This window comes from Liolophura sinensis, chromosome 1 (assembly GCF_032854445.1).
Source record: "Liolophura sinensis isolate JHLJ2023 chromosome 1, CUHK_Ljap_v2, whole genome shotgun sequence".
Classification (NCBI taxonomy): Eukaryota; Metazoa; Mollusca; class Polyplacophora; order Chitonida; family Chitonidae; genus Liolophura; species Liolophura sinensis.
This window is the reverse complement of record NC_088295.1, coordinates 71,133,832-71,278,010: the sequence shown is the minus strand read 5'-3', so window position 1 is coordinate 71,278,010 and position 144,179 is coordinate 71,133,832. Positions and strand designations below refer to the sequence as shown.

The 144,179-nt window shown below is 39.0% G+C and overlaps 5 protein-coding genes across 5 annotated transcripts; 3 read left to right on the top strand and 2 right to left on the bottom strand.

The window, feature by feature from the left end:
- Positions 1-22,432: 22,432 nt before the first annotated feature.
- Positions 22,433-33,087, bottom strand: LOC135461726 (FMRFamide receptor-like). Its single transcript, XM_064738929.1, has 2 exons — positions 32,997-33,087; positions 22,433-23,622 (listed from the first exon to the last, which is right to left on the bottom strand). Exon 2 carries the CDS (start codon positions 23,604-23,606, stop codon positions 22,509-22,511), a length of 1,098 nt encoding a protein of 365 aa, XP_064594999.1. The 5' UTR covers positions 23,607-23,622; positions 32,997-33,087; the 3' UTR covers positions 22,433-22,508.
- Positions 33,088-59,825: 26,738 nt separating this feature from the next.
- Positions 59,826-73,452, top strand: LOC135463703 (uncharacterized). Its single transcript, XM_064741106.1, has 17 exons — positions 59,826-60,189; positions 62,130-62,372; positions 62,872-63,005; positions 63,504-63,639; positions 64,375-64,500; positions 65,908-66,087; positions 66,360-66,500; positions 66,870-67,106; positions 67,315-67,454; positions 68,028-68,169; positions 69,029-69,166; positions 69,502-69,684; positions 70,022-70,156; positions 70,884-70,934; positions 71,817-71,954; positions 72,550-72,640; positions 73,004-73,452. The coding sequence occupies exons 1-17, from the start codon at positions 60,117-60,119 to the stop codon at positions 73,095-73,097; spliced, it is 2,382 nt and encodes a 793-aa protein (XP_064597176.1). The 5' UTR covers positions 59,826-60,116; the 3' UTR covers positions 73,098-73,452.
- A 139-nt stretch (positions 73,453-73,591) lies between these two features.
- On the bottom strand, positions 73,592-106,836 carry LOC135463700 (macrophage mannose receptor 1-like). The gene is given in 44 exon segments (XM_064741092.1): positions 73,592-74,260; positions 74,627-74,815; positions 76,059-76,235; positions 76,876-77,139; positions 77,647-77,818; positions 78,259-78,503; positions 79,269-79,371; positions 79,586-79,743; positions 80,457-80,585; positions 81,190-81,324; positions 81,822-81,922; positions 82,848-82,912; positions 83,381-83,553; positions 85,034-85,078; positions 85,755-85,922; positions 86,709-86,767; positions 87,078-87,211; positions 87,899-88,104; positions 88,300-88,439; positions 89,047-89,162; positions 89,536-89,646; positions 89,940-90,094; positions 90,779-90,932; positions 90,935-90,957; positions 91,236-91,283; positions 91,437-91,547; positions 91,901-92,014; positions 92,224-92,394; positions 92,837-92,884; positions 93,173-93,317; positions 93,924-94,006; positions 95,358-95,516; positions 96,150-96,257; positions 96,783-96,899; positions 98,685-98,767; positions 99,070-99,205; positions 99,608-99,726; positions 100,565-100,653; positions 100,884-101,010; positions 101,422-101,518; positions 101,696-101,820; positions 102,159-102,295; positions 103,506-103,666; positions 106,699-106,836. Coding segments are annotated over 44 exon segments (5,694 nt in total). The 5' UTR covers positions 106,754-106,836; the 3' UTR covers positions 73,592-74,021.
- Positions 106,837-109,196: 2,360 nt separating this feature from the next.
- Positions 109,197-118,368, top strand: LOC135463692 (poly(3-hydroxybutyrate) depolymerase-like). Its single transcript, XM_064741078.1, has 10 exons — positions 109,197-109,287; positions 111,312-111,434; positions 111,768-111,962; positions 112,430-112,524; positions 113,714-113,827; positions 115,341-115,373; positions 115,668-115,779; positions 116,242-116,284; positions 117,039-117,190; positions 118,203-118,368. Exons 1-10 carry the CDS (start codon positions 109,197-109,199, stop codon positions 118,262-118,264), a joined length of 1,020 nt encoding a protein of 339 aa, XP_064597148.1. The 3' UTR covers positions 118,265-118,368.
- A 4,800-nt stretch (positions 118,369-123,168) lies between these two features.
- LOC135462048 (poly(3-hydroxybutyrate) depolymerase-like) lies at positions 123,169-130,289 on the top strand. Its single transcript, XM_064739388.1, has 10 exons — positions 123,169-123,320; positions 123,753-123,875; positions 125,220-125,414; positions 125,723-125,817; positions 126,470-126,583; positions 126,879-126,911; positions 127,349-127,460; positions 127,843-127,885; positions 129,107-129,258; positions 130,015-130,289. The coding sequence occupies exons 1-10, from the start codon at positions 123,224-123,226 to the stop codon at positions 130,074-130,076; spliced, it is 1,026 nt and encodes a 341-aa protein (XP_064595458.1). The 5' UTR covers positions 123,169-123,223; the 3' UTR covers positions 130,077-130,289.
- Positions 130,290-144,179: the final 13,890 nt, after the last annotated feature.

Here is a 144,179-nt window from a genome sequence, read left to right as displayed (position 1 = left end):
TGTTTACTTAAGATAACACTTTAACATTTGAAAATATATAATATATACGGTGTTTTAAGATTGCTGCAATATTAATACGTAATAAAATAAAGCTCGTTTACAGCAAAGAAATTGTTGCAGGTGCAGTAATGTAATATTGTGCTGTCTTATAACGCTTAAATTCTGGGCTATTTATATTTCCAAACTTCCTGTAATCTACCTTGTGATCACAGACACAAACTTTCAATAAGCCCGTTGATACCGAAGAAGTTGACCTGTAAGGGTCTTCAGTCAAAGGGGGTAAAAGACATTATAGATCAGCCAAACGATGCAGAATAAAATGTTGACCATAATTAATGCTTCTGTTAATGATTTGCAACCCTCTGACAACATTATGACCCAGGAGCTTCCCACCAATGCGGTCGCTGTGAGTTCTAGTCCAGCTCATGTTGGCGTCGTCTCCGGTCGTACGTAAAGAGGTCTGTCAGTAAACTGCGGACGGTCGTGGGTCTACCCTGAGCTCTACCCCGTTTCCTCCCACCCTTATGCTGGCCGCCGCCGTACAAGTGAAATACTCTTGAGTACGGCGTGAAACAGGAATCAAATTTGTCCATTTGTCTTGGACAAAAAGTGTAGCCGAGATCAACACCAGAATAAGAGATGACAGAAATGCTATGGAAACAGAGATGTATTTGAACTAGCGTATTTTAACACATCTCACTGGACTTTGGTGTTAAATGTGTTTGGCGGAGTTTCAGACAAGTACATCACGACTGGAAGTGAATATATTCGGACCTTAAGGCTTTAGTTTGGCTAGCCCAAATGAACCTTTGGATGCATCGTATGTTTTTTCACTCCTGTTAAATGGTTTATTCACGATCCACTCAGGTTTCTAGAAAGAAATAGAATATAGTTCGTGGCTATTGTTTCTAAGGGTGTACAGATGGTGGTACTGGATTGACAGCCCCAGGCTGAGAAAAGAGCAGGCTCTGGAGTTTACACGGAAAGAGGCTTTATTTCGTAGCATTATAGCACTACCTCGGGTAGATTAAATTTTTGTCAGGAAACAGGGAAGAAAAAAAAAACAAATCCAGGGATACTAAGATTGTTAACAGTTAAGTTTTACAAGATGATGTCTACTTGGATAACGCAGTCATATCTGCAATGACTGCGTCGGTCGCTGGTCTGAAGTTAAATTAGGGAAATGACATGTTATGTACCTTCTACCTCTCCTTTTGTCCACGGCTTTAGTCGGACAAGAGATACAAACAGACCGTTATAAACTGTTCGTGCCACAAAACAAGAAAAGAAGAAGCACTCCATTCACGCCTACCTGCTATTATTGCTCTAAAAAACAGTAACGTAAACTGATGAACAATTTCAGTTTTGCAAAATCCACAACATTGAAACATCCCGTTGTGAAATAAATTTTATAAACAATCTTTCAAAACAACACGTGGAATTTATATGCAAGGATTAAATTCGACGACCAATGATGATTAATCTTCTTCTTCTTCAACAGAACTTGAATCTTTTGATTTGAAAATAAATAACGCCCGTAACGAAATAAATTTTATAAACAATCTTTCAAAACAACACGTGGAATTTATATGCAAGGATTAAACTCGACGACCAATGATGATTAATTTTCTTCTTCAACAGAACTTGAATCTTTTGATTTGAAAATAAGTAACGCCTGAAGTTTTTCTATTTTGTCCCCAACAATATTCATAGTTGAAACTTAATAAGCAAAAAGTGACGATGTGTGATCGTGGCCAGGTGGCTTGACAAAAGTGTGTTTTTAACTTGATGTTTCTTGTTTATTTGAAGGAGCCACAACGCCTCATCTCCTTTAGTTGATGAATTGGTTATCTTGATGTAATCAAAATATTTGTTTGAAATTTAGACTGTCTAGAATGTCGACATGTTCATGCTCGGATATTTGGCCTATAAATTGTGTCACTCTTATACAGGCACATAGTAGTGGAAAAAAGTACTGAATTCACAAAGCATCTGCTTCTAATACAAAGAAGAACTCACGGGTTTTCTGTCCAAGGCTTGTCGCATGATCCTGCTCTCTCTATTCCAAGGACCTTGGTTACGATAGGCGTTTAGTGACGTTTGTGTGAGCGTTTGTGCTGTCTAACGTCCATTGAAGATAGTTGTCTTTCACAAATCTCATGTGCATACATTAACCTTACATGTGGGAAAGGTAACCAGTGATTTGCCAAAGATCGAGTGTTTACAACAAGTATTCCTCCACGCACAAAACTGTCCGCCTTCGTGAAAAATTCGGAGTATGTCGTTAAACAACGAAAACAAAATGAAGGAATCAGCAAATCCATCTAATATATGGGATGATGTGTCGCGAAACATAAATCTGACCATGCTCATGACGACGGCAAAGCCCGCATTATCATTTAGCTTCTGATTTTTGACAACAATTAACTGAGACTGAAGTAACACCACGCTTATGCGCATTTGTCTTATACGAACACATTACCAATATTTCATTGTGTTTTTAACCTTCACCCATTACCAACAGAAATCACAGGCTTTGAGCTATCGAGATATTTGCATAAGCAGGCAGTGTAATAGTCTTGAGTTCGACCTTTGTTGACATTTTACTGCTCACCTGTGTCGCTTTGTTGCAGATATACAAATGACACCATTTCCATTAATGGTCTTCTGACGTCCACAAAAGTTCAACTCCCGGATTTCTCCAATTTTTCCTCTTCTCTAAATAACTTTTCGGGAAACTTTTTTAGGCTCCCATGTTAACGTTGAGCCGTGGACGTTGTGGACGTGTTATCGGTACAGTCCGATAGACTTGGACTGTAATATCTGTTTCAAACCTAAGTTAGATTTTATGAACTTCTCCTATATTAATGGTTACTTTTAAGAAAACTCCTGTGTTTAGGCCGTTCAAACGTTATTATTGTCATATTCAACAGCACTCCGTCACTCAACATCAGCTTGTATTCCAGGTCAGCACAGGAACCTTTGAGAGAACTCCTGTTTCCACTTCAATTAACATCTAGGAGACATTAATTGACAGATTCTATCCAGTGTGTAGAAGTTTTAACGAGAACGACATAAGCTGTCAAATTGATGAAGACGGTTTTGTTGTTTTATGCTGTAATAAAATAGTGTGAGATTCCCGCTGTCAACTAACTTTTGGTCTGTTCTACGTGATATCTAATCGATAACTTGTGTGCGCCTAATTGTGCTTAAGGAACTGCAACTTTCATGTACTTATACAATTGAAATGTTTTTTCGGTGTTTTTCTGATAATGGCTAAACAAGGTAAAACGTTTTCTGTGCCAATTATCATTTCATCGGTTATATGTCTATATGACTTGATGCCACACTATTTCAGAAGCTATGTGTGACCATCCATTCATCGTAGGCCTAACTGTTATGACAAACCAAAGTAAATATTGCGGTCGTCCACAATGCCATGGTAGGCCTACAGTCGTTTCAAATATGAATTAATCATTGTTTGCCTTGCGGAGTTCGAAACCTGTCATGTTTACTCCTTACAGAAAAACATTTATTCTTAAAAATCAAAGACAAACAAGCTTAATTTTGTTGAAAAATTTTAGTTCACTTTTTCTTAGAAATTCGGTGATAGATTGACACTAAGCGACGGCCGGTGTAAACACCTGGTACGTGTAGGTTAAATCGATATGGTGTAGTTTAGTGGGGTAACATATGGCAACCTGCGGAAGGTAAATATGGACATTTATCAAGGGCTTGTGGTTTAAATATCTCCAGTGGAATATTCCACTGATATTACATTTTGTGTTTTTAGTTTCTAAGACATAATAAGGTAGCATTTTGACAGAAAAAATCTATTTGGATTGTCATTACATCGTTAGAAGCTTATTAATGGGCCATCGCACAATTTAAGAATAAATGTAAAATACATACGGCCTTGGAATTTTGTGACGCAAACAGTCCGCTGTGCATGGTTTACCCTTGTCCACTCTTACGGTAAATACCTTCTCCCTTAACATCAACATCGCTTCCAGGAACACTTGTGTATACTTTTAGCCTATAGATATGTCTGTTTCTGTCGTACCCACAGAAAAGGAATTTTTGGGGAGTTACATTGCATGCCTTACATGACACTCCAGTTTTTATTATTGATGGATTTTGCTGTTGTAACACACAATACACTCCTTCGTCCAAGACTGGCGTTAGAGAGTTTCTATCCCTTACTTGTGTTCTTTGTGGTAAACAACAGAATGTAAAGGATTACAGTAAAGAGCGTAAAACTCTAGCATGGTTATCGTATTTAATCAACAATAAGATGAAAATAACTACGCTAAAGGGCCAGGCGTCACTCAGTGTTTTATGCTGTGTTCAAGAATATTTCCCTTATACAGACAGTATAATTGGGTCCATAGAGGATCCACATTTGTTTATTGATTTATTTATTTCTTTGACTGGCATTTACATGCTATAATATTTCACTTACACGACGGCGGCGAGCATCATGAAGAAAGGACACCGGGCAGCTCCACGCCAAGATTTTAATAACTGTTTTCTTATTCTAACGCTATGTTCTTGAACAATGGAGAATTGTCTCGAAAACAGCGAAGTAGTATGATATAAATACATTGGCGTACTTGGGTAGAACAAATAACTGTCATCGCAGAGTTTAGTCATCATCAGCGGGGCGTCACACAATAATATGGAATAAATGGTCTAAATACTCATTGACCGGCAAGATAGGCGATGATTGTTCCAAATCCAATCGTCGCATAACGGACCGCTCTCTTCTTCACTCCGTTGTATAAATGGTATACAACAGAGCTTTTTATGTTCACTACTAAACATTCATGTTTCATCAGTTGTCTGGCTAGTTGACAACACTTGCCGATATGACCGTGATAACATTCATGTTTTACATTAGTGCATTGCTTCTAATTATGTCATTGGAGAGATGTGTGTTGTGTAAGCACTGAAAGGACTCGCACGAAAAATAATAGAGCATTTGAATGTCTAATGCTGAACTGGCCATCTACAAAGCCAATCCAAACAAAATCCAGCTGATTGATATTGGTAGTATATAATGTGAGATTCAGAAGTGATAATCGTCCAGCTTCTGATCGCCGTTAAGATAGAGCCCGTAAAATATGTTTTGGCATAAGTCGGTAGAGACGAAGAGTGTGCCTGTGGCGACATCGGATCAACGCAGCTTTTATTTTATTGCAATGATTCGAGACTTTTACCCACCGAGCTTTTCACGTCGAGGTTTGATCGTATGTGCCATTAACCGACCATTGGAGACTTTATTGAGAATCGATTGAAATCCACAGCATTGTAAATTAGCCCTCTGATGATTTAAATCCTTTCTGACATTTCCACCATCCCCACTGGGATACACAGACGGTGGCCAACAACACACGTTATAGAAACGAATGACATATGGGTTTAAAAAAGGGGTCAGGCTTGTTAGCTCCGTAAGTGTTGATATTTTTACATCACCATCTAGGTACTAGGGGTTGTCAGGCCTTTACGGAACGTTGGATAATATTGTATTTATGGTACGACGAATATAGGATATACGAGGCAGTTGTTTGTCAGTGTTGGCCAAATCATGGAAATAATGTTTTCTGTTTTCAGGTAATGTCAGCATTTTTCCTGGTTCCATACCGATGATTTGATGAAGCGAGAAAATACGTTGACTACTTCTACTTTTCAACCGAAAGCCTTATTTTGGAGCCCTAGAAATGAACTATGTCAAACATGCCTGAAGCAGGTGCCTTCAAACTCTGGTAGCTTAAGATCCTGAAAATGTCAGTATTTCTTTGATAAAGGAAAAGTACAGTTTGTACAATGGAGCATCATTATAATTCACTTTCATAAGCTTCGTTTTGATTACCTGTTAAACACAGACAAATGACGTTCTTCAAACCAGTATGAAAGACATATTATCCGTTACTGCCAACAAAATGATCAAAACAACAGAAAAGTACCCAAAGCCTCTGTATTAATGTTGGTTAGTTGCACTTCCTTAGCAATCCTTACGCCTTTTTACAACATTTCTCACATCAAAGACTTTTCTGATAGATAGCAGGTTGTTGGAAACTGAAATAGATCTGGACCCACAACTTCAAAGACTTTGTGCTGTTAGTGTCCCAAAAAAGACGAAAGTAATGGAATCTGGAAAGTGCAGATCGCTTGACTTAACATAAGATTTGTCTAAGAACACTCCGTTATGTCTTTGTGAGATTTTAATACTTTTACTGAATACCTCTGCTTTATGTATTACTGTTTTACAACGTACTCAAGAATATTTAACTCATATCACGGCAGCCAGTGTTACTGGGGAAACCAGGTACGGCCCGGGATATACAATTGACCATCCCCAGTTTGCTTCCAGCCCTTCCCACGCACTACCAGAGAAAAAGCCATCATGGGCTTGTCGAACAAAGTGACCACACTGACGAGAGACTCCTGGGTCATTTTGCTGTGGTTGCACGCTAAGCACTCGACCACGGACGACCCAATATATCAACTTATAAACACAATGGCGAGACAATCCCTTTCAATCTGTAATGACAATTCTTCTTAGAGAAATGTATATTACTTAATCTTGTCCGACATAAAATAGGCCTGCACCACATGACAATGCCGACAGTTAATTGTAGTAAACTGATTCATAAGGAGTTGTAAATTGTTTGAGCATTCGAGTCCATGGATGACGAATTGTGTCCTTGCTACATCAAAGAATAGAATTTTCTACATCTGTGATCCCAATTTTAAAACAAAATTGGCATTTTTGTGCAAACTGCAACGAAGCTCATTTGATACTGTGTGTTTGTATTAGCTCTTCGGTAAGGTGATTTATATCTGTCTCTGGCAGGTTGTTTCTCCAGGTTTGAAACATCTGCGCTGACATGCATAAATCTTGTGTTTGGTAATGGTGGACCCAATTGATATTCAGTATAGATCTAAAAGAGATGTGTTAAATATACCGTGAGCTTCTTCCTCGTAACTCAGGTGAAATCCTTGAGTGCCTGAGCTACCGTTACAGGAAGCAATTCGCAACAGTCATCACTGACGAGCGCTCATCATTGACCTGCCATGGCAATATGTAACACATTGCATGCGTCATTAAATACACCCATATTGTCTTTCCCAAACACGTGTGCAACGGTACCGATATCGGAGAGTAAAGATGAGGAATAACTGGCTTGTTTAACTCTCAGATAAGCTATAGGCATTACACAAGATCAAACAAAGAAACATGAAAACCCTTGAATAAGTTCAATACATATATTTTAACGAAATAGACAAATAACATGTAAATATAGAATCCACAGTTCATCTGAATTACTCAACCTACGGATGACAGTACGATAAGTGACTTATTCGCCAAATGCCTGTAAATGTGTAACTTCTCAGGGCGGACTGGTTGACAGTCGCGTCCGTGATGCAGAACTGTCGATGTATGTTTCCTCGGAAATGTACACAAAGTCCCTTTCAGGGAAACTGGAATGAAATGTACAATGAGCGACACAAGCTCCAAAATAGCATTGTAAATTAGCCCTCTGATGATTTAAATAGGATACATGTACATATTTTCTTCCCTGAAAACTGAACCAGAATTTATTTTTTGTGTGGAATGCGTTGTTTGTGATCGCAAATATGAAACAATTTGTAACAGTATGGGCGTTGTGTTTCTCAAGTGCACCTGTAATCGCAATATGCTATAGAAAACCTACCTTGATCGATTCACTGATTCTTGTCAGAGAAAAAGACTTCAGGTGAATGGCGCACTATTCAATAGAAAGATTTACATCCATTCTCATGTCTGCTTTCCTGAAAAAATAATTTTGCACTCAAGCACAGTTTTAAAGGGCTGTAATAATAATGCGTACAAAACATTTATTTATTTGATTGGTGTTTTACACCGTACTCAAAGAATATTTGACTCAACTACGGAGTGGGAGGAAATCGAACAGAGCGTAGAAAAATAATCTACCGTCTACAGTAAACAAATTGTTGAAGGTACAGTAATGGAACATTGTGTGATTTTACAGTACTAAAACTTGTTTCCCCCAAATATTCGCCATATTCTACCTTTGATTATGGACTCATTCGTTAATTGACAAGTTGTGTAAGATTCGTCCGTCAAAAATCAGAAACATTTGGTATAGATGAAAAGAAAGTCGCAGTAGTAATTGTGGCTTACAAGCTATTCTTACAAGCTATTCCGGCTCCATTTGATGGAGGCAGTATCAGGCATCTAGCAGAAAATGGTCTTTGTTTATATTTAAATACAATGCTAGTTTCCACTGTACAGAGAGAGCCTGCCGTTCAGAGTTACAGCTGACGATATATTGGGGGCTTTTTCACTACTCTCCCGTTGCATGGTTTATTCACGATCCACCCCACAGGCTAAGAAAAGAGCAGGCTCTGGAGTGGACTTTACCCCAGAAGAGGCTAAATTTGGTAACAATACTGATAAAAGATATCTTTCAAGTACACAGCATGGCCAGATAGCCGGGGTAGGATGAATGTATGGCCAAACGACAAGCAAAGGACATATGGGATCAATAGCCGTACATGGGAAGATACTGCTTGATATCAATCAGCAAAATTGATTGAATCACTAAGGTAATCGAATTGTGTCATGAACAATGGCAGGTCTTCAAAGAAAAGAAGTTGTCACAGGTGTGATCGGTTTCCATTCACTATAAAGAGACCCAGAAAAAGTATAGAGTATTTATTTATCATTACAACTGATCTAAAGGTTGTTCTAATTATTTCCACAATAGAAGGATTTCTATATCATAAAATCCTGCAGTGGGAACCAACTGACCTTTATGGGAATCACATTATAACACAGGGAAAAGGTTATCAGCACTTGTGTCATGACGAAAACCACCTTTTTTGCAAAAGGGGTCTTTTAGACGCGACACTTAACGACGGATATTCTGACAACTGCAAGAAAGTAAAAGCGAAGGAGGAGTTTCGCCTGAGAAGTGCATTAGGACGGACACAATTTCTTTTCAAGCCTTTTCTAATAGTACAGAGAATGTACACAAAAGTGATTTATAATTAATGTCTGCTTGGCTTGCCACCAATCTTCTCTGATAAAGATAGTGATGATTGCTAGTCTTATATTAATCGTATAGCTCCCCAGCCCGGGGGTAAATAGGAAATGTGATGCAACTCCTTTCTCATTTTTGGACATTTCTTTGGGTGGATAGCGTCACACAGGTAGTTCTTTGGTTCCCTTTAAAACTAATCATTGTCCCTTTTAATTCATTTCTGAAAGCTTCGAAGGCTGTTTAACTGATGAAGAAGATGCTCTTTCCACCACTTTCAAAACGTTGTAAAATTTCTCGCTGTCAATTTTCGCGCATTTCTGACTCTTGGAAGTTTTGCAACCAGAGGTAATCGATATTCTTCGTTCACGTTTGGTTGCCAACACATTGTAATAAAAAATTTAAAAAATGTCAAAGTAATGAAAATGGAAAAGTGAGAATGGTATTTGTTGAAGCAAAAACGCTCAAAACAATACATTTGAGAATAAATGTAATCAACAATATTCCAAAACAACACTTGGACTACAGATGCGAAGAATAAACCCAATAATCAATGAATACCCTCCATCTTAAACAGAACTTGAGCTCTTTTGGTATGAAAAAATAACGTCTGGAGTATTCTGGGTTTTTTTTCGACTGCATCCCGAGCTGAAAATCAATAAGCAAAAAATGACGGTATGTGGTTTTGGTCAGGTGACTTGGCAAAACATCGGAGTGTTTTAAACTGGACAGTTCCTGTTGCGTTGATGGAGGGCCAAAACGCCTCATCTCCTCCGGTGATGGATTGGCTGTAAGACTTTTCCAGCCAAAGCAAAGACATGAAAAAGAGAGAAGAAAAAAGGACAATCAGCATAAAATGGGGATATTTGAGGCGTTTCCACCTTACAAGAGATTACAAGTCAGATGTTAGATGTCAGTTTAATCCAATGCAGATTTAACAGTACATTATGTAAAATCCAGGCCTAGGACAGATATTTTTCTTTTTATCTATTTTATTGTTGCTTGACACCCTACTCAAGAAATTTTCAATCATACGATATCGACTAATTTTATGGCTGGAGGATATACACATAATATTGGTAACAGACAAGTGGTCTTCAACGAGCGTTAGATTGCGCGCAAACCACACCAGCGACCCGATAAGAAAGCGAAAGCTGGTGAATACTGTCTGTTTAAGGCGGGTTTTGAACCCGCTCCCTCTGTCCCAACGATTTCATAAATATATAACCTAATCAGTATGGAATATACAAATATTTTATAACGTTGTCAAAACACTGGCCAGGACATGAACGTCCACTACTAACATATTTGGTTGTTAGAATAATGTTTGAGCACGCATTACACAAGAACTTCAACATCATTCTCCCAGCAAATTTCTAATATCCAGCCCGACAATTAGCGGAAAATAAACTGACGGCCAAAAGAATTGTACAGCTTCGTGAGTTAAATTTAACCAGCCTTTTCAGCAAATTAATACCAAATTATTGTAGGAAAACGTTGTACGAAGCCTATCGCCATGTGCGACAAGCGTCATATATGCCCACACAAATTTGTTTTGAGACAACGAAGAAAGTTGATAAATCACGTGACCCATGGATGGCCTGACAGTAACGCCATCGTCAGTCAATGCCTTAGGTCACCGGGTCAGTCGGAAGACCGTGTCCAGGATAGGTTCCGATGGGCTCGAATTGTACGCCGTTGGCAGCGACGTGATTGGCAACGTGTTCAGGGATGAAAGCCGCTTCTGTCTGTTCCGAGCCGATGGCAGACAGCGAGTTTACCGTCGAAGAGGCGAACGAACGGCTGCATCATACGTCCACGAGGTGGTACCGTTTGGTGGCGGCAGTGTGATGGTGTGGGGTGGGATTTGTGGAGAGGAACGAACACCACTGGTCATCATCTACGGGAACCTTACAGTTCAACGTTACGTGGATGAAATTCTACGTCATGTAGTCCTGCCATGCCTTCAACAGCAGCCACTCGGTGTTCTGTACCAACATGACAACGCCAGACCCCATACAGCTCGAGTTGTACAGAACTTCCTGGACGCCAACGACGTCAACTTCTTGCCGTGGCCTGTACGTTTCTTAGATATGTCCCCCATACAACACCTTTGGGATATCATTGATCGTCGAGTAAGACAACGGCCACACCTTGCAGCCAACCAAGAACTGGCGTTCGCTCTCCAAGATGAATGGCAACGAATCCCACGTCATCTCATCAGAGAAACTACCTGTTTCTGTGTGTCGGAGAGTGTTTGTATGCATTGAAGCAAGAGATGACCACACGCGATATTGATTGGTTTTGATATTAACTGATTTTAGAAATAATCAACTTTTTGTATACTCTGCCCATTGTTAACCATGGAATGTATATTCGGTTACAGTCATAAATGGTTTACTTTCTGCACCGTCAAGCGGTATAACATGATCACATTTGAAGAGCCAAGCGACACATAGATCCAGTGCAATTGTTGCCTTTCGTTGATGTTGTGAACATTTTTTGGGTACAGTTCTACTCAAACCCTGGAATGTTTTCACTTAACTTTGTTATGTTATGTCAAGTAATCTGCATCAGATCTAACTTGGGGTTTATGAACTTCATGTACATTAATGATCACTTTTGTCAACAGTCTGTGAGTAGATCGTGTAAAAACTTTGTTATTGTCATATCTTTTTTGCCTTATCCGGTAGCACTTTTTCAATCAAACTCAGCACATGTTTATAGTAAATGGAAGAATCCTGGAGAAAATTTTCGTTAGCACTTTCAAATAACATCTAGCAGAGACTAATTGACATATTGCACCAAGTGTATAGAATTTTTAATGAAAGCGACGAAAGCTGTCAAATTGATGAAGACGGTTTTATTCTTTTAGCCAGTAGCAAACAGTGTGAGATTCTCGCCGTCAGCTTTCTGTCTGTTCTGGATGATATCTAATCGATAACTTGCATGCGCCTACTTCTTCTTTCTGTGTTAAATATAATCACCGTACTGAAAGGATGAGATCATTTAAAGCAGTATACCACGATTGCTGCGTAGCCATTGATTACATTCAACAAGACAAGTTACAACCAGATGGGTTCTTGAAATTATGAATGTACAAGATAAAACCAACGTATTGCGGAAGTTGACAATTGGTACAATTACAATTAATGTAATACGACATTTAGGTGAGCAAATACATATTGGATATCTTGGCCAATGAAATATCGCGAAAACTACATATAGTTAGCTGGTAAAGGGTGCTACCAGCAGAGCAGTACTCAGTAACATCAGATGAATAGGACTTTATGATGAATGAACACTTGAGGTGGTAAAAGTACCACTGCTTTTGAGAATTGTGTGGTCATGTGTGGACATGTGTGGACATGTGTGGATGTATAAGCGGGATAGCAAATGTTTGTCTTACATCATGTTGTCCACCATGTCAGCAAACTTTTCGCAGTTACCTAAAGACTTTAACAGTAAAGATGATCGCGAGATGCTAAACCTCAGTTTATGAACATTTAGTCCAAGAATACCAGTCACTGGATGCCAATCACCAAATGCCAATTAAGCCGGTGTTTTTAGTACCAGACTAGTCACAGTGCCGAGAAATTTTGCAACGTGGCCTTAGTCAAACGCCATGTCACAGTACATGCTGACAACGTTTCCACCAGAAATTCTTCTATTTCCTCATACAGTTATACATGTATGCTATTAGCCCGACCCAACCCTTATCAACCCGAAAGAGTCAACGTACCAGTTGGTGCATCTTTCATTTTTCCGTCATTACTTCCTGACTTTTTGAGGTTTAACCATAACCCCAACTAAAAAACCTCTCACGCCGTGTACGCTGCCATTGTTTCTTAACACTACTGATTATTGATTTGCCCCGAAGTTCATTCGCTATATACGGGACATTATGTTCACCGAGTGTTTCTTGATTGTTAATTTAAGGTGGCGTCGTTTGCCCTCAGCAGTGTCAAGTATTGACCTGCCAGAGTCCCTGCCATAAGGCGCGGTGAGTTTTTGCGTCAGGACATCATTCATTCTGTCAACGTGAGCCCAACATTAGACGTTACGCGGTCAAATATTGAGTTATGGCGCGGATTGGAAAATATTTGTACAAGCTTATACAAGAGATTTGTCTACAATATTTCTCTTCAATTTAAGGCCAATAATGGTCTCTCTAGTTTTAGTTGTAGTTCATGAGATAAAAATGACTGAATGTTGTTATAAGGGCGATTAAATAATAGTGAATATTTTATATAACCGTCGCCGCTGGGGAAATCTCATATCGCTGAGTGAGCAATGAGTTTATTTCTTATTTTACTCAAATTAGTTTGACTGCTTCAGTCCGTCCCAAACTACACCCGTGTCCATATAAACGCTTTGTCTATATACCAACTGATATCTATGTCACCATGCTGCTCTCCGAGGCGTCATTACGAGTGTTATTATGGTCCAACTTAATGGAATTGGAATTTTGCCAACCTAATTTAAAGTATTTTTCAAACACTCATTAGAAACAGCAATGGATAATTACTCCCTCATTTCTATCTTAAGACTTGGGCAAACATTCACAAAGGCGTGGGATAGGCCAATGTTTGTTGCTAAGGAACGAAGAACCTAACGAACTACCAGAATACATGGATTACAGCCTTCGGTCCTCCATTTCTTTGTTAACGCTTATATCCGAATCGATAGTGATTATAAAAAAAAGACTTGTCCCTCACATTGAAGGACAGGTTGCATGATGCTTGAACTTCTACACTGCATAATAAGGCATTGCACTGAAGGATATTTGAACTCCCGCCTTCGACAATATTTGACATACAGTACTGAATTCGGCTGACAGCGATAAACAAAATGAGCTTGGCGAGGGAGATAGCGGTGATAAAGTTGCATATATTCGTGCCCTTTCGCAGCGATGTGCAATTATCTTGGAGGAAAGCATACCGTATCAAATGCCACTTTAGCCTGAGACTTTGGCAAACAAACGATCGTGTCACGGCACAACTGCTAAGTGTTGTAGATGGGCGGATGAGTAAACTGATGAACACTAACCATTTCTAGGGCTGCTAGGTGCTGTAGAGCTCAATCTCAAGGTCTGCTTACTGGGAACCTGATCCAGTAATGGACGCTTTAAGGTCTCTTTATTGATCAAACGTTATACAAGTGGCCGGCCTAGAGGCTGTCCGAGTCGCGCTTCCCATGCAAGGAAGCTGAACAGTTCAACATCACAAGCCACTGGGACGTTTCACTTGTCTAATCTATGTAGACAGAAGATACCTGCAATACGACAACACTATACGGCCATATATTTATCACTGAAGTTATCCATCAGCGTGGATGGGGCTTGATTAGTGTCTGCAAAGACCAGGAACACTGAAACCTTTCCAGCCACCAGAATATATTTTAGTGTATTCACTTGTCAGGCGTAACGATTCCATAATACACTGACCGAGCCTGTTCGTTCATTGCATAATCTGAACCATTTGTATTAAATTGCTGATGGAAGGATAAGAAAACATTATCAATAATAAAACATGTGTTTTTCTCCAGAGAGGACACCGATCGCTGTACCGTGAACTACAAGTAATGGAATAATAATAATGCAAGCCTTGTACTTGAAAAAAGAACAGGTTAATATCTAAAAACTTTGCATGGGTTACATGTTTAGGTACCGAGCATAAGACTTGAACAATGTGCATATAATGAACCCCGCCATTTTGAAGGTCTGAACTCCTCGACTTTAAGAAGCAGTCACAACGTGCACCTGCTATTGACAACAAATAATGAAGATATAATCATAATGGTAAATGCGAAACGTTGCGATCATTTCAAACGAAACTGAAAAGATCGACTCTACTCCTGCCTTAATATGACGGTATTGTGTATACTACGGTACACGATTTTGGGTATTGATTTAATTCCTTTTCCTAGAACTCGTGTGCGTCTTTCCATTGTCATAAGAAACTGTTGTCTGTTTATCTTTTCAGGAAGTCGTCCTAATTTCGTACTTCATATACCTTCTTAGTTCTTTTGTGGTTTGTGTTGAATGCTGCTTTGGAAATTGGTTTTGCGATTTTTGACCCGGAACGTCCACTTTTGTTGACGGATGGTATACCACTGTTTTCATACTTAGATTTGAAAGCAGTTTGTTCGGGGTTCAATTCCCAGTCGAGTCATACCTGTGACTTTTTAATAAGAAATTCTTTTCCGATTCTAATCAAAAGTAAGACTTCAAGTTGATAACACCTGCCTTGGTGCTCATTCTAAGTGGAATAAGCCAATCGGTGTAACTATAACTTTACCGTGGAGGAAGGGGGGCGCTATGTCTGGCCCCTTTGTGTCTGGTAAGGCAGAACTATAAGAATATGGGCTTGGGTCACTGTCTACTACAATGGACACCGTCGTTAAATGACCCCAAATATTTGCTTAAAAGTGACGTTGCACCCAGTCAAACGAACAGTCAATACCTGGGATCTATTTCCTATAACCTACACGTTTTAAAAAAGGGCATTATGATTCCTCATTTTAATACTTGTACATGAAGATGTACCGTATAAAGTGACACTTACTGCCAGCCACTGCTGAAGTTTGCCACCCGCTCAAGTTAAACCCTGTAATGGATTATCTAGTATCAGCCGTACGAAAAGCTTGACGAAGGACAGTAAGCTACCACTGGAAGTCGGCCACTGTTTTACCAGAACCAATTACCATGGGGTCGTGTTTAAACAAAACCCTGATTGAATTAGGAGAGCGCAATTTGGCAAACGTCTTCCACTGACAAATTTATTAACGCCAACAGCCCAGCAGACTTGTCCTGTCAATACGTGTTATGACTGCAGCTGTTTATCAACTGAACACACTGTCCAACCATACAGCTAATCGAACCAAGGATGGTGTCACGCTCCCATGGATTCCTCTTCCAATTTTTGGGGGTAATGTGTTACGCCTCTTGCAGAATTACCACTCACGGGATTGGACGATTCACAGAGGGGTTACGTTGTTATTTCAGAGGAAAAGCCGATGTACTTACGTGGAAGCCGAGCTGATAAGGTTTTTAGCTTGATGAACTATCGCTTGTCACATGGAAGTTGCTGGTTTATATAAACAGTTTGTTTATTAGCTAAAAGCAGAACAACCGAGGCGTGAGCTGGGATGCTTAAGCTAAACAATTGTTTACCCGTGTAATGATAGCGGAGCCCCAGAAGAGTGCATGTAGTCTGTACCTCTGCTAAAATTAGCGAGAAAAAAGTGGTATAGTTTACTCATGTAAAGGTAAAAGCAAGACAAAAGCTGTATTTAAAAAAAAAACGTGCACGCCATGTAAATGAAACGGAAACAAAGTGATGTAGCAAATGCTGCTCATGTAAATTTCTTTATTTATTTATTTATTTATTTAATTTTATTGGTGATTTATGCCGTACTAAAGAATACTTTACTTGTACCACGGCGGCCAACATTATGGTGGAAGGAAACAGAGCCCGTGGAAACCCACCACTATTCACAGATTTCCACGTACTGCCAGATAGGAAGCCAGTATGACCTGAATTTGAACTCACAGCAACTGGATTGGTGAGAGGTTTCTGGGTCATTGCGCCGCCCTGGCACGATGACCACATCGGCCAGTGCAGATGTAATGGTTGCAAGTAAAGCTGTCTAACAGGAAACTCAACAGGACAAAAGTGCTGTAGCGTGACAATCATGTAAAGTTAACGGAGAGTACGCGTCATTTAAAGTTAGCGGTACGAAAATGAATGCTCCGTTAAAATTATGGAAAGCTAGTTGGATCAGTATTGTCAGCTTTTTATCATGCGTTCGAATCACATAAATATACGAGTAAATAAACACATCGTGCAAGTCATATGGAGTTAATGAGGCCAAAGTGATGCCGCGTGCAAATCACAAAAATGCAGGGACCCTACGATGTAACCTGTAAATCATGTGGTAGGCAGATGGGAAAAGTGGTGTGTAGTGTGCTAATCATGTGTAGGTAACGGAAGAAAAGTGGTGTTTAGTGTGCTAATCGTGTGAGGGTGGCGGGGAAAGTGGTGTGCAGCGTGCTAATCATGTGTAGAGAGCAGGGAAATAGTGGTGTGTAGCGTGCCAATCATGTGTAGGTAGATGGGGGGAGTGGTGTGTAGCGTGCTAATAATGTCTGGGTACCGGGAGAGAAGTGGTGTGTAGCGTGCTAATCATGTGTGGGTAGATGGGGGGAGTGGTGTGTAGCGTGCTAATAATGTCTGGGTAGCGGGAGAGAAGTGGTGTGTAGCGTGCTAATCATGTGTGGGTAGATGGGGGGAGTGGTGTGTAGCGTGCTAATAATGTCTGGGTAGCGGGAGAGAAGTGGTGTGTAGCGCGCTAATCATGTGTGGGTAGCGGGAGACAAGTCTGATGACAACAGCACGCTACACACCACTATTCTCCCGCTACCCACACATGATTAGCGCGCTACACACCACTTGTCTCCCGCTACCCAGACATTATGGTGTGTAGCGTGCTAATAATGTCTGGGTGGTTATGTGTGGTTATCGGGGAAAAGTGGTATGCCGCGTGCTAATCATGTGTGGGTAGCGGGAGACAAGTGGTGTGTAGCGCGCTAATCATGTGTGGGTAGCGGGAGACAAGTGGTGTGTAGCGTGCTAATCATGTGTGGTTATCGGGCAAAAGTGGTATGCAGCGTGCTAATCATGTGTGGGTAGCGGGAGACAAGTGGCACGCCACAGCACGATAGTTACGAATAACAGAAACCATCAATTGTGAAAATTTTGGCCAGTTTGTTTATTTCACACTTTGATTTTTTCCTATTTTTCTAATAAGAGGTATGAACTCACTGAGGGGGGTTACATACTATGAATAGACATGCCTCTGCTAAAATGTTTATTTTCTCCAGTTAACGTCTGTCTATAAGCTGTAAACCATTGCTGTTGTAAACCTCTGTTTAGGCAGATTGCGGACGCCATACACATGTTAACTAAAACAACAGCCTTATTAACCTCTCCGGGGTGCAGTGGGAGAGGGTTTAAAAATAAAGACTCCAGGGGGTTTGGCGCAGAACTGTTGAGATAAAACACCAATTTATGCTTTCATGGTACATTATAATTTGTAAACTTTTTACGTAATTTAGGTTGATTCACTGATATTTTGAATTGAGGTTGAATTAATTACAAACGAATTCATAGCAAAAAATTTGTGTCATGACGCTCCCCCAGACATTGTCCTCACTTTCTCCCCTTCTGTTTATGAGACCGTTATATGGTAGTATACTTTTATTTCTCGCTTATTTTTCAACGAAAAGTTTTCAACTGTTGAACACCTGTAGCTAAATACCTAAAGTAAAAAACTCCCACAAATGCTGAATATCTTTTGTAGTCTTAATGATATTCATAAAAGAATATCAGAATGTCCCAAAATTTTGAAAGTTTTGAAAATTTTAATTCGATGAATATGTTGATATACATATCAATACACATGACAGGACGTGACGTTTTGTTTAAAGGGATAAAGAATTGAATCTGATTGGCTGGAGTGTGTCCAGACTATGCCCGGTCCTTAGCTGGATTGTAGGTATGGCAGATTAATTCAAGCCTGATCAAGGTTTGAGGAAACGCTATGTCCACTGTCAGCCAGTCAGTGTCGATTTGTATCCCTTTCAGAGGAGTTTTGATATCCTTAAAGGTAATGGCAAAGAAGTCCATGTTAGTCTATTGTGTCACACGTAATACAATTTGGAGCACTCTGTGGATTAAGTCAGGAGGTTTGTCAGGAGGTTTGTCATCAGGTTTGTCAGGTATCTCGCGATGTGCGGTAGTTTTCTCAGAGCGCTACCAGATTTCTCTGGCCTGTTAACTTGTACGCCGTCTTGTAAGTCAAATGACGCTGAATGCAACGTTAAACCTTAAATAAATAAGTGTATAAATCAGTCTAACGCGCTTACTACTTCTTTTAGCTTTATTTCTGTTGTATCAAGACGGTGTCTCATTGAACATTGCAACAGGCCCATCTCAAAGCTGAGGTTTTTTACTGAGGTTTACACTGGGCCGCCCTTGTCACACTAGATAGGGCGAGCTTATTCTGTTACAAATAATGGCAGCCAGTAGATCAGTTCTTGAACTTTTCAAATAATACAAAGTGTCAAGGTGAAATATTATGATTGCCGACGAATATTTTTGGTAATTTTTTGTATATTTAACGCTTGTGGGCACTGAATCCTGGACTGGCTTTCCTGGTTTTCTCTCAGTCATTGCAGTAGAGTATATAAAAAAGATGAGTCACTTGTGACATGGTATATGCTTAAAACAGGTACTACTGTACATTTATATGTTTTATGCTTCATAACTTGATGGCAGTTACTTTAAATTAGGAGACAATGTTTTATTAACATAACATGCATCCTCAATTGAGTCTTCAAAACGTGGCACACTGATAATCCTTTGTCATAATTACATGGGGTTTTAAGTTGTAATTAAAAAAGTACAATTTTCCTTACTTCCTGTATGCTTTGATGTAAGCAATTTATCTATCACTAAAATGGGTAATTTACAGTCTATATGATTTACACAATTTATCTCTTGCCTTGCAAACCACCATTGTAATATTTATTTATTTGATTGATGTTTACGTCGTACTGTACCCATTGTATAACTTCGTTGTTTTTGTCATTGTATCTAAAGTAAGCAGAACTTATGTGATTTGGTAACAGCTACGAACACTTCGTGAAAACATATCAGGATGTGCTCACATATCCAGCATTAACACGAAATCCAAATATGATGCTTCAGGATGTGCTCGAGTAACCAGGACTGACCCGAAAACTGAGTGTGCTACCTCAGGATGTGCTCGTGTAACTAGGACTGACCCGAAGACTGAGTGTGATACTCAGGATGTGCTCGTGTAAACTAGGACTGACCCGAAAACTGAGTGTGATACCTCAGAATGTGCCCATGTAGCAAGCACTGACCCGAGGACTGAGTGTGATACGTCAGAATGTGCTCATGTAGCAAGCACTGATCTGAAAACTGAGTGTGCTACCACAGGATGTGCTCATGTAACCAGGACTGACCCGAAAACTGAGTGTGATACCTCAGAATGTGCTCGTGTAGCCAGCACTGACCCGAAGACTGAGTGTGATACCTCAGATGTGCTCGTGTAGCCAGCACTGACCCGAAGACTGAGTGTGATACCTCAGGATGTGCTCTTGTAGCCAGCACTGACCCGAAAACTGAGTGTGCTACCACAGGATGTGCTCGTGTAACCAGGACTGACCCGAAAACGGAGTATGGTACCTCGGGGTGTGCTCATGTAACCAGGACTGACCCGAAAGCTGAGTAGCTACCTCGAGGTGTGCTCATGTAACCAGGACTGACCCGAAAGCTGTGTATGATACCTTAGGGTGTGCTAATGTAACCAGGAATGACCCGAAAACTGAGTGTGATGCCTCAGGATGTGGTCTTGTAGCCAGCACTGACCCGAAAACTGAGTTTGCTACCTCAGAATGTGCTGATGTAGCCAGCGGTGACCCGAAAAACATCAATAGCAGTTCTTGAGGCTAATGAAAATTGCAGTGTTGCATTGTGTTAATGCGGGTTAATATCGAGATTTTGTTATGGCGTCATGAAGGACTTCCGTCCACCACGCCAAGTTGGCTAAAGTACGACTGGAAGATGACATCCAGTCCTATCTAATGAAGTTACTTGAAATATTTTATCGGAGCAAATGCCGCATTTAATGCAAACCTGCGAAATATCGACACAGGAGGGACCCATTTCTGAAGGTTTAATTTCACAGTGGAAGCAATTGTCGCATAAAAATCAGAACCGGTAAGAGCCGATAATATCGCATTTCTCCCCATTGTCCCCAAGAACAATAGCACAGGTTTATACCTGCATTAATTTATCAACAGTCGCTAAAATATGACAGATATGCAATCTTCGCAGACAGCTACATTATGAATCTTTCTTTCGTGATGAGATTTTTACTATTAAATGTACTTTTCCCTGACATCTATTGTTTCAAATATTTCAAAATCAGACGAAAATTGACACAAAATTATCAAATAAAACACAAACATAAAGAGATTAGTAGTCAGTATGTTAAAAATTTGTTTATCGGATTAGCATTTGGGAAGAATAATGGATTCCAGCTATTCATGGTAATTAAATGTTATAGTTTTTCTTAATCTTTAAGGGATCTCTAATGATACAATAAGAAGATTAAAAGTTTACCGGTTTGTTGCAGCTAGCTGGCTATAAAACACACAAAAGACATTTTAAGATGTCGATAATTATAATATGTACTGACGATATGAATTTCATGTATGCAATACAATTTCATACCGGTCCTCTGTGAACATGGTATTTTACGAGTATGCGTTTAATAGGGGTATATCTGATTGTAGAGCGCGCATGTCATGCGCACCCGTCTCTGAGCATATATAACCAAAGTCATCTACCTACTAAATCATTGTTGCCCTTGGCAGTCACACGCATTTCTGCAAATTTTGTGCATTTAAGTGTTTTTTTTTTTTTTGCGACAATGGGCTGTGGCGGAAGTCCCCAATGTTGTGGCATAGTCATACATCGCCATGTGATTTGTTTTGTCTTCTGTATTTCCCTTTTCTGCGTACCGATGCGCAATGATAATGCTTATTATGCATACGTTCTTGTTGTCTATACCTATAACGTTGCTCTAAGTAAACGCAAGTATACTGTCTTAAACTAATTAAAGAAATTAAGTGGTCTTAAGAGAGCATTATTTAGTAAAAATTAAAGCAATGGTTTAAGTGGGGGTTCATCTTTGCTGAGCTGATAAACAAGTCTAATTTCTTTATCTCGCATCAGACAAAATACTCCGCTTTTCATTAGACAGCATCGTCACGTGGGATTGTGTATATTCCCATATCCTGGAACAACCTCATATGTGTCTTCCAACTCCTTTGGTTCGCCGGGTTGTGAATACATTGGCTACAGCAGTGAAGAGATTAGGCTCTAGATCGGTCTTCTGAGCTTAACTGATAAAATTCGTTAAATGGTTACTCAGTGACAGAATACGGAAATATATAGTGTCAGTAAACCTTATATTGTTATTATCAGAGAAAACTGATCCAGTAAGCCACATCCAAAGTTTAACTGGGGTAGACTCAGACTCAGTGACGGTCACATTTGCTGACCGAGGAAACAAATCGGTATAAGATCAGTTTACTTTTCTGGTGAAGCTCAATTTCCGACACGTTTATAAAATTCTCACGCCTTTGTCATGTGCTTAGTTAGATCTGGAGATCATGCTTCCTAGTTACACATATTCACGGGAGCTTTATGTGGACACGTATAATTTAATGTCATCAACACAATGTTAATATACAATAGTCTTCGTTGGGCCGAAGAATTGGCCTGTTTATTAAATACCGGGTGTTTCACATTTGTCACCGTTGTAGCTCCAAAACTGATCTGGAATAAATATGTACATAGATGCTTACACAAAAGCACCATCATTGTTTGCCCTTACTATGGGTCTTCGCACAGATGATCGCATTGTGCTTTGATATTCGGTGTGAAAAGTACTGATTGGTAAAGGTCGGCAGCAGAACATCACCATGAACGTGTCTCTAAACGCCCTGCTCATGGAACAGTAGATAATGAAATTCACAGCAGAATTCACTTGTATGAGTAAATCCGTTATTTCTCGAACTCCTTTCACCAAGTTCGTGTCTTCGTAGTAACCGAAGCCGAAAAACATGGACATGATGGCGTCCGGCGTGATACAGATAAGAAACACAAAGACAATGGCGATGAGCATCCACGTGATTCGATTTCTACCCGACACGGCTCGGCCCTGAACGCGAGTCTGCCGCAGGCTAAGAATTATGCAGGTGTTAAGGCAAATGAGAATAAGCAAAGGTATCACGGATCGTAGGAAGTTCTGGAGCCAAAAGTACACTTTATACGAATGCGAAACACCAATGTAGCTAGGCTGAACGTTGTAGGTGGTTTGATTGGTGTCAGGATCCAGCTCAACAACTGTTTCGTATCTTAAAGCTGATGGCAGACTGACAAGAACCATGAACGTGAACACGCACAGACTGGTTTTCCGGGCACGGTCTATCGTACAGATCTCTCTCGCGCGCACAGGATGACAAACGTAAATGTAACGTTCGACAGCTACAGAAACCGTCAGCCAGGCGCTCACACATACCGACATGTTGAACACGTAATGAGCGAAGGGATACAGGTGCGCCAGAGTCTCTTTTCCTTTCTCCGGATCCAATTTCTCCAGAAGCGTCACTCCGAAGTAAAGCACGTCATTGAGAAGTTTGATGGTGTCAGCCACGGCGAGAGCTGTGAGAAATGTGTTGGTAGTGGTTGCCATGTTCCGCTGACAGAGAACAACGAGTGTAAGGATGTTCCCGGACAAGCCCACAAGACACACAATGGGGTAACAGAATAGACCTGTCACGATTTTAGCTGTCTCGTAGAATTCCTGATACTCCTCAGGTTCCGCAGATCCGCCTGGGCCATTGACATAAGCCATGTCATCTCGATTGTGTACTAAAGACATTTCGTCATGCGCCATTGTTAACTCGGTGAACCTACAAGTGATGTAAAAGAGGCATTTGAGAAATTAGTAACAGTGAATGGAGCACATTGGAAATCGCATACGTGAATGCAGGAACAGAATATTGGGAAATATATTTACCACATGGGTCATAACTGATATGATAAGTGTAACACGATCACATCAAACTAGCATTTACAATTACTATTGAAAATTAATTATTTGACTGAGGTTTATGGCCGTACTCAAGGATATTTCACATATATACCAAAGATGAAAGGTTTACTGGCGGAAGAAAACGAGCTGGGAACTGGAGAATACCATACCACTCCCAAGTACTCTTGCAAACCTGCAGATTTACAGCCAAGCCACCTTTTTCATTCAACAAAGGCTGATCTGCTATGGCGAAAGAGATGTGTTTGTGGAATCAGCTAACACGATCCATGATATCATTTGTACGCACTGACCATAAGTGAATGCACCTGAACTAGATTGCGTTAAGTAGCACCATACAAATAAGCATAAATAGCCTTAAAAGCGAAATAAAAGTTTTGAAGTTAACACCACTTGCATGTTTCTTTACGGTTGATTGTATAGTTGGTTTGCTTTTGACTAGGTCAGAAATGAATCGGCAATACGGATGTATTCTGGTTGTGGAAAGGAATAGCTGTATACACCGTTCCATTTCGGAGCGTGATGGTAGAGGCATAACTTTTACCTCACACCCTCGGAACAATAGCTGCCGACGGTGACTCTGATCGAAGATTCGCTTGCTCAAATTGAGAGCAAGGGTCAGTGAAATTACTTCCGATGGGACAAGGGACCCTGTGATTTTTTCAATTAGTGATAAGTGGATTTTAGTACCAATATGTTTACGCTACCTCATTCTAATTAACGTTCATTTCCGGTGTCTAATCATGGGGCGATATCAGGGTACACAGAGCGTGACCCTATCCGAGAAACGATCAACGAAGTCGCAGTGAAATGTAAGGCGCATTGAAGGAAACACACATCTGAAAACACGAGTCTCATTTCTCCAGGAAAGCTCAGGTCGATCTTTGTTTTGTTCAATGTCACCTGAGAACCCATTCAGTCCCCATCCCAATTTTCATGGATTGATGGGCAAATAGTAAAAAAAAAAAAACAATGGTCACGCGATACTATTGATTATTACTTTAATATCTGATACGTAACTTGAGTCATATTCAAGAATATTTTAACTACATCAAGTTGGTGGATTATATGGATGGGGCAACCCGAGGAGGATCCAGGAGAAACCGCCGCACTTAACCATGTCCCAGGCGTAAGGCTGCAACATAGACAGCGAGAGCTGACATCAAAACATACTGTGTTTTGGGTCACAAACAAAGTCTTGGTTTAGAACGGTTACTCAGCTGGAATACCTTAGCTGCCGAGAGAGCCCGAGAAACTAGTAATTAAAGTCTTTTTGTCGGCTCCGAATTTTTTTTTATTTATCTCGGCGTGATAGCTTATCGTCACACGCGTCATTTTTGAAGCGGGAGTGTACTTAATGTTCGGGTCAGTAGAATTTTAGTGACATGTAAAAGTTTAGATACAAATTACTTCAGCGGTTTCGGGAATCAAAGAGTGACTTTCAATATTTGTCGGCATCAAAACTTAGTATCACTTTGTATTTCCTTATCTTTATCATAGTCTTGACTGGTAGGATGGGGAAACTATAACAGCAGTACTTTGTGCAATATGTGAACTACATGTATTTCTCGATCGCAGGGTGTCTTCATGACGTGTTACCCTATTCATTAACACGTGCCTTTTGCCTTGCCTTCACTTTTTCTACGCTGTCAGCGTCAGATTTTCTGCTGTTCAGAAAAGCTACGTGTTTTGAGCATTCAGGGTCGGATCTTCAGCTGTTCAAAGAAGCAAATTCCTTATTCTTGAATTACAGTTTATGCCTACTCAGAAGTAAATGACGTGTGTCATCGTCACTTAAAACATTTATAAATATCGAAAATTGAGCTCACAGAGTATTTTCCCATTTTTAGTCGGTCTGGATGAAAGCATATAGGATGAGTAACTTCAGTGATATATGTATTATGTTGTTTCTTTAGCAAAATATCTTCACAATATCCTATGTCTTTGACTCGACGTAAATTTTCAAGTAATTAGGGTCAGATCTGCTACTGAGAGAAGCAACTTTTTTCAAAGAATCAGGATCAGATGTTCGTCTACTCAGATAAGGAAGGTATTTAGAAGGATCAGGTCCAATCTTCGACTATAAGAAGCAACGATTCTCGAAGAATCAGGGCCAGATATTCGGTTATTCAGAAAACCAACGTTTTTAGAAGAATCAGGGATAGATGTTTGGCTCCTCAGAAATGCAACATGTTTTAAGGAATCAGGTTCAGATATTCGGTTATTAAGAGAAGCAACTGTTTTGAGCATCTAGGGCTACATTATTGTGCTATAAAATGAGTGATGTTCATCGTCGTAAACTGATTTTTGCTTATCAGATTTCACATAGGAATCTTGCAAGAGTCACATCTAATCTTTTAGACACTCACTAGACACTTATTCTGACCAAGCATCGAAATGTTTAAGATTGTACAGCAGCAAACTGATAAGACTGAACCACTCGGCGTTAGGAAGTGTGGTTAGATGTTATTGATTACCCATTGTGTAACCTAGTTGTCTATTTAAGGCGCCAATAAAACTCACACCTAGACCATTTATTTGAAACACATGGCAAATAAACAAGAATTAAAATCCAGTAAGATACACTACTGTATCTCTATAACTGTGTTTAAACCGACTAGATGCACTATGAAGAAACTGCTGATTAATTTTACTTTATAACATTTTGGATGTATGTTAACTGTTTTAAGGAAAACCAAACGCAGTTTTCCTGTGAGAGTAGTTCTGCAACACAAAGCTCGGTTTAGTTAACCGGACAAGGCTTCTTTCTGTTGAACACTGATTGCAACCCCATTATGTACAGGCTGGGTAGAGATAGACGTGACTTCTGTTAAACAGCGATTAATCAATACCGTGTAATGTTTATCTGAGTTCTTCACGTAACATTGTTAACCCACTGAAATTACCTAGCTTGGCCTGCCTTAGTGCTCATACTGATAAGTGTCCTCTCGGTTCTGGCTATACAATGGAAAGTCGGAAATACATCCATGTTGCTAGAACATGCGGTGAAGTGAGACTGGAATGGGTATTGGATAATGGTATTGATGGCTTGCAGTCATGTACCCTGTTCATATGTTATCAATTATTGCCAGATCCAAGAGAGAGGACAAGTATCAGAATATCCAACAATCGATAACATTGTTAGTGAGTGCCAGCGCCCGATGAAGCCAACCTGTAATTGGCATTACCTCCTGCTTACTGCACTTTATTGCGGCGTATGCCCAAATAATTAATTACAGGCAGCAGTTGAGTTGTTGATAAACTAGTCACTGCGATTTCACCAGTTTTCTGTGTTTCTGGCCTAGCCCGTGGGACCGCAGGCACACGCTAGGTGCATCACTGTGATTCCTGGACAGTTTCACTTTACATTATAAAGCTGATCTAATACTGTTTTGAGTAATACATCGTCATTCTGTATGTCAACTATAAATTCACATCTCAACATTTAATCAATAAATTAATCAATCAAGCAATCAATCGGTCGGTTCTAACACAAAATAACGGTAAATCACAAGCTAGAAAGCCAAAATCTGCAATAACTTGGATAACGGCAATAACTGCAGTAACTGCGTTGTCGCCATAGTTGATTTCATGTGGCTTTGCACTCATGTCCTTCTTCGGAAGTCCATGTTAAGAAATAGACAAAACAACCTACCAAAAGAGATATATAGTCACAGTTAATAATTCCATGCACAATTCTAATCGGTTGCGCAGTCATAAATCATTCACCGGCTAGTTAATGGGTAAGCAATCCACTGTAGAACAAAATTATTGCCTCTGCGTGGGAGAACGTTTCGCGTTTTAAGATTAGTCATAACACAGCCTAGGCTAAAAGCGATGTTCATAAAGAGACATTTCTATAGCATGGACATCCAATAAATGTCGGATACGCTTTAAAGAATCTGACATTTTTCCTCAGGTCATCATAAATCCATAGTTGTTTTGTTTTCTTTGAGGAAACGTGTATTTTACGACTTCTTATCTATAAATCCATTAACATGTTTACTGGTTATGGTTTCAATGTATGGATAAATAAACGGTGGTTTACCATATTCCATATCAACTATTGTATTTCATGCATCCGTTGGAATTGTGGTCTTCATGACTTTTTTTTCCCGAGGCACAGATTTGTTTCTGTAGAGTAAGTGACTCATTTGTAACCAGAAATAATAAACAGATGAATAATAGTTTTAATGTTTGCCCATAAGGTTTGCTAGAAACTCTGTAGCTGTTTACAATTCGCTTTAATAGCTGCATTAAATCCATAGCTCTCCTTTCGTATTTCATTTTTCAAGGCAGCAACTGAAATGCTAGTTTTACGACCTGGTGTGGCTATTATCACGTCCGCAGCTTCAAAAGATAAAAAAGCGACCGTTAAAATTGAGGTTAGTGTGTTACAAACAAGTGTTGAAAGCCAATTAAAAATGGATAGCAAGTCAAAAATGGAACTCTATTTTCGAGATCAACGAGTTCAGCCATGGGAAGCCATATTTACCTGCGCAGCAAAGAGACAGTAACCTTCGGTCGGGATAACATTGGCGGATTATTGTTCATTGCTTTCGACCTAAAGTAATCCTTACACCAAGTCGTGAACATGGTGCATTACTGGCACATTATGGTATTTTATTTCAAGGTCGCTTCCTATGTGGCAACGTCTTCACAAAGCAGAAATGCAGAACGATAAAAACTAGGCGATATTGTTCTGGTTCGGTCACTTGAGATATTTTTCAGAAAACAATAGTATGGTGATGTGATGCGATAGCCATGCGATGTCTGGTATCTGGTAAGATAGACAGACAGAACGGACCAGCGATTATACAGAAAATAGAAACAGCAAAAGGTTTCCTGTAGGTTGTTGAGCGTCTTGTTTGATTTTTGTTGTAAGAGGGGTAACAGTAGAAATAATAAGGTATCTCGCAATCGTTCTGACATTTTGTGCTTTTACATGCATGTACATTTTTCTTACAAAAAAGCAGTTACATGTATGTTTCAGAACAGATATTCATGTACCAGCCTTGGACCAAATTAGACGCCCCATGTCAATAATCGCAAGCCCAATGACCAAGATATATAAAGTACGATATTAGGGCGGAACCATTCAAAGAGAAGAAGTCAACAGAGTGAAATCAGTATTCAAATCGTGCAAAATGCTAGTATGTAAGTTGTTATAGCTCAGTGACATCTCAGTTGCGCTTTGATATACAATGTCTCGATCTAATTCAAAATGATGAACATCTGGTCAGCCCCTTGCCCAGGGTGCACGATTTACTGGCATGTTATTCTGTGTGAGCTTATGCGATCCCAGTACATCATGTTTAACAGGTCGCTTTTCATAATAAAACATGGACAAGAATAAATCACAAGTGACGTACGCAAAAGTGCATAAGCATGATCGCTACTGAAAGCAGCATCTGCGCAACGTTCACGTCAAGGAAGGTAAGGATGGACAGGAAAACATGTGGCGTGGAGATTGTCACTGACAAACAGTATAGTATGGGAGGAAACACTAAGTAAATCTCATGTTACAGCATCTTATGGATTATCAAGACAATAGTCCTTGTAAGGAAAATTCTGTTTTTGTTTTGCTTTTTTTTTTCAGTGGACGAGACAGTTTTGATGTATGTTCAATATAACATGACAGAAAGCTTAATGAGGTGTTTAAATGGTTTACCTAAATTCAAACTGGATCCACTGGAACAAACGAACTTCAAAACAACGCATTCAGGATTAATTTACTTAAAATTCGCACGCGATAGAACAAATACAAGATTCAATTCATTGAAGGGTGTGGATTAAATTATTATTTTTTAACCATTATGGTGTTGTGTCTTTGTGGCGGAGCTGTCCAAGTGGCATGATATTTAACATGTGGGACGCACCAAATTAAATAGTTCGATCCGTTTTTAGCGTTTACCATATTAGTAAGTAATAAGCGTTGAGGATTTGTTGGGAATGTTAAGGTGATGTCCAATATAAAAGTAGGCATTTCAAAATCCAGTGTACTGAATTCTTTGTGCATTTCGGGTGGGTCAAGGTGGGGTGACAACAGAGTCAGGTCGCTGGGGCTTGGGCACACGGAGAATCTCATGTCACATAATTACACGCCAAGCTTGTCATACAGTGCTACAATCAGGTAAATCTATCCAATAATCCACAACAAGGAGACCATAGTCTTACATAAAGATAATCTTGATGGGCCAGGTCCCATACCAAGGAGACTTTGACATATAATAACACCCTAAGGAGAATCTTGGCATTTAGGGCAAGTAGTGGAAGATCAAAGTCAGCTTGGCACAAAGCTCCGCACCTAAGTCTGCGAACCTAATATCCTACTGCCTAAAACCTCATGATTTTTCAACACTCATATTTCCTGCATTCGACATGATTTGAAAATGAAAGAGGAAGCCGTTGCAATTTTGTCCAGGTAAATGGTTTTTGGTTGTAGAGTGACGTGAGTGACGGTTCAGGCTTTGCTATAGATCTGAACAGCCCTTCCCCTTCCAGTCGTGTTTTCATATCCAAGCCTTTCAAGGGGTTTGGTTCAAATGGATCCGGTGTCTATAATTCAGGACGCAGAGAGTAATCTAAGGCAATTAATTTCTGCTCAGGTATAATGTGACTGTCAAGCAATCTGTGTAACCACCTGAGTTCTAAGCTAAAGCCCAATATATCTAGTCGGTTTTGCAGCTCCTCGTGCTGTAATACGGCGCCCACGTACCCAGGCTTCCTACTGGGTTACATGAAGTTACTAAGCACCAGTAACACACATCATCTGCTGGAAATGGTGTGCAGCGCCATTAAAGATAACTCTAGATTTACTGTTCTAATACCTTACAAAGGCACAGCGATAAGGGTACAATCACACGCAGGTTCGTTATGGGATAAAAGGTTCAAATGCAACTAGCGCCTAATCATTGTGCAAACTACTGGTAAACTACCCATTAGATTGTTCTGGCTTGTGTTGAAATTTGAACCATGGAGTTGACGGCACATTTCCGCAAGTACAAGATCTTAGACTGTTTATTGCCTTTTGGTAGCTGAACCAAAAAATAATGAAAACTGGCGACAGTGGGGTTTAGTTCAACATTACGGATAACAGTCAACATAAGTGAGTCTTGAAAACAGTGGACGAAAAAGTCCTATAAAGCATACACTCAACTGGTTGTACTTCGCCAGACCCAGTCGCTGATGGCGACACAATTTTGGATTGAACCGGCTTAAACGTAACGACTTGTGTAAACACCAGTTGAGTCAGATCGTTATTTCGCTCTTAAGAGCAACAGTCGGGGGATTTCAGTTGGGTCTTAAGCTCCTGTGAATGCCAACGTCTATATGGGTTGACGGCTCGTATACGAATGTCTGTTTCTACACATAGATTAAACGGAACTGTTGAAAAGTTGCAAGGTGGCGGCGTAAGTTGATTCTGATTGGCTCACAACCGCTTTAACCTGTGAACATCTGCCTTCAAAATGTAAACAAGCTCACATTGCGAAAAATTATTGCGTCTACCAGATTATGTAACAGGCCCTAATTGATCGAAGAGACACATTAAGATCACTGGTTATTTGTAAGATACCTGACGGATAATGGTGGTTTCATCACCCATTACTCGCCGTTATAAAAGTAAAAAAGTAAAATTAAAAAATAAATGAACCAATATATAAATGAATAAACTTTTTCACCTTTCCGCTACTAAACAGTTCATCTAACGTAAAGTGAATAATGTACCCTGTTGTTTTAACATCTTGTGCGCGATGTATTCAAAGTGGAGTGTGCATTTCCAACATGGACAATGGAAAGGAATTACAAACATATCCTCTAATCTAAGTTTTCTTCAAAATAGGTAGTAGCACTTTCTGGTGGGCAAGAGCGTCAAATTTGTGACCAAGGCGAAACATCTTAATAGCTCTAGGATTGTCGTGGTTTTCCTATCAAACGCACAATGACAGATCTCGGGCGAAGGCCTGGTATACATACAATTGCATCTGTCATCTGGTGCAAACCATAATTCTGGATAAATGGTCAATCCTCCTACCCAACAATCATTTCCAGTCGGTCAAATACGTCCGCCAGTCTAAAAACCCATTTAAATCCACCTGTAAGTGTGAGAGCTCTAGGTCCATTATTGTTATTAGCTTAGATAAGCCAAAATGACTGTTCAGATGTGGTTCGAAGAGCCGTGTCGATACCCAGGAACTCGATGTAAACACAATATCGGTAGCATCGTGTCATGCCTGTTAATAAATTATCAACATTTAACTCTATATTGGCAATATTTCAGCGCTATCATCGCCTATTATGGATACAATATATTCTACACTGCTGTCGCTGCTTTGGTTTAGCTTTCTATGCTGTAAGTCTTTTATTATGACCATAAGAATGCTTTAGGCCTCATATATCTACCTCGTGTTGAGCGGCATGAATGTATTTCCCAAAGGTCAATGATTTGTAAACCTTGCGAACCATCAGCATGAGGTCTAAAAACATGGCAAAATATAAGCCAACGTGAATGGGAGCATTGCAGAAAAACAGGAAAAAGGTATTTAAAAAGGCATGTATAGTATAAACAAAATTCTGTGTTTGTTCCATTTAATCAAGAAATATGTCGCATCTAAATTCACCTTTAGCTGAAATATTACAGCAAAACTGATCTATCACCTTCAAATTCATTTAAATGAAGGATATCGAATATTTTGGAGTTTCTGGGTCATGAAGTCATGTTTGCGTTTGATTGATTACCGAAAGACAGCTTGTTGCAGGCGCCCAAGCTAAACACATACGTTTTTATCAAGGTATTTGACTCATAAGGAAGGATAATTTCCTTAATTTCCCAAGCAAAGCACAAGGCACTAACACAAAACTATGACAGAAGTCAAATAATACCTAAGCTGTTTTACTTCGCGTCAAAGATTACCTGTGCCAGAATAATCAGTCAACAGCGCTAATTTACGCAAATAAGACAGAAATGTTCTATGCACATAATCAACGAACGTGATTTTATTTTTTATTCTCATTTCCTTCGTCTAGATAATCAAAGTGTGAATGTGAATAGACTGAAAAAACAGAGCTTCACATTCTAAAACAATTATATATCGTACCAATTAACAGAGTAATAATATTTTAGTGTTGACTATGTAAATATATAAGCCCTATACCGAGATATTAATATTTACTTGTAGTATTGAATAACATCGACAGATGAGGGCAATGTATTGAATTACTAGTATATCTTACCTGACTTGTCGCTCCAGACAGGTAATCAGATTTTCGAACAAACACTTATATTCATTACTCCAGTGTTTGATGTGGGATGAGAAGATATCTCGATTTCGGCTCAGACACTGAGACAATCTGGGGTTGTCTTTGGTTCATTTCAACATTGGTGTGGAGAACAACCATAAACCCGGTGTTTGTACCGGCCGCTGTGGGCGCACCATTTTACCGATCCATTCGGTACTGCTAGCTCACCAAAGCCATACACAAGACTGTCCGTCTGCTAGCCATCAACACACATCTCAGCTTGCCCTATTTCGCCCAGTAGTGACCACTGGCTGCGAGACGCTCTACCAGCCCTCTACTTGCTGGCGGCGTTTTTCCGTAACCAATAGGAGTCGCTCAACAGTTGATATCAGTGGTCTACCCGCCACTCCGCTAGTGACTTATAAGGCACACGACCTATAACGTTGAAGGCGTTCTAGAGGTCGTACGGGCCCTGAGGAAGGATGCCTTGGCTTTCACTCCATTAGCTCTCAATATCACATTATCGACACCATTAACCATCTTCAATGGATGATATACACGTTTTATGTGATTATCAAATTTTTGGACTTAATTTTTTTTCATGTGACTACTTGTCAAGAAAAAAATGTTTGCCCATCAAAGACACAGTCATTATTAACTCAAGTGAAAATATGTGGAGAAAGACTATTGTTGGCGTGTCAGACATACAAATGGTCCAACCAAATCAAGTGTTTTTGTGCTCTAATTGAGTTTACTCGCAAGATATCAAATCGTTACTTTTATCAATCGTTTATTATACACTTCCGCCTCAGTCTCATTATGATTGCATAATTGTATCACCCTAATGATTCCTTCGTCGTCATATGACTGAAAAATTGTTGAGTACGACGTTAAACCCCAATCACTCACTCACTCACTCACTCCGATAGTCTAATTTTCGCTCTATTAATGTTTCAACTGAACGCTTGGAGATGTATTGTCCACAGCGATCTGAATAAACGGAGTCTGTTGATAAAAACGCACAAAGCAAGTTTGTAACTCTTAGTTAACGTGGTACCAAGCAAAAGCCATATTCTCATAGTGATTCTGATCATCTATGTATTGACGTTATGTTTAGAAAGCTAAACTCTGCTAGCACTGGCTTTGTCATGCACAGTATTGTGCAGACTATGACATAAGGTAAATAGGTCAGCTAGTCATGTCGTTTATTAAACTGGGAAGCTTACGCATAGTACAGATTCTGTTTTTAAGTCGGATTCGCAGCACTTAATGGAGTTTAAATATTAAGAACAGACCTGCCAACTGAGGAGAATTCTGACTAATCACACAATCATCCTGACATAGATAAAACATATCACCAAAAGAGAAACTAAGATATAGGTACACTGCGCTCATTGACATGATCTTCAGCGGCATTTCCATTGCAGGGCAATGAAACGCATATCAAATGTTTTTGTTTTTTTCTTTGAGAACGTCGACTGCTGGAGGACAATGATGCAATCTGCGACAGGGTCAGATTTGATATTATGGGCTGTTTGATGCTTTGCCACATGCAGGAGAAATATACAAGAGATATCACAGGCATTACAACTTGAAATTGAAACACAATATCACGTTTTGACAATTACGTATACTCCGTCTGATTCATTGTATCTTTTTTTACCGGTTCCCTTGGACGCTAACTGCAAAGTACTTACATTCACTTGAAAGGGACAATCAGATTATATCATCCACTCCGTCCAACCATCGGTTGCCATCAACTGCATGGTAATGACCTCGCTGATATGGAGTATACACCTAGGTAGGGAACGCAGCCCGTTGACATGCATTTTCTATCAGCCTGACTCAGGTTAGTGGTATGTCTCGGGAGGTGGACACTTGTATTACTGGCCTCGTGTCTCCATCTTTCTCATCTGCACAATGATTGTAGATACATGTAGAATCTAATGTAAGCCGATGCGATAGCTGTACATGAATGCTTAAGAAAATATATTACCATGATTAGACAGTATCATTATAAACATACATAATAAACATAGGCGTTAACATTTAGGTGCAAAAATAAACAATTTGGTATAACATATTTATTTTGCTTCAAATGCATTACTTTAGTGCACTTGCTTAAAGCCCACTGTGATGGGATCATCAAATTTTGTATATTTAAAATTTATATTTATTTATTTTCAGGTTATATAATAACACAGTACTGATCTGATTCCTGGACGTTTGAAAATAACTCTCGGCTTTAAAAATGAATCCTTGCAGCTATAGCTCGCGATGGCGTCTTAAGAACAAGTTCGCACCAGCGTAATTTGTATTTGCACGAGTGATGTCTTTGGAGACTTCCAGGCATTGTTCCCCCAGCACCTGCCTCGTATTCGTTAACCACTGCTTCTAGGAGGAGGTCCATTATCCCTGCAGTACCTTGTATGCGCAATCCCCGACATGATGAGGTGCTTCTGTAGAACAAATCGTTACAGTATCTGTATCCAAGTTGACAACTGATTTCAACCTGATTCCTTGCGTCTTATGCCCCTGATCAATGTATACAGCATCGCCTTAACACTGTTTTTCTGTCGACATAGGGCAGTTTGAATAATGTTAAGTGACATTCAGCGTATGGTTCTTTCACTGCTAATTGTCTACTCTGTCATTTACAGAACTGATCTTAATTTCTGTTCCATTAAGCGTATCAACACGAAGTACACAGTATTGAATTTCAGACAAAAGTATCGTTGGTAACTACGAAGAACATACTTTCCCAGAATTACTCAACGACTTAAAAGTAATAAGCACTAATTACTTTCGCGTATATACAAAGCAAATAGTTGACGGCTAATGGTAGTTCATAACGTGTTTATGTTATGAATAATTAGGCAATGATTGTTTCCTGAAATTAAAATGAATATGATAGAGCCCGATGAAGTCACGTTTTTCCTCAATCACATTGCGCCAGAATTGATATTTTACTAATCATTTTATAGGGCGGATGTTTTTTTAAATGTGTTTGTCACATTTGTTTCAAAACAGCTTATCCCATGATTGTCTGTTATATGGAATCTGACTTCATATGATATGATCTTCCATTTTTACAACAAATGTTCGGTACAAGTTAGGTGGTTTTTAGGCTCCTCAGGATGGCAGCCAGGGTGGGTTATACTGAACTACAAACAACAGTTATGGTGGCCAAAAGTATAAAATAGAAACATTCATTTTCATTTTGGGGCATTAATGGTCAATAGGTAGACAGAAAATCTTACGGCGTTAATGAATACTGAGGGAAATGACCTGTCAGGTGATAAACTACAAGCTTGTATTAATATCATCGACATTCCAATCATTCTTATAGACAATGTCGCCATTTCAATTGAATTATCATTGCATAACTATATTTCAAATCGATAATTTCGATTTTTTTCTGTTTTAAACCCAGTCTTTGATGCAGACTGCGGGGAGCGATCAGATGAAATTACATCTAACAAACGCCATGACTACATTCGTCCCTGACTTCCACAGTACAACCTTACGGTATAACTAGTGTGCTGCCAGTGTCTTCACCATCCAGTCTGCTCCATAGATCCATAGGCATAAATACATCAAGTGGACAGCTATGAAGTAATAAAATGCCCCGTTACCTTAATGAACTACATGTAAAAGGCAGTCTACAGATAAGAGACATTGTCTTCCTGTCAGTCTGGAACTGGTTGATAGAGTATTCCTGTTAACAGCCGAGTCAGTGGGCTTTCATTTAAGCCGGTCTGAATACAATCACCCTGCAATACATAATACACACATCAACAAAGGAGTCGTAAGGTACATGCAGTTATCTTGTCTGAGACGGCCTACCTACCTACAGATGCATGGCAGTAAGGTCGAGGCCGAATCACATCTGATGCAATCTCTAAATTGATCAGTGTTGCATTTAGTAAGCCATCACGTGCATGGCGTAAAATTTTAACGATCACTTAACTTCATACTGACCTTTTAAACAACATACACTTGTAAGTGAATAACGACTTCTTCAACAAGTGTAAACCACTCAAAAGCTTTTAAAAGGTCAGCATTGATTGGCTGATTGGTGTTGACCAAAGTTTACGGCTCACAGACCACTTCTGCAAAATACCAAAAAACCAATAGCAATCGAATATGGTTCATCTCTTATTGAGATAAATGTATTAACGTTTAACAACGTGATACCGGCTGTATTAAAATACTGGATCGAAGCAGGTTATGTTTATATATGTTCATACCGGATTCGTTCTTTAAATCTGTGTATATGATGATGTTAAAACCAAACGAAAGGATTCATTTCTTTCAGACATCTCTCTTCAAGATTTTGCCCGAGGATTGGCAGTTCATCGTTGTAAATTCTAAAGAAAAATAACCATGAAGAGTTAAGTTTGAACTCAATGATCTTAATAAATATGAGCTCATTATCTTTTTGACAATTATGAGTTAAATGTGAGCGGGTTCAGGTCACAGCACTCTGCATTACCCTTCACTTTTCCTTTCAATAAAGGTATAAATTGAGCGAGGATTGGAAGGGCTCATACGTCGTAAGTGTGATAGTACTGGACTAGAACTGAGTTTTCTATGTACATTGAGTTGACGACCATGGTTTTAGCAAATACGACTGTGTGATAGTGGACAAATGATCACCTGTAAAGAAAGAAATTGTCACAAGTAAATGTTCATGCAAATGCTTAAAAACTAGCTACTACGAATGAAAAATTATTCCATAAATACGTACATTGTATATATACCGATAAATTTTATCAGGTTTCCCTCTCTGAAGCGTTTTTCTCAAGTCTTTGCTCTTTGTGCTGAGTAATATGACAGTTTGTATAATACCCTTCATTCGGTCTCAGTGCCGTAGGAAGGAAACTATGGGACAGAAATAATACACTGTGTTTCTGTCAACACTTGATACGTTTTCCGCTCCAAGTGCCTCCAATGGGAAGTTCCAACTACCTCCTCATGCTGGACACGAACCCCCTTGTGCACTCAGGTAACTGTTGGACAGGTATCACAAGTGTGCTGATCAGGTACTCACTTGTATGCTGTACAGCTACTTAGATATGCTAACAAAGTGTTCACAGATGTGCTAACCCGGTAGTCACAGATGTCCTGACAAGGTAATTAGAGGTATGCTGACCAAGTACTCACAGGTGTGCTGACATGTGTGCTCACAAGCCACCCAGAGGTGTGCCGGTCCGGTGTTCAGACATGTGCTGACCAGGAGCTCACAGGTATACCGATTAGGTGTTCACAGATGGGCTAACTAGTACTCACAGGTGTGCTGACCAGGTACTCACAGATATACTGACCAGAAACTTACGGATGTGCTTACCAGGCACTCACGGATGTACATACCAGGAGCTTACAGGCGTACTGACCAGGTGCTTCCAGATGTGTTGGACAGGCGATTCCTGACCAGACGCTTACAATGGGGTGATAAGGTGCTCACAGATGTGCTGATAAGGTGCTCATAGGTGTGCTGTCCAGATGTTTACGGGTGTGCTGACCAGGTGCTTGCAGGGATGGTGACTAGGTACTTACGGATGTGCTGACCAGCTGCTTGCAGGGTTGGTGACTAGGTACTTACGGATGTGCTGACCAGGTGCTTGCAGGGATGGTGACTAGGTACTTACGGATGTGCTGACCAGGTGCTCACTGGTGTACTGATAAGGTGCTCACAAGTGTGTTGATAAGGTGCTCACAGGTGTCCTGAGCAGTAGCTCACAGAAATGCTGATCACGTGTTTGCTGATCAGGGGCTCACAGAAGTATTGATAAGGTACTCACAGGTGTGCTGAAAAGGTGCTCAATTATTGTACGACCATTTTTCAAATGTGTGTGTTCTGAGCCTAAGGCTAAAACGATAACGGACTTTGAATTATCATCCTGTGCAAAGGATTGCATTGCATTGTAGATTGCTTTATTGCGTTTTCTTCAATGTTCCTTCTAGTCAAATAGCTAATTAAGTAAGAGTGGGGAATAGTGATATCGACACAGAAACGTATAAAAAGTTCTCAGCTCCGCCTAGCAGGTGCCCGAGGAGACATCTCTAAATGATGCTGATTGGGCTGACGCGGCGATGTTAAACGATCGAATCGCCCACTGGCGCGGCGTCATGGTCACACAAGCTGTCGGTGAAGTCCGTGTTACAAAACTCAACCTACAGGCTATCCAAGCGCACGACGGTTTAAGAGGTGGATGATAACAGCTCTTGTCAGTGTAGACAGTTCTGGAAGATTTGTATTCTGTGGTAAACTAAGCGCTTGGGAAGCAAGGCGGTTTTGTTAGGTCTAACAGCTGAAGTGGGAGACGCAGTTTACCTACCACTTTCCACTGGGACTAAGCCAGAGTTGAACTAATCAGAAAAATTGGTTTCCTACACGAAATGCCCTCATTTAATATTTAAGACCCGGACACGTCAAATTGACACGTGATTTCTCTTTCAGACCCTATCTCCACAACAACCCCGCGTATTTGTAGTTTATATAAAACTATTAAATTAAGGCCGCTGTCAAAACTTTACGAAGAATAGATAAATGACGCGAAAATAGTCATATAGTGAAATCTTTATTCCAGGGTGCAAATATCGCATAGTTGCTAAACCTTTATACCTGAATCAGTACCGACAAGCTAATTTGAGTTTTACTTCATTATTATGCTGCCCAACTCTCTTGTGGGCTACTGCTGGAATCCTTGAGCTGCGCCATACCTTCCGTCTCATTTCTTTGCCTATCACACAGTCGTAGTCAGTTCGTGCCTTTCTGACAAACTTTCGAGATTGACTGCTTCTTTGCACTGTTCTAAACTAAAGGTAAAATGGGCACATATTGCAAATAGGGTTATGTGTCTTTTCTTTTATTTAATGCATCGTTTGTATATTAATCCTGATTCTCACCTTAATGTCTGGTATACCAGGAACTGTTTTAAGTTGTACGAGCGAATTTCGTGCTACGATGACGGCGGCCAGTAATGGGTTTAGGAAACAAAAGTGAGCGGAGAAAATCATGGCAATTTTTCTGGTAGATGACAAATCTCCTGACTTACAGTCTTGTGTAGCAGAATCGTACAGAGCCGAATTCGAGTACATGATCACTTTTGATCAAGATATCTCGGTCTTAGTTAAAACAACGCTTAAACTAACTAAGTCATCATTAGGTCCCCTTGAAGAATATTTTTACTTGTATGACGTAATACAGATTTAGGCGAGAAAATATCATCACTAGCCGAAATTTACACATACATTGTGCCTAATGTGTAAAGCTGGAAATAGAATGTTGAAATTAGAACACACGCGACAATAGCGTCAATGAAGCTGGCCCCTGCCATGCTTGGTGATTATACATGTATGGCTGACGCCAATCTCACTGACAAATGGAAGTCTTCAGAGTATCACGAAAATATCAGAGGTTGTGAATCTGCCGAGCCATTCCAGGAAGTCATGCCGTCTCTGGAAGGAAAGCAAGACTCTGGGATTGTCATCAAAATACTGTGCCTTGTTCGTCAACTAACACACACTACCATAGAATTTGTAAAACAGCAAAACATTGCTTTCTCGGCCTACATACACCTAGCATGTAGCTGGCATGTGCGCGCTATCATTTGAAATAAATTTTACCGTCACCGAAATCAATCATGGAAATTTCTTAATGATTAGTACTAGACGTGTATGCCCGTTTAAGATTGTTTGCTATGATTTACTTAACAGAGAACAAAAAATATTTAAATACATGGAAAAAAAGAGAACGAATTGTTGTATCCGTCGTTACTAACTTAAAATCAAAGAAAGCGTCCCCTGTGTAAAAACAAATCCCTAAGAGATGTTCAATTGTTATAAAGCGCATTGGAATTGTGTCAGACTTCAGCCAGTCAGAGATAACGATAAACACTGCAATTTAAAATGATTTCGATGGATCGATTCCTGATGGGATTTCGACGTTTGAAGGTTGGCGTAACCCGGTGGGCAGTTAGATAAATCTTTGTCCAAGAAGAAACGGGCCGACACACTGGGCTACACGACTGCTTGGGGTGCCACTGTCTCTACGCAAGTGTGCTGAAAACTCCGATGGACACCTCCTTCCATGGGTTGCCTACGAAACAGGCAATTGTACAACAGCAGCTACAGGTTCAATCTTCACAGGAAACAACTTACTCCAAGAAAACTTCCAAACCGTAAACAGCTCAATTTCTGCTTGATAGTTTCTTCGATTTCTTGCACTCGATTATTTCTGTCTGATTTTTATTTCAGAAGAGTTTAGGAATATAATGCTGCAAGATGGCGGCATCTTAGAATGGGTCTGGTTGATGTGAATTTTTACACTTTATTGCGCCACTGGTGCCGTACTGTATGAGTAATAATCACAAATAACTATAGGATAAGGGACGGAAAGTCTTGAAATGGACATACACATATTATGCTTAAGTTTCCTTCCTCTCAAACCGCTTTAAAACATACTACACATAGTGTGAGAGCTGATAAACGCCCTGTTCTCTCTTGGTGTGCTACCTTTAGAATACATCTTCCTCCGAAAATGTTGAGATGCTCTTTTCTGTTCGTGATCATTTTTTGTACAGGCACATTTTACCCTTTGGCCGCGTTATTTTACGAAAGTGGAAACGTCTTCCAAACATATACCTGTAATGATTAGAGCATTTCTCAGCTTCAGTCGTGCTGGCGCATGGAAGCAGCAGAATGGTAATCCTATGAATGGCTCATTCTCTAAAGGTGCTACAAACCAGCTTTGTGGTATTAGAACTGATGGAAGCAAAGACGTTATACTGGAATTATCGCTTTCTTCGTGACGCTTATCCAATCCCAAGAGAAAAGCTTGGGTCAACTGACTCAAAGATCTGAGTAATACAATGGACCTAATTCGACTCGAAAACTGAGTCATATGACAATGTTAACTTAGTCATGGACGACTCCTGTGAGTTTCTCCAACAAACCAAATGAGTCAAAATATAACCAGATGAGTTTCCTGAGGGTTTGGGGAGTGAAAAATACAATAAATACTCATTTTTCTGACCATATTTTTATGTCATGTGTCATTACGACACATGTCGTGTTAACGACATTGTTCGTCTGACGAAGTTACAAGTGTCTACCTGACAAGGACCCAGACCTCAAAATCTTTCAGGGTAAGAATGATTAAGACCATCCACCCTAAGACTAAACGATTTAACCTTTTTGGCAAATGAGCATTACACCTGTATAATACAAGGGCGCATGATTAATCAACCAATCACAGCCGCCCTGATAACGGCCACAGATGTACAGCTATAAAAACAACAAGAATTCCGTGACGGTTGAAACTGAGATGTAAAGCAATGGTGACTACAATTTAACAGTGTAATTCAACAATGTGCATGGGACAAAAAGGTTACGTGTTGTTTCATACAACCGAAATCTCCTGACACAGATGTCGCTTTCTTCATTCTTGATATTCAGCTTTGTATTTCACATTTGTGCGTTTGTGGAAAAGTAGTTCCCTAATGTGTTAAAATAAGAAATGTTTACAGGGCAGAAATACGCCGCTGCACGTACATGGTAAGAATTGTGGTACCTTGATGAACTGTTTGAAACTGTCGAGACAGAAATTTTCTAAGTTTTAGTAATTGAGTGAATGTGTACCCCTTTTACCTTTTTTGATACTTCAATGATCGCAGATGATAAGCAGCAAAACATATTTTGAGCATGCAGAGAAAGAGCTTGGAAGAACAAACGTCTATCAGTATTGAGTTTCCATAGTCCTTGTTTTCTCTCTTGTAGGCTGCCTTAAGACCACCATTGCTTAACAAGATGCAGTCCATTTAGGTCTCCTAACAAATTAGCACAGATATGTCAGTAAGAACAGTCTCATGCCGACGTCCAGTTATAACTGCCTTATTCATTTGGAATGATTTTACATTTAAGGCCAAGTGGCAAGGTTAGTGTCATGAAAACCGGGCAAAATCGAGGTGCTGGTATCTAAACTCGTCATGTCTCGTCCGAGCCTCCTTACATTACTACGGTTGTCGGTTTAGAACATACCATCTCACTGGTCAAGGGCTTTTGCTTTTTAGTGAGCAGGTGTGTTAATCGCTGAGCCACAGAAGGTTCTCTGTTCATTTGCATGGAATCTGGTGTCTCAGGATTTAAATGAGACTCCCAACGACTTATTTTCACACTAAAAATGCCCTAGACACAATATTTATGCTATGTTAATATGTAAACCGCATTTAAAAATAAAGTCCTATTTAAAAAAAAACTCATTAAAGTTGAACCTTCTGCCTATCTTCTCGACCGGGGAGCCCTCATCAGCTGACGTCATGCCGGTAAGACCTGCTGAGATTATGTATTGACAAGCCCTGCAAAGCATTGCCGCATCCATGCATTATGCCTACCTACTGTGTGCTTTTCCTGAAGCCATCGTATGACTTAATCTATAATTACCCCTACGTGTATACCTCTTAATTAGCACCATGGAAATCATATAAGTAAAATAGTTTTACAAAAAATATTTTGAAAGACAGGCTACCGGAGTTGTATTAGATCCTGGAAAAGCGTGTACAGCATAGCGACTGAGAGATACGATGACCGATTTTCGCTCACATGCCCGCCACGCAGATGACACAAACTCGCTTCCGTCTGACACGAATTGGATATCAATGCAATTATGGTAATTATGGTAGTACATGTGGAGAATTTGGCACGGCCTCGTAGTCCACAATAAATTTTTATAGCCAAGCGATACAGACTGCGACACGAGGATTCATGCAGTCCGATCAGTGGTGTCACTAACACCAGTGAATTAACAATGGATCTAATCTTTTATGTTTCACAAAAGCATGGAAAAATAGATAAGGTTTGAATTCTATTGAATGGAAACAGCGATTGGTAACAGACAGAAGCACGAATTTAAATTTTGTCTAGGTTCGCGTTACGGGCTTCAAGGCACGTCACGCACCACGGCCTGTGGGGGAGGTGTGAACTGAGCTGGAGGGCTGCCCTGTAACCTTGTGGCCCTTGTATTTATTTATTTGATTGGTGTTTACGCCGTACTCAAGAATATTTCACTTATACGCCGGCGGCCAGCATTATGGTGTTAGGAAACCGGACAGAGCCCGGCGGAAACCCACGACTATCCGCAGGTACCTGGTAGACCTTCCCACGTATGACCAGAGAGGAAGCAACTCACAGTAACTCCATTGGTGAGAGGCTCCTGAGACCTTAAGGTGCGTTACCCCGCTAACCAACTGAGCCACGGAGGCCCCGTTGTAGGGTAAAGGCTAAAGGCTCCTCAAGGTTTATAGCACAGCCTTCTGTTTCAAACAATAAGTAAGTCTTTTCCGTAGTGAAAATTCGGACGTCTTTTTTTTTGGAGAGGAGGGGTGTCTTATAAGGCTCATCAGTCAGCCTTTTCTTTCAGGAGGTATGACTCATACGACTACGATCGAGTTCCCCGTAAATCAAAGGGCGTTTTTAATGCGATCTGGTCCATTTTTTTCAGTATGTGGCATTTTTAGGCCATGTATGTAACTTTACAGTATCCTGCCTTATGTCATTGGGGTCGCGAGCCACACTTGGACATAGCATAATCTCGAAATTAGCTGTAAAGGTATAGCGATTGTTTCCTGTTAAGTGTATTGTACACATAGCAAAGACCCAGGTGCCTGCAGCGAATGTACCTCTGTGACGTCACAAGGTCAGCATTGGCTTGATCGTAGTGGAGTAGATTTTCTGATGTTTGATCACCAAATTCTGCCGTTTTTCTTCCGTTTTAGACTGAATCGATTCAGTGGAATCAAACCATCTATCTGCAGTTTGGAAGGCGCAGCACTGCTGATCTGCTTTAACGATTATGGCAAAGTACGATTATGTCTTCAGTTCATGATTCTGAATTATTGTTAGCAGACAGACTGATTATATGAGATACAACAGAAAGTAACCTTTAAGCGCGGCTAATGAAAAGAATTTTATACTGCCTGCTTACAGTAGCAGCACCACACAATGATGCTGCACCCTTGCTCACATTTGTCATTTGTGCAATCTCTCAGCCAAAGGTGTGCAGTTACAGTTCGTTATCGATGGCAATCTAGAGCTTTGCTTCATTTTTTAGGAAAGGCTGCATGCCTTCCTCTTGGTCTGGCCAGTGTTTACAGATAACGATGTGAACGGAACCAGTGTATCCGACAGGCCATGGGGAAGTCATCCGCAGTGGCAGCTGCTATCATCATTATTAGGGAACGATTACTTCCATCGTAATCAAAACTTTGACAGCAGACGTAAATATTGCGATTCTCAACTTGAGCCACAAAGTGGTTCAGCTAAATTATGACAAATTACTTTTTTAGGGTTTAAAGTTTGATTTCTCTGCAAAACAAGATGCTTTATATTGTCCTGCTGAACAGATGCAAGTCCTATTTCTCAATGTGAGTGCCAAATGATAGAGCGTTTAAGAAACTAAGAAATCTCTAGAGTTGTCTGATTATCCCTGTGTGAGATTCCCATGATCTCATGGTGGTGGGATTTGTGTGGACGTCCCGAGGGGTAGGCTAATAAGATATCTAATTAGGCTGAAGAAGTACAAATCACAGTCCTGGATAATAGTTGCGATGTTGTCAAGCAATGCTGATGGATGACTTGTTGAACACGGGCGGCGGAATGCCAAGGTCATGTGGGCTGATGAACGGAAGGACATCTTTGTGGTCTATAGGCTGACACTTCACTTACGGCCATAAAGGCCAGATGGAGGTCTTCTGTGATACCACTGGTATCATTTCCTGGATCATTTACCGCAAGACGCCTGTTAATTCATTAAGGATGTTGACCTGAATATATACTATTAAAAAAAGTTCCAGTTCGTATTGAAAGTTCTCGAAAATACGACCGTATCCATGTGAATACAGACCACAATCAGGCAGCCCACGCCATGTCCTGATCACTGTCACAGCACGACAATACCATGAAGACGTACTGCGTGACACGTATGCTAATCTGCTTGGGATACATTTCGAAATTTGACATTTAAACTTGTAATTCACGACTGATGAAATCACATAACCCCCGTGGCGTTTTAAGTAGATTCACATCAGGCATGAGATTATTGTAATGTACATGTATTACAATTTTTTCTGATTAAAACATTTGTAATTTGACTAGTTCTTCCTTATTTTTTTTTGTCCAGTATAAGATGTCGTTGCTTTTGCTGGGAACTCGAAGCTCCGTAATTTCTGTATGATTTAGTGAAATCTCGAACATGACTGTAAATGAAATGATTGAAATAAGGGGAAAAATAATGTTGACCAATACCAACAAAAGTACTCGAAACTACTTTATTGCTACATGAACGTGACTGTAAATGAAATTATTAAAATAAAGGAAAAAGAAATTGGCATAAAATCATAAACGATTAACCCGTGTGCTAAAAACTTAATGGACTTCTTACAAACTACTTAGGATCTTCTAATCCATGAGCACTTATACATAGTGACAATAGTGCATCAGACGAGAGGCTGTACTTTCCCATGCACTCTGCATTCGTAATCATAGCTTTGTACTTGTGCTGAAAGGATGCTGGACCTTTATTTTTCACCCTCGTAGTGGAACTATACCCACAACGCACATGATCGGGCCAATATGCTGGGCAGACGAAGGCAAATTTTGCCGCAAGAGTCGTAACCAGGAAAGCAGTGACTCTGCACGTTCATCTCTACTGGAAAGGGATAATTTAGGTAGTTTTGGCCGTTAACTGAATATATTTTTGCGGGATTTATTTTGCTACTTTGTAGTACTGAAAGTTACTGAAAAATAGCCCCTGCAACATGTCATCGTCTTAGGAAAATCCGCATTGCATTTATCATTTAGTATTATTAAAACCACTGTTAATCTCTCAGTGGTATTTTTAGGACACTGCATAATTTGTTGGTATAAATTCTTGGTACATCGTGGGATTATGGGAAAACTCTCCGTCGATAGACCACAGATCCCTTCGATTACCCCAATGTATCTTTGCAGTTGCAATGTTAGCTCATGTTGGCTTGAAGTAATGCATAATTAAAACGGATTTGTCTATATCTAGACGAAGCCCAGGACGAGTTTAAACGCCAGCACTGGGTATATATATCTACCAGTGAGCCATGGTGTGTAAAACTCTGCATAATCCGTGGAGCTTTTTGCATGTCTCAGTGAGACTCTGCCTCCAGAATTTATCACTCTTTTAAAGAACACAATCCTCAGCACGAACCATGGACAGTTTAAGCTAAATGGAGTTTAAAAAGCTTGCGTTGTTAGACTTGTAAACGAAGTGCCAGGTTGTGGGCTATTTTTTGCTCTATATTTACTTGTCGAGAGCCCTGGCAACTACCATCAGATGCCGGAAATCCCAAAAACATAAATTTAAGACATTTCCAGACTGTGCTGTCTTTCAGTCTTTTTAATTTCCTGTTTACGACATGTGGTAAATAAGTCTGACTATGGCCCCTCTAGCTTATGTGATACCTTCTTAATCTAGCTCTGTCACCTAAAGCATACCTGTGGCTTTCAGTGTCTTATGACGACAACCCGTATTTAAGCATACGTGTGCATCTCTCTTATATTTGCATTTTGCACATAAATATTACATAGTAAAATAGCATGGAGAGTAAAACCAGAAAAGGGACAACAGTGTGATAATTGCCAAATAGCCACAGATAAAAGATGGCCGCTTGTCAGTTTATTTCAGAAAGGGTTTTATTCTAGGTGTTCATGTAAATGCTAAAATAGCAGCAAATTACACCCCTCTAATAGCACCATGGACTGGGCAAACTTAGGGAGCGTGGCAAAAAATCGGGAGCGTTTCAAAGGCGAAGTTTCAAGATCGCGGACGATTAGTTCTTGATTGCAACGGTAACTTTCATACCGTTTCCAATTAAATTTAACGACTGTATTTTGACAACAGGTTCGCGATTGGTCTTGATTAGTTGAAATAACATTTCAAACGAGATTCCTGTCGCGGAGTGACACAATGGCCTCTCTGAAAACCGTGCAACTCCGATATCGGAAGGCCTACATGCATGTATGGAACTATAATCCCAAAGTGCGTCGGCGTCACAGTAACTTTTTGATCGGTACATGGACTATTGCCTCCACGATCAGAATAAATGTAATAAAAATCACATGCATTTCTTGAGAGAGATCGAGTGATATGGCAAAAGCTCTCTGACCCGCAGAAGCCCGAGATGAAGAAAACAACCCGGCTTTGATATGCCGGTTTGTGCACCATCAATGAAAATTAACGAACTGTTCCTAGAATAAATTGTACAGCTGTAACTGTAAATATGATAAACTAACTAAAATTACTTAAAATGTTCCCAGACTGAAGACCTACCGGTAGGGGACGCAAGTAAATGTAAAAACACATGTCGGTTAACCATGGGCGATTCCATTTAAAAGGAGGAGAGACCATTCAAAATCAAATATTTACTGAGTGATATTCTGAATTAATGTCAGCTCAGCTGAGAGTCACACTTCGTGAGCAGTTTTCTGGTATTACATATTCACGTTTCAGAGAATTGCTTCATCACCTTTATTAATCTCATGTATCCGGATTTTCTTCCTTTGCTGATGAAGCTCCAGTATCCAGAAGTAAGAAGAGGTGTGACAGCCTCCGCAGGCCTACAGTGCAGTATCACGCTGGGTCGGTTGCATTGGCAGTAGTAGACAGTCACATTTCATATCTACATCTCGTACTTTATTCTAATGCATATGCTTTATTCTGTTGGCAAGGTTTGTTTCAACGCTGTGATTCCAATCATAAAATTCGTGACATACAGAATGCCGAGAAGTACACCGCCGAATATTGTCCCACCGCCTATTACAATGGAGCGGGCTTTGTCGTGATTTATGTACAATATGGTGGATGCCGATGAAATGACACATTTCCACTCGTAATTGTTGGTATGCTGTTTGCCTCCAGTCATACAGATCAGTCATGAGGCAAAATGCAATGATTTACATGAAAGTCTAAGGGACTTTATAAAATTTATAAAATAAATCTGGGTCGTGTATTTACCATATAGCGAACTTCCAGTTCCTAATTGGCCATATATATATATATCTATATACCTTGTTTTTACAACATTTACTTGTATATGTCTCTAGTTGTAGCAATGGTTAAATTATAAATTATAAGAGTATTTAAAAAAATTTGTGAAATATAAAAGAAAAACTTGCTGTATAATTTTCACAAACAGCTTTAATTAGTTTTAGTAACCGAAACAACAATCAATAGGGCACGATCGCCAATATCACTATTCCGTCATTACTCTGTAGATTCGCTTTCGTCATCTCTCCTGAGCGCCACGTGGAACTACTTTCATCTTTCTTTGCTGATGACGACAGCGATGTCGCGCTTGTCCCGAGATTTTTCAAACTTAGTCTGAATCTCGTTTAGACCAATGGCCAACAGATCGTGAACTGAAGAGGGCCTCTCGATCTGTTTCAAAACTAATCAAACGCGAAATTCTCAGATGGCCAACGATTGGTTCGCCAACGATATTTGGTGACGAATAGAGTAACGAAAATTCCAAATTATTAGATGCCATAAGTCTAGAATTACTCAATATGTGGTGCTGTCATCACATTTAATACACAGTAACGTTATGACTCACAGTGGTCAACAGTTTACACTTCAAAATATTTTCTATAAACACACTCAAAGGTTTTAATACACATAAACAATACGCCTTTTAAAGGTAAAACACTACAAAAATAGACCATGAAAATATGTGAAATGAAGGACCACTAAACACCATCCATAAATATTGTTCGAATTATTTGTGTAGAATGAAGATAAATCTACTTGAAGCACATGATTCAGTTATGGCCTTTTTGATCATATTGTGACTAGTGAAGTCATATCAGGCTTTTGATACTTAATGCACTCAGACGGTTGGATTTCTCCATACTGAAACATAAGTAATGATGATGTTTCCCGAAAGTGATCAAAACTTTCGAGATGACATCAACCTTAATTATTATGAATCTCAACTTTGTTCTGCTAAAAGTTATTTTTTCTTTCCTAGCAATATGCAGGACGTATTTAGGCATGAGTTGGAATGATTCGGCCTCCCAATTTTGTTGTCTTTTGTATTAATCAATTCCATTAATATCCAAGGAACCGTGGCTGACGTTGGTTCTTCTTGGCTGCATACACATCGTGGCTTAACAGCTACACGATGAAGTTTCAGTCTGGTGAACATGTCAGTCTCGACAGGTGTTTGATTTCTTCCATCTTGTCGATAATCCACCAAGTAGTGTAATATTCCAAAACTGTGTGGTGCAGTTAGTCGCTTTGTAGCGTTGCAGCGTTGCAACATTACAGTATTTGCCTCTAAAATAATATATTCCTTCTGGCCATGTAGAAGTGTATAACTGACTGTACATGGATAGACATTTGTATTGGATACTTTCTGACAGAAATTTTGGAAGAGTTGAAGACTGTTCCTTTTCTCAGCTATATTCGTTGTTGTTTGACCTCATCCATCTACTGTGACTTTGATCCAACTTATAACTCACCTAAATATAGTAATTATTACCAGAGACTTCACTCATATTTGGCATCCTGGGTTGGAAGAGATCATTTAAGGTTTTTGTAAGCGAAAAGCAAGCACTTAAATGTCAAATTATAAGTTGGATGGCTTGAGCCGAAGAATAGCTTATCTCAAATTGCTAGTATATATGGCGATTTTTTTCTTGAAGACGGTTCCTTTAGTATGACTGTGTGTTTCAGCGAATAGGGCACCTTATCTACTATTATTATTTGTACGAATCACATTAGCCTTCACAAGATCCTGCATACTGTGTATGTAAATATGGCCTGAAGCACTGTTACAGAAACCTAAAAACCAAGACTTTTAACCGAACGTTTGAGTTCAAACTTTCTAAACTTTTGTCCGAAATATCGATCATTATGTCAGGTATGTGATCACAAAGTATAAGACCTTTCACGGTCTGTGTTATAATAAGGTATTCACTTCCGATTAAGTAAGGATAAGGGACATTTTAAAGAAACACAACAAATGCTGCATTATTAGGGCTACAACCGTTTTTTTGTGGCGTGCTTGGTGACACGAGAAATCAACTTTTAATCTTTGATTGTCAGGAAGCCATGGGATACGCTATTTTCGCGAAACCGGAACCGCAAACCGATACGCACATGTGGGTAAAAAACAAAAAAAAGGTTCCGTTGCCGTCAGCGGAAACAGTTGCTTCGCCATATCTGTTAAAATTTATGACATGGCGACTCTTTCGATTTTGTAAATGTGCGCGATTTAGCTTACCTTGAACCGCGGTAAAAAAAAATGTATGCTTTTTTAAACTTTATGTGGGATACATCATCGACTCATGTATGCAATTGGTCTAGTGTTGTCTTTTCTTGTAAACATTATGCACAAATGCACATTATTTTCACAGCACCTCCATTTTATGTAAAGAGAAGACATGGCGACATTATGAGGTCGACGACGCTCATGAGTTCATCAACGCAGTCTGACGTGAGGACCGCTTGTTTCCGAGTGCATTTGATGCGCGTTGGTAAAATTTTGTCAGTAACTTGCCAAAGTTCGGTGGATTACCCTGAGCTCTCCGGTTTCCTCCACACATTTCCATCGCTTTTTAAGTATGACGTTAAACAATAATCGAATAAACAAATAAAAATACATATCCATTTTCTTTACTACACGGAATAATGAATATAGGATTTCAAGTGGACTGTAACTACGTGAACAACTTATTAGGCCACCTAAAGGTTCTTCTGCCAAATGGCTAACTTTTGTTTTGTTTGTTGAATTTGGTTATATTTAACCAGAAACCTAGGAGATCTTTTCTATGGAAGGTGGTAAGTAAATTAAACTTAAGCTAACTACGGGCACCAGATGTATAGAAGGAGAAGTTTTCACTCACCACATGAGTGGCAGACTCCTTGGTCATTGCGCCGTACTAGATTGCTAACCCCCTACACCACGGAGACGCCATTATAAATTAGAAATAGTGTTCTAACTTATATATCCATGTGTAGAGCTTGTTTTGATACTTGTCACTTTCTAAATGCAATTTAGGTCGTCATTGATGTTACTATAGTTTTTTTTTAATTCCGTCTTGTAGTCAGCTATTTATAAACTCACTCACAGTGACTGTATAAATTGATATTTAGTCATTGACAAGTAACACAGCAAACTGTGCACACTGATGTGTTGGATGTTCGCATTACTGCTGAGAAAATGCAGCCAAAATACTTTTTCTAATTCGTAATATTAAACTCCTTAGGCTTGACCAAGAGACCAACGCTTCATTGCGTCAAATCATGTCATAATTGTTCAAAAAGATGTGATGTGTTGGACAATCGACGTTGAGGGAAGAAGGCAGCATTCCAAACCGTTAAAACAAACTGAACTTGGTAACAAAACCTAATGTCTCAGCATGTTCTTACCAGTATCCGAGGGCAGTAGATACAGGGTCAATGTTGGGTCGGGCCACACCAAAGACCTTAAAAAAGAAAGTTTTAGCTTCCTCGCTTGGCGTTCATCATGAAGGGGAGAGTGCAACGACTGGTTGGTCCGTTTCAGTATACTGGCTCGTGTGAGACGGCTTACTTGCCTTCGGTAAGTAAGTAAAGCAGGACTAGATAAAAGAGCGGTGGAAATCTGTCCTGCAACAAGGAGGCACATTACATGCACTCTAAGGGCTGCTTCATCGTCATGTGCCTGAAAAATAAAAAAGTACGACGTTAAACCCCAAGCACTCACTCGCTCGCTCCTACCAGCTTCTAGGCAGATATTTAATAGGTCAGTTGACTGATTATCTTTCAAGACTGATCCGATTGAATAGATTATGTTTGTTGACCGACACAGGGAATTACGGAGTGACATTTTGAAAAGAAATGATCTCTTACAGACATTACACCATACAACTGGAACCGGTTATGTTCTTCCATCAATAAATGTAGATGCACATAATTAGTCCTCATTCATCCAGCTGAGAGGGTTTCATATGATGCAACCCACAGGCGAATATTGGTAATTATTGTCCACGATATCAACAACATAAGCGACAGAGAAAAAAAAATCCATTATGCTTATGGGACCAGGTGTTATCTGTTGTGGTCTTTATGACAGTCTAGCATCTTGATTCATGGCTGAGATTTATATTGAAACCCGCACACCCATGTATTTGAGAAGCTGGTGATGTGAACCTCTAGAACAATCCCTTGATACAATTAGAACCCCGTTGTAATGAGAGCAACATCGAAGCCTAATGAGCCCCTTATGACAACGAAAGAAGAAATCACTTCCATTCATTGTAAACAGGAAGGAGAGGACAATTATATAAGGCTCAAGAAATGCCATGAAAAATGAATTGGTCACTGTAAGACAACAGAAACAGAGGACCACGCGGGTCAGCTGTAAAAAGTACACATGCACGTAATGCTCGATGATTGTTTTGAACTTAACTGAAAATGCACATCAGGGAAAGGGCAGAGAGACAGGAGGTTGTGGAAGGGAGTTGCTAGTTGCAATACATTAGTCTGTTTACTTAGACTATGTTTTAGCGGACAGCCAAACTCCTTCTCTGCCCACGAGGGACAGCTATAGAGGTGAGCAAATATGGATAGACAGCACCGATAAAGGCTACGGAGCACATCATTATTTCTGTTTCTTTGGTCTATGTTTTCGGGACCAATCAAATTCCCTTTGCCCTGTGATATATTTAGATCATCATGGTATCTGGCCACGCTTTCTTGCCGTCCATACAATCAATGCTTTCGTGAATCTCTTGTCGTTGATAGATTCCAAGATTAAATGTAAGGGTCAAGAGATGAACACTGATAAAAGATGCACGGGGAGACGGTTTACCAATGGAAACCACAGGAGGATTGCTTCAAAGCTAGGCTCAGCACGATTTAGTGTCTGTATCCTAATGATACCGAAATAACGACGTCCGCTGAGGATGTTAAAGATATCCTAGAGTTGGTTGTACGTTCTATTTGTAACGATGAGGATAATAGTGCCTATGATTTATTAAGTAAACCATACATGCGCAGAAGACTTGTCTGCAACAACAAATGCCTCTCTCACCTCGGCTTGTAAATTATCAAGTAATTCTTACGTGGGTTTATATTAAGTGATGTAGAGAATATTGTTAAGGTTGACTGATGCTACTGGTTGATAAACGACGTCTAGCATTACTGACAACTTGTGCGATAAAATTAAATCTCGCTTCTGCACGTCAATATATTTCTCAGCGCAAGAAAGTACAGATGTATGGCTAAAAGGAGGATGAAGGCTTTTGTGCTATCTGAAGTTGAGATTTTTATGTATCTGGAGACATTAGAATGTATAACGCGACGTGAGATCTTCATTTCTTCACTTTTGTCCCTGTACATTAGCCTTTGAAAATCAGTCACTTGTAGTGTGTTTTAGCCTGTATGTGTCCCTTCAGTGCCGCAGTGCCAAAGTGGTTGTGGCACGTGTCAGATTCTATTTGGATCATGAGATCACGTGTTCTTCAGAACTGTACACCCTCTTCTATTCAGTCTTCACACCAATGCGACGTCTTAATTTTGTTTTTGAGTCCTGTCGGGGCCCTCAAGTACAATCTGGTGATATTAATAATAACTTGTACGCATTGTTGTATTAAGTGGAAAAAAATAATTAAACAATTATGAAGAATCCAGCATACGACAGTGTTAAAATGAGTCTCCTATACGACGGCGTAACAATGAATCTCCTATCCGACAGTGTAACAATGAGTCCCCTACACGACGGCGTAACAATGAATCTCCTATACGACAGTGTAACAATGAGTCTCCTATACGAGGGCGTAACAATGAATCTCCTATACGACAGTGTAATAATGAGTCCTCCATACGACAGTGTAATAATGAGCCCCCTTTACAATGAGTCAAATGTACGATAGTGTAACAAACGAGTGCAATATACGACAATGGAACTATGAGTCCCCAGTACCACAATGTAGCCAGACTTGTATTCAGTGTAAACATGAAAGGGCAGTCAGCCATGGATGAATAAAAAATGGGGCATGAAGAATGAATTGGTCACTTACAGAAATAAATCACCGTAAACAAACCAGACTGTAATTTGCAAATATAAGCATATATGAGGATATAGATAGTTTTCTTATTATATGTGTTCACCCATGCTGACACATCCGGGATGTAATTTAGTATAGGTATAGGCTCTACCCTAGACACGTGAAGTTCTGTCACGGAACTTTAAGATTACCTGACCATGCACGCTTCATATATAGAGGAAAATGCATGTTGTAAATGGAACAGGCTGAAATGTTAGAGATGATGGAGAACATTAGAAAATTGAACGTGCTGAAAAACATATATGTACATGTAAAGATCGAAAATGTTACTCTTACATGTCGTTGATGTCACCGTAACACCGTTTTCGTAAGTTCATGCTGTAAGTAACGTTGAAAAGCTTACAAAGTATTTATTACCACATAAGCGATCTTAATATAACGGGTTTATTCAGTGAATATTTTGACTCTCACCGAATTTCTGGTAACCTGAGTCAAGAGTATAAACGGTCTTTTGCTTTTTCCAGTGAACACTCAGTGGACAATTAACACGACGCTGATCATAAATGAAGCAGAAGATGCTATTTATGTCCCTTATAAGTTAGAATATCACAGAAAGCAGAAATGAGGAAGCAATACGAAATACTTGTAAGAAACTCCAGTTGTACACATATCGTGCATATTACAAGGGAGACTACTCTTTAGTAAGGGAATAAGTACCACTTATCTGCCCTTACTTGCCCTTACTTCACTAAATGAGGTTTATCTGTTGACTGATGCTTCGGACTAAGATCAATATGAAGACAATGTAACAAAGGCGTGAATGAATGATAAGAAGACAGCGTCAAATGGTGCATTAACAGATATAACAATAGAGTGTTCACTCCTATGATCAAATTCAGGGTATTATCTGATGATAATTGCTGTAATATAGGATAATTCGAGTTGTTTGACTTCACTGCAAATTCGGTAACGAGCAAACTGTTTTCATTTATACATTTCATGGGCGTTTAGCACGATGGTTCGCCAATTTATGGCCATATGTCACCATTTTAATGTAAATGAGGGGTTATAATAACGACAATTATTTACCCTGAATTTTCGTATAGCAAACTCTCACTATATAAGCAAGCGCTGTCACTTTCAGGCCAACAGACGCTATGTACAGTATTATTAGGTGATCATAAGGCATGCTTTTAAGACTATGCTGGATCTTCTTAACCGCTGAGGTCATATACCAAGCCTCTGCTCAGATTGGTGAGTATATATACAACAAACACAGCTGTTAATGTTAAGACTTTAAAGTTTTTACTGGAACCCATTATAATTATAATATTCTTGTTTTCTGGCCAAAATGCCTGACAATGCACACATCAGTTTGCAGCCAAGCCAATGTTATTGTTAGAAAATAACAAAAGCATGTAAATGCGAGAGTTTTTCAGGTCAGTTTTCACATAATTCACGTGAGGAAACTGCTTAGATTCTCTATTAACTCCAATCACTATAACTGGTGGTTAGAAAACTGGCAGCTGTGTAATCATTTCAGTTTCATCACACATTTCTCTGACTTATGGCAATGCTTTTGTTGATACCCTAATACAACTAAAAAGGCCTCTTTATGACTGGTTTTCCGTCAATCCACAAATCACAAGGTGCGGGTAGAACCCCCACCTGGTATAGGGAATTTATCACGGTTTTGTTGTTTGCGTTGTTTTTGCCCAACGTTGGTTGAAAACCACTAGTTTATCACCAACATAGGGGGTATATCTCTGTAAGTCATAAGCGCTAAAGTTCATCAGTATTAAACTTACTAAAGTAGCAGTTAGAATACTTTTTACTGCTTAATGTGTAACCTTGTTTTCGATACCAAGATTTAATTGCCTCTAGAGACGTGAAATATAATTATTAAAAAACAAGTGGATTGCTGGGTAGTGGGCGTGGGGAGTAAAGTGTTAATAGAAACTCCATGCTGACTATTGTCTCTTCAAGCAGATCATTCATTGTTTTGGTTTTTATAACATAATTTCCTCACACGGAACTCTGCAGCAACACTGCCTTGAGATCATATAAATGATAGGCCTAAAATACATTTTAGTTTTAAGGTTTTATTCCGTCAAAACTGGCCGTTTCAAAGGCTAAATTGTATAACCTTTACATCGAAGTCGGGGACCTGGGATCAAATCCGGATCTGGTCATATCAAAGACTTTAAAATGGTACTTATTGTCTCGCTTGGCGCTCAGCTTTGAGAGGTTAGAGCAATGAAACTGGATTAGTTGTCAGTATAATCTGACTGGTTGGGATTATCAAGTCTGGTGTCTAGGGCATGATGCTTCAGGAGCGTCAGCATTTTGGCGACATGGACTCCTCCTGCCACAAGTAGAAATATTATATATGCCTCCAACCTCAAGCATACATACATACTATATACGTCAGAATAATTTAAAACATGACAGTTCCTGAATCAGGATGTCGCATTTTAGCTAACCAATGTCACTCTCTGTCGACACATACTTGACTACCCCCTAATCCAGCATGTCATGTATTTTTTAATAATTATGATGTCTCAGGAGGTAATGTAGTCCTTGTCCCGAAAACAAACTCATGGAGCTTAACATTATGAATTGCAAAAACTATTCCAACCGCATTTTCTTTGCTATAATATAGACGATTTGAGGGGCTTGCTGGTGGCACGTGTCACTGACGAAAAGCAATTTTGGTAGTTAGTGTTGGTGATTTTGTATAAATATATGCGACAAGTTAAAAGAAATAAACAGACCTTCGCCTTGCATTAGTTTCTGACGAATGTGTCATGTACGAACAGGATAGCTTGACAATAAGATGGGAAGGGTAGGGAGTACCTGGTAGAGATTGTCTCAGCTTGTGCCAATGATAACCCTATATATATTAACTGAGTCTGCATTGTATTAGTATGATTCACATGGCATGGCACGCATATCAATTACTGTAATAATATAGGATAAATATCAATATCAGTAATTTCCATTTGCCCCGTAAATATCAGAGAGGAGGGTTAACGATATAGGTTAACAATATGCGGTCAGTTAATGTTTACTGAATATCAGTAACTGTTATATAAACACTGTGCTTTCTCTGCAAGCAGATAAGCCTCTATTGGACAGATATAAAGTTATTCTGTCATGGGCTTTCAGTAGTAAGTAACAAATGCCGCTTTATTTTACCCAGTCATGAAGCCGAACGGTTGGAGGAGAACCCACTGAATGGTGCTTGTCAAACGCTAACACTGGTATGACTAATTGTTGTATCAAACGTTACAAGGGTTTCCATGGGTTCATAAGTATTGCTGTCAAGAACCATGTATAGAATGTTTAAAGATTAAAATGTAACACAATAACACAATACTGGATCATATTCAGCATAAATTCTGTTAGTGTAATAGAATCTTTATGTATAATTAACAGAATATGTGCGTTATATTGAACAGACTGAATAATCTGTTGCAATAGCAGAATACATTCTTGTATCACTCAGACAACAGACTTCCTGTTAAAATTTTCTGTTCAACAGATTAATTTTTTGAGTGGAGCTTGAGTGGAGCAAAATATAGTAAGGCTATATGTTGCCTGGAAAAACATTTCCCATATTAACTTCGCAACATTTATCTAGTTAAGGAATTATACATTATAGTCCTCGCTAAACGTATAAATCGTGATATTCGCAACAGTATACATTGGTCTGCTGTGATAATATATTTCAGGGCAATGACGTGCTGTGGAGCACTATAACATTCCACACACAGCAAAGCGACAACAGAACATTGCGGAAACGAATACAACGCCCTGTTTGACTACATTACTGATCTTATCAGAACTCTCGCCGCCTCTGACTAGGAGATTACTTGATTGGAACGGCTAATCTTGGATAGACAGATCACAAAACGGGAATCTGTATATAGAGCTGTCATGGTAGTCAATGTAGTGTCACATATGCTTGCACGAGACGATTCATTAACAGTAAGTTAATATTCACATGAAAAAGATTTCCACTGCCTACTTTTGGCAATTATAATACATATTATAATTAAGCATAAACCCTCTGAAGGTGAAACAGGACCTAAGGAAAACCTTATCACAAATATTTACGGTTATTAAAACACATATACACGTCAGAACACAAATTATTTGTGTATACACGGAGGTATACACGTGATTACACGTAATTGTGTGTAATTGTAATGTAATTATGTGCCACGTAACAAACCTCTCAGTATAATGCGCACTCCCTTTGTCGCGTGACCCATAATTATATGTAATCAACCCGCGTGAGCAGTATACTGGTTGTTTACATGTAATTATATGTCACGTGACGAACCTCTCAGTATATTGTGTACACCTGTTGTTTACATGTAATTATGTGTCACGTGACAACCATTTCAGTGTACTCTGTACACGGGTTGTTTACATGTAATTATGTGTCACGTGACAAACCTCTCAGTATATTCTGCACACCGGTTGTTAACATGTAATTTATGTGTCACGTGACAAGCCTCTCTGTATATTGTGTACACCGGTTGTTAACGTGTAATTGTGTTACGTGACAAACCTCTTAGTGTACTCTGTACACAGGTTGTTTACATGTAACTCTATGCATAATGTGACAGAGGGTTAACGTTGAAATTATGAACCGCAGAGGTCTGTATTAGTTCAGAAGTGAGCGATCATGTACGCACGCGTATAATATAGTAGGCCCTTCAATGCCATGTTGATTTAAGTTTTTTTTAACTGATCTAGCCCACATAATTCTTCCCTGTGCCCGAGGGTTTTATAACGTTACCCTTGAAATATTTATGGGCATACCGGATTCAGTTGGTAACATTTGCTCTATATGCCGAGTTCTGGCAACAGTAGGCCTACAGACCAGTCCCGGACGTACAAGATGATCAGCAGCGACACCTACAAGACCAGTCATTGAATAACTGAGCAGGCTGCGGACGCCCATTTGCTCAGCTCAGTGTGGGAACAAGGACAACTGGCAGTCTAACACTATACCATGCTATGTCTACCGGCCTACACATATTTACCTTTATAGCCTGTTTCTCTCAACTCGGAGCATTCTTAACATGCCAAGGTAGGCAAGTGTGTTGTCTTCAACAACTTGACTTAACTGTACTCTATCACTTGGTGTGATGTCATGAAAATGCCTTACTTCATGTTTTATGTATGTGACTCTCTTTCTAATAGTAAATTACGCCTGTTCAGCCAGCGTGAGAGTAAGGTTATTTTAGCTGTCAGTCTTAGGCCGATGTACGTAGTAAAATTTACACCTGGGGTAACATTGTATACCTTTACTCCATACTTAAAGCACTGTGGGCTTTAAGGCTGTATAAAGACCTAATACAGGACATAACGCTCTAAATGTGGCCATTGTTAGACGACACACATTCACTCTTCATATGATTACATAGTGTGCCAGCGCACTCTTAGTATACATAGGCTTTGTGTGCAAACCTATCTTATTAATTACTTAACCAGACAAGGCTGTAAGGTACTATTCTATTGCACAGAAATAAAAAATAATGTTTATGTGTATACTTGGGTTTAATTGGCAAAGTTTGCAGATAGCCAATTAATATCTCAATTAATGGGCACTGAACCAGTATTGAGACTAAGATCACTAAGATTAGAATGTGATAGAATTGTGAATCATTTGTTTATTTATTTGATTGGTGTTTTACGCCGTACTCAAGAATTTTTCACTTATACGACGGCAGCCAGCATTATGGTGAGAGGAAACCGGGCAGAGCCCCGGGGGAAACCCACGACCATCCGCAGGTTGCTGGAAAACCTTCCCACGTACGGCCGGAGAGGAAGCCAGCATGGTCATGGTGAATGTGATATCTGGATCGCTATTTAGTGTATAAAAGCATAATCGTCAATGCGGACTTACACAGCTAGTTATATAGCACTGAGTGTTACGCGAACAACCCTATATATATAGCTAGACCATCTCCGTACAAAATACCACCTTATGTAAGGATTAAAACAGCAGCATATTGAATCACGATGTTTGCATTCTTATTGCATGTAACTTCCTTTGATGTACAATCATGATATTGATCGAGGTTATCGTGTGAACGATATCTGAAAGTCTTCTTTGTGAATCCGCATAAATGAAGCTCAACTCACTTTTGAGATGCACATAAATCTTCTCTGCTGCATAGGCACAGGTCGTGCTTGTAGCCATCCATGTATGTCACATGTAAGCTGCATCTTTACATGTACACGAAATCGCTTCAGTAGCCTAATGGTTAAAGCGCCCGCCTCGAAGTTGGAGGGGGCCACCGTGGCTCAGTTGGTTAGCGTGCTAGCGCAGCGTAATGACCCAGGACCATCTCACCAATGCGGTCGCTGTGAGTTCAAGTTCATGATACCTCCGTGGTGACACCTGCTACAAGAACACACACATACACCAAATTACTTCTCGTCGTTATGTGACTGAATAATGGTTACGTACGACGTAAAACCCCATGCATACATACATGCTTACATAAATACGACGCAACTGCAAGCCCAAGCATACATAACCATACATTCAGTTCTGCTTGGAAATGGATCACCAGTGAAGGGGAAAGGATACATCATTCATTGGGAATTCATTGGACCCAGGAGCGTCTCACCAATGCGGTCTCTGTGAGTTCAAGTCCAGCTCATGCTCACTTCATCTCCTTTCGTAATTGGGAAGGTCTGGCAGCAACCTGCGGATGGTCGTGGGTTTCACCCGGGCTCTGCCCGGTTTCCTCCCACCATAATGCTGGCCGCCGTCGTATAAGTGAAATATTCTTGAGTACTGCGTAAAACACTAATCAAATAAATAAATAAAATCCTTCGCATTATGTAAGGAAGTTTACTTATAATACACCTTAATGCATTTTAGCTTCTTTTTTGTCACATCGACTAATCTCTGAAAGTTGATGACAACATGCACGGTAAGAGCCTGCGCTTTTACCTTCAGGATTTCTCACACATCGATTAAGTCAACTAGGGTCTGTTTTATATTTTGTGTTAAAGGTCCTTGTATCGAGGTGCCCGACTACCCTGGCGCCGGCAATGGCTCATGCATGTTTATCACTAAGGAGCGCCACAACTGGTCCACTTCAAACAGCCTATGTGCGAGTTACGGTGCACTACCTGTCGTCATCCCAGATAGTCGGACTAATGGCCTCATTCATACCGCGTTACGCCGACTCAGCCCTGTAGAGCGGCCATGGATCGGTGGTAATGTGACGTCTCATCCATGGGCCTGGGTCACGGGTAAGGAGAGATGCCGAGCAGGCGTGTTTCATTGATATATTTATTTATTTGATTGGTGTTTTACGCCGTACTCAAGAATATTTCACTGAACGACGTCGGCCAGAAAGATGATGGGTCGAAACCGGGCAGAGCCCGAGGGAAACCCTAGACCAAGGTTTCTGACAGACCGTATTTCATTTATATATTTTGTTGAGTGATGGCGTAACTTTAATTCTTAATTCCTGTATGCTAACACTTGGGGTAACATCTATACGTAAACACTCACGTCAACGCCTGTATGTAAACACTTATGCTAACTCATATATGCAAACATTTAAACTATCTCCTGTATGTTAACACTCATATTAACGCCTATATGTAAAGACTTACTTTAGCGCTTCTTGAAAGCACTCTTTCTTATTCAAGAAGTACTGATAAGTCTATGTGCATCATTCAGCTATGTGGGACATATTCAACAGTCTCGGGTTAAACGGTTTCCGATGTTTTTATTTTTACATAGAATCGCCTTTCTACAACCAGACTGGATGTTGCTCTGGGTTACTAAATGCCAGTGTTCACCGTATCCCGGAGGTGACTCCATCTTTATGTGTGACGTCATGTCGGAGTCATCAATATCAATACGCCTATGTAAAGGTATAAAAGACTGAACATCATTTGTTTCGTGAAGAATAAAATTCATCGCAAAATTCCTTGTTAACATTATCTTGGTAAAATCTGGTGACCAAAAATTTCTCGACAACTTCCTGTTAATGTGGAGAGGATGGTTGCAAGGGTGGGGGTGCCATTGAATGTCAACAGAAGGACAAATAAATTATTCACTTACAAAGAATCTGTAGCTTGAATAACTCTCAGGATTAATTTTTTTTCTAATAGGCGATGCACCTACACAATGACATATAGTATTTCAATGTGACTAAAGCACAAGATCATATCATCTTACAGGTATATATATATAGATACAGGAAGTCTGACAGTGTGCATTACGTGTTACGCTTACTCTTATATCGTGAGGTTTTACCCCGAAAGGGGTCGACTTAACCGCCTTTGTACAAATTTGATTGCTCTATTGATGCTACTGAGTTTATTCACGCTGAAAGAGAATAAAGGAAGTTGTTATTCTACGCGTTACAGGGCGACATCTGTGGGTGCTCAAATATCACGTGCACTGATCCAGGGTCAAGCACCTGCCAGATGATCTGTGATGGTAATTGGTCCGCTTTCTGTCCAACAGATTGGAATACATCTGTTGTAGGATATGACGTTAATGGTAGGTGCATAAAGTCATGACATTTATACACAGTAATACACGCATTTACACTAATTGTCCTGTTACTCTGTGATAAGGAAATCATTTGTAAACATACACAGATGGACCTTGGCATTGTAATATACATGCAGTCTTTTTCATTACACGTGAGAGTGATCGTGGGTTTCTCCCGGGCTCTACTCGGTTTTCCCATACAGTGCAGTTTTACATCACAAGCTTGACCTTTGTAACCCATACGACGGACGTAACTTGCTTAGGTTTAGCCTCAACACTGTTGCCCTCGCGCAGAACTATTTAATCAGTATTCCTGAATAAAATAATTTCAGGTGTTAGCTGGAGTGCTGTGAATACTTTAGATAACGGGAATGCATGTGTATAAAATATTGTTAAAAGCAAATGTTGAGAATTTTTATATTTTCTGACATCACATCCTGCCTAATCACTGAATATGAAATATTCTGGGGTACCTCGTAAAACACCATAGAAGTAAATAAATAAAACTGTTTTATTACATAAAAGGGAGATAATATCTGCTATATATATATATATATATATATATATATATATATATATATATATATATATATATATATATATATATATATATATATATATGTATGTATGTATTCTGCGTGTTGTTGTAAGTACTACAAGTCATTTTTGTTACATTATTGGTTCACCCGATAACTATAAGTCATATACACACCAATATAATGCTATGTTTTGGTGTCCTAGATCGTGTTCAACTTTCGGATATTTCTGATATGAGTAATGCGTGTGGCGTCCTTTTGGTCCAAGACGGGAGATGGATTATACAAGCACACAGTTGCAGGGAACAACTGAGATTTCTCTGTGAAAACGGTAATTATGCATATTATGCATATAAGGTGGAGGGTGTGAGTGTGTGTGTGTGTGTGTGTGTGTGTGTGTGTGTGTGTGTGTGTGTGTGTGTGTGTGCGTGGAATCTCTGTTTGACGTTGACATCATCTTATAAAAGTGGTTATATTCAATTCGGGTTTTCAGCTGTATCTGACAAGCAATACTACATGTTTGCTAGGCTAAGAGACTATTAAAGATGGGTATTAAAGATACGTTATGTCTTTGCCAGACAAAATACTCATCTCATTTGATATAGTAATTATATATTTTGAAGCATAACCACAGACAGATTCCTCCGATTGGGGTTTGGGTTATAATACACGGTCATGTTATGAAACCTGTAATTTGAATGATAATATATATACTGTTATGTATGACTATTTAACGTCTTCATGTACTGTTAGTCTGCGGACCTTTGTGAAAGCATAACAGGCTCTGTTATATATGTACAGCGCGGACCTGATGGAAAGCACCTTGTTCAATGCTCTGTTTATTTCACTGGCTGTTCATTGGCTGTTAATTCTGTGTTTAAAAATAGTTGAATCCACCTGGGACGTATATAAGCCGTGTTTTCTGTGCAGAGGGGAGGTATTTTTGCTGCATCCACTGGGAGCCAGGAGAGTGTGCGACGCTCTCGTATCGAGTCCATTATTTTGATATGAGCTGGTGATGCCAGTTTCATTTGGGAGGACAGATTTTTATGCCGGCACCGTTTGTGTACCACAGTAGTACTGATGTCTGGTTTATGTGAATTTCTGCGGAAGTCACGTTTATTGGTGTTCGGATCTTTATTATGATTATACAGTGCTGACTGTGTAATTTGTTTAACACGCTGACCTCACCTGACCGACAAGGTCGTCAAGGACTCTAAACTGAAGTTTTCAGTTTTGCAAAGGACGTTCGTTCTGCCACAAGGTGACATTACTCTACGTCTCTGAACGGCTCGTTTGTGAGTTTCTGCGGGAGCTGACTGTTTTAAAGTGGATTATACCTCCATGCCTGTATTTACCCTGTGTTGTGCTCTGCGGATGTGACGTCATTCAAAGGCTTGACTGTTCCAGTTCTGTGTAACCTGTGTTCGCGTTCGCTAACCTAGCGAAGTACCTGACTAGGACAATTTGTGACTTGTGTGAATTGTGTGTTTATCCCATGGTCTTTACGTTGGATCTCCTGGAATACGTTCCTTGGGATGCAAAGGTGAACTGGAAACTTTTAAAGACCGGTAATACTGATGTGTATGTTGTTGTTGTTGTTGAACTGTCTGTAAAACTGTACGTCTCATTTTATATATAAAGCATTGTTTACATTGTAATATTGAGTCGCTGAGTCTGTTTTCTGTTGCTGCTTTCAATACCGTAACAATACCCACATGTTATACCCATGTTTTAGATTTTGAAGGAAGCTTATCCCCCAGTACAAACTTGCTGAGTTTCTTCGATGCCCGGATGTCTTGTCTGGACAGAGAATCCGATCTGTTTGTTATGGCGGACAATCAAAGCAATCTGACTCAACTGGATGACGGAAGCTACTGGATAGGGCTGACTCGCTTTTCAGTTATGTGGTATCCAGGTAATGCAAACTAGATCGAACTTGCAACAGAATTTGTTATAAACGAGCGTGAAGAGCTCCTCATGCGCTGTAAGGAGTATGCTAATATTAAAAAAAGTGATAAGTGAAATATGCGTATTAAACATGTAGTAGAACAAGTATCAATTTACCCTTTATTCAGTTCATTCACAACAGCAAAATAACAGGGTTTCATGTGGATATATGTTAATGATCTGTGTGGTTTACATATGAGAAAACTTCTCTAATACGAACTTCTTTGCTATTGCACTTAGGTGAAACGGTACTGTTTTATTCCCTACGCGACTTCGACAGTCACTATATCGGTGGTTGTTTCTTTGTCAGTCCGATGGCTATTCGTGGTCAGTGGTTTGTGGATAATTGCACCAGACACAGACATGCGCTGTGCATTCAAGGTAAGCAGGAAGCAAGTTTCTCACGAATACTTAAAACCGTGTTAACCGCTTTAATGATTGACAGTTATTGTCCCTCCCCATATTTATACACACATTACACCTATGAGTCTAGGGTTTTGGTCTTATGTGCTATTGACTGTCAATTAATTCTCTTGAAATAACGTATGCAGCAAAAGCCTATCACAAATTTTTGTACTTAAAAGTTACGATGACACATATGTAAGGTAGAACTGTATGTTTACAGTTTAATTTTTTTATCGTTGGAGTCGTGGGGTAAATTTCAACAGTATAATAGAAATAATGTTTAAGTGTTTTTAATTTCGTTATTTATTTTTAGTTGAGTGTATAATATCAGTCTGTTTTTGCCAGTTCCCCACGTGCAGGTCACCCCGGATCCAGATTCTGTACCAAAAAACGACAGTATAGTGTCCACACCTGCTCAAGGCCCTGTTGCATGGTGTCTGGGTGAGGAGGCATGCCAGGCTGAGGGCGGACATCTTGTAGTGATTCCTGACCAGCACATCGAGTCTCATGTCTTCAAAGAAGTTCACGGAGACGTGTGGATAGGTGGACGGATTTACCGCCAACCTTGGACCACCGTAACAGGTGAAATATTCATGCTTGAAAAAATAAACCAACTCTTCTGAAGTAGAGAGAGAAATTATTACCCATGTAAAATTCCCATCAAGTCAATCTACTAACTACCTAATTGTAAGCATTACAAACATTATGATAGTTCTTTTCCGCGCTGCGTGCGGGACATCGAACACTATATAAATGCTTATAATGCTGGTTATTTGTCTTTTCGCCACAGATCGGCGTCTGTATAAGTATTCCGGCTGCTGCTTCTTTGTGCATACAGATGAAAGTAAGATGTTTCAAACTGACCCGAACTGTGCGGCTATCTGTGTGCCAATGTGTGGACAACACGGATTTCTGTACGCTTACCTGAAGGCGAGTCATATTTCAAATACTTCATGTCCATAACCTTCAGTATATGCATCTAAGACAACCGGGGGCTCCGTGGCTTGGTTGGTTAGCGCGCTAGGAGCCTCTCACAAGTGCGGTCGCTGTGAGTTCAAGTCCAGCTCATGCTGGCTTCCTCTTCGGCCCGTACGGGGAAGATCTGCCAGCAACCTGTGGATGGCCGTGGGTTTCCCCACGCCCCACGTCTTGAGCACGGCGTAAAACACCAATCAAATAAATAAATAAATTTAAGACAACGTTCGAAGTCAAATTCGAAACGTGTTAAATCTTCATCAGCTTTATCAGACAATGACTATGTTTGCCGGTCCTACCAAATTTTAAATGTCGCCACAATGGTGAATGTTTGGTACCGGAAGTTGAAATTATCACCATTTAATTTCTCGGGTCTCTAAATATCCTCTAAAATCCGTCAGAATTGTCTTCGAGGAACTGGCCCTAGCACTACTTTAAATTTCAAGAGTTACATTTTGTATTTAATAAATTCTGAATTAATAAAAGGCGATGCATGAACATTTTTTGGTTGTTGTTGTTGTGTTTCAGTCTGACAAATGTGCGTGCTCTAACAAAACATGTTCGGAGGACTACATTGGGGTGTGTCCAGATAAGTGCCCAAACCTAGAGAAGTTGGAGGAGACTTGTGGAAACTATCAGGAAGACTTCTATACAGTATACGAAACCATTGGTATGTTCCACATTGGGACTAGTTTAATTAATTTGGACCGCTAGCCGTACTAAAATTTCACTCTTGTCTCATCGCTTATTGTCATTCAAATCTGCTCAGTTCCTTATACTTGCATCAATCAATTTACCTTGTAAAAGGCTTGCTTAGTATTAGTTTACATCTACATGTCAGAAATTATGGAATTGGATAGGTGTCTAGACTAGTTTTGTAACACCAAGACATAGGACTATTAAGATACTGGCATAAATATATAAGCAACTTAAGGAGATAGGAAGTTGCATAGGAAAGAGCAGTGATATTGGAAAAGCGTAAACCATATATGCCCTACAGGAGTTATCATTCCCAGAGAACAGAAATCCTTTCCGATAATTCGAGTAGATGCAGGCACTTGAAACTTAGACCAGTCTTAACGTATTGTTATTAAACATCGTAGTTTAAATTCGTCGATCAGAGTTCCATAAATCGAAACAAACTGTATCTGATCTTGCTGTTCGCAAATCATTAGATACATTGTACAAGGTAGCATTTCTACAGGCTATAGGTGTACGTATGCAACTAGCTGGTCATTATGTGACGGGGAAGTGGGAGAGAAATGCAGAGATCAGGAACAACGACAGGAAAAGTGGCACAACAAGTCTTGAAAATTGGCGTTCGAAAGAATGGCAATTTGGTGGCCACATTTACCTGCAGAGAATAATTATACATGTATCCAAATTGTGATATTATTTCATCCATAGTTTCTGGAATTCCGAAAGAAACGCACAAATGATGAGAGGGATATGTAGCTGTTATACAGAATGAATATGTTCATCAAAAGAACTAGCATTATGGCCTATTTGAATGCATGTGTCTTTCATAGAACTGGATTTGCCGCCATGGAAGCTAGAAGATCTACAAACTGTTCACCATTGTGCTGCGCTTGAAATTCAACGATCTGCAGCTCGTATGAGATCGTGGGGCTGTGGTAAGAAGTTCAAGTATCTGTGCTCAACTAACAGTAAGTGTAAGTTTGGTCCTGCATGAAGTAACCTGGCGTTTTATGTATATTGATTTTCGCCACACTTTATAGTGTACAAGTCTTGTCAGTGTGGCCTGACGAAGCATGTTCGCTTCCATACAAGAGCATAAATAGCTAGGTTTTTGCTGGAAAGTATATGAAACTTTCTAATGTCATAATAAATTTGACATCATGTTTTATTTGCCATCGTCTTTCATTTTACACTCATATACTTTTCACAAAACTTTTATCCGTGTATCTTCCATATATTTTCCCACTAGTTCTAACGGAAATGGGTTAGTGGCCATGATTTTTTTATTCATTTTTTAATTTAGGTACCGATTCCGACTATATAACAATTCACGAGGAAGAGGTGTCCTGGTTGAAAGCTCGACAACACTGTGTTGAGAAGGGAGGGGATCTGGCCATGGTCGGACAGTACAGTCCGCTGTTAAATAATCTTACAGATGGATTGTATTGGATAGGAGTCTCTCAATTCAAACTTACCTGGCACACAGGTAAAACACTAACCACAGGAGTTCAAACTTAGTCACAGTATGTCTGCTGTTAATATCCCTGAACTGGGTTGACCAATATCTCTTCTTGCTAATTCAGTCAGTGAAAACAGACGAGCCAGAACAGTCTTTCCAACCTTTTGTCACCATCAACGCAAAGAGAAAAAGTAGGCCCTTTTACGTTTCAGGTTTACAAAGAATGTTTGGGTCTCGCTGAACATTAAACAGTAATGTTTGGCATTTTCACAAAGTTATATGTTATCTAGAGGCCTACTTTTCTGTTAATCCTCAGGTTTTACTAAAATAATCTGAATTGAATACGATGTTCTTGTGCTGACAGGAGAGACGATGGTGTATAACGGTTTAGACAGTTTTGATGACTCATACATACCAGGCTGTGTGAAACTTAGCCCTCTTCCTCCATACTGGAACGTCGAGTTTTGCGACCAGGATTTGAAACCGTTGTGTTTTAAAGGTAAGGGCGGGGAAAGAAAAAAAGAAACCTGTGGCGAAGTGAGTTACCATAAAGTAGCGACAACATAGGAGTAATTAGCATCTGGTCACAAATAAAGGCATACAGAGAAGGAAGTCACTTTACTTGCCCTACCCCAGTCATAACGTTAATCAAACTGTCTGTTACAATTTATAAAATGTAGCCCTGGGTGATAAATTCATGACAGTTTTGTTCAGTTCGTGATTCAAGCGTCAGTAAAAGGTCTATACTTTAATTTTCTAGTTAAGCCTGTGGATGATCCCCATTATGAAGGCCGCCGTCGTACAGCTGAAACATTCTTAATTAGCATTCATATAACATAACAGTGACATGTTAGCTACAGATGTAAATCCTGAATCATAAAATTTCTTCGAAATAAATGTTTTTAAACATAGTGCTTCCTTATGAGGTTACATCTACAAGGTACATAATTTTGTCAATGTTTTGCTCCATTTTGTCTCAGTTTTAATTTTATCAAGCTGATATATAATATTAGATTTTAACTGATACAAAGGGTTGTAAATTTTGAAGTCACCATGAGTTATATTGGGCATGTTATGCCATCAGAATATTGGAGCAAACCTGTGTAATTGTCTGACTTTTGGTCATTAGTGCAAATGCAGTATGGGATATGTGTGGACACGGGAGGCAGCTCTCATCTGGAGATTGTAATGGTACGGCTTTTCAGTTTTATACTCTTCTGTTGCAGCACCACCTCAAACTACCACACCATCGCCCCAGGACACTAGCAGCTCACCAGGTAAAATACTGTACCAGTTATGGTATTGTCCAGGATGCATTATTTTATCAATTTTTTATTCCTATTTTATTTGGTTTTCCAAAAATCCAGTACATATATTTCATTGTTATTTGATGCCAAACCCACCAAATTTTCATTAGTACGACAGCGGTCTGTTTTATGGGTGGAGGAATCCAGAGTGCGCTGGGTAAACCACTGATCTTTGACAAGTTGCTGGAAGCAACATATGACTTGGAGATATGTACGCCATAGCAGCGCTAGACAAGGGATCTTCATCTAATGTTAGCTTGAGAAAATGTCCAAACGAACGCCCATGGCTTACTGCCATCAGTGCCCCATTGAACAGTGAGAACGGGGTGATTTACAAATTCCTTCTCCATGAGCCGCTTTCAAACTGCACATTTAGATTCCTAGCGATTGATAGTCGAACACCTTAACCACTTGACAACGCCCACTCCCAGTAGGTCTACATGTATGTCTGGATTCAATTCAGAAAAACAGGTATGAATTTATCTTAAGTTAATCAAACACTGAAAAAGGTATTCAATCGTCTGACTTTGGTCAGTATATCTGCAGTATCTATTACTAGTATGTGCCAATGCGTTCGCTGTGAGTTTTAGTCCAGCTCATGCTGGCTTCCTCTCCGGCCGTACGTGGGAAGGTCTGTCAGTAACCAGCGGATGGTCGTGGATTTCCCCCGGGTACTACCCGGTTTCCACCCATCATAATGCTAGCCGGCGTCGTATAAGTGAAATATTCTTGAGTGCGGCGTAAAACACCAATCAAATAAATAAATAAATCTATTATGTGATGACAGGGAGGCAACTCTTCGGCGAGGATGAACGTAATAGCTGGTTTAAGGTCTTAATTCTTCTATTTCAGCACATACTCAGACCCCCACAGGATTGCCTCAGGAAACTAGTCCAAATACCGACGCGCCGACTTCCCATTTTACTGAAAAGACGACAAGCAGTTCGCCAGATGTCAGCTCTGTACCCACCACCACATCGCTCCCTTCCGGTAACCGGCTTTATAGTCTTTTTCTTTAAAAATGTCGCCTATATTCAGCTCTCTCTAAAATCAGTCATACTCGATACAAAGATTGCCTTTAGTCAGTGATACGTAACAACACAAGCTCTACACATAGATATGTTTGAAGTCCATATTCCTGCAAAGAAAATCAAATTGAAGCACTTTTTCTAATTTATAATGTTAAACTCCATAATCTCAGTTTCGACGCCAAGGGCTCATTGCCTCAGGTGACGTCATAATTATTCAAAAAATACAGTGACATGTTGGGGAATGGGCATGGAGAGTAATTTGTTTTACAGTAGGTGCGCCAACATGCGGTCAGAACAAACTTCGCGCAGTACCACAGCTAAAAAAATAGAACATAGAGACCAAATATGTGGATTTGGTTTTACTGGTTTTGAATACAACTTCGTCAAATGTATAATGTCAGTACAAAAAGAGAACAAGGTGTGGAGATAGTGTTGCGAAGTATTTTCCGATGTGAATGAGTTAGACAATAGAGTATATCTTCTAAAAAGAGGTTGCCATCTTTATAGTTTACATACCTCGCCCTTAGTCCTGTAGCAACTGTGTTTTCTTCCAGACTGCCAAGTCAAGCTGATCATAGGGTGTACAGTGCCTGTTGTGTTGATGGTGGTATTTGGGACATTACTCGTCTACTGTGTTTTCAAAAAGTAAGGTGGTCAAGTTACTGACATCTTGATATACTGCTCTGTGATTTATCCTGACTAGAACAAGAGAGTTTTTGTTCATCTGACCACTTTATCTCTACCACAATTGTAGATACTTAGAACCAGAAAGTCCTTGGGGATGACAGGACCAATGGGTATTTATATATATTTATAATAATATTTCACAGTGGCCATTGTGGATATTTACAATAGCACAAAGGATGATTTTTACACACAAAACACTTTTGTTTTGAGTGAATGATACCTGTAAGTAAGAAAACTGGGTACATATGAATGTAATTTTACTGAAAAATGTTTATCCGATTGGCAATATATATATATACTTTCATTCGTGTTTCTTTACAGGCGCAACAACTACGTCATTCGACATGATATGAAGGATCTGTCATCTCCGATATTAAACGGAAACTCAGCGACAACATTAAACACTGCTCTTTGAGACAATGGCGAACAACGATTTGTTCACTCAGGATAGCATGGGAGAGAGCTAGTAGTGCTTCGTTGTATTCTGTCCACTAGATTCATGAGCGTGATGAACTGATCAGTTTTGCACAGGAAATTAGGCTGCTACAAGTTAATGAAGTTGTTGGACTCGCTTCGGTTCGGTCAAGCCCAGGTAGACGGCAACATATGTGAATTTTGTACTTATATTCAAAAGTCTAGCTTTTCTCTCACCAGCAATACTGAGTGACAAATTTTGTGCATAATGTGACCACGCCTGTTCTTGTACCATCTGCCTGCTGGAGTTCTGCATCTGTCTTGCCCGGTTCACGTAAATGTGGAGGTAGAGAAGGGGTTAATAAATGTTTGCCTTGTCTTTAGCTTTTTTAAAGTGTTATTGGTTACTGCAAGTTTGTACTTTGATGTGTACAGTTGTTATGTGACATTTTAATTCGTTGTTCTTCATTTCATTTAATCTAACAACCACTAAGATTCATTTTATAGTAAAGTAAGTTTATTTTTCTTATATCCACAAAAAAAAACAAATAACAAATACGATAACAAAAGTTTAACAATTGTGATGGAGGATCATGGGAGTTAATTAGGTCTATTAGGATGCAGAGGTGGTTTTGACTTAAAGAATAGAATAACTCGAGAACTGGTTGGTGGGTTTTAGGCTGAGCATCAAAGTTATCGCTCAAGGAGAGATGAAAACTTGGGACAGGGTCAGAAAGCACATTTGCGGCTTATGTAGTGCAGGAGAAGATCAAGACGTACTTAAATCAACAATATTCCAATTAGAAAACGACTCAGAATAGGTTGCCTAATTACAGTTGTTTAGCCGCCATTGGCGTAGACGTCCGGTATGGGAAATATAGGAGACGATAGAGCAATGAAAAACAAGCAAATGCATAAAAATGTATCATGTGGAGCTAGATTGTAAATGCCCATTGTTTGTGTTGCCGAGATCTTCCTGTATACTAACGCCATCACTCGAGGTGGGATAGAGAACATTGTCAAAGCTGGTTGTAGGATGTCCGCTTTTGTAAACAAATCTTTGACGTCGCTTCAGCACGATTAGCACAGCAGCCACCAATGCAAGAGCCAGCAAAACTCCAACACAGATGCCTACGATCGTACCGGCACTCGTGTTGGAAGAACCTGCAATGAATGGGCAATATATTCAATGCTTGCTCATGTTCAAGTGCTTCAATATTCCTGTCCTATCGCTTCACTACCTCATACATCACATGTAGAGCTAATTCTGACTAGAATTAAAGCAGCAGGCCTGTTTTTAGATTACTGTCGTTTTATCACACCCGGATATCAATATCAGCGTCAACATGACCCAATCCCGTAACAAGGGCTCTCATTTCGGACACAACGTGGAAAAGACTTACAATTGTACTCAAATTTTAGTGAATTTTGTGCATATGTAAATAAGGTGTAGATTATGAGGTTATATTTCGTGGGTTGTTTAAAGGAAGAGTACCTTCAGCCAGGGGTGATGCAGAAAATACAGCATACCTTGAGCTTGTTGGTGATTGGAAATGGGCCGACTGTGGTCAGAGTTTGATAAAGTTTTTCTCGGTACCCACGGCATTAAGGTGGATGCTTGGGTGGGTTGGGCCGATCTTCTAGGGGGCGCCGATGTGGCTGGTAAGATCCTTTGACGAGTTGTCGTAGCCACACTGGTAGAGGTAGTCGGGATTCCGACTGCAGAACAATTCACAAAAAACCAAGACAATGAATTAATTGTAGACTAGTAAAATATAAACATAAACGTATTTTGAATAGAAAATGGGTGCAGTCATTGGTTAGATTAGCGCCATGTAATGTCGACCTTCTCAAGTAGAAAGGCCTTGGGTGGGCCATTCTAAACAATATTTCGTGTAAAAACATGTTTTTTGCTTAGCTTAAAGTCCATCAGATTTTTTTTATTCACCCATCCATATCAAGGTTCATATTTTCCATTTTTATTCATTTCATTTTGATCGCACATTTCAACTCGCAGCACGTAACAGTGTGTTTTCCCGGATTAACCAGCAGTGTGAAATGTATGACGATTTACCTACTCACGTGGAAGGATAACCAAACTCATTTTATCTAACAATTAATGACACTGTTACCTCTATGGATAATTTTCTGTTGTGTTAACTGATATCCATATATCATTTGGACATAAATCCATTACCGAAATATGTGTTGATTATTTGTCTCTATGTATACCTTGTTTGATAAAAAATTGTAATTTCTGCATAAAATGCATGTTTTGAAATATGTTTTGCTATATTTCCCGTTATAGTAAATATAATTTTTATTTAAGATAAAGTTTTAAATGAGTAGATTACAAATTGTAATTTCTGCATAAAATGCATGTTTTGAAATATCTTTTGCTATATTTCCCGTTATAGTAAATATAATTTTTATTTAAGATAAAGCTTTAAATGAGTAGATTGTAGTAGTGGAATTGTGAGAGTTGCGTTAAATAACGTTGTTAGTTGGTAGATTATTTGAGTTATGTTGTAAGAGATGCATATGAATGCTGTGTAGATTCACGTTAACTTGTGAATGTTAAACACCAGTGTGTTTCCTTTATGTTTATGGAAATAAAACAACATTTTTTTAAAATTTGGTGAATACAGTCCTGTAGTGTTATATAACCTATGTCACACATTCGATGAGGTTTGTATTAAATGACTGAATTTGGAAAAGTGTTATTCACCATTCTTTATGAATAAAATGCGTGTAACAATATATTCAGAGATAGTAGATAGATTTGATTTCCGGATGTCTTAAATACTTGACTAACTTACAAAGAAAACCACGCTCCATCCTGAACCTGCAAATAAAGTGAAAAATTTTACGAAGGCCATGGTAAACTGTGCTTATATAGACCTTTCCACTTCTTTTTAGCACAAGTCAGCCCAGAAAAGAAGATCTTACAGCATTTACGTACGTGCGGGAGTCTTGCAGACAAATCCCCTATCTGTTGTACAAGGTAAATCGTTCCAGTGACCTGTGCTCGTCTGAAGCTCTGCACAATCTTCATGGTGAGTTCCGTTCACATCTGAAGGCTCACCTTCCTCCCACGTGACAAAATCTACATACGAGTTGTCTGCCCATTGGAATCCGGCTGCCGGTAATAAAACCAGTAGAATTTTATCACAGCGGACTTAATGGTTTGGTGTGGCTAAAGCCTCTTTACAGCAGATCTTAAAACACAACATCATACACGTTTACATGTACCACGACAATTCATGTTTCAGGGAATAATAGAGTAAATGAAGGAGTGTAAACGAAGAATAAAATGAAGATTTCATTCCGACCAAAAGGCGTTTTTTGAGGACAAGGTAGTGGAAATTTCCCATCCAGCCATGCGCACAGCTCTTGTCCATATTAATGACAGGTTGCAAAGCAATAATGAAGATCTCTACATAGTTTAAATGAGGTTCAGCAAGCTATGTAACTATGAAAGTATTCCTTTAGACCTATACCTGGGGCTATGTCAAATAGTAGCCATCAGTCTTTTCTTAGTGTGTTGTGGGACAATAGCTTGTAGAACGATATGGATTTCTTAATGGGAAAACATACCCGCCTAAAAGTAATTCGAGCCCACAAGCTCTGTATTGTATTGTTCAATCCGTTTTGTGGGCAAGCTGCTTACGTATCACTCATGCATTGCGAGAGAACAAAGCTCCGTTCAGACTGGGCCTGAATCGTCACTGAACAGCACACGATACCACACTGATTAATAATACAACTCCCGTACTTACTCGTAACACCTTTCAGTAGACCAATCCATACATTTGAACTGCCATATCTCGGCTTCTTCTTCATGACCAGCTTGTAGACATAGTCTGCCTCTGTCCTGCTGTGAATGCTGACGAGTTGCATCCCCTTCCTCTCACAGGTAAACTTAGCCTCGGGCCAGGAACTCCTTGGTGACATTTGCACATAGTAACACATGTCTCCCCACTTATTCCAGGACTTGTCTGCACAGTGGCCAGGGTAAGGGCTGGTCACTGGCGGAGGTTTGTCTGCCAGTTGTTATTTAGAAAAGTATAGTACTGATAACAGCTTTTCAGGTCTTGTGTCATACATATGTGACTACAAGAAATGTATCATCCGCATATACACACATATAGGAGAGGTATACAGCCGTATAACTTAGGTAATACACAGCACAAAAATAATAACGAGGCTGTAACTTACAGTGTCATTTTTCCGATTAACTTACTTAGTAAAAAGTAAGTTACAAAGTGACCAAAATTGATTTCTCCTCCTTAACGAATCAAATAATATGTTGATATAACTGAGAACGATTTGGAAATGTGCGAAAACAGATATTAAAAACTGCAGTGAGCAGTAACATACGAAAGGATGGCCTCGATCAACATTTACCGACATTAGATCAACACGTGGAATGTGTTTATTGTTCGTATGTTGGCTAAACGTCCATTCTGGGAACTACATCACGGAAACTGCAAAGGACTTTCCCGAATAAATGGCAACTCTAAATGAATTTAACGACCTGTTCCACTTACCCGCACTAAGTTTACACACTGGCAGGAATTGCTGACCGCATATTGTGTCGTTCCACTTCCCGTTTGGCAGAAGAGACACACATCCTTCTCCGATATCCTTACTAGGTTCCCCTTGGGCCCAGTTGGTGTAAAAGATAGGCCAGTTGTCTATCCATTCATAAGTTCCGGACACCTGCAGGGCGATCAGTTAAGGTGCAGTATAAGTATATATTATAATTACATATATCGGTGGATATGGATACTGCTCTGCAATTTTTAAGAGCATGGGGTCATATAAAGAATGTGTTTATTTATTTATTTATTTATTTTGGCGTTTAATTTCAAAGCTCTTCATACTATTCTTTCTACTTATTCCTTAGTGCTCAAGTTTATAAGCGCCCGAAGCAAGCCACTAATCTTCGTCAGGAACTTTCTGACTTAAATCCAAACACTCGAAAACTGGCCAGTTGCCGACATTTTGGTTGATTAAGTCAGCGAGAAACCAAGGGGTATGTGTAGTACTTGACATACTGAATGTCAGTATAACTTGGAAAACGTTCTTGTAAATGCACATGAAACAAATAATTGTTGGCAGTATAGTCTATTGCATCATAATGAGCTAACTCATATTACCTCAGCATCGTGCATACCGATCCAGACTGGTTGGTTTATATCCTGTGTTAGCACTCGAACAACGCTCTCTTCGTATACGCTAGTGATGGAGGCCAGAACGGAACCATCCAGACGACAGGTGGACTTGGCGCGAAACCAACTGACGGGATCTGGCATTAGTTTGTAGCAATTCTTCCCGTACAGAGTGTAACCTGATTTACACCAGGACGGTAAGGGGGTTGTTTCAGGGTTAGGGAATGATGGACCTAGAAGTACAGCACAACGGCATTAAAAGAATATTTACTTCAAGGGCAAAAATGTTGCAACGAGCTCCATACTCTTGCACACTCTTGCAAACAACTTAAAATGTGTCCATTACAAGCGACTGCTTTGATACTTTATCAAAAATTTTAAATATTTATTTTTGCAAGTCGACAGCAATTTTATTTTGGGTTTTTCGTGCGAACCGACAGCAAATAATCGGAATGTGGAACAAAAATAAAACTGAGAATCCACCTTTTCATTTTGTCCGATCGTAATATTTTTTATTTTTCCTGTTTTTCAAGGCTTTCGGATCATGTAAATATGTCTTTAACAGGAACAAATTGCTAGAACATTCCACATTTTCCTCAAATTAGATGATATGCAAGTTTTTTATGTTTATACCCTCCGACGACATTGGAAAGAACTTTATTGAGCCAATAGACAACAATGTAAACTATTGTTTATCAAACTACAACTTTTCCTTGTTGATGAGATAACCAAAGTATCGGCCTGTAAAGTAGCTGAAGGCATACCACTGAGGTTCATCTAGTCTAGGAGCATTTTCCCTTCATCCGGAAATCATCTATGGTTAATACCGAAGGGAATAACTTGCCACAATTTTATCCTTGTTTCATAAAATCTGTCAGATATCTTTATAAGTCTGACTTAGCTGGGTGGATAATTCGGAGAGAATTTGGAAAGAATTGTTTGCATAACACAGGCACTGCAGCACTGTTATATCCGGAAAATGTAGATGAATATCTCACTTTTGTACACCTGACATATGTAACCATGCAGCAGATCACAGTTCTCGTCGTTCCATTTCCCAGCGTGGTAGTCGATGGCATACATATGAACACAGTCTTCCTGCTGTTAGGAAATCAGAAGAACATGAATAAATCTAGCATAAACATTATATTCAAACTGGTCATCACACACACACACACACACACACACACACACACACTGGAAACAAGTTTGACTGCACTGCAATTTAAATATGTAATGAGTAGGTAGATGCACGAAAATCACTGTTCACATGTTAAAACTCTGTGCTTACAGAATAACAGTACTTTTATCTCACCTGGAAACCGTACATCCTCCCAGACGGCTCACCCTTCGCCCAGTTGAAGTAGGAATTCTCCGAATTATCCACCCAGCTAAACTGGTTTTCGTGCTTAAGATCATTCAGTCCAATCCACAAGCTGGTGTTCCATCCCCCAAGCAAACTTGTGAGGAAGGCTGAAAAGAACATCAGTGTAAGCGACCCGTAACTTTTGAAAACAGTGGACTTTCATCTTTTGAAATCTGATATGCGACTGAAGGGCAAATGAAATTCTATGGGAGATAGATTTTCCATGTGTCAACATTTGTCCCAATTGAAAAAGACGATGTGGACAGCTATATTTCCTATGTGTTAACATTAGTCCTGTCAGAAAAGAAGATGTGGACAGCTATATTCCCTATGTGTCAACATTTGTCCTGTTTGAAAAAGACGATGTGGACAGCTATATTTCCTATGTGTTAACATTTGTCCTGTCAGAAAAGACGATGTGGACAGCTATATTTTCTATGTGTTAACATTTGTCCTGTCAGAAAAGACGATGTGGACAGCTATATTCTCTATGTGCCAACTTTTGTCCTGTTTGAAGAAACAATATGGACAGCTACACAGCTTAGCTTAGTTGCGTTACATTTTCACTGACGCGTTGGGAGAAAGAACGGACGAAAGCAGTTAGCCTCTGACCTTTCAAACAAGACCGCAAGGTCAAATATATTTCTCTTGCCTAAGGAGGTGCAGTCATTAGTTATTAGACAGTAAGAACGTAAAACCTTAGACAACATCGTAATTCCGTTTACAGTGGGCCCTTTACATATTTTGCATCTTCGTCCCCGGAATCTTAGTAACCCCGAAATAGGCTGGGTCAGATTGGGTTTTAATTTTGCAAGTTTACCTTGTTCTTGGTCGTTGCTGACGGAAGCTATTTCATAGCCACTCCCGAATGAGCGGCACTTGTCATGCGCTGCAGTCCAGTTTAGTAATGATGACCGTGTATTCCCGCCCAAAAAGAAACATTTGCTTTCTGAAAAGAATGAAATTGTCTTTTACTTATGATGCTCCTTTAGTATATTTTCTCGAAAGGATAAGCCATTACTAGCAGTTTACATGGAACTGTGCAGTTGTTGTCATTATAAATTTGCCAGCTTCTAAAATGCAATAAGTAAATAAATATATTATTAAATAAATAAATAGTTGATTTCAAAATCGTAATACGTTACCATTCTTATAATGCTATGCTTTATATTTTTACAGTATCGCATTTACATCTAACCACTGTTGTAGAAGTGAAACATTTTTCAGGAAGCTCATGCTGGCTTCCTCTCCGGTCGTACGCGAGAAGATCTGTCACAAACCTGGGGATGCGCGTGGATTTCCATCGGGTTGTGCCCGGTTTCCTCCCACCATAGTGCTGGCGGCCTTCGTGTAAGTGAAATGCTTTTGAGCACGACGTAAAGCACCAATCAAATAAATAATAAACATTCTTTAGAACCGCGATAAATAAGCAAACTGCCACAAACCACTTTTTCCATGCAGTATTACCTTCTTTTAAATCGTTCTGTGGTCAAATAACAGTATTTCCACAACCAATATAATGGTAAAGCTTATATCTTTTATCACAAACTCACTGTATCCATGGAAACCCTTAGGGCAGTTTCCGGGCCGTACTGTTGTAGCTACAGTGGGCAGGGGTGAGTATGAACCGTTAACTTTGCGGCAGATGAATTCATTCTTGTCAGCACAATTATCATCGTTCCAACCTCCTGCTCAACAAAATTGTTGTGGATTTATGTTTGATTTATGTTTTTAACTTTTTGTAGAATTCATACATAGATATAGCTCAATTGTAATGTGTTGTTTAAAGATAGAACAAAAGTAGATAACAGTACGAAATAAAATATTACACACAATACGAAAATAAAATGTCCACAGTGGTTTTACATCAATATATGACCTTATTTCAAGTACTGATAAATCATTAATGTGAACTTAATTATCAAACACATATTTTCTCAAAACTTTTACAAACAAAAAGAAATTCGGAGAGATCGACTGCCCGTCATTCTGAATTTCTGTCCGTTCACAAAATTCCTGGGTATGGATTACCACCAAAATTTAAATGAACGATTCTTTGCCCAAGATCAAGGTGTACACATCCATCCATCAAGGGCAAAGAAAAAAAATCACATTGGCCCAGGCAATACATGTAATATACTGGATTTGATAAAGAATAAGGAAACCTCCCTGTATGATTGCTTACCATTAAAATTGTAGAAGTCGACACATCTTTGACCACCATAACCATCGTTGGGTTCATTTTTAGCCCAGTTGACAAATTCCACCATGGTTGAATCCGACCACCTTTAACAGTTCAGCAGTCACACTTATAGTGGGGATCAGTTTATGAGTTTTTGCACCGATATACCTCAAATGAACATATGGTTGTTTTAGATAAAAGAGCTGCCACCACACGCACTGTCTTTCTGAGTTTTTGGTACTATCTTAAAATGCAAATATTAAAATGTCAGCATTTTCTAAATGCTGAAATGATACAAGTTAAATACTGTTTAATGCAAGAACAATTCTAGAATGTTACACCGCATAAAGATTATTTGTCAGATTACAACTTGTAACATAATGTCAGATTACACGTTGTAACATAATGTCAGGTTACACGTTGTAACATAATGTCAGATTACAAGTTGTAACATAATGTCAGATTACAAGTTGAACATAATGTCAGATTACAAGTTGTAACATAATGTCAGATTTCAAGCTGTAACATAATGTCAGATTACAAGCTGTAACATAATATCAGATTACAAGCTGTAACTTAATGTTAGATTACAACATTTTTAACATTTATGTAATGGTGAACACAACACTAAAAAGTGCTAATGTGACGTAAGTGTTAATTTACTGATTTATGATCATTTTTAACGTGTTAAATTTCACGCATTTGTTAAACTGTTTAACCCAAATTGTAGATGCTTTCTCTCCTTCAGAACGACCAACATATTGAACTAAACAGTATTTAAGTTACACATAACATTTCAATTTTATTTATTTACTTCATTGGTGCTTTAAACCGTACTCAAGAATATTTCACTTATACGACGGCGGCCAGCTATATAGTGGAAGTAAACCGGGCAGAGCCCGGGAGAAGCCCACGACCATCCGCAGGTTGTTGGAATTTCAGTTTTACGAGCGCAGACATTTACAGCATCTGATTGTTTCTGGTTGGCAAAAGTTCTAAGACAAGTTTAGCTCATCTCAGAAGACTTACTTGAACCCATCCAGGTTTAAACTATTCAGTCCAATCCAGTAAATGCCGTAGGTCAGTTTGGCAGTCTGAAGCAACAAAAATTAGTCTATATGCTTTAAATAAATGCTCGGGAAATAGGACGCTGCCATAAATTGAACGAAACCGTTGAGATTGTTTTTATCATGTTCTGGAACACCATGCCTTGCACTGAAGTTGTAATGTAACCTATTTTTATACCTAATATATTGTATTGTGGATATTTTAATTACTTTGTCTGTCTCCATACGTTTTTATATGCTCTCTGTTTTGTAGAACAGTGCCGGTATAATTTTATCTGTAAAGTTTTACTGATGTTGAAATTAATGTCTTATTTTTATATTTTGTGACATTTACTTTCTTTTTCAGATATGTAAATGGGTGATGACCGATGGACTTTTGGCATGTGGCATCAAATAAACCATAAAGCATATGTGTGTTGTCAGATCGAGGGGAGGGTATATAGCTGACAGTAAATCTATTTTATCATCTGGGTTATATTTGTATAGAAGTCTCACCAGACTGGTCAGAACGTCATTCTCTGTTTTGCTGTGGATGCTGGTCAGATGAGCGCCATTTTGGTGACACCAATCTCGAGCTTCGTACCAGGTTTTCTTGTCCGACACACTCACGAAGTAACACATCCCTCTGTAATACTTCCACTTAGAATCAGGTCCTCCACATGACGGTGCTGCCATGAAAGACAACAGTATACAATGTAGATATTTGTTTGTAATCAAGCATAAGAGAAATATAGAGTCTGGATTTAGACGCAACCTTGCAGGTTTCGGGTAGAGCTTTAGGTTACACTCCCTCGATTGAAGGAACGCAACGTAAACAATCCACCGCTCTGCAGCGTGGATTTTAACAGGCCTGAATCTAATATAAAAGTACATAAATTAAGAAGTATCTGATTTTACTGTAAATTCAACTTCAAACTGATTTAAATCAGTAATAAGCTATGTTCTCTCCTCTGACGACCTTGTCATGTTGAGTAGCTGGATGGGCTGCAGATTTGGAAGATACATTGCCAAGCGTGCTAGTTTATTGCAGGCATTTTTATTCTACCCATATTAAAAGTGAAACATACTTGAGTACGGCGTTAAGCACAAGTAAAATGAATAAGTCAGATCGTACACAAACCCCCGCCATTTTCCAATCTGTTCCGAGATCTCCATAGTATATCCGCAGCGGAACAATCACTTCTAACCAATCACCTTACGTGAGAACAGGTAGCTCAGTGGTTAAGATGCCTGCCATTCAATCGCTAGGCCAAATGAGGTGTGGGCTCAAACCTCAAAGGGAAGTTGCCCATCTTCCCGCTCTCAATGTTCTCTGGTAACGATAAACGGACGACAACGCTCTTGGGACCGTATGCTCAGTCTAACGTTCGTTATGGACCCTTTGTTTTGGACTGATAAGGTGGCAATTATCATATAGGTGAAAACTTCTTGAGTGTGGCGAAAAACAACAATCAAATTGTATATAAAACAATAAATAAATCCGTTTTTCAACTGATGAAGTTACTATAATGTAGTTATCATTACCAGCGGAACTCTCTTGTTAATCCCACGGATGGTATTTATATATTATAATATTATGTGATTCTCCACTTTACTAGAGAATTGGCTTTGGTAAGAATGAAGAATGCAGTTTTGCTTTTTGTGTACAAGTGACTGGTCTTTGAACATAAAAACCAAGAATGCGGTTAATATAAGCTTGAGGGGCTGTATGAGCAACGACTACAATTCTGCTCTTCCATGATGTCAATGGGCAACGGCAGCTCATGAAATATAGGAGCATTTTTAGCTCTTCAAACATAATTCAGAATTCAAACACAGCACTCTATGCTATATACATGTATCAATTAATGAAAATACTATCAAACTATTTAGTGCCTTGTACAGCACTGTTAACTAAAGCTGTTCAATGAATTTTTATGGGTTTAAATGCTATAATCAATCAAGTAAATAGACAAAGGAAATCGTTGTAAAAAAAAACACCATAATTTTCCCTTTCGTAAGCAGATGTCGACAAATCAACCAGAGTTAGCTTCTAACAAGTGATCTCATGTTTTTTCTATATTCTCCTGATACTTGTCGAAATACACAGAAGAAACTATACGATGAACAAGACAGGACTGATTCACAGTTGAAGGCCTGTACACTCACCTGACACTGCGGTTGGCGGGACCACGCTTGTGGGTGGAACCACACCTGTTGAAATAGTGATAGAAGCATTTACATTATATTTCCGATTATCTCGTTCAACTCTATATCAAGGATAGTTTGCTTCATTATACATCGTCAAATTGGACCTAAAGGCACAAAAAACATGTTGCACGGCAAGCATGGCTTATGACGACTAAGACATAACATTCAAGCGAAATTAGTTTCTCTATACCAGGGATTTTATGTTTAGGTCGCTATTATTGCAGTATTTTCGAGAAAGCAAACAAAGCTTAATGATTCTGTAACATGCCATACCCTTGCGATGATGCTAGATGTCAGTGCAATACCATTTTCCGATGTCAAACCCCAGACATTAAAAAAGTTCAAGATTTTCCTACTTCCATTGTTGCTTGCGGTTTCAGACGAAGTTCTGAGCAGACCGCTTGCCATCACATATCAAAAGTGGGAATGTTCAGTGGTAACTTACAAAAGGTCTGTTGATTCCTCCACCCAAAAAATGACAGCCATCATGTATTGCAGTGAAAATCCTTGAGTACAGCGTTCACCAACAATCAATTAAACACAAATAAATAATATGCAGGTCTGTTACAGTAGACCAACAATAATATTACGTAATAAAGAAGTTAATATTACAAAGGTATGTATAAGTCAGATGCGTTGGAATACAATTTCTTTGAGATAAGATACCTGGTTTCCTCACCCTTTTTAAGCTTACAAATCCAGTTGTTAGCCACAAAGCAGCTCACATGGAACCAGTTATTGTTTTTCTGATTATACGCCACGCAGTTCGCTCTGTCATTCCTGTTATCTGGTTGATCAGGACCCCAGTTATTATACCCGAAGGGGCTACCATCAGACCAGTGGTAACCTAAGGACAAAAACGGTTACGCTGTGCGAATAAATGAGATAAATTACTATATAGAGCAGTTGAAGAATGAGTTTAAGATTCAAACCCAGAGAACTCGACCTGCTTTACTACCAACATAAACTAAACCACTTTCAAAGCTCAACAAAATACATCGTTTGCTTAAACAACGTGTATCTTGCTCAAAGCAATATGTTTCTGTGAATCACGAATCGTAACATGTATAGGACTTGCCAGTCTTAGACATCCTAACTTGGCGGTTCGAATGAAGAGACTGAGCCAAGAGATTGTTTGGTGCAGTTTCGGTATACTGTTACAATCCGAGGTGTCATACTTGGTGTCTTCTGCATGGTGTTACAATCAGGCAGCACTATATACATACATTGGCTTTGGAGACGACCTAATCAGCTAAATGACAAGGTTGGTGTAATGTTGTAAGCGACGTAAAAATGCAAACACAGGATCGTCGACAGTCGACGAAAAAGGTTTTGAACGGATTTGGATGAAATTTTGTGCACAACCAAACCCCAGACATTCTGGTGGTGATCTGGATCCGAATCCGGGAATTTATACATTTTGGCTAAAAATACATATTCAATAATTCGCTTTCAAATTGTTAGGAAATTTCTTGAACGGATAATTGAGCTCTCAAAATGCCTTCAAATTATTTGTACAGAGAGTTTTATATCATAATTTACAATAAAACACCATTAACTGTGGGAGGAAAAACCTTAATATTTTTAACCAATAAAATTGAGAATACAAATTGTAAGCAGTGAAAAAAAATACCTTGAAGAAGCTCTCGAGACGACAATCCTATCCAGAAATCCCCACCACGCCAATAGAACCTTAAGAAGGAAATAAATAATAATATTACATACACATATAACCATTACAATTCATTGAACCATAAAACGGTCACATTAATAACTAACTTGATAATAGGGGGGGGGGGGGTAGGGAAGAGGGTAGTTGGAGGGGGGGGGGGGCCAATCGTCTACTGAAAATTATACAGCTATCTATAAATTATTACCTTAGAAATGGCTTATGTTAATCCTAATACTATCAAATGTTAATCAACTACTCTTCGTATGAACAATGATTGAACAATGACAAAGACAAAAGCCTGATGACAAAAGACTGATCGCGGAAACTCACTTGAGGACGCTCTGATACACGAAGTCTTCCTCCGACTTGTTTTGGTAACTGACCAGGTCTCCACCATAACCGCGACAGTTTGCCACAGCTTCCGACCACATTAGCCTGTCTTTTGGCACCACACTATAGAAGGCCTGTAGAGAAGTACATTGATAAAAAAATTTTAACATGTCAGGTATACGCTTTCCTAGCCTTATTCATTCTAAATAAAGTCTTCAATGTTTTACAGCCTAAGAATGGTGTAGTTTAATGTACTCCAGACTGTATATTAGGCCTAAACACTCTTCCAAACTGAGCACAGAATCAACAATACTAATATAAGAGACGTAGACCATAGAGATTAACACCACAGTAGCAACCATGGTGAAATAGATGGCAAACATTAGCACGTAACCAGCGGAATACGCATCTTATCAATTCACCTCGGTCAGGATTTTATTCTAACTGTTCGTGAAATCTATACTTAGTAGCAATTTATACATTACCTAAAATGTGCTTTAGTACGAAAACAGGTTTACGTAACTTTTAAGAAAAACCTTCACATGCCACATGTGTACAGTATTAAGCTTGTAGTGTTTATTTTTTCTTTTTTTCTCTTTTTTATATAAAGATAACAGTCTCTTGTTCTATAGAAGTGAAAAGATGCTAAATCACACCACGAAATCAAAACAGTGTTTTTAATGCAGTTTTTCACCCCGTTCTTGGAAAGTAGACCGATCTAAGGGTTATGGCGCCACAGGATTTACGAGAAAAAATTCATAAAAGAATATTCATGAAGCCTAAGCCGCAAGGGCAGAGCAAAAGAAAGAAGCAGCTCTGACCTTGTAGCAGTATCCCTGATGCTCCTGCCAGCCCGAAGGGCAGGTTACCGGCCTGAGGGTGGAGGCTGCTGTGGTGGGGAGTGGGGTTGTGTATCCACCCTGACGAACCTGGCAGATAAACCCCATAGAGCGGTGACAGTCCACATCCTGCCACACACCCACAGGTTTGTCCGTAGACATGGCTATACATGTGTTTTTCTCCAGTCCTAATGATGAATAAACAAGTCATTAAAACAGCAAAAATATTTCCATGAACGACGTCGAAAAGCGAATTTGTGAAATTAGCATTCACTGTTCAGGTAATGTGATGAATTTACAGAGGTACTGAATAACTTGAAGTGCTTTATGTAACACACATTCATTAATAGTCAGAATTAGAAGAAATTCAATAGTATTTTTACCTGTGTGAGCCTTGGACCAGAAAGTGTACGTTAGGTTTTGTTTGGACGTCCAGGTGTATCTCTTGGAAATTTTTTTCAAGCCGATCCAGTACTGACCCGTTAACCCCGACAGCTCACTGGATAGGTAGGCCTGTTGATACCTGTGATCAAGAAATACACACATACTTTAGCAGAGTAGAAAGTCCCGCTTACAGCACATGCGCCAACCTCCACGACCGCTTTACATTACTTCCACCTAGACAAATTTGGACCCTTGCCTGGACCCTTTTCTGACATCACTTCTTGCCTCGTCACCGTGAAGCAGGTGCAAAATTTGGTAATGGTGGCAGTATGTAAAGCACACAATCTTCACACGATTCAGCCAGTTATCAGTATACTTATCAATTATCGTGGTCATATATCAGCATATTTATTCGTTACTTAACGGAATTATATTTATCTTTACATATTATATTTACTTCTCAATTACCTTGGACAGATATCGGATAACCTGTCAATCCGATTCTGTCAATTTTCGTGGTGGGATATCGTGGTCAGATAGACGGACATCGTGGTCGGATGTCGTTTTCAATTATCGTGGTCAGATAACGTGGTCGGTTATCATGGTCAGATATCGTGGTCAGATATAATGGTCAGATATCGTGGTCATATTTCGCTGTTAGCTATCATTATTAGATATTGTGGACAGTTATTGTGGTCAGATATCTCTATACATACTGTTTAGTCACCTTAGTCAGATGTACTTACTTGTCAGCTATTGTAGCAAGATGTCCACCCAGAGATACACACTGTCTCTCTGCGTCCGTAAATGACTTCCTTGTGTCCACAAAAGAGTAACAGTTTCCTTCATACAGGTAAGCCGACTGGTAAAATATAAATTATATCATTCATATGTATAAAAAAAAATGAATGAAAGATTCAGTTGAACGCTACATTGTCAGTATTTCAGTATAATTCTGGGATATAAAAAAATTAATGTCTAATGTCAATACTCGTCCGTTACAGGACATGTGTTAATAAACATCTGAACAGGCTTAAAGTGCTTAAGGTCAACAAACTTATTTTCGTAACAAAAGTGTGGTATACATGGTCAACGCTATAATATGTTAAGTAATGTTTCACCGTAAAAAGCATAACACTGTGAATTTACTTAAAAGTAAACATTTTTTAACAATAAGTGCATGTCTTACAAAACGTAGCTGGTCAGAAACGAAAGGCAAATATCACATGGCTTACAGGTGGGCATCCTGGAATAACTGTTGTTGATGTGACGGGCTTCTGCGGCGACTTACACACGTAACCCTGAGCCTGGAAGTTACACAGCTGGTCATTCCAGCTGTGCTTGCCCTGTGTTAAGCAAAATGTGTTATTATTATACGTACAGTAATTACTAAAGGCAAGAATATACTTTTATTTTGCATCTTTGTGGGTGTCACAGTAGGAAACCAGGGCTAGTTCTGTGGCAGGTGTACTTGACAAATCTTCTTGCCACAACCGGGTAAAACAGAGCTGGATTGGAACTTGCGAACTCATTAATCAGTTGATAATCATATACCGTGACAGCTTGATACACCGTTAAAAGAAGATGTTCGTAGGTTGATGTCCTGAATTACAGCATTAAAGTCAGTATGGCTCCTTACGTAGGCATACATCGTAACGCAGTCTTCATCTTTGTTCTCGAAGTTGTTCGGTTCGGACGGTGACCAGGAAGTGAATGTTACAGGAGCGCCGTCTGTCCAACGGTATGTCCACTCTATTTCTCGGTCATTTAGTCCAATCCAGTACTGACCATAACCTTATTAAACAGATATAACAGAAATGTCGACCGTGTTAGAATGCTTGCATACATGAGTTTAATTCCAGGAGCAAGTTGTTCAAAAGTGAATTACAGTTGAGCCAGGCTTAAATCTTAATGCTTGTACCATCCTATTACAAAGTCTGTTTAGTGTCCGGTTTACGTCTAAATATTCTTTTGCACTACTGTGCCCTGAACTTTAATGCAAGAGTGTATGAGTAGATTTTCATCATATTTATGTACACATGTTAATTTCTATCAAAAAAGTCTATGTTTATATGCTTTGTAGAGATGTATGCTTTAACTTATCCAAATTCTTTGTGTTTGAAATATTATTCAGTATGGCAGGGGCCTTTGTGGCCTGGTGATTAGCGTTCCAGCAGTGTAACTGTCCAGGAGCTCACGCAAGCAGTAGTTTTGAGGTTCAGATCTGGTCGTACGTGGGAAGTAACATGCAGATGGTCGTGGGCTTCTCCCGAGATCGGCTCTTTTTCCTCCCATCTCATGCTAACAATCATCGACCATTAAAGTAAAAATTCTTGAGTATGGCGCAAAACACCAATCAAATTTAATAAATAAAAAAGTAATAAATAATAAAAATATGATTAATCAGTCCTAATATTCTTAGACATTTTTCTTTTAAAATGGTATACAATTTTAAAGCTCATCTAAAGTTCCTCTTACCTTTCACTTGACTCGATATAAAGTTTTGTTCGTCGACATCAGCGATACTGACCAGATCTGCGCCTAACTGGCGACACTGGAGCACAGCAGCAGGTTGATCTCCTCGCTGAGACTTAAATAAATAACACTTGTTCTTGTAGCTGTTCCATCCCTTTTGGGACAACCGAATGTCATGCCAGCTGTAATCATCCGCAAATTTGATTACCGGTAACCATAACATGTAGCAACACAGTAAATACATGGATGTTCTCTGATGTATGACGTTTGGCCACTTCAAAGCGAAATAGGTGAGTAAGTAGGCTAAAAAGGACAATATGTGAATATTGCAGTGAAAGGTGTTGTAAAGTCTATTAAGAACAGTTATTCTCTTAATAAGATCGCTAAAATCCTGAAATCAGAAAATATTGATAAAGCAATATTAATGAAAGAAACCACGTAGCGAAGAGAACTGACTAACCTTGGACAGTTGTCGTCGGTTTGACGGATGTTGGCGGCCCAATCCCATCTGCAGATGTAAAAGAGAACAACAAATATTGCAAAGAAAATACAAAAAGCTACAAAAGCTACAAAGCGTTATGACATGTATGATTTTCTGAAAGGTTGTTGAGGTGTCTACAACATTGTATGTGTTCTAATAATGAAACCTCATATTACTCACTGGACTTCTTGCAGACGAACCCGTTTCTCGAATCGCACCTGTAGTTGTTCCAGAGACCTGAGCTTACCACAATGTTCACGCAGTTCTCGCTGGATGGGTTGTTGGGCTCACCTAAAATAAGGAATCGAAGAAAAACATTGTTTCACATCAGCCGCTGGTTAAATAACCGGGGATAACACCAATGTTGTTCTATTGCTAGGTGACGACGCTTAACCGGGTGACTTTCATAAACACCAATATGAATGCGTTGTTTGGAAGAGCACTTCTTCCCGACATTTTCTTTAGTTTGGTGCGAAAATAGTGGTGTTGGCATTTGAATCCAGTTAATAACACTCGGTTGATAGGAGAACTGTCCCCACAAACATGCCTGCACATTCTTCCAGGTGGTTTTAATTCACTAGGCTGTTGAAATAATACATAGAACACAATTTTGTTTTCATGCCAAGCATTTAGGTCAATCTTACCGGGTTTCCAGTTGAGATAAGCGAAAGGTGACCCGTCCGTCCACATCCACCTGTTATCATCACGGTCATTTGCTCCAATCCACACCGCAAACGATGACATACTCCTTGCTCGTCCTGTAGTATACCATATTATATCGATTTATTCAATATTGTCTTCATACATGAAGTCTACAAATGAAATTTCCTTAAACCAGTGCAAATTTAGAAGAAGAAAAAACATACAGATACTTGACAAAGTGCTCGAATCATTCAGAAGGCAAGTAAACTTTTGTTTCTGAAATAATAATTTGCTTTCATTCAAAATGTATAATATAGCTACATACCGGCTATAAAGTACTGTTCCTGTATAGTGGTGATACTAGCAAGCTGTCCCCCGTTCTGAGAGCACCACTGGCCTGCGTCGAGCCAAGAAAGAGGCCTATCTTGAAAGGAGTAACAGAAACCAAGGTTGATGTCCTCTTCCCAGTTCGGTCCACACCGAGCACTCCATGTGACTGTAGATAACACAAAACAGCGCTGAGCAGACTGTCATTTTACACAAGGCAACAGTTTTGTAGATCTATTTTAGTTTACCTTATAATGACAAGGAAGAGAGAAGTCCGTAGCGTGTTTTGGGGAATGAATTCAGATCATAAACCACACGAATATTTCGCCACAAGAATTTAAGATATGCTAATCTTAACCAAACACGTCGATGCGTCCGAAATAGAGATTAGCCTGAGCATTACGTAAGTTGTGTCCTGCTTCCAGTGGTTCTGTTTCTACGCCTTTTGTGCATTTTATGTAGATGGAAATCTCACAGGGCACTGACAGTTACCACCACATCGTTCGCCTATCTGTACTGAACCACAGAGGAACCGACTGGATACATATTGTTAATATTATGGGCTTCCTTTTTACTGTGTAACATTCGGGATATACATCAGATGAACTCACGTGTGGTAGGGGTAGATCCAGGGGCAGGAGTTACACCGTTTATCAAGGCTGTTAAGTAAAGAGAAACACAAATAATTTGAGGAATGTCAAAAGAAATGGGTGGTGAGTACATTACTGGATAATTTCTTCACTCTGTATAGCTAATGCCAGTGATTGCAGCGAAGCAACACTGAAACGTTCAATATTGTAAACAAGTCACTAGATGTTAAATTTTATATCATATAGTAAAAAGAGTGTTATACTTTTTATTAGGAGCGGGTGAGTTCTATCCTATTCCTTTTGCTTCAGCATTTAAACGTCCAGTGGCTGATATCTTACAGGTTACAAAGTAGTTACCTGGCTTTTGGCAAATGAAACCATGCTTGGCGTTACAGGCAAGGTCTTTCCATTGGCCAGCGTGTCCGGATTCTGACACCATGCCAACACAGTTCATCTCCCCTTTCTTGTGAGGGTAACCTGAGTACCAGTTGGTAAATGTTGTCTGCATAAATATTAGAGTATACAGAGAAATTAACCGTTTTAAAAACTACACTCTCAGTGTATAGTGTTATAGTTTCAGGCCATTGGTTTTATGTAAAACAACTCTGAATATCGCTTGTCGTATGTGTGTATGATTGAATGCTTGGGATTTAACGTCGTACTTAACAATTTTTCAGTGATATGACAAAGAGAAATCATTTGGTGTGTGCACATATATTGTGTCTTCTTGTGGCAGGGCGAGTGCATGCCGCCACCGAAGTATCATGCCGAAGACACCAGACATGATACCCCACCCAGTCGCATTATACTGACACTGGGCCAACCAGTCATGTTTCCTTGCTCTAACCTCGTTGTATTGAGTGCCAAGCTAGGCAGCAGCAAGTATCGTTTTTAAAGTCTTTGATATGACCCAAGGTTTCCTGAATTCGCACTTCTTGTAATACACCGCAGTGATAAAAGTTATATTATGAGTTGAATACAAAAGTAGAAGAGAATGACCAGACCCAGGAGGACTAGCCTTTGGAGACTAAACTGATGTTTAAAACAAAACGATCGCCTGGTACAGATGTAAAAACACAACCAGGCTTTATGTTAGATGGCTACCCACCATTGTTCCATCTGCCCAGTTAAATGACCCTTCTTCACTTCGGTCATTTAGGCCTGTCCACATCACTGCTGAGGAAATGCGACCTATAGAGAAAGCAAAAAAAATCTGCATATGTGAAAAAGACTGCTATATAGCTAAATAAACCCATGTGTAAAAGACTGACAAGTTGTACATTAGGATACAAAAATTGAGATTAAATGCTATGGCGATATTGTTGTTTTTAAAATTAACATCAACTGTTAACATTCTGTGATTCAGCAAATGAAAAAATGCATAATAAAAGCCATCAGAAAATAATCTATCCTCATATACCTCCACACCGTTGAAACTGAGTTACTTTTCAAAGCTGATAACTCTTTATAAACAACCGATGTATTGCAACCAAAATAACCCGTGTACATGTACATACATATGGTCAGTTGTCACCTGTTTGAGGAATTACTTTGAAAAGCTCTTGTTTTTTCTTTAATGTTCAGATTTTATACTCAGTCTGCGAAAACTTAGAAAAACAAATCACAGACAAATCTTCAGATGGTCACTATTACCAACTTGTTATGAGAAACGAAATTATTCAAACGTTGCGTGTTGGCAGAACATGCTTACCGACAATGTTGACATGCGGCAAAGTTGATCGATTGAGTGGAAAATAATTTGGCTATTAATTGTAGAACAAATATCGCATGCTAGCAATTCTATCATGGTGCATATCACACCTGTAAAGGTTTGATGAAAAAACACAGAAAACTGTCGTACGAGATATGTCTTCACAACAAATAATTGTTGACACATGCACCAACAAGCTATAATACGAATAGCCAGATGATTAGACTGGCATGGGGATCACCAGATAGAAAACCATATATATATCCAGTGAATAAAAATCGAAAAAAAACCTATGAGAGATGTGTTCACAAACCCCAAATATGAACTAGGAATCCCTTTCCAGAAGATCATAAATAAAAATACTGAACATACCTTAATCCATATTCTGCACACGCATGTAAAACTAGACCCGAAAATATCTGTGAGGTTTAAAGAATATCCGCTTGTTGAAGGAGATGCGTTCGTAAAGCACTTTTTATCTTCTTGAAATGGAGGAACATGTAATATATTGACATACCCCAATAAAACATGCATATGTACATTTAGTCCCCTAAACATCTGCGAAGTTTGGAGAAATGCCGTCGAAAACTGCAGGAGGAAACACGTCCACATGAAATGAATACAGACAGACTTATGGACAGACAAATGTCGGACATGCTAATCGCTACGTACATCCGTATTATACCCAGGGATAATAAGAATCATTGGTTTAATGGCAAATTCATTTTCATATTTACATTATGTAAATGTAGTCATAATTCGTGAAATATAGTCAACTGGGATAGTAAATTGATGGGAAATAAAACGAAAGGAAGTGCTACGTCTAAATACCGTTTATGAAACTCTGTTTTGATTCATCTTGGACTGAAACAAGCCGGCCACTTTGTCCTTGACATGCGTGTTGAGCTTCCATCCAGTCTAGGACAGTGTCATTGAACAGCAGACATTGGTTCATATAGAGGGCCCAGCCAGGTTCACAACTCATCTCGGCTATAACCACATAAGGAGAAAAGAAGCAATATAGATTCTGAGGAAAAGACGATTGAATTGTGATTCACCAAAGAAAAGAAGGTATATTAATGTAAAGTGTGCTGCAAAAATGTATTGACGATTGGATTTTACCATAGCAAGTTGTCATTGTAATCACAACACGGTTGAATACTTTCTCTAGCATTTTTTTTTGTAAAGTTTAAATCCAGCTAATACAAATTAGAAGTGATAAGACCATGACTATATTCCCGCCTCTCCGCGGGAATTAAGTGAGATGTAAACACTAAGACTATATTCCTGCCCCTCCGCGGGAATTAAGTGAGATGTAAACACTAACACTATATTCCCGCCTCTCCGTGGAAATTAAGTGAGATGTAAACACTAAGACTATATTCCCGCCTCTCCGCGGGAATTAAGTGAGATGCAAACACTAAATCTAAAAGCCTGTGAGGACAAAAGTATGCTAATATCATGGTCACTGTATCCACAGAAAGTTGTTGCAAATACTTTTTCACGTATTACTCTTAGGCTCAAGTGAAAATCAGTTTTCAAACGAATAGAAGTCGTTAAATTTGGGTGGTGTTTTTTTTAGGTGAAGAATAGCGAATAATGAAGAAGGAAACGCTCACTCACGTTTTGGTGTCGTCACAGCTTGAACGGGTACATTAGTTGGCAGCTGGCAGATGAATGGCCTCAACTGGAAACAGCTCGTTGTAAGTGACCACTTCCCTTGCTTGTCACCTGAAACAGAGTATAGTCAGTATCATTTATGGTTTTACGCTAAAGTTTTCCACATTTTGCTTAGTGTTGGATCGTTTTCAAATCAACTCTACTAAACTTTTCATACTGCAGGACGCAATAAGGCAATGAAAAAGTTATAGGAAATAATACATTTTAAGACTGATAATTTTTCTTATGTATTTGTGTATATGTATGTGGAGTGTATATTATATGCATAATAACCAAACAGCCTGTTCGTCTTCTTCGTGCTATCGAATAAATCGTCATTTCACTTAAATGACCTTTTCCAACAAACTATCTTATTGTCGTTTTCTTAGTAGTAAATTAAGCCAAACTGCTGCTTCTGTAGGACATCTTCACCGTTTTAAAAGTAATTAAACACTTTCCTCAAGCTGACTTTTTTAATAATCATGCAACTCAAAAGGTGTCTGAGCTAATGAGCCTACATCGACTCCCATCAATCTTGATAACGTAAAGAAAATTTCTCAAAAGAATGAATATTTTAAGTATGGAGTTTTTCATTACCTGTGTAGATCATGCCACAGTCGAATTTGTTAGGTGTGTCAGAGGGCGCCTTGTCCCAGTTTTTATAGCTGCCGATGGCAGCTCCCGATCCGTAAGTAACACCCCCTGCTTCATCATCTAAGTAAGAAGAGACAAACATATAATATTATCTAAACAAAATAGAATCGAAAGAATATTGGGGATGCAATCTATTTCACTTGTATACGCAAAAAACACTTTCTTTTATAAACACGGAGAAGGTGCTTCCTAACCTATGACCATGTATAAGATGAATACACGTGTCTTTGACCCAACTGCTGTTGTCTCCGAAATGCGTATAGCCAAATAATTATGTTGTGGGACAGACTAATAAAATGACGGATTGGATTAAACTGCAATGTATCTTGAAAAAATTAACAACCTGATTTGCATCGATGCATGTTTTCATTCCGTATGCAAAATACATTCAATACAAATTCAAAATTTTCATTTTTGAATGTTTTTCAAAGTTCAATACCAATAAAATGGATCGAATAATTAACTAAGAACTGTAGCTTTAGCTGAATTATTTTCTATATATCTTTATAAAGATTTTGGAATAATTAATTATTATTTATTAAAGTTATTTAAAATGTTATGAAAGGACATATGAGACATTAGATACATAGAGGTGCGAGAATGAAATAGTTAAAACACTGTGTATCGTTGTGGGTTTCCCCAGAGCTGTGTTGGGTTTCTTCCTAAAATAAAGCTGACCGCCATAGTATATTTTATTTATTTATTTTGTAGGTATTTTACGCCGAACTCAAAAGCACTTCATTTATCTGACGACGGTCGTACGTATATGTCCTCAATTTTTTTGGCTCGTATAGGTTTCCCACTGTGTCCATTCATGTTTGCTGCTGCCATAACATTGGCCACCGTCGTATAAATTTTAAATTAATTAATTAATTAATTAAAATACTTCCTGAATATCTTGACATCTGTGGAAAATGACCACAAACAATCAGGGGACACCAGGCACCTGCATTCACTTGTACTTCCTAGGATTGAACGGATTTTTGTTTTAACAAAAAAAATCTGGCGTGTAAGAAAACAAGAAACGCGGAATTGTAACTTGTAGGGATTCCCTCTTGTGAGAACCAAGTGAACTCTCTCCTCAGAGATATTGTAAAGGGAGAATAAGTCAGACCGGTGTGACGGCGCAACAGTATGCATGCCCAGAAAGAATCGTGAATCCAGAGCAGAAAAGAAACTTGCTGAAATATGTGGGACTGTCAATGTTACAATGGTTGCTTATCCATCGTAAGGCCTGGATATGTCCTTCGCACTTGACACTCCGATCTGGCTTATTCTAGTGCAATTGAGCACTCTCTAGCTGTTTACAATTTGATGTTTATGGCATCCGAATGAAGAATATAGCTTACCCATTAAACCTATCCACATCCGATCTATCAGACACTCCGATCTGGCTTATTCTAGTGCAATTGGGCACTCTCTAGCTGTTTACAACTTGATGTTTATGGCATCCGAATGGAGAATATAGCTTACCCATTAAAACTATCCACATCTGATCTATCAGACACTCCGATCTGGCTTATTCTAGTGCAACTGCACACTCTCTAGCTGTTTACAACTTGACATTTATGGCATCCGAATGAAGAATATAGCTTACCTATTAAACCTATCCACATCTGATCTATCAGACACTCCGATCTGGCTTATTCTAGTGCAACTGCACACTCTCTAGCTGTTTACAACTTGACATTTATGGCATCCGAATGAAGAATATAGCTTACCCATTAAACCTATCCACATCTGATCTATCAGACATTCCGATCTGGCTTATTTTAGTGGAATTGAGCACCCGCTAGCTGTTTACAACTTGATATTTATGGCATCCGAATGAAGAATATAGCTTACCCATTAAACCTATCCACATCTGACGAACTCCACTCTCCTTTAGCTCATTCAGTAGTTTGTTCATGAAACTTTGTTCCAGTGGGCTAAAATAACAACACAGATGAAACAGGCAGGCTTTATTTTATTTGTCTCAAAAAAAAAATCAAACAGACACCTCTACGTAATCTGTTCTAATACTGAAGACATTTTCCCCTATACAAGGGAGGTTCAGAAGACGATTCACCCGGAGTGTCAGTAGTTAACCATCGCTCTTCTTCACTAGAAAGCGCATACATGTGTGTTAAACGAAAAATTCGCTCTGCATCTAGTGCCAAATAACTAAGCAATGCAGGCGAAATTGGAAAATGAATTCTTTTGTGCCTGAGATAATAGTTATTACTGTGACCTGTTAATCTCAACCAGAGAGCCATTCGTTCCGTGAGCTCTACAGTAGTCATAGGCCTGGGACCAGGTGAGTCGGTGGGCAATTTGGATCTCGTAACACTTGCTCTGGTACTGGATCCATCCTTCAGCGCAGACACCTGTTATCACACAAAGACGCCGACATTGAATGAGCCAATGAAAAATGCCTACACGCATTCGCTGAGGTCATGAGATACTATACTGTGTGATGTGGAGTTGAATATGATTACTTGTACCAATATAACCCCCTTCATGTTGTACTTGTTTAAACTGAGAAATATCTTGCCAGTCATCAGTTTTTACTGAAACGACATTGATGTCTTCAAACAACTGAAATGAATTTTTCGTTAGTGTTTATCTGAAATGGGAATAATTCAATATGAAAAAATTAAGCGAGTGTTTCACTTCCGTGCGTTGGCCATCTTGTGCCGTCATTATGGTTCATTAAGAGGACTTATAATCTAGGTGGGCCTATGGTCTCCCAATAAAACCGAAAAAGACCACAAACTTTAGAATTTTACCTTCTGGCTTTTCACAAATGTGGGCTTTACGCTGAGAGCAGTCCGCGTTGTTCCAGGCTTTAAGCGTATTCAATCTTTTGCCCGCCACGACCTCAGCACAACTGCTGTTCTCTGAATCTCTGAAGGAAAAAGATTGAGATATTTCAAATCCTCATCACAGAACATGTAAAAACATGCAACAGTGACAATTCCTAAAATGTACAGTTCATAAATTCTCAGATATCCAGTAGATCATCAACGCCATACAACGACAGCAGCAACTGAAAATTAATCATGTGCACATAAGAACATGTGGACATGTGTAAAGAGTGATTCATCATATCAAATTGATGTAAATTCCATTTGTTCAGAGTCTCCGAAAGATCACAACTGGCCAGAAAGCAGTGGTATATTCTATAGGTTGTGATACCATAGCAATTGATGTAAAGAATACGCAGCAGGAAGCTGATAAATAGGGGTTAAACAACATAATGTTGGGTAAGTATTGCGCGATTCGTTCTTTGTGGGATTGTTGACTCTGAGGACAATTCACACCTTACTGAATAAGCTCATTTAATGTTTGCTGTGATAGCATTTATATTGCCTTAGCGTTATAAATATCAGTGTAGGTTTGGGCAAAAAAAATTTATTGAAATAAATTACTGAAGATGTTACCATATAGTGATGGATTATGCAGATAAATGTATAGCAAGTTGGGTTGATCATAATCCTAAATACAACAGAAATCAACGACTCTATTTTACCAGGCTGCAAGTTCATTTCCATACCTTCACCTGTATATTTGATTGATGATTAATTGACGCTTTGGCGCCATAAGCCGATCAGTCAAGTTGTGATCATCAGCTTAAGTTTCTGTATTTTGTTTGACGTTTTTAGTGACAGAAAGTTAGATCACTGCAGTTGTATCATGGATAACGAGGAATAAAGGGTAAAGATTGCATATGAGATGTTGCTTACTTCTGTATCACTGAGGCTTCCTCGACCGCCCAGTAACCATTCCTAAGCGGAATGTTCAAGTAAGTCCATCGCCACATTGGCCCTGCATCCTGCAATAGAAGTGAAACAGTTATTACCATGTAAAGCATACTTTAATCAACAGAGTGATGTTGAATAGGAGATGTATTGTTTTGTGGTAGATAAATCGACTGTCTGTTAATTGGGAGGCGTATTACAGATATATGGTTTGCGAAAGACCGGCGCTAATTTAAATGTCCAGGCTGTATCACCCAAAACTATATAAAATACACGTCACAGTTGATGGATTATTCTTCCTTACTGAAGGTACTGATCGCAGGCCTATCCAAGCGTTCTGCTGTTTGTTGTTAACAGAGTCGATGACATGGCGCTCTATAGAATCCAGTAAAACTGTAGCTAAACGACCACCTTCGTTATCACACACATCGCTGTAACATTCAACGGCAAAGGATAAAGGTATTAATAAAGATACAACTGTGAGTTCCTATTACATATGGTGTTAATCATCATAAAACTTTAATAAATGACATTGGCATGCATTTGGAATATTCAACGTAAAACGAAGCTATTGTCACTCCTATTTAAAGCTGTATTTCAGTGATAAACCTATCTGTATTATACCATTTAATGTTTTTTTTCTCAGTGAACGTAACCATTTCACTAAGAGAAGGGCTAAGAGTAACGTCAATCGAACTAAAAACTGTACTTATTTACACACATATATAGCGTATTTTAAGTAAGTACTTGATTTGCTCTAAGATATTTTCAAAGTTATAAATCGAGGAAAGCCTATATATATATGTAGATACCGTGTCACCCAGTCTGAGGAAGTTACTTACTGAGCTTCTCTCCAACTCCTCTTCGTTGTGAAGAATTTGTAGCAGTAGTTGTGATAGTTTTCCCAACCACTGTCAATGTCACATTTCAAGGTCACGTCTGTACAGACAGAAGAATATATTCTCATTTTTCTCAAAAACGAAGCAAGAAAGCAATTAATTACGAAACTGTGGACAAATACGTTTGTTTAAGTCAAATATGTTCATCAAACAGCTCTCAGCAGAATATGGTATCAATGCATGTTTTGCTTTGCTTTGACCTAATTAAACGACCTACTTTTCCAACGTTCACAGACGTAGGGCATAGTCACAGCACAATCTTCATCGTTCAATCCTCCATCTTTCACGTAAACACAGTGCTCGCTGCCTTTATGGTTATCAGGTTGGCCTTTCTGCCAAGGACTGAAATACATGTAAATAGAATGAGCAATAATTAATAGTAAACTTCACACGATTATGTGCAGCTAAAATTTAAAAACAGCTTACGAATAAACTAAGCAACTCCAATATTTCAGTTTCAACAATGGCAACAATTTAACCGAGGATCGCCAGAAATTGAAATATTCGATTAAACTGTGTGTTATGTGTTTTCGTGTACGGTGGAATAGAAATAATGTTTTCACTAATTTTTGGTGTATGTACATTGACCTTGCTTCTAAATAATAGTACTGTCTCCTTGTGAAAAGCGTGACTTTCAATGATGTTTTCAGCAAGCCTTAAGTCTTACAATCAGGACTAACCTTGCTTGGCTAGACGCCACTGACCCATCTATCCAGGTCCACTGGTTCCTTTCGTTCAAGTTTGTAGCTCCGCCCCACCATTGGGCAAGGTCCGGGTCTGCCATAGACATCAGGCGAAACTGAGTCCTTAACCAAGACTGTAATACAGTAAAGCACAGGTTTAGTTAATTTCAGTCTAGGTGCAAAGGAAATGTGACCTCAGCACGGAAACCTAATAGTACAGCAACTATTTAATTGTTTGCATATAAAAACGTCTTCGCCACAGGAAAATAACGACATTCTGAGAGTAATTTATGTTTTATTGTAGAAAAAGAATACATAATTTTAATGTCGAAAACGTACCATCTTTCGTACATGTATGCTTGGGTGGTTATCAAACAAGAGGTACTGATACAAATCATGTAGGCCGCTATCAGCTAAGGCCTTCGCAAATGTGTTATGGATGATTTTTTGGTTTAATACTGGATAACGTTTGAACACGTCACCACAGCTGATCTGTTTCATTATAGGCATGGGTAGGAGCTCAAAGACTTCTCATTTATTGTTCATCGTGTTACCATCATGGTATGTGATATCCTTCTTGTGTTTATCAGTGAGAATTTGAGGAAATTTAAATGAAGATAGACGTCGTTAAAATAAATATTCAGTCCAACAACAAAGTGGTGATGGACCCATTGTTTAGTCCCGTAGGAACGTGTCTGTCTCGAGATATCCGACATCCGAAAATATTTTGGTAAAATTTGCAAATACACCAAAGAAAATCAGTTGATCAAAATGATCATTTAAACAAATTAATACATGGCCGTAAACGCCCATTCGCAAGCCGTATTAAAAACGGATGATCAGAGTTCACTTGTGTCATGGCAGTGTATGATGCTGTAATCGGGAATGCAGTTTCAGCTATATTTTCAGCACTATTTTATGTATGTTTTATCTGGCTTTCTGTACTTTCTGCTATTTGTTGGGTGTCAATAGTAAGACAGGCTTTGAGGCTACTGTCAGATATCTTTCCATGTATTAGTTGAATCTTGGTCGCACCACACACGCATGGAATCTAGTCTGCGTCACTGTTGCTAAGTTGGTACCTCCAGAGTCCTGACGCTATTGACAGGTTATGCCTGTTAACACCATCCACCAAGCTTGGGTGCTCCGAAATTTTATCAGTAATGTCTCACAGGAAACAACAATAGGCTAACTGAAAGTGATGTTTGTAGATTTATGGTCTGCTCAGGGGAACAGAACGTCAGCTTGTAAATTGAAAATTGAAAATCTCCACTGAGGGCCAGGTGCCGCAAAAAAATACAAGGTTTTACGGGACTATTGCATGTCTTGTTGCTTTGACCTCACCTGCTCAGCCGCAGAGTTGATAACGACGAGGTCACCTTGGTAAGCTTGACATGAAAGGCGGGCGTCTGTCCAGGATTTTGACATCGTTGACGTGGTGATCTTATAACAGCTTGTTCCTGACGGCCAGTCCCACCAGCCAGGCGGGCACACATGAGATCGTGCTGATACACAAAAGACAGTACAACATACTCACCACAACTTTTCAAGGAGTAATTTGTCATTTCTGATTTCTCTGCTTTACATAACACATAGTAACAAAGATCAATGGTATGTGCAATCCAGTTTGATATGCAGAAGCATTTTATTCTGTTATTATTATATAAAACCTAGACACAGGTTGACACATATTATTTAAAGGATATTAAAAAATTCCAGTAGCACAGGCGAATAATATTAAACACGTAGGTGTACGGTATGTACTGTAGATTATGCCGTTTAATATCCCTAAAATGAAAGAATGCCTAAAACTATGTAAGCATCAGCAGAAAAAACCGTCTAAAACTATATACGAAACTACCTTCATTATTTTTTTTCAATGCAAAAATGTTTGAATTTTGCATGTGGGTTTTTTTACCTAGCTTGAGTATCCGTAACGTTAAACACTGTTTTCATCGTAAATACTCCATTTAATGTTGCAATAGATCTGTTTTCTGCATTATCAGATATTACATTAATAAATGTCAGAAGAATTTCATCCAACGTTGGCAATAAAAGTGAAAATAACTTTCATCACCTTTCCAATATCCAAAGTTATCGATAGTGATAACCCATCATGTAATTTGTCATGTCAGTGGTCTGTCCTCATTTTTGTGTATCGTTTATCTTTAACTGCAGGAGGCACGATTTGGAAATCAAACACGTATCACCATAATCAGATTATGGGAGTTATTAGAATTAAGTTTCAGTAATCTCTTTACACGGGTTTGTTAATCAAATGATAGCATGCTCGAGGCACTTGTTTGCTGATAAAAAGTTATCAACGTTTACACTGCAGTAATAGTAACGGCGATCAGGAGAGAAACAACTATTCGTACAGAGCATGGCGATGTTAAGTAAAAAGTTATGTGACTACGCAGAGTTTTTGTAAAGTGGAATATGTTCTCCACAAAATTAACACGTGGAATGCTTATTCCTCATACATTAACAAATGCACCACCTTTTGTTATAGAAAGGTACAAGTTCTCATGATCGGACTTGTCATAGTATGAGGTGGTGTGTTACCCTCGAGCTATCTGGTTTGTGGTTTGCTAAGTGGGGGGAGGGAAGGGAAAGGGGTGAGGATCTGTATGAATGACCGTACCGGGTGTACCACGAGACTCTAGCCCAGGGCATGATAACCCACTCAGCCACTTCAGAGAAACAATGCCAGTACTTTACATTACAAGGCGGCTAGGTCATACCAGTTACATACATGTTATCACAAATACACAACACACTGATAAAAAAACACCACAGATACGACCATAACAAATGTTATCGTGAGCACTTCAGTGATAGCACAGCACCTGGTAACAGCAGTTTTGCATACTCTCTTGTACAAGGGTTAAAAACAGATTTGACTTCGTATTGTCATTGGAATGTAGTTGGAGTAGCCTATTCAGACATATCCTATTCCCATAAGTATACGGTATGTTGCAAACGAAAAAGAAAAGTCATGTCGCCCAAGCTGGGTAGCCATTGCTAGATCAGCTCTACATTACGCGGAGGATAAGATTCAAACACTGAGTACGACGAAACACAGTAGTAAATCCACGTAAAACGAGTGGATAATGCTTACGATATCATGACGACCACGAAATGTAGAAAAGACGTGCTGAATAAACTGTAAAAAACTTCATCCTAATGAAGATCGCTAGATTTTCTTTGCATTCTTCTTTGTCATGGAAAAGAGTGCCCTTTATGGTGTAAAGTTTGCATATTCGTTGCAGTCCGTTTTATGAACATTGAAAACTATTTTCTTTTATTATATCCCAGTAGAAAGCTATGCTTTGGCAAAAGACCTCTGGCTACATCCGAGAGTTGGCTAAGTGTGTTAGATGTAATCATAATCCATGCTTAACGTTAAATCGACATGATAGTAACGAGAAATTAAAGTCGCACTCATTTGGAGCTTCGTTGATCATAGTCCGTGTATCATGTACACAGATTTGTAATTTGCAGCGTAAGTCTTGAAACGAAGCGTGATGCAAACCACGTGATACATTCGCATAACACTATAACATACCCAAGTGCTCTACTGAAGCTGTCTATATAGAGCACATGTGGTACGGAGACACCGACAGTTAACCATTTAGAAACTGCACAGGCATAGAGACTTTAATGTGAGTCATGTGTAAACACGGTAAACCAGACAAATGCATTACGTGGAAACATGAAGAAAAGTTTAACGGTACCCATCAACCTTACATGAACAAATAACCTTTACATAAACAAATAGTTTGCATGAACAAATCAGTTCAGTTTTCCAAAAGAGCTTGATTTGTCTCCATCGCCAAAAAATTCCCATATACCATTACATGTTTAATCCTTACTCCTATTGAAATTATAGACGGGGGACTAACTGTTGACACAGCAAGATTAAGGATTCTCTCAATTAAGTTGCATTAATATTGAACATTCTTATTTGCAAACTTCTTGGTACAGTGTACGCCAAAATCACAGTACGTAACAGATCAACAGCGGAACGAGAATTAGAGAGAAGAGAAAGCAGCAAGTATTAATGTTAGACCGTCATCTTCATAACTGATTCTCTATAGCTTATTTTCAACAACATGACAGCAAGTTGGTAAAGATTTTTTTTCTTGATACCTGAAATTTGAAGGATTATGTGATGTAAGCTTGCTATTTGTAAGCTTAGATGTTTAAAGTTATCTCAGACAGGATGTTTGTGATATGCTGACTGTGTGTTAGAGTGTAGAGTAGCCCAAGTAGCACGCAATATGGTGGCCACAACATGTTTTCCGGAAGGGGCGTGTGGTGCAACTGGCATACTTTTAATGTAGAGGGCTATCGACTGCTTTACAGAGAATAACAGTCTGCAACATACATGTATGTGAGACCTTAGATAAACAATTACGCATACAGGAAAAGTCATTTTCAGAATGAACTGCTCACGTGAAAAACTGAAATTAAAAGGAAGGGGAAAAAACGACTATATATTTATTATTACTTAACGATGTTCAGTTAGACTTACCCATTTGAATGCCCAAGGCAGCAAGTGTGACAGCAAGCCATCTTACAGAATCCATACTACGAAGCGCTGCTCGCCCACACTCAAACACTTATAGTCCGACGCTCACCCCAGATGCCTATTGTCCGAGCGTCAACTGGTTGTGACGGTGGAGTGTCTGCAGTCAGCCCAGTAAAACAATGCATGTGACGCTGATTAGAGGCGACCGATAACCTCCCTTGTATCAAAGGGCCTATGATAACTGTGTATGGCTGGTTAACGGAACAGCCAGGGAAGGATAGGCCGCCCTGTTCGGGCATGCTATTTTCTGTTACATCTACTTCCCTATTTGTTACAAAGTCGTTATCTTGTGTCCGGTTATTTGTACCTATCAGTGTTCATTGTTTTGCTACTTACAGTAATGTTCTCAAAGGCATATTTTTAACAAGATGAAGAAATAGTCGGCCGGTGGCATTGCATTATGACCAGGTGATGTGTAATATAGGGCGTCTTTGGTATAATATATCAGTATTAGCACCATAAATGCAGCGACAGTTTGAATGTAATAGCGTTGAAATTTACGCTTAGCACAAACCTAAAGGAAAAAACAATAGCAACAACAAATAACTGTATCTCGCAACTGAACTTCTCACTTAAACAAATATCTGTTTCGATCCCAAGACTTATCTGACAATAGCTTCATGGAATTACCCACGTTAAATGTTCAACTACATTTATTCTTGGTGCATGACGTACCGCTACATTCCGTTATTGTTTATTGTCGGGATGCAAACGCACTGTGGTGTGTATTGATCCCGCTACATTCCGTTATTGTTTATTTTTGGGTTACAAACACACCCTGGTGTGTATTGATCCCGCTACATCCCGTTATTGTTTATTGTCGGTTACAAACACACCCTGGGACGTATTGATTCCGCTACATTCCGTTATTGTTTATTGTCAGTTACAAACACACGCTGGTATGTATTGATCCCGCTACATTCCGTCATTGTTTATTGTCAGTTACAAACACACGTTGGTATGTATTGATCCCGCTACATTCCGTTACTGTTTATTGTCGGTTACAAACACACCCTGGTATGTATTGATTTCGCTACATTCCGTTACTGTTTATTGTCGGGTTATAAACATACCCTGGTACGTATTGATTCCGCTACATTCCGTCATTGTTTATTGTCAGTTACAAACACACGCTGGTATGTATTGATCCCGCTACAGATTAATGTCTGAATTATTTTAAACCAGAAAAATTAAACAGCTCACTTCTGGACCAATTGATTGACTGGCTCAGCAATAACTCAAACAGACTTCCCTTTAACACCAAAAATGCTAGTCTGCCTGTGTACTGTACTTCAATGGACAATGTAGAAATATTTCCGTGCGATACAGAATTTAATACAGGTCACTATGGTTACCTTACAATATTGTTACTCTCATGCAGGTGGAACAGACAGAGACAAGAGTCTCATGTACACGTGAGTATTTATGTCGGCAGTGTGAAATGATAATGGAGTTTATCCAGCGATACATGTCTAATATTTCTAGAGTTTATTTCTTTTCGCCAGTCGTTTATTTTCAGTTGTCTGTAAAATCAGTCATGCTCGCTATCACAAGTGGCTTTAGTGAGTGACACGTAATAACACAAGCTCTACGTGGATATGTTGGAAATACATATTCTTTCACAGAATATAAAGTTAGACTACTTTTCATTATTCATAATGTTAAACTGCAGCGGTTAAACTAAAAGCTCGACTTCAGCGACAAAAAATTCATTCCTCGGGTGACGTCATAATTATTAAAATAATGCTTGCTTGCTGGATATTGGGCGGAGTTCATTATATTTTGACGAAGGACGACGCCACTTACCTAAACTGTATCAACTTTTATCTAAGCCCCGTTCCTGACACAGATATATCTGATATTGTTCGAACGTTTTAGTTCACAAATGAACTTTTTCATAGAGATTTATTAGAGATAAGACTGGCTGAAAACTCTACTGGAAATACTGTGCCAGAAATGAACGGAAGAATAAGCTTTTCTAGTTTAGTGTCGGAGCGTACCTGTTCTATTCTAACAGTACAAAATATTTGGCGTGTTATATAGACCTACCTACGTTGGATATTTGGTTGGAAGTTAGCGAAGGACTGATCCGATGTGTACACAATCACTTTACCTTGTTACAGAACAGTCAGGGAGTTGTGTGTGAATTATTTCAATACATTGTTTAAACTGAATCATCTGGTTGTTGTATTTTTATTTGTCTATTTTTTTTAAATCTGCCTCAGTGACTGATTTGTTCCTATAGTCAGCCAGCCCTTAAACTACATGTGAGAGCTACTTATATTTATTGTTATAGAATCGCCACATATACAGTGTGTATACCAGAAGCGAGGTGTTATCGGACACCTGTTACTGATTTAACAACACGAAATGCCATACTATAACTAGGCCAGCTATCACATTTGCCAAAATCACCGAGCTGACCTAGCTGGCGAATCAGCATGGGGAAGGGAAAATATTTTGGCTTATATTTATTCCTTTTGATTCGCGAAGTTAACTGCCTGCTTTTTCTCTCCTATGCACCAAAACTAGGTAAGTGTTTGGGACGGCGAAGGGAAAAGATAGACTGCTGCTCACTTTGGGAAGGATCGGTTATTCTGAAGAATAATTTGAACGAGAAAGCACAGATCTATCTGGCTGACATCCAACAAACAATCATTTTACCAGCTTTTTGTTGTTCAAAAGCACTTGTAAGGTATGCCAAATGTGTAAGAATTAAAATATAGATTAGCCTCGTCCATTATGAAATTATATTCTGCCACAGTTTGCCTCATTGGTGCTATAACACGTACTATCAGAATAATGTCGCCATATGTTAGGAATGCATCTCATTCACCAATGTCGTGTGCATATCTGTACGGAAAGTTTTGTAAGAAACTTGCCAAAGGTATATGGTTTACCCCGGGCTCTCCAGTTTTCGCCTATGTGAAACTGACCACCAGAGTGCAAGTACAAAATTCTTGAGTAAGGCGTTAAATTGCAATGAAATAAAGTGACTATGTTATTCCGTCTTAAATTGTACAAACCGTTGGTGGGTATCTATCTTACAACCTTAATGCTTTATCATCTGTCAACGTCATTCTATGCGAAGCATTTATTTCTTTAACTGTATGAAATTGTATACAATTCTAGTTCTACTTTCCAGTCTAGCCTATGTTAGACACCAGAAGATATTTCACTTTAAACATTTTCTGCCCCTAGCCGTCATTTTGAGCAGCATGCTGCACTCAGCTTTTCAAGCTATCACCATAAAGTGATCATAGATCTACAATTAGTTTGGTACATTCTTAATACACCCTTATTTTATAATGTATAATATCTTTGATCCGTAATTCTAAAATGATATTAAGTACAGCTCTGCACACATCGGCGATAACAAATTGTAATACTCTACATCAAACTGTCCATCAGAAAAATAAGAGCAAATGTGCATTTTTTGCGACATTCAGCAACAATTCGATGTCATGCTACAATCAGTCCCCTCATTATATGAATGTATAGTTTCTTCTCGGATATTTTTAAAGTTTAGTCTAGAATGAAGGTGACTCCGAATACCCAAATTCTCAACGTCGCAAATATACAGTGTTTATCATTGTTTTGAAGAAGCCAACTAGTTTACACGTGTTATTCTTAAGGTTTAATTGGCTCGTCTCTACCAGTTTTGAAAATTTACGTTCAAGTTACGTGAAAAGAATCAGTTTGATTGGTTGTAAAATAATCATTCTCCGCGTCATTAAGGAACAATAAATCCCCGTTGCAATCTAAAGAGTACTGTTCAGGTAATACAACGATAAAACATCTACTGACCCTCTTGGAGTCGCTATGTGTGGCAACCAACAGAGCTTGCGGCTGTTGCTTCTGGTCACCTTGCAAACAGGTTACCATTTTTTCTTTCCTTTTCCCAGATTATCATCACTGAAATAGCTATCTGTTCTGTTCCTTTTATATCAAGGTGGTAAATCTGCTATCTGGCCAGACCATAACTGAGGTCGATAAAGACGGACAGTTTTAACGTCACAAATGCAAATTATCTGTTCAACAAAAGCAGTTCGCTGTAAATATGCGGATTTAAAGCATTATTTTATATTGTATAAGTGTAACTAAACTTTTAATTTCAATAGGAATACCTTTGCTAATATGGACAGTAAAACTACACGCAAATAAAAATTTAACGATTCAGATTTAATAAAAAGTCACTATGATAAACCAAAAGAACACTGTTCTGCATATTCAGTTAGTAATTTTTATTACCCATATCATCAGTGATCTCGAAAACTGATATCTGCACTAAATTTACACACCATTAGCTGATAAAATAATACCTTGGTTCTAAGCATGCAAACATGCCCTAAAAGTGTGTTAGCTAATTATAACAAGTTAGAATTGTTTAAAGGTTTGTTATCCTCTGGTCTCTGTGAATTTGTTACAGGTGTCTGAAGTTACATTTTTTGTCTACATTCAGCGTTTATTCTCCACTGTGTTTGTAGCAATGCCTTTGACCCGTGCAGTCATGTGGAGGACAAAATGATGGAATAACTGTATTTTGCATTCTTCAGAACGTTATAATGTGGACAAGAATGCTGTATCCGTTTCTGGGCTGTCATCTGGGGCAGCCATGGCCGTTCAGTTTCACGCAGCGCTTTCCAGTCACGTGATGGGCTTGGGTGTCATGGCGGGAGGTTTGTATCAAAACAGTTTAATAATAAAGTTGGTTAAGCTTAACTTCACATTTTTAGGCACGTTTTAACTTCAGGCGTAGTTCTTGCCACTAAGACTTAGCAATGTAGGCAGAGGATTCTGAAAGTTCATTTTCTGAGAATGGAATTAAAACCACGTATGAGGACCCAGCGACAGCGAGGCATACGATAAAAATCTAAACATTCTCTGAACGTATACTCAAATGTAAATAAAAAGGAAACTACTACTTAAAATGTTGTTTCAATGAAATCGCTAGTCAATTTGCTATGAACTTCTTATATTTTAGTTTTTCACGGGTATGGTTTGTGTTATAGTGCCTTACGGCTGCGCGGGACTGGCAGGGATGACCATATCTCTTTGTATGCTGTCACCCGCTCTAATTAACACGCATGCGCTAATATTAGTAGCGGAATCAGCTTCTGAAATTGGGACCATTGACAACACCAAAAACATGGCTAACGACAAGATCTTCATTTATAACGGGCTGTCAGACAGTGTGGTAAAACATGGTAAGTTAAGTTTTGGATTAGAATAAAGGCCGTTCTGAAATGATAAGACAAAATTAAATCCCCTCTTTTGAATTTTAATGTGTCATTAAAACAACTATTGGCGCACATTTAATTTATTTCACATTTTAATCTTTTCCCTTAATATATTTTGTATTATTGCTGAGGACATATATGTTCATTTTGTATGTTACATTGTCAAATAGTGGGCATCCTAGTTTTGGAAAGAAAATGTAGCTAAAATGTAGTTTATTAGATGTGTATCACATCCTTATTTAGAAAATTATTACGCAAAGACCATACCTACCAAAAAGTGGTCCCAAATACCCACCATACAAAAGTATTTTAAAATATCCTTTTCTCCTGAAAGAAGTTGCAATAAGTTTTCACATTCTGTCATCGTTTTTGCATCGTTTTTATGTTTTCTTTGTCTTTAAGTTATAGGTTACCATAATCTTTTAATGTTTCAGATGTTGGGCCAAAGCTTGTAGAGTTTTACCATCATTTCACCTCAAACCACAGGAATGTCAAGACTAAGTTTGATTTCGATTCTGAACATGGTGTGGTAAGTTTTTTCAAATATTAAAATATTAAATATGCAGTGTCATTTCAGGTCTAAGTTGAAATATTATTTAATCCCACTTAACTTAGATCGAGTGGTCGCTCCTAACACTAAAATGTTGCTAACTCAACAGCTCGAGGTAAGACGAACACTCAACACATCCACGTTGTTCGTCCAATCGCGTTTTTCTTCCATATCTCAGGAAGTCAAATCGGCCGTTTTAATCATTTGTGAGAAATGAAACACCGATTATGATTGACACTCCTGCTTTGACATTTTCAACCAAAGACTTTATTTCTTAAGACTTGTCTTTGCTACTAGACCTGACTTCAGGGGGAAAGCAGTATGGTTCTTTTCTCTCAAAATGTCGTCTATAATTGCCGGGGGTTCAGCATGTCTTGAAAATAGTACCTATTTTGGGAGAAAGCATTAGGCTGGGAAATATTGATAGAAAGAGACTTATTTTGAAACATTTATTGATGGTTACGTTTTCATTTAGCGCACAAGTTTCTGTTGGATTACATTGTCATTTCAGATACAACCGGGTATTGGGTTGCATCATCACATGATTGGCGATGGCAGGAGATCACGCTGCTATCTGAGACACACTTTATTATTATTTTGAACACAAGTGTTGAGATATGAGACATAATCTGCTGTACTGTTAAGCTGTCATGTACCATACAGTCTACTGTTTGGCCGCACTCCCTTCTGAGACCAACTTACGTTGTTGAGTTGCACTGATATCTTGCGTACAATCCTTTGTTAGCCTACATTGCGGTACAAGATAGTGTCATTTCTTGATCACATTGCAATCTGAGATACAGATATTCATTGGATTACATTGCCAGATCAGATACTGTTTATTTTTATTTACCAACTGACCCAATGGTGTATAGCGTGGTCAAGAGTTGGCAGGTATGCGGTGGTTAAAAGCTCAACTGAGAACACTTCAGAATATTTCGGATGCTTGGTAGTTTGATGGAATGGTGATGCATTAACCTATTTGACTAATAAAATATTTTTCATGAAGATATAAAGAAAACAGCGGGGCCATTTGCTAAACACCTATCGAGCATGTGCTTGGCTTGTTTCGCATGACTCTGTTTGTCGACCATAACAATATAAAACAGTAGAACGAACTTATATTCCGGTATTCGATGAAGTGCTAGATGATTCTTTCTTCTTCTAGCCAACTCTGAATTACGGGGGTCCATGTACCAGTCTTAACCCCGATTACCTCCTGAATTGCAATTACTGGGGCGCTTATCATATGCTCAATCATATTTATGGAGGCCATCTGCAAGTAAGTCAACATTCTCCTCAACATTTCACAAAGATTATTTTACTACTTGTTGTAACAGCGCCGGCTCCAGGTCAGGAGACCTGGGATCTAACCCGGGTCAGACTGTACTATAGACTTTAAAAATGGTACTTTATGCGGCCAACACTGAGAGGTTAGAGCAGGAAATAGCACTGGCTGGCCCGTTGTCAATATGGTCACAGACCCCCATTAGTTTTCCATAAGCGACAATTTTAACATTCAGCGCTGTAGCTCAGTCCCAAACACTCCCTGGCCAATAAGCTTTGGTGCATACCTGGCCCAGCCTGTGAGAAAGAAGCCGTAATAATCTTGACATAGGTTTGACCGTCAAAATCTGGACCTTTCTATGCCGGCAGCTGGGAGGGGTGCCTAGCAACGCCAAGGGACATCACTCGCAGCCTCATCACCACCTGTCTCCTTGTGTCCTTTCGCCAAGAATTTTAAACTTTCGTCATTAAAACTTAAACCTGCCTAAAGCTTAGACAATTTCCATCATTTTGATACCAAGCATGCGCCTGTACACCAAAACGGCAGACTGGCAGCAGAAAAAAGACTTTACACCCTAAAATACACAGAATTACATCCGAAAAAACGGAAGTTGTAATGGGGTCTGTGTCCATATAATGTGACCGGGCGGGGTGTCAGGTCTGGTGTCATGATACCTCAGTGTTGCGGCAGCGCTTTGATGGAATGGACCCTACAATGTATATGTACAAACACCTAATGATTTCGTCGTCATATGGCTGAAAAGTTCCTAAGTACGACGTAAAATCCCTAACATACATATATATCAACCAGTTTACACAGATCTGCTATGTATAATGGTCTGACTTTCTATTATGAATTAAACTGAAATTGTTTTTAACGTGTTTTTAACAAAGTCATCATAGGCTAAGTTGATTGTAAATACCATGTATATGTTTTTAGTATCACTTTGTGCAAGCGGCTCCAGAACCATATATTCATGTGTACATGTATATGTGAGGAACAATTTTTTTCCAACTCACTATTTTACGTACATGAATGTAATAAACACCGACAAAGTCCCTGTACTTTCCGTCAGGGTTACTCATTACAATGCTGCCTGTGTTCTGTTGTATGGTTCATATTGATATATTGTGTTTTATCTGAACTCTTGTACATTTATATGGCGGCGCATGAAGGAGTTATGACAGTAAATCACTTTCCTTTCCAAACCAGACATAAAGTAGCAGCGAAACCAGCGATGCGAGGATAATCTTCAACTAATGAACCAGCGAGCGGCCACGATTAAGGAAGAAAACATACCGACAGGTTTTCAGCAGCCTGCGGATAGCCGTGAGTTTCTGGTTTCCTCCCACCATAATGCTGGTCGCCGTCGTATAAGTGAATATTCTTGAGTGCGGTGTAAAACACCAATCAAATAAATAAATAAAGCACGCCGACAAGCATATGTACACATATATAGTGTTCCGTTGACGACTAAATGGACTTGTCACAATTTGTTTGTTTACAGCACCCAACAGCCAGCACCTCCCAAAGTGGACAGGTATGTGCAAGGAAAAGTTGGCATAAAAATGCAAGTAATATTTTTCATAAGTGGTACATGTAGCAATCAGTAGTTTGTAAATCTGACAACCCTCAATACGGATTCCGGTTTCCAATTATTTATTTCACAAAAAAGTGAATAACAATTTAGTTATAATCTGTAATATATAAGCCACTGTTTCAGAATTGTTCACATGTGAAGTGTAGCAAGCCGTGCACTAACACTTCTGAATATCGTTTCATGAAAGTTATGCCATCGCATAATATAACGCATAGAATCTGTTGTTTTTGCTAGCTTCTAAAGTTTGACCAGTCAGATGTGTTTTATCTGAGCACTCCGGAAACGTACAGCATGGACAACATCGGCTACATCTACGTGCCTTCAGGATGTGCGGGAAAATCTGCTAGTACGGTTTATAATCCTCTGTTATTTTCGATTTCATATTGTAAGGAAAGTATTATCTCCATTCTATGTTTTCACCAGTTACCTGGTAAAATGTGCTATGGGAAAGGGAAACTTTTAATTAGGAGACATGTACGCTTAGTTATCTATTTATTACACTGCTTCGTCGTGCAGAATGTTAGCGATGCTCTTTAAAAGTTTCCAATTTCTTTTTCTACACAGCTGCAACACATAACATTTGATTCCATTTCCGCGATCAGCGTTTCTTGGTATTGTGCGATTTTAGTATCTAAAGGAGATCATTTACACATGACAATTTGATGAAAGGACTTTCCGAAAATACTATCGGTTGTTACGGGTTGCTGGTAAAAAATATATAGTACATGTTAGTAGTGTTTCACCTTTCTTTCAAAAATGCAGCTATACTTTATTAAATTATAATTCTGCAAACTTTTTCATACTATAGAGTGCAAGCTCCATATTGCTTTCCATGGATGCAAACAGGGTAGGTATGTATCCGGGATATTTTTATGCATTTTTGGATAAAATTAGAATAACTAAAATAATACAGCAAGTATATAGCACTTTTTTAAAGAAATTGATGTATTCAGATTATAACGTCGACAATATAGATAATAAAAAACTTATGGCATAGAAAAACTTAAGTATAAGTTAGTATATAATTCGCGCTCACAGTCTCACGTTTCTGGAATATTCAAACTGATATGTATGACTGAGATATAAAGTGGGTTGTATAAAGTAGTATGTTTTTACGTGGTAAGTTTTCACCTGGGTGATCTATAGTTTGTAAAAGCGACAACCCTTAGTAGTGATTCCGTGAAGAATGGTGAATTTATATTCACAATTTTTAACACATGGAGGTCTGTCTGAAGGTCTGTCAGCAACCAGCGAAAGGCCGTGCGAATTTATTTTATAGCTAGTAGCTAGTAGCTAGTAGCCATAGCTAGTATTTAACATGAGAAGTGTTGACACCAGTTCAAGCCTGTATTATAAAACTATTCCTCTAGGGTCTGGTAAGATTAAAGCTAAACGCACAATTCCATCACCGTATATATCCCACTAAGTTGCACACACGTTACATGAGTAAAGTGTGTCGGGCCTTTGTGTTACCTTCATTCACGTACATTCCTGATTACTGAACTAAGAATATGTTGGTACCCATATCTAGTCTTCTGTTCCGTCATTTGTCTTTCTAACTTTTTTCACAATTTCTCCATTCATACATATGTTTTCCTATAACAGACATTTCGTTGGAGATAAATTCGTCCGTCACGCCGGTTACAACGAGGTTGGAGAGTTGAACAATATCATCATCCTGTATCCTCAAGTAACCTCTTCTCTGACGAATCCCCTGGGGTGCTGGGACTGGTGGGGATACACCGGCATATACTACGGTCAGTGTACATATACATATCATAGGCGTAATGTAATAAATAATCGGACTGATGCTCTACACCATGCTCAGTAATGTCCCACTGTCTTATATGTATTAGATATCCGGCTTGTCGAAGACAAACATCCTGACTTAAAGCCCCAATCAACGGCAGTTGGATTCATTGATGTGAAAACTTTTGGTTTTCACTTACAGACGTCTTATTACACCATTTTCGGGTAATAATGTAGTTGAAGGATTAAATGGTAATTCTTATACGTTGGAAAAAGAGTAGTAGTGTAGTTAGGACATAGCAAACCTAATTTACTATTTACAAATACTATTAGACTTGCCTGTTTACATAATCGATTAATTGTTTTACAAGATCTGATTCAAATTCAGTCGATTTTTCAAATTCAAGATATTAATTTACTTTGTTTGGGTGATTTCATATTTTGGGATAATTTTACATTTTAAATTGTACAGAGGACCACCGCCTATGCTTTTTATTATTTCCAGTAAACCAGATACGCACTATTATTCAGTGCGGTATAGATAATGCTCGAATATACTGCAAACTTATACCTGATTCAGATCATCACTTGATTTTATTCTGGTGCATTATATTATAACTGAAATCATCATCTCCTTTTCATTACTGACTGATTTGGAGATTTAACAGTTTTAAATCAAATTTTTATTAAATCAATGATCCCAAGCAAATATACACACGCGGTATACAAATCGACTTCAAGCTCATCATAAATACAAAAAGGAGTGTTCAAACCCGATAAAAATTTTAATCAACAAAATTTCATCAACGGTTTAATTAAAACTGACCAAAAAGTTAAACACACCATTCACATATGTTTTATAAAGCGTCAGTACGCAGTAAGTCAGCCTGGATGCAGGTGTTGTTGCGTGCACGTCAGAGAGTATTTAGTTAGTCAAATGTGACTGATATATGCACGATATCCACATGGTCATGTGAGTAAATCAGCCGCCTTGCAAATCTAACCACTTTGTCTTTGCAGGAACGCAAAACGGTTTCCAGATGACGGCAGTCAGAAGAATGATGGAGAAAGTGGTGGGATAGACTAACCTTGAAGCAAATACAATGTCTGATGTAAACTTTGCGGTTAAATGGTTATTACACACAGCCATAATGTGTTACGTGTTTGGATTGCTGACATTAGCCACTAGGACTAAATCATTTCCTCTGTTGCCAAAAATCAGAAAGCATAATGTCATATTTTCAGAGGTATAACAGCCCTGAATATGATTCTCCATAGATATAGGCGTACGCTGTTTGCTTTGTTAATCTTATTACATCGTTTACGAAGAAGGGTCTCCGTGTGCACTCTTGTGAAGACAGTGCTGACTAGATTGGCGAAGAAAGAGAGATGCCCTTATACATATTCTTATATTAATATTTTGACTCGTGGTATTTGACAGGAATACCGAGCAGGGGATTATCTGTGATTGGATTAGTGTGAAATTAGCCATAGTCAGAATAAAGCTTTATAGACTGAAAGAGGTGAATATCCCAATTAGCATTGCCTCAGATCAGTCCCACCATATTGTTGGCTCAGCCACATCTGTTACACAGTCAGCAACCAGGAGAAGGTAAATTCACGCATGCGTTAAGCATAGGATTCAGAACAAACAGATTACCTCCGTTCGATAGAAAATAACTCACTCCACACGGCAAGGGTATTTATCCTGTACCGCGAGATAGTTAACTGTAAATCCACAGAAGAACTTGTCTGCAAACGCGGTTGATATAAATCTGTGAAGTCGTCCCTTGTGAAAAGAGAAGGTAATGTACAATGTTGTCACCAGATGACCTCCATGTCAATTTAGTCGGGAGGAAGAGTTGGCTAAAGGGATCTAGCAAACAGCAGAAAGTAGGACTCATTTGAGTAGGCCATCTGGTTCACCACTCAGGTTCACCTGTATTATAAAGAGTGTTTGTTCAATATAACATGTGCGAATACATTACACACATATTGTACTTCACAATGCCATTAATTATACCAACATTCAGTGTTTATGTATGGTTTACCTTTTTCAAGCAAACTGCACGTGTATTCTTGAAATATTTCAAAAAAGCAATATATATATTTTTTTAACTAAAATTTTCTGTGGTAATGTTTAAGCATAAAACTATGCGATATGTAAAGTTTGTTTCTTCCTTCTCCCCACAACATTAGAGCAATTAAAAGTTTTCTTGACCATTTGAATCTACATGGTCTAGAGAGCCGCGATGTGTTTCGGATGAAGATCGTCCTGAGGTGCGTATTGCAAATTAGATGTGTACGAGAGGTAGCCTCAACTCATTCAACCCCTAACGCCGGACTGACTATTTCCACGTGATTGGCTAACATTTTTTTCTCTCCAACGCTTAAGCGCTGGATGATTTGACTAAGGCTGATTTTTTTCTCGTAAAGCCTTTATTCATATATTCCTGTAAGACAAATGCCCTTGACTTTATCCAGCGTAGTCAATGTTATTTATCTTATTGTTTACATGAATATCCCATCACTACAAATCTCTGATTGTGTTCTTAACAAAAACATTAACTGGCATATCCGCGGCTACATCGAAGTCAAAACCTGGTCAGAAATAGATACGTATCATTTAGCCTTAGAAAGGTGAACTGAACTGTAACCGGTCCAATGCAAAGCGTGTATAGTCTTGCAGCTAAACGGGGAAAGGTGAGAGAGGGGAATCTCAGATTTCATATTAATGTTACCGCCATTTTGATTATATTATTAGCTGTCAACATCTGCACTTACATGTAGGAACAAAGGTGGCAGCTAATGTTATGGGGTTAGGTTTACCCGGTAACCGGACCAACACAGATTTGTTTACTCCACCTCCACCGAAATATGTATGTACGAAATAATAGAGTGATGCAATGGCTTGGATTCCAACTCTTCACATGTGCGCCTGAAGGTTTGTAGCACGATCTCCTTTTCCAAAGGCTTATGCATGGGAAATTCATGGCAAAGTAAATTCCCTGCAAATCGTGTCAGCATGTTGTATTCAGACTTTTTCTGAGTATTTTCTTTAAACGACCCTTTTGAGAACCACTTACCCATGTTCACTTACCTATGTTCATTCATTTCAGGAAAGCAAAGTGGATTAATCTCTTCAATACATTAAAAAATGATAAAATACGTAGATCTGACAAAGTGTTTAACAACCGCATGTAATCAGGTGCTTAAGAATAAATTTAATATCTCTTTCATGTCGATCTCTGAGGCCGAAAATGTTAAAATATGCAAATGTCATCTGTGTGCGCTGCAGAATATACCGTGGGCGTCAAAAAGCATCACTCCTCGAGAAGCACAGAGCGTGCATGGTTACTATATTTGTAATGGTAGTTAACGGGATGTCGTCTCGCTTTGTACATGCGAATCCACCACGCTTATCGCTGGTTATATTGCAATGGAGAACCTTTCACTCCCAAAGTAATTCGGCCGAAACCTGCATTCTAGTCTATGGCTCATCCGTGTCTTGCTGATGAGGATTTGTGGGCAAAATCCTGCCTGTACCGGCAAACTGGCTGTACTGCAAAATGGCTGTAAATGTACAAGAGAACAAGGATCAACCAAAGTCGCCATGGATTTGTTAGATGACCAATGAAGTCAGCTGTTATATGTTTGCCAGAAATACTGAGTTGATCCGCTTTGCTAATCAGCACGAAGAATGCAAATTAATTTGGTTCATACATATTCCTTTTCTTTCGCACAGTTAACTGTCTGCTTTATCTCTCATGTGTACCAAAGTTAGGTAAGTGTTTGTGATAATAGGTGGGAACACTGTTAGAGGCTGTAGCTCACGCTGGGCAGAATCACTAATTCCGGTACTAGTGATAATAAATGAAATTAATGCCGTCTTTGGGTTTAAAGTATTTTCAACTTTATATACTATCTTAGATCTTTGGTAGTTTGTGTTGAACGTTGTTTTGGAAATTGATTTTGCGGACTATTGACCCGGAACATTACGGTTAATGGTTGTTTGTTTTGGCTGCTAGATTTTTCACATTGACGCACACAGTGTAAGAGAGAAATACAGAGTATTGTCCGTTTGTCTGCAGTGGATTTACGTATAGCTATGACGGAGGTGTGCCGAACATCTGCACAAGTATAACATCAAGAACAACAAGTATAGGCATTCTTTATCAACAATGCGCTTACTTCACATGTGCAAAGCATTTCTTTTGTTTATATGCTATATATGCTATATATATTCTATGATATTTTCAGCAAATTATCAAGTCTACCTTATTCGAGACACCGGAGTATGTTTTGTTTCGTCTTTTTTATCACCACGCTTCACTCCTCAGCCATTCAGCCTATCACCACAAAATCTGCCCAACTACACTTTGTTAATAACGTGTACTTTAACAGCTTTATCCCTGATCCCCAAATGATACTAAGAACAGCTGTGCATATAGTGGCGACAACGGTTTTGAAATATGTCTCTTAACACTTAACATCAAACAAACCATTTGCCAAAAATCTTTTATTTAAAAAGATTAGCCAATGATTGCATGATTTTTGCAGTCCACGGAAGATTGATTTTTATAGCCAGGTCGAGCAATACCGGCTGGGACACGAGGAACTATGCTGTGGTACTTACAACAGGTTTCAATACTCATAAGAAACTATTACCACGGAAAGTGTAAGTGAACTACAAATAATTTTGACCATATTTTGTATATTGGCCAACACAGATGCAAGTTTTCAGTGATAACCACTCCATCTTACTTTAAGTTTTCAAACCCGAGAGGCGTCTGAAAGGGGAGTTGAAGGCGTGAAGGCGCCCTAAGACATTATTCATGAGGTAAAATCTCTCTGATCAGGTCATGAAGGGAATATCTACACACATGTGCACTTTGAAAAGCCTTTCGTAATACACATTTCAATCCAATGCTCACATGATTAATATTACAAAGCCATTTGGTTATTTTCCCTATGATGAAAATATCTATAAAGGAAAGGACAATCGTGGTGAAGACTATGCCTGAATCCAAAATATTCGTGCATAGAAAGGACGATCTTTAATAATATCACAAGAGAGATAACTGTCATCAAATTATCTGTCTTGCCATTAGATGTGTCTGTTATCACCAATGCTCCTGAGCTCTCTAACGCTCCAGGTAAATCAAATGGGTTGAACTCAAACATTCAAAGCAGGAAAGAGCAGCCTCCGTAAGACTGAGCAATGATTAGCTAAAATAGGACATCGACTGTGCACAAAAATGAATTAACGCGACCCTCTTGTGTACATAGGTTTTTATTTTTTGCTTTTTTAAAATGGTATTCACTTTATTACTGGTCATTTAAAGACCCAATTTTCAACAAACAACAAAGCATGTGTTTTTTTTTTAAATAATACATGTGTAAAATCCTTGAGTTGTCTGTTTCTTTAAAAACACAAACCGAATTAAAAATTATCGATTTATATTGTAAGAGCCAATACCAATATATTTTCCTGGACCACAGTGTACATTTCATCCACAAGTCAGTATGGCTTACTATCTCATCTTTCTATTACAACAAGCGCATACACCCGCCATTATAAACTAACTACAGAAAATAAAAAGCTTGGCTCACTTACTTTTCTGTACTATTTTAAAAGTTTTGATATTATTATTTTTAGCTCAAGAAGTCATCTCATTGTACTCGGGCTAACTTGGATGAAACGTGTAAATTAACATGCGTTCATAAATATTAGATTTTATGTCTTTATTCTTGTATGCAATGTTTGCCATTATTTTGAAGCAGAATAAGCCTACTTTATATTTGATGTTCAGTTGGAGAGCACCACCAGGAACAAAAAGATCAGCATCGAAATTACTTAATGCAGAATCGATTAGATTGGTTGGCAAATAATCCACGTCACTAAAACTAACAGCGTAACAGCAGTTATAAAAGCCCATTGCACACTGCATAAGAAGCCCTTTGCACACTGTATAAGGGGTGACTACACCGTCAGGGTAACGGATCGACGATACACATTATACGTCCTTCTTTGGGTCAATATGCGGCAGCTAACACAGCTTGGGCTCTTAGTCCATGCAATCACCGTGCAAACGGGTTACTGTTTTTTCTTTCCTTCCTTCGGACCACCATCGTTGGGTGAGTTTTTTACTTTTTAATTTTACATGATGTGCTAAAACCAGTTGTCGACGAGAGAAACGATCAGTTTTAACATTAACGGATGCATGATACTAAGATAAAAAATACTGCAGCTAGCATTGTTAAATGGTGTTGTTAATTAGCCAGACGGTTTTAAATTTGGAGATAAAAAAAGTTTATCAAAGACATAATTCGATTGAGGTGTACTTGACATTTTCAATTTCAGTATTGCAATAAGGAAGGCAATACGAACACTGTAATAACCCAGAAGACAGCATTTGATACCTCATAACATATTAATTCTTTTGTGTACGGGTTCAATCTTCTTCTAAATTCTGCATTTATTCCTCGATGTATTTGTATCAGTGCCTTTTGCCTCGTCTATTCGTGTCATAAAAGGTGATTGAAATAGTTGTATTTTGCTTCCTTCAGAAAGTTATAATGTGGACGAGAATGCCGTGTCAGTTTCTGGGCTATCATCTGGGGCAAGCATGGCTGTTCAGTTCCATGCGGCTTTTTCTAGTCGCGTGATGGGATTGGGTGTTATGGCGGGAGGTTTGTATCAAAACAATTTACCTAAATTTGGTTAAACTTAATTATATGGGATGTTTGCGTGCTAGGATTTGCTGCTTTCAACGCTGGCTCTCCTCTGAAGGAGACAGGGCCTAATGTTTATAGTGTTCTCCTTATGTATCACCATGCCGTGAACACAATACACAACTAACCAGTCACAGTATACTGACGCCGGGTTGATCACCGCCTATAACCTTATACTAGACGCCAAGCGAGTAAGTACCAAAGTCGCACATGTTAAAATATTAGGTTTGACCAAACCCGGGATTGAACCCGTATCTCTCGCTAACTCGTCCGTCATCTCATTCAGCGCGGTGTGGCACGAGAATACTAGACATTTTGCGTCATTTTGTTCCTCTTTAATTCCTGGCTGCCATTGTTGATATTATTTATTTATTTATTTGGAAACCGGGCAGAGCCCGGGGGAAAGCCATCCGCAGGTTGCTAGAAGACCATCCCACTTACGGCCGGAGAGGAAGCCAGCATGAGCTGGACTTGAACTCACAGCGACCGCATTGGTGAGAGACTCCAGGGTCATTGCGCTGCGCTAGCGCGCTAACCAACTAAGCCACGGAGGCCCCTTTGTTGATATTAGGAAAAGCATGCATACGACTGGGGTGATTTTTGTCATGCACAGTCTCATAATATCTCCTCTTTTCATTCAGTCAAAGTTTAAGTGTTTATAGAAATCCTTATAATAAAAAAAACAAGCGCCTTGCCTAATAGTTTCAATGGACAGCAGATAACAAAACGATACATAAAGAATAGAACTTCACAGGAAACAGGCTTTACAGGACTCAAGACACTTGGATGCGAACGTATGCACGAGGCACCCAGTAGAAACATTAACGTTTAATGGTTTAATGGATTGGGGTTTCACACTATACTCAATAATTTATCACATGTACGACGGTGGTCCGTGGATACGAGAGAATCTAGAGTAAACTACCCACCTTTGGCAAGTAACTGATAAACTGTACAGGTTTTCAGCTGCAAAGTGAGTGCCATATATGTGGAAGGAAAAGATGGCCAACGAACTTGATGTGCGCGAGCTGTCCAGCGGTCATTGGCACCGCGGCTCCAAGAACAATGGAGGCCTATAAATCTGGAGGATTTTTTGCGAGGCAGGGACTGAACAAACCCAAGTACGATAGAAGAACAGACATTCTTTAGAAATACACAAATGCACAAAAAAGAATTATCATTTTTTAAATCCTGTTTCTGGTAAATTAATTACTTTGCAGTCGAAGAATTGAGCTAATTTTCCAGCCCACCGCTCAAAATAATATAAATGTCAGTATGTAGAAAGTGTTTCTTTTGTTATAGTGCCTTACGGCTGCGCAGGACTAACTGGGATGACAATTCCTCTTTGCACGTTATCACCATCTTTAATCAACACCCAGGTGCTCATATCAGGGACGGAATCAGCTGCCGTTATCGGGGCCATCGACAACACCAATAACACGGCGAACGACAAAATTTTCATTTATAACGGGCTATCAGACAGTGTGGTAAACAGTGGTAAGACCATTTTATTAGATTCACACATCACAATAGCTTCATTCATCTTCGGTAAAACCTGACATGAAAACAGCTGTTGGTACACATATTCCATTTACGCTGAAGTATATTTTAGCTACTTGTATGATTGTTGAGATTTTATATTCCATTTGCCATCCACAAGTGCACATCATCTTCGTTTTTCAACAGAAATGTAGTTGGGATCTCTCCAGGGATATTGCCCTTCTGCTATCAAAACTAAATGTGTTACAATTTCATTCACGGTGTACAATTTAAGTTAGGTTAACTTAATCCTCTAAATTTTTTAGATGTTGGGCAAAAGCTTGTAGAGTTTTACCAGCATTTCACCTCAAATCAGGGGAATATCATGACCAAGTTGGATTTGGACGCTGAACATGGGGTGGTAAGTTATATTTGGGGATCTGTGTTTTGGGTTAGGAAGACTTACACCAACTATTTTCAATTCAGATCTGAGATAACATTTCATTCTCATCTGAGATATACTGTCTTATTAAACTGCGTTGTCATCTGAGACAAACTAATACTTAACTATACAGTGAAATCTGAGATGAGAATTTTACATTACACTACCATATGAGATACAGTCCGCGGTGCAATTTTATTCTGTCGTCTGCGTTACTATCTACCATTTAACTCCTCTGTCATTTCAGACAAAATGTGCCGTTTCACCGCCATCTTTGATTGATTGATTGATTGATTGATTGATTGATTGATTGGTTATTACTTAACGCCATACTGAAGAATTTTTCACTACTTGTATTTGATGATGGATGGGGGGGAACCGGAGTACCCAAGAAAAACCACCTACCTTTGGCAAGTTATGGTCGAACTTTCTTTGAGTGTGATTTGCTGAAGTGCAGGTGTTATTGGTGGAAGACAAGTGATCTGTAACGAACACAAGACTTGTCCATACGAACAGTAAAAGCGGAGAATCTACACAAACTCCCTGCCCAAGGCGAGGACTGAACCCTTTCACGTGTACCTTATTCATCTTGCTCACGGAGATACATACAAGAGATTCTCTCTTGTTTTAGCCAACTCTACAATACGGGGGCCCGTGCACAAGTTTTAATCCCCAATACCTGCTGAATTGCAACTACTGGACTGCTTACCACATGTTGAACCATATTTATGGGGGTCAACTGCAAGTAAGTAGACATTCTTCCTCCTCAGATCACAATGATTATTTTCAAATAGTTATTTAACTAGAATAACTAATTGTCTTATCAAAAGCTGAGTAAAGAAAGACATTTATTTATTTGCGGATTTATTTATTGATTTAAATTGTACTTTACGCCCTATTAAAAATTTCCTCACGGCAGGTAAAATGGAACCAGTGAGAACTTCATTCGAACGGACTAATTAGCTTCAAAAGGCTATACCTTTCTAAATTGTATGTAGTGTACTGCTAAACTGGTAATGTCATAGTTTGTTTATTTGCAGGAGCCCACAGCAAGTACAACTCAAAGTGGACAGGTATGACATGTAAAAGATTATTTGTGTTTATTTACAGAGTATAAAACTATAGATTTTTTCGGTTTCATATCAATTCGAACTTTGTAAAATCGAAATCCCTGGAATTCCTTAGAACAAATACGGTGTTGCACCAATTTGTAAAGAACCAATGGTATTCATTTGTACCTTTCACAAATAATTAACAATAATGTTTAGTCAAAACCATTATTACCGGTTGCGCTGGCGTAGTGGCTAGGGAGTCTACATTGTAAGCGGTAGATCATATGTTTAATTCAAAATGAGTCATACTTAAGAATTTTGCAGCGGTAACCTTAATATGCCACATCAACATCACTTGCCACCAAGAAGATGAGGATTGGACCAAGTACTAGGTGTTAGTTCCAGTGAGGCAGCACTATATATAGACGTCGATATATATACATATATATGTTCACCAGTTTCTGCAGTTTGACCAATCAGACATGTTTCATCTGAGCACTCCCGGAATGTACAGCATGGACACCATCGGCTACATCTACGTGCCTTCAGGGTGTGCGGACAAAACTACTGGTACGACTACTAAAAAGTACTAATCGTCCATTTCTATTTCAAAGTGTACGAGGAAAATCATTCGCTTCTTAGAATTACTTGACTACTAACCTGGGAATGTGTAAAAGGCATATACACTCAGTAGCCAGTATTTATTATCTAGATTGATTACATAGAAGTGCATGTTCAAATTTCACAAGGAAGGTTTTTCAGCTCTCAAGAGGACATTTAACACAGAGTAATTTGCTAAAAATATTTTGTGAAAACACTGTGAGTTGTTTTAGGTACCTGTCTGATGAAATATATATGCTGTGCTTGCATTGTTCCTTAGTAACCTATATAAATGTACTCATATAGATCACTATATAGGCCTACAGTTAATCTGCAATATTTTTCGTAACAGAATGCAAGCTACATATTGCTTTCCATGGGTGCCAGCAAGGTAGGTACGTATCATTGACATCTCTTAACACGCAGTGTTTTTTGACTAAGTTTGTAACTTCCCCGCTTGGCGTTCAGCATGAAGGGGATAGTGCAAAGACTGCTTGACCCGCATCAGTATAATGCCTCGGGCGGGACGGCTTACTTACCTTTGGTAAGTCACTTCAGTTAAGCAGCACTAGATAAAAGAACGGTGGAAATCCGCCATGCAACAAGGAGGTACATTACATACACCCTAAGGATTCCTTCGTCGTCATATGACTGGAAAATTGTTGAGCACGACGTTAAACCCCAAGCACTCACTCACTCACTCTTGACTAAGTGTTATGTACATGTGAACCCTTTATTTAGGGGGGAAAACGAAAATAAGTGAAGAAAATGTTATAAGCATGTTGCACTGTTTTAATTTAGGCGTGTATTAATTTCTTACCGTAATTATTAGAATACTTGACAATACAGTTGTATGAGCCTTCACATTAAATTGGATCAAAGATGAGGCCGATGTTATATTTCACAAGTGTAAACTGTATAAATGACTGAGCTTCCATATGAAGCATTTAGGAGCTAGCTGTGCGAGGAAACGGGACATTAAGTTTGTTCCAGATATGGCTGTAATATATGCTTCGGTCAGTGTGCTTTTTTCATACAGATCAAGAACACATGAATTGTTCTGTGATGTGCTATTTTAAAGCTCAAGCATTAATTTATTATCCAGTCAGGGGAATCACTGTGTGACTAGGCTAGAATTTATGAACTAAAAAGTGTTGACACCGTTGTTCCGGCATATATTATATACAACTTTCCCTGTAGGTTGCTGTTCATAAGGTTGAGTGTTAAACGGAAAACTTGTGGACTGCACTTGCACAACTGACAATTAAGCACCAGGACAAAACGGAATGTTATAGTACACATGGAGTAAAAAAAACCTGTAAATAGCAAGAAAAAATGTAACCGTATTAGAGTAAAAATTTTTTTTCACCATATTAGGTTTACCAAACTTAAATTGCCACACACTGTGGATTTTCCCAAATTGTCTTGGCTTGAGTGTTGAGTTGAATAAAGTTAATCGAGATTTTGAGTGACTTTGATGCATATTTTGGAATACTTAACAGTCAAGAGGTGTTATCCATACCTAATCTTCCTCGTGGGTCCACCAGCTGTGTCGTTTTAGCTTTGCTCTGTGCAATTTCTTTTGATTTTAATCCATTTGATTTCATCTATTGCAGATATTTTATTGGGAACACGTTCGCCCGTCACGCCGGTTACAACGAGGTTGGCGAGCTGAATAATATCCTCATCCTGTATCCTCAAGTGATCTCTTCGCTCACGAATCCCCTGGGGTGCTGGGACTGGTGGGGATACACCGGCATATACTACAGTCAGTATAATGCTTATAACAATTAAGTCTCACATGTTTATAGGTTGAAAACGGATATTGTTGGACCTTAGTAACAATAAGCGGTTGACGGTGATGACGTCTAACTTTGTTTACTTTGTCTCACGTTCGGTGAATCGCTTGTCTACCAGTTGTGTGAAAGTTCGTCAGTAACTAGCCTACTAAAGGTAGATGGTTTACCCTGGCCGGGAAATCCGGTGTCCTCCGGATTGACAGCCATCACATAAGTGAAACATTCGTGAATATGACTTTAAACAACAATCACATAAATAAATAAAGGGTAAAAGGTGATTTGCCGATTTTAATTTGTTACCGGTTGATATTACGGTAGAGGATGTAATTAAATTATTTCCACTTTGCTGTTGTTCCTTTTTGTATAATAATCTGATTCATGCTCTTAGCCATGGTTAGAAATGTCCTACTGTAATGTGTAAATTAGCTGCCATGCTTGTCCGCGAAGGACAGAGCACTGAGGACCATATCTAACTATCTCACGAACCTCCTGACTTAAAGTCGCAGCCGAGCATGAGATATTGAAAGGCTGCATTACAAGATTTCATACTGGGTCAGTCTTTGTTTTATGTGACCACGAAGTCATAAAAGTGGTGAATTTCAGTGCAAACCGGGAAAATCACCAAGCACGCTATGAAAGATTCAAATCATGTTTTCTGTGGCACTAAATGGTTATTACGATCAGCACAAGTTCATTTACTAACATGTGACACTCTGTCTTTGCAGGAACGCAATACGGATTCCAAATGACAGCCGTCAGGAGAATGATGGAGGCAGTGATTGGATAATTCAGAAGCAATAACGATGTCTGATGTAAACTTCTGATCACATCATAAATGATTGTTACACACTAGAATAATGTGTTGCCATTCTCAGTTAATACTTTTCTTGACCTGTGTCACAAAATATCAGCATACTGTCAAGTTTTAAGAGACTGGCTTACTTGGGCCCTAGCTTTTCATGGAACTTCGTTCATTCCATTACCTAATCTATAACTTCATGTAGAGAGGCACGACTCCGTGCGCAGTCGAATGAAAGCCGTACCAGATTGCCGACGAAAGACATGCTCTCCTGTGACAGAAAAGCCCGGCAGAGGATTATCCATGGTTTGCTAAGCCTGCGTTGTCCCAAAGTCATTCATGTTTTATGGATTGAAAGAGGTGAAAATCTTATACACTTCCACAAATCAATTCCACAATCAATTATTGTCTACTCAGCAACATCTGCCGGCATCCTCGCCGTGTGTAGTTTACAGGACACCCAAACACCAGCCAGTATCCAATGACCCCAGCAGTGGCTACTTAATCCTAAACATGGATTAAATCACTTCGAACGGACTGTGATGACTGTGTGAACGCACTGTGCTGTGATGGGAAGCTCAGATAGAATTAACTTGGGAAAAATACACACAACAGAGAGAGAATAACCAAGAGGAGATAAATATGTATCAACCACCGAAGGGAATAGGAACGACTGATTACCTCCCTTGAAAAAAATCAGTAACTAACTAGTCTTAGACCAAAGCATTATTCGATCGTATAGTTCATGTTATGTTATCGTATAGTTCATGTTATGAGATTACCAGTAAGTTAATCAATGGATAATGGCTTCAAAGTAATCAATAACCCATCATACTCTGTAGACATCAAAACAGTGTATGTGCACCGCTACACTATTGTCATTCACTTTTTGAACTGTTTGGATAAATAATGTATAACTGCTCTTTAATTAGGTATTTAGTTCTTCGTGATTTCAAAAGGAATACAGACAGCAAATTATCAACCCCATTAGGACACATTTCTTTCATTATGCCTAATGATACATTTTCAGAACTTATTCAGTCTACAAGAAAGATAAGTTTGCTCATACTGCATAAACCGATATTTACAGCATTTATCTCCCTTTGATCGTGATAGATTTTTTTTTTATTTCATGAGTGCCTTTTTAAGAATATTTCACAGACGTGTCCATTTATATATAACCAGCGATCAGGTTTGAGGATGGAGGAAACTGAACAGAGCCTTTCAATACCACCCCACCGCCCACTGTTTGTTTTCACATCTGTGTCCTGACTTAAAGCCGCGACTAAATCAGCAGAGGCTGAATTTGCCACCTTATTTGGCGATAGTTGGTGAATTCCAGTAGGAGACCTTATGCCGCTTGGTCTGCGAAAGTTTGGCATTATTTCATATATTCAATTCTTAAAAGTCCTACTTGGCCATCATTAGTGCATGTCAGGGTGTAGTGGTTCCACATTCAGGGTTTTGAAATGTTGTCGCTTCACCTATGACTTTCCGACAGCATATAAATCCAAATATTCATGTAAGGCAGACGTTCATGAATAAATATATAAATAAGTACAACAGCCCTGACTGTACAAACCTTTGTATACCCGACGTCAACCAAAATGGGCGTTTCGATTCAATAATCGCAAGGTCAGTTCCCAAAACAACGTTCAAAAGAAGCCATCAAAGAACTAGGCAAGTTTAGGACGGATTCGTGCGTGCAAAGGAAAGCAGTTGACAGTTTTCAATGATCATGGAAATACGAAAGCAAAGTTCCATATTGACAAATGAATTGAATTAGTATCCAAATGCTACATTGCTAGTTTACAAGTCGTTAATAATCAAAATATGTACCTCAGTTGTGCTTTGATTGTAACTGTCCATGTATCCAACGTGGCGATCTAATTCAACCCGATGAACATACATTCGCCTACCCCCTTGTGAAGTGGAAATAGACACAATTTTAAAGCAGCTAGAGTGTCAGCAATTGTGGACAAAGTGTCTATTTTTACTTACAAGTGAATTTAACAGCAAACTTAAAGTTACAGTGCTGGACAGAATAACCTTGACACAGCAGTTTTTGCAGCTTTTAGTGTACTTGACGTTGACTGAAATGGTCAGGTGTCAAGTTCACACGAAATGTGTTCACACCATATATGCAGGGCCCTTCGGTATATGCTATCCAAGAAAGGAGAACTCACAATATCAAAACTGAAACTATTCCTCTTGTCATAAAGTCGACGTGACAGGTCCTTGTACAAATAAAAGTTTAGATATGGCGTACCATTTGGAGAGTCGAGTTTCCTTCATATCCAGCGAACGTACAGATACATATCTTTGTCAGCCTTCACTATATATGGAATGTTTAAAACTACTTGATACTCAGTATATTAGTTAGTTTAGTGGATAAAAAGATCGAGCCTGATGAAGATTATTCTTTTAATTATTTCTGCATATATTCATATTAAGAATAGGTTAGTCAGAAGGGAGGTTCTTAAACGAAATATTCGTATACATACAAGAAACAAATATAACTGCTTCCAGAAAAACCTCTCTAAGAATATATATATTTATTTACTTATCGCCAGTGAATTCAATCAAGAATTGTAATTTATCTAAAGACGTTGATCAGGATTAAATTAGAGGCCTTAAATGAGAGATGCCGGGCAGATCATAGGAAAGCTCCACTTTCACGCAACCTTACTTGTCAAGTGTTTTCTCATACATCGAATCTGCGTGATTATGTTATGAGAAAATGAATAACAAACTTTTCCTGAAGGTGGTTTTTTTTTTGTTGGAATATGGTCATTTCTACTTACACATAAACTATGAGTATAGCGTATATTAAATAGCATAACATCACCAGGATTCCAAAGCCATTCACGAGTCTTAAAATGATTAAAATTTACAGGAATAGTTAGAATGAATCCCTGACTGAGGTAAATCGACAAGAGGCCGTACATCACCGGTTACGCTTGATCATTTGCCAGGTATCACTCTGTCGTCACTGCTTTTGCTTTACTCTCTATGCTTTATGTTCTAATTTTATTGTTTTCTTGCGCAAAGGAATATTCTGCTAGTGGACTAAGCATCCACGAGGCCTGTATTGTTTTAATGTGCGTGTATGTCAAATGTGATGACAACACATTTTCAGCAATTCTAGACCACAGACGTCTAACAAATTGCAATATCACGGCTTTTTTTAAATCTAATTCTACTTAAGCCATCGTGCTGGAGGACGTGTAAATTGCTACTATTTATGCATTTACATGAACAGTTAGAACAAAACTCTGACTCGCATTTCACCGGTTACGTGTGACCATTTGCCAGGTATCACATTGTTGTGGCTGCTCTGGTTTTACTTTCTGTGCTGTACGTTTTCAATTATATTAAGTAGTCGTAAACGGGAAAGAATTACGGTGAATGGATATACGTCGATATGAATATGATGATATGAATAAAATGTCCTAATACAGACTCGTCCATATAATAATTGATATGCAGGCAGCCTTACCAGTGAATCTATTCCTGATTTCGTTTAGCCTTTCTTGACATTGATCAGTTGACTTAAAGTTATTATTTCATGTAATTTATAACTGGACTTTTACGCGGGTATCTTGTGTCGAAAGGAACACAGCTTGACTGTTTAGTGCCTTGCAAATTTGCTCAGAAAGATAATACAAAACGATTCATACGGATACGATATGTATACTATATGTGTTTTCAAGTAAATTTTCAGCTTTAAAGTCTCTCTCTCTCCAGTATAAATTGTATACCCTGCTAATCAGACTTTACAGTGCACACAGTTTGTTAGAAAATACATTTCCCTATCGCCTTATGTGCCTAATTAAGACAATAAAAATTGGCTACGTGAATTCTGACACTTTAAATTACAAACACCGGTGGGAATATGTAGGTAGCTGTGGGCTACAAACGGCATGGTCAATGCAGGTGGGGGGTTCACTGGCTGCTATGGGCTTAAAGACAAGTCGGTGGTCCGCGATGGTGATTGGGGAACATGCAAATAGCCTCAAAAGTCAGCTGTCGATTCTGGCAGATTTCTCCTGCAAAGTGACTTGTTTGCACCTGTTCAAATAAACATGGTACAATTCCGGTAAATATTAGTAGAAGAGTCGGTGGAGAGCTGAGCCAGACCTCCAGACTCCCTATCTCATACGGTGGAATCTTCATCCACTTGATGCCAACCGTTTGTTTTCAATGTTTCGTGGTTTATTTAAATTCATCTTAAATGTTTGCATCTATGGATTCTCGCTAGGCTCAAACTGAATATACAGCTGTGCATATATTTTGGCCTTTATATAGCCTCAGTACGCTATCCGCGATATGGTGTACTAATTTATATCTCTGGATACATAAAGCAATTCCGACAAGGTAAAAAAACTGAACAAAATGATATAAAAAAAAAATTTGAAGGTGAAACCGAATAATATTTATAAGTGTTTTAATTGAAAATAAAGTGGAACAAACTTGAACAAATAGAGTCTCCTTACAGTCAAGAAATACTTTTACCAATTCGATTTACGCCTGTTATGAAAAATTTACTGGAAATTATTGAGTCGTTTTGTGTTGATATGCTACATGGAAAAACCGTGAGACACTTTAATGTAGTCAACCGGAAGTGTTCTTGTGTTAACGTATTGCTGGTGATATTTAGAAATTTCTTATTTAAAGTGTGGAAGATGCTTTGCAGAAAGTAATTCAAGAAAAGACATTAACAAAGAACAAAAACATGAAGCCCAGTTATTACAAACGGGGAAGAAGTAATAAATCAATACATTTCTTGCTTTAATTCGGAATTAAACTTTGAACGATACAGATCTGTGTGGCTTTGTAAACTTTTAAGGTCTTATAGAAGCCTTACACAAAAGCCAATACAACCAATAAACACTACATGCTACGCTACATTCGCTGTATGGGGCATCATCATTGATTAAATCTTATGGCAAGTTTATATTTCTGCTTTGATATTATTTCAATCATGTGAACATAAAATTTATCAGCAAACAATATCAGGTGATGTATGACGAAAATAAGATTCGGCTCCAGAGTCAATCAGTTGCCCTTAGGTGACAGTGTACCAGTTCGATGATTATTAGCAGAGATCTGAGAATTCGGTATATTGTCTGTGCGATGTAATCGTCTTATAACCAGTATATATGTGTACTTGCGTGGAAGCATATTTCCATAAGACATTCTCTGTGTAAAGGACCTGGAGGAGTGGGATGCGGAGGGCAGCTCACACGCCTAAATTCTTAACGGGTTTCAGCACCAGTTGTTCTCAGCAAGCCTTGTAGAAAATTAGCAAATGCTCGACTCACAGGAAGTTTGGTAAATAAGGCAGAAAAAGCGAGAAGCAGCTTCTGCGTACATCTGCGGCAGGGCGGCATGTGGCAGGAGCGCCCATCTGTTCGCCATGACAGAAAGCGCCTCACGCGCAACTTGTGAGCTTCTCGCGGGGTAATGACGAGACCACACGGGTTCGGCCGCATCATGGCTCGCCACCCATTTCTCAGATGATTGCATGGGATGAACTAATGACGGGAAGTGACAGCTTCCCAAAGACATGCGCGATTAAGTTTGTCTTTTCCACAACTCTATACATTCTATTTGAGGCACATTTTCGAAAATTTGGTAAGGTGCACACAATGTCAGTTACAAGCTAGTGAGAAAGAAATAATAAAATAAACCATGAATTTTATTCAGTATTTATTCTACAATTTTGTGTTACTTTTGTATATTATTAAACCACGATATTCAAAGGGACATGAGATCGTCACAAATCCCATACTGTGTATATTGGATCAAAACCAGTCAGTAACTGGATTTGTTTATCTGCCCTGTAACACCCCTTGACTTGTTCTTCTAATCTCCCATCATCACTGTTGATTAAATACTGTGGACACGTTTTGTGTCTAGTAGCTTTCGCCACGAGTGAATCTCATTGAACAGCTTGTCCTGATTATGTGTAAATACACACATGTTAATTCGACCATTAACGGTCGTTCGTCAACTGACAATTGCCATATGCCGGATCTGTTATTCACTATGGATGATCATCAAGGATGATAGACTTAATGAACAAGCTGTGCACGTCGGAAAAACAGGTGGAGGAGTCACCAGAAGGAACTGTCGGCAATGGGAAATTAAAGCTATTGCTGGAGTACAATGCATGTAGGTCTGTTGAGTTGCTTGTGTTAGGTTGGGGAGTGGTGCTTGCTTGAAGTGAATTTACATCTAGCCTTGGCGCTCATAGAATGGAACAACTCTCAACACAAATCATCATCACCAACAGTTCCTGTTATGAAGGAGGGGGGATTCGAACTCCGAACATCATTTGAGAGTGTGATCAGTGGCTGCAAACGGTATTTAGGTGGGTCACTAAGCATGTTTATCAGTTGGTAACCTGATGTTTTGAATACCAATCGCGGGAATTGAATTCTGAACATGCGTATAGTGTGTATCAGTTTCTAAACAAACAGTTCCGAGGGAAGTGTTTGAGAGTAAAGCGATGAGACATGTTTCTAAAGAAAAGTGTCAATAAGGTTTCAAAAGAAAACTTTTTAATCTATGCGTCGAAACATTCGCATACCAGCCGTCAACCAATAAGGACGTTCCAGGTCAACAAAAACGCAAGGCTAATTCCTTAAAACGATGCATAACGTTAGTGAAATTAGTATTCTAATCGTGTACCATATTACAATATCAGTTGTCGATAACTAAAGATGTACCCCAACTTGGCGCCCTAATTCAACACGATGAGTATACTTCCCCCTAGACCGGGGTTAAGCGGAATTAGACAGAATCATGAAGCAGAGCGCCAGAGATTCTGCATGCTCTGTCCACATTCACTTACAAGACAGTTATACTCATTGTAAACCTTAGAAACCTGTAGTGTTATGCGTTTGAAGGACTATCCTTGACACACTAGTTTTTGCAGTAACAACTTGTGACGTTGATTAAAATCGTCACACAACACGCAGGATCTAACAAATGCTACAAGGCGAGATACGTACACGCGAGATATGAAACCATCCCTCTTGGCGTAAAGTCTGCGAGAGAGGAAACCGTTTTGGTCTTCATACAATATATAGGTCCAAATAAGATGTATGAGAGTCTGTGGCTTACTTTAAATCTAGCAAAGGAGGAAAAATGTCTTTCACAGTCTTTGCTATATACCGATTGTTTAAAGCCGACACATCTTGAATATGAGAACAGGTATAGGTGGGCCAAAAGGGGGTCACAATTTGTACCCGGAATACCTGTTGATATATGGTTTCCCCGAATTGCACAAAGGTATTATTAATGAGAAATTTAAGCAACTCTATGAACATGGAAACAGCCCATGAATGGTTACCCTTGTATGTGTTGGAATTAAAGAAAGCTTTGTTGCCTCTGGCCTTAATATACCGGTGACCGGTTTTATTAAACACCGAAGCAGTTAGTGATGAAATTCTATATCTTACATCCGTGTGGGGAATCGTAGTATAGAGAGTGGAGAAATCCCAAGTAGATATGTCCTTATACGGTATGTGTATTAGAGCGTCTAGTAAATTTTTGAATGTTATCGGACCAAAATGAATATTATCAGACCAAAATGACAGAATATTTCAACAATAATTTACACTCTTCATAGCGAGTTAACATTGTATGTTTACTCGTACATATCCACTGCCATACCTCAGTATTATGGACAGGCTCAAGTATTTCTACTTAGCACCTAAGCACAGACATTTGGCCCACGATAGCTTCGGGAAATTCCCACAACGTTCGTAATGTTACAGGAAGTGTTTTTAAGCAATCCTGACGGCGTTATCTCCCCCTGAGTAACGTAAACAGCTTCAACCAAAAATCGCTACACTTGTAACGAGCTTTAGAAACCTTTGTTTTCGACAGGAATAACTGAAATAAGTGACATACGGAATTTGTTAAGTGACTAGAGGTAGATAAACCGCGCTGGTTGCCCGTGCCTACACAATCGTGTAAACACAGATGAAGTTGTGCAATTCCCCGCGGGATCATGCCGCTTTGAAGAGGAGTAGAGCTATGCCCCATTCTCCAGTGTACGAAAACAAGACGGTTTCCTGGTGGCCGCCATTCCATGCCTGAGTCAAGAGCCCGAGTCCGTGCATTATACATTAGACCCCTTCACCATCCACTATGTCAATAAAACTCACACCACAGTCACGGCCATTCTCGGCTATGATGTATTTTGAGACATAAGACAGATGACAATCGTCTAGATAAACTCTACGAAGTACCTACGAAGTAATGCTTCTGTCGACGTTTGGCTTGATATATGTACGATCTGAGGAAAATGCTCCAATGTCACTGCCAGTAATGTTGTATTCTTGTTTTGCATTGGCTCTTATTACTTGATTTAGTACATATGTGGACAAAGTCATAAGTCAATATTCATTGCAAGCTTGATTAACAACAACAAAGTGCATAACATAGCAGTTTGCAATGACATGATCAATGAACCAGTGAGAAAGTTTTGAGTTTTGTCGACTTTATTAAATGTGAATCAACAGCAATCATAGGGTGGTCTCTTCTGTGCTATTTTTTTTTCAGATATTACTCAAATTTGGAAATTTTGCAAACAGATGAAATAAAGGTTAATATTTGTGGGCCATGTAGAAGAAAGTAACTTACGTTTAATTAATTACATCCATTTTTCATTTTCTGGAACCTATGCAATTACACGTTTATGCTTGGATTATTTTTAGTTCGGTTACATCAAGATATACGTTATCAGATTTCTCTATGCCATTAATATTAAATGTACGCATTTCCAGCATTGTGCTTGGACTTTAAATCGAAGATAATGGTAAAATAACAGGCAAATTATTAGGGTTTTACATGACCAAATCATTCTTGATCTTTAAAATGTGAAATATACTTGTTATATTCAGTCGAATAAAGGTAAATAAAAAATCAAGAATTAATGCTCACGTACAGTTTCTCTCAACGAAGAAAAAGGCAACTAAAGGATTTCATCCATGAATCATTCGGAGATAACATAATACTTGCAGCAAGACGTAAACGAAACCTTCGAACCATCATTAATAAACTGATGGATCAAGTCTGTTTGTTTAGACTAGAATGTTTCAGTTAATTACTTGACGTTTATGTTTGGTCATTCATATTTCCACAATATCTTAAAATCAAGTTCGAAACGATAGCTCAAACAGACTGCTTCCTTAATTAGGTATTTAGGCCCACTTCATTTATTTACTTGACGGCATTAGAGTCAGTTCTGTCGACGATGATTTACTCTCGGAGTGGCTGCTCACAACTTTACAAAACGTTATTGAGGCTAAATTTTGATAATTGTCTTGCTTATGATACATATCTTTTGGTGATTGTAAATATTGTATGTACGACAGTATAATATTTAAGTTATAAAAAATTAATAAATTAATAAAAAAAATACTGTCGTATTCTTTTTCTTTATTCTGGAAGGAATAATTGAAATCGATGCTGAAAAAAGACAGACGGCCATAATTACTTTATGTGAAGAATGTGAATCTCAGTGTCACACATCACACGAAAAACCATGTCTTCAATCCAGATGGGTAACCTCTTCTTCTACATCAAACTATCCACCGTAAATATGTTGGTCAGTGTGAACTATCTGGAATAACGAAATGCGAGCTCATAGGGCCACTGACTGCTCGCACCGTGGTCCCTAGTGAGTACTCACTAATGGTACTCTAGACGAAAACTTTCCTCGCTGAAAAGCTATATTACATTTTCTTTTCATGTGCAGCAGTGAACAGGATAGATCATTTGATAGTCTTGTGGTAAACCGGGTAATATCGACTTACCTTTACCAGGCTGACGTGTACACTGTTCGAACTAGTTTCCCATGACACGTACTGCTGATTGATGAGAGGAATGTCTGTCAAGACTTCAGGATTCTAACAGACGCTATTCTTCCAAAGTCATACACATTATGTGAACAAACACCTTCACTACAAACGCTCGCTGCACAACGTCATCAGCAAATAAACAATTAGCTATTTGTGTACTTCAAACACAGCGTAGGTTGCTCCGTTCATGAAAGCATATCATAAATTTTCATATATTTGAATTAAAAATACAATATTTGTTTACACCTACACCACAAAATGCTCGCTTGACAACGTTATTAGCAAACAAAAGGTGAACTTTCTGACCACAGCATGAACTGCCTTGTTAAACCGTATAACAAAACTTCCCAGATTTATAAATAATATTCCTTGACAACATGTCGGTGAGGGAGTGGTATAACATCTACGTGTGGCTTTTTGCTGTTTATGTAACTGCATATAAACTGGTTGTCTCGTGTTATCTCATGTCCACCAATACATACTTGAAAGATATATACGAAGTTTGATTCTATTCTCCAGTTTGGTTCACTTGTCTCCTCAAATGTAAAAGTGTATACCACTTAATCACAAAAGTATTCATGAATAGGTTGGACATGATCAATATTTATGGCTGAATCCTAGTCTGCAATGGGAACCTCTGTGCCTGATGGGAATCCTGGACACGACTCTATGGCGACCACGGGGATCTCGTCACCATCCAACTTTGTCGATGGCACATGTCACAATGCGTTATTGGCCTTAACTGAGTTGTCTGGACACGCAAGCCCAGATTATTCTTACAAATTACGTATACACTAAATTCATCGCATACTTTTTTTTATAAAACTAGTGGCATTCAAGAAAAATCCTAAGCATAAACGAGGCGACAATGTAAATATGCTTTGACCGCTTCTGTCGATAAATGATAATAGTGTGTGAAAGATATATGCTGAATTATGCTGATAAGCATTCCGTACAGTTTGGTTGGCGTGGGAAGTCTATGTTCAATGATGGGATGACTGTGTAATGACTGTGTTCCGTTTGGGGACAGCCCGGCACACCCCTGGCATCTTGGGCTCTATACGTACCGGGTATACAGATTGGTATAGTCCCGAAGACCTCCCAATGTATACGGGAGACAAAACGCCCTTCCTGCCCCTTCAGCGTAATAATATTTCTGGTGCCAGAAGTCTGGACTCCGATCAAGAATTCTTTTTGTTTAGAAGTCGCGATTCACAAAATATTAAGGGTGGCGATGAGACCAAATCCAAAGACTGCACACACAACCATGTTCCTAGCCTTTAAGGCGATCGAAGAGAGGGTATACGAAATACCCGGGGGGACAGAATCTCATGGGTAACTCTCAGAGTCGGCCTTAAAAAAATGAACGACTAGCAAGAGTACCTAGACAGAAAATATGAAGACACACGGCGTTTGATGGATCATCAAGGCGTATCCCGGATTCCCCAGAGCCAAGTTAACATAGCTGTAGTGATGGATAGAGCGCCTCTGAATGGAGGGCCGGGAGAGCGCACTCGGTGTCACTCATAAAGAGAGTGTCTTGTCAAAACTTCAGCTGGCTTACAAAGATCACAGGGTGCACTCCACCTCGGCTCACACACCTTTCCCCTTCAGTCCCAAGTGGCAAAGCTGTCTTGATGATAAACATCAGCTTATACGACTGCACAAGCCTTCTCCGCCTATGCCCAGATCTAACCTATAACATGCTTATTATCACACATTCATAGAATACAGGAGGGTCATTGGTCGTACTTACACCATTGTTTTGAACACTGAAGTGGCATGGTAATTTCGTGTGCATCTTCAATAATTCCTATGAGAGAACAGATGAAAATGTCGCTCGTACAAAAATAAAGACATTAGTGTTTAAAGGACGGTTAAAATAACTTTGGTAAGCGAACACAAACGAAACTGGTATGAAAATATTAGGGCACACGTCGAGAATAAAAGTAAATTAATGAGACAAAGTCATGTGTGTGTCTATTGTTCACTTACATATGTAAGTCGTAAAAATTGCCCAGTCTTGTGTAAAAAGAAAAGATGTTCATCATTTTCAAGAATGCAATTGTCTTGAACTTATCGTTCTTAGAACGGGCCCTCGACGGCAAGGGGCATAGTTTTAATTTTTACGTATTTGGCGTACATATCTCTCGCATTGTAACATTTCTTAGATCTTGTTATATGTTATATTACTATAAAAAATGTTCTGTCAGTTAAGAATATTCAACAAAACGTCTTCAGGAAGGTGACTGAACTAGCAATGAGTATAAGTTATTTGTGAAATCGAGGTAGTCATATAGCTGTGTCCAATTTTGCTGATACCCCGAGTCTAGGGACTGTATATGTATCGTGCTGAACAAAATCGCCTCATTGGACATGTGAAGAGTTGCAATCAAAACCCAGCTGAGATACATATTTTTCATTAACGCCAACTTTGAATGTATGATTTGGATGCTGATTAAATTTTTTCTCCTATAGATTACTCCTTGCGTGTTTGGGGCAACAGTAAAAAGTGATTAACAGTTTATTTTCAGGCATACATGGCTCTGTCTCAATTGCTTATGCTATTTATACTTTCTTAATATTGTTGATGTTTCTGTTAGGTGTTGTCTTGGAAACACGTTTAAGGATGTTCATTATGTCATTTCTTTTCTGTCCAAATTCGCTATAGCTTTTTGTTCCAAAATGTATCCATATATTACCTACACAATTGCAGCTTTTAGAGAGCAAGCACAGGGATATCGGTTCATCCTTTTCAACTGTTCTAATTATTTCAGTTAAAAAAGTTCAACATAAGCGTCAAGTCTGACATTCGTATACCACTCGTAAATCATGGAAGGGAGTTCCAAGTCGACATCGCAATACTTATTTCTAAACCGTAATACTCATTTCTAATCCACAATTCTCATTTCTCATCCGCAATACTCATTTCTAAACCGCAATACTCATTTCCAAACCGCAATACTTTTTTCCAAAGCAACATCAGTTTCAAGAATTATGTAAACAAACATGGTAAACTGTAAAGCAAAGGCATCATCACGCAGTTTTCAGTGATGCAGAGAAGACATTCGATATTCTAGGCATTACATCCAATTTAAAGTTCTACCTAGTGTATTACAAAATAAGTATTTCATGTATACTTGCGCTTTAATTATAGAAGCAGCATGTTGATATAATAAACACGAATTCTTACACGCCCCTATATGGCTTATACTTCAGCTGAATTATATAACAGCTATATGAAACATATTACCAGAGGGCCCGACACCTCAGTCCATATTTACCACAAGAGTGTTATTTAGATACTGACGGTAGAATTTAATAAACTTGGAACCTCACGACGTGTGATTTAGTATCTTTGACATGAAGTTGTGACGTAGGCTGGAACCCTCTCATTGTACACAGGGTCTAACAGATGCCACACGGTGAGTTATGGATGCGGCATATATGCAAGATATTAATATTCTAAAACGGATAATTTAAATTACAAAATTCAAACCATCTCTTCTGTCATAAAGATGGTCTTACAACGTGGTATCAGTTGGTGGGAAAACAAACAAAAGCGCTCTGACAGTCGCATATTTTGCCAGCTATATACATGACTCGTGGTTGACAGTTTTTAACAGTGGTCGTGCTAACTTTTTTCAGATTGTTATAGGGTAAATTACCATATCTGGACCACCCGCTGTGAACTGGCTTATGTGTCTATACAGCTTTCCTCTGCAGTGACTTTCTCACGAGGTGTTGACAGCCTGACAGTTTAGGAAGCGAGACTGGAAGACACAAACCTCAGTCCAGTATTGTGAGGTACATATGTTCTTGAACCAACAATAAGCTGTGTGCCTGGGACAAAGTAACCAGTGGCAACCCAACAGCGAGGCGTCTGGTATCAAACAATAATCAAATTTTTATAGCCTTCCTTTAAAACGAGAAAATGTAAGGATGTACATTTACCGTTGTACTTAGTAGATAATCCCATCAGAAACTTTGGATACCTAATGGCTGTCTAGTCTTTATGTGAACACGTTAATTACACGCGGGCTTCAATATCATTGTTACCATTACTGATTCGGGAAACTATGAATGTATGACTTCTTTGAAATTTGAAGAATGTCAGCATAAAAAAAATCGATTGTACAAAATGTTGTGTCGATAATAACATTGATGGGAAAACGGTTACAAAGAGTTTAGTGTGTGTTAAGCTTCATGCTTT

What these genes read in the sequence shown, in the direction of transcription:
- LOC135461726 (XM_064738929.1), bottom strand. Translation starts at nt 23,606, where the DNA reads ATGGCGCATGACGAAATGTCTTTAGTACACAATCGAGATGACATGGCT.
- LOC135463692 (XM_064741078.1), top strand. Translation starts at nt 109,197, where the DNA reads ATGGGGAAGGGAAAATATTTTGGCTTATATTTATTCCTTTTGATTCGC. An exon ending in CTCCTATGCACCAAAACTAG is followed by an intron (nt 109,288 to 111,311) that starts GTAAGTGTTTGG and finishes TGCATTCTTCAG; the next exon opens with AACGTTATAATGTGGACAAG. An exon ending in AGACAGTGTGGTAAAACATG is followed by an intron (nt 111,963 to 112,429) that starts GTAAGTTAAGTT and finishes TTAATGTTTCAG; the next exon opens with ATGTTGGGCCAAAGCTTGTA.
- LOC135462048 (XM_064739388.1), top strand. Translation starts at nt 123,224, where the DNA reads ATGCGGCAGCTAACACAGCTTGGGCTCTTAGTCCATGCAATCACCGTG. An exon ending in CTTCGGACCACCATCGTTGG is followed by an intron (nt 123,321 to 123,752) that starts GTGAGTTTTTTA and finishes TGCTTCCTTCAG; the next exon opens with AAAGTTATAATGTGGACGAG. An exon ending in TGGACGCTGAACATGGGGTG is followed by an intron (nt 125,818 to 126,469) that starts GTAAGTTATATT and finishes CTCTTGTTTTAG; the next exon opens with CCAACTCTACAATACGGGGG.
- LOC135463703 (XM_064741106.1), top strand. Translation starts at nt 60,117, where the DNA reads ATGTCTACCGGCCTACACATATTTACCTTTATAGCCTGTTTCTCTCAA. An exon ending in CAAACTTACCTGGCACACAG is followed by an intron (nt 69,685 to 70,021) that starts GTAAAACACTAA and finishes TTGTGCTGACAG; the next exon opens with GAGAGACGATGGTGTATAAC. An exon ending in GAAACCGTTGTGTTTTAAAG is followed by an intron (nt 70,157 to 70,883) that starts GTAAGGGCGGGG and finishes CTTCTGTTGCAG; the next exon opens with CACCACCTCAAACTACCACA.